The following is a 144,179-nucleotide window of genomic DNA, read 5'->3' on the forward strand; positions in this document are numbered from 1 at the left end:
CTGTAGATGTTTAGAGAGCAGCAGCACTGGAGATGGGGTTGATTTATTTCCAAGAGATGTCTCATGCAAACAGCTGTGAACTGCTTCTCCACAGTGCCCTGCTAATTCCGTTCAACCCCCAGCCCAGGGAAACCCCTGGCTGGGCAGGGAGAGGCAGAGGGGCCTCCCCAGGAGCTAAGGCTGGCAGCACCTGGAGGCTGCTGCCTCTTCCCCAGCAAGTGTCACACTTGGGCTCACCAGCTCCTGGAGATCTGTGCAGCAGCCTGAAAAGTGGATGGAAAGCAAGACATGAGCCAACAATGTGTGCTCCCAGCCCTGAACGCCAATTGTGTCCCAGGCTGCGTGAAGAGCAGCTTGGTCAGCAGGTTGAGGGAGGAGGTTCTGCCCCTCTGCTCTGGTGAGACCCCACCTGGAGGACTGTGTCCAGCTCTGGGGTCCTCAGCACGGGACAGACACAGAGCTGTTGGAACAAGTCCAGAGGAGGGCCACGAAGATGGCTGGTACACCTCTCTTATGAGGGCAGACTGAGAGAGTTGGGGTTCTTCAGCCATGAGAAGAGAAGGCTCCAGGGAGACCTTAGAGGAGCCTTTCAATACTTTTAAGAAAGATGGGGACAAACTTCTTAGCAGAGCCTGTTATGACAGGACAAGGGGCAGTGGTTTTAAACGGAGAGAGGGGAGATTTAGACTGGCTATAAGGAAGGCATGTTTTGCAGTGAGAGTGGTGAACCACTCACAGAGATTGATCAGGGAGGTGGTAGGTGCCCCATCCCTGGAAACATTCAAAGTCAGGTTGGACTGAGCTCTGAGTAACCTTGTTTAGTTGAAGATGTCCCTGCTCACTGTAGAGGGGTTGGACTAGATGACCTTTAAAGGTCCCTACCAACCCAAACTCTTCTGTGATTGTGTTATTCTAATGGACACATGAATTTTGGAAGACTTTTTTTCCCCCTGATGAAGTTAATTTCCTTCTCCCACCATTATCTCTATGAAGAAAAGATCTCCAAATGGGTGACAGATTTGTCAGCTTTTTGGATGCAAGGCATGAGGAGAAAGTTTCCCCTGAGCCCATTTGGTGATCTCTGCATCCAAGAAAAGGAAGGCTCAGTACTAAACCCTGAATATGACACATCCAAGGACCAGACAGATTTTCCACAAAGCAACTGGATATCTCCAACCAGACGGAATCACAGCGTGATTTTCCTCCCAGATCTTTTGCAAGTCATTTCCTGAGGAAGAGGGGGTTGACCCCCTTATATTTCATATCCCTTTCGAAAAGGTTCTGGGTCTGCTCCTTAACCCCCAAACCAGCAGACACCTGGGCATCTGAGGCAGGCCAGGGTGTGTGCAGCGAAACCTTGTATTTCCACATGTCCTGGCTTAGTGGCAGTTTTAGTAGGGACCTTCCTTCCCTCCTTCAACTTCTTTTCCCTTTCGTCCCTTCTTCTGCCTCTCCACAAACCAGGGGACCCACTGATCCTGGGCCCCACTGCAGCACGGGAGGAGACCGATCCCTTGGAGTTACTGCTGCCTGTTTGTGGAGACAGGGTTAAACAAGATAGGATTTTTTTGTCTGTAAATAAAGGTTTTTTTTCCTGTACAAATGCAGCTCCTTTGCTATTAGCTCAGTTTTTCACTGCCTGCTTTCCTTCCTCACTCCCTCTTCACTGTATGCTGGAGATCACAGTAGTTTCTGTTTAAAATGTTTCAGCTTCTCTGTTTTCCAGAATTTAATTGGGAGCCTGTTGCTACACGCTGAGCAGGGTGGGACTGCCCATTCCTTTTTATTTTTTCCCCCCTCAGAAAGTAGATTGCTGCATGTAAGGCTTCAGGGAATAAAATTTACAGCAGAGAAACTGCCTTGGATGTTTTTACCATAGAGCTACCTCGCTGGCCAACATGATATTTCACCCTTTGCATGCCACAAAAAGCCCTTCTTAGTGCTTCTGTACCAAGGGTCTAATGTTTCTCCAGTTCCTGACTCCTCACTATACTTTTCATTTTCATGAGATTAATTGGAAAATGAAGCTCATTGCTTTCAGATTCATTGCTGAAATGCTCTTATTTGCACGTAACAAAGCTGAATATGCCAGTAAAAATTGGAGGCTTGTTTAAAAAGCTCCTTTGGGGAGATTTATCATCTGTCACTGATCATCATTATGGCCTTTTTCAAAGGGCATGCAATATTTTGGGACCCATCCAGCCTGGGGAGGTGGGGAGAGGAGATGGCTTGCAAGAAGCCATCCCTTGCTAGCCCTGCATGGGGACTCCCATGGGACATGGTCTGGTGGGTCCCCAGCCAGGAGCCAGGGTTGTCCCACCTGTGCCCAGGGCAAGGAGAACTGTGCAGGACAGGGGACAGCAGGGCCACCTCCTCCTCCCCTCCTGCACAGAACGCTTCCTTGCAGGAAGCATCGTGGGGGATCTGCTGGGATGTTTTGCTTGTTTTTTGGTTGTTGTTTTTTTTTTTTGGCCTGTGCTTATGCTCTTAGGACCTGATCTTTCCAAATTGCTGAGGGCTGGGGCCAGGAAGCAGGACTTCTTGTTGTGCACAGCCAGCTGGAAGGCAGCGCCGAGCAAGGTCCCCGAGCACTCGGTGCTCACTCATCACTTCCCAGCCCAGGGGAAGCACATGCTGCAAGGTGGGATGGTGGGATGAGCCCTGGGCTGGCTTCACCCACACCTGGTCAAATCCATGCCAGCTGGGAGGTGTGATCTGGACTGTGTGACCTGGGATGTGTGATCTGGGATGCAGCCATGACCTTTCCAGGGTAGGGCTCAGCTGAGCCAGCCGTGCAGTTGTCTCAGTGTCCAAGCTTTCGTGCAGCTTGCCCTCAGCCTTGGCACTCCCAATCGCTTCAGACTGAACGAGCAAGAGCTCTAAGACTTTATAAACCTTGTTTAGAACATTCCTCTTGCCCCAAATGCTCACGTTACCTGCTCATCAAATGCAAGGAGGGGGTCAGAGAATGAGGTCCTGTTGGCTCCACGAGCCTCTCCCTGGCAAATTTAAGCAGCACTACTTCTAACTGACATTAACAACGAGCAGAAGCGTTTCTGCACATCCCCACCGACCTGCTGTATTCCTCCCACTAGAGGACGGTAGCTGGTGTCCACAGCCACCAGCAGCGTTTTACAACAGAAGCAAGAATGAAGCAGCCCTACCCTTCCTGTAGAAACATGTTCCTTTCTAGTGGTTTTCACATAATGAATCCCAGTGAATATTTAACTAAGTCTGCCCTGTAATCAAGTTTCTGGCCTCCTTACTTGTATCCACGATGTAAAACATTTCCTGATCCACGGTGTTAGCAGCCCTGGGAGTCTCCAGTAGTGTCTGTTTTGCTGCTCAGTTGACATCAGAAGAGACACACGATTGTTACTGGGGTTTTCTCCCCCAGCAATCACCAATACAAGCTTTGCCATCCATTGAGAGATTGAAAGGATCTTCAGGGCCTCAATTTAGCTGTCTAAATCCTAAGCATCCCTGCAATGTTGCTGTGTATCTATACATACATGAATATTCAGTAATGCAAGTCTAGGTTTCATGCAAACTGAGCTTCCCTGTAATCCTTCCTTTAAGACACAAAAGAAAAGTATGTTTCTGGGTCTGCATGAGCAGGGAAAGAGGCTGCTTTGAATCTGTGTGGTGACGTGGGGAACCTTTCTTTCCATGATAAGTTTAAGACTTAATAAGCACCGGACCAGGCTGCCCAGGGCAGTTGTGGAGTCACCATTCCTGGAGTATTTAAAAGACATGTAGATGTGGTGCTGAGGGACACAGTTTAGTGGTGGACTTGGCAGTGCAGAGTTTACAGTTGGATTTGATGATCTTAAAGGTCTTTTTCAACCTAAACATTTTTATGGTTCTATGAATTTTGTTTAAGGAACTCCAAGACGCCTGCATCAAATAGCAAATCCCTGTTTGTGTTTGGGCTTTACCTGCCTGACCATTGCCTTTTTATACCATTTTTGGACTGCAGCTTGTGAAGGCAGTAACAGAGTTAACAAAGTAGGGCTGTTAAACCTCGATGCACCTCTGTTTACACGGAGGCTTTCTTGGGCAGGTCGCTGGCTTCTCTCCAAGGCAATCCAGTTTCTCAAGTGGGTACCTTAATGACCTGGCAAAGTGGAGGAGGAGGTTATCTTACAGTGGGACTGGAGCTGATAAAAGACATGGCTTTCACTGACAGAGAGCAGCGGGAAGAAGCAAATTCCTGTGAAAACTATGGTAGGAGATAGAGAAGTCAAATTATGTGCAAAGGACAGGGGGAGAAGGAAGATTATGAACCTTTTGGGGAATGCTGACTTAAAGATGTTTGAGGGATGAGAAGAATGAGGCAAGGAAACAGTTGTAGGCATTTAGTGCTTCGTTACCCAGGGTTGTGGAAAGTAAAAAATGAGGTTTATTTAATATTTTTTTAACTGCTACAGAGTGAGTGTGCCTGGTGTGAGTCTGCAGCTGAACTGGAAACGTGGAGCTTGGCAATGCAGCGAAGGATGTGGGAAGCAGAAGGGGTCTGCAGGGATTTGGTGTTGTGGGATGGTTGGGCCACAGGACCCTGCCCAGAAAGAACAGAATGCCTGCACTGTGGATCCCTGCCATATAGTTTTCTGCCTCTTACCAGAGTTTAAACTGTAACATGAACCCTTGGGGTAAGCCTGACTTCACACCTTCTGCTCCGAGGTTGTGCCTGAAAGTCAGAGCATGCTTGCTGAACCCTGTGGTGTCACCAGAGAAGAATCTGATCTGATGTAACGTAGCATGGGAAGCTGCCACAACCACCAGTTGGTCTAGTTAGACAACAGAGCTTCAGTAAAACAAACCAGCGTGTATTGATCAACTGGAAACAGAAATAAGAAATGTGTGGGCCAACATGCCAAATATATCCAAGATCTGTAACAGAAAGACAAACTGTCTTTGCAGCCTTTGTCTTCTCATTTCTGTAAGTCTGGCTCTGTCTTGCTGTGCCCTGCCCAGAGCTGAAAAGGGGTTTATTCACATGGTTTCTCTGAGGCCTGCTTTAGGGGAGCTCACTGGTAAAACATACTCTTCAATGGGTGCTGCCTTCCACTCTTTTGGAAAAGATACTATTCCCCAAGGACCTGAGGTGCTCTACCAGGACACCACAGTGTCCTGATAGACAAATTCCTTATGAGAGAACACATAATAAATTGAGGATTTTCTTTTATTTTCATTATTTAGTATTCAATATTTGCATTATAGAAGTGCCTGGAGGTTCCAGCTGAGATCAGTGTCCTATTGTTCTAAGCCATGCATAAAAACACGGTCAGAGATGAGGAGCTTACCATCTAAATAGATGAACTGGATAAAGGGTGGGAGACAGGAAGCATCTATTATTCTCATTTCATAGCTGGAGAGCTTGGACACAGACAAATTAAGTGTCTTTCCCAGGACTGTGTAGGAAAGCTGATGTGGAAGGGCAGAAAGCATCCAATGTCCAGTATCCCAGAGTAATACCCTGCTCCTAACACACCACATTTCCTGTTTAAATATATCTTGCAGCAGTGGAATAATAACAACATTTTTTGTTTTTATTTTTTTTTTGATTCTTCTCCTTAAGAGGCACCAAATGAGAGGAATACTAGAAAGGTTACATGGCTACAAGGCATAACAGTCTGGAGGGAGTGTTGATATTCAAAATGCCATTACAAGGCATTGACACAATAGCAGTGAAAATAAATCTTTTTTAATTTTATTTTTTTTTTCCAGCTGCTTGGCCTTACTGCCTGAAGAAGTATCTCTTAGAAGATTCTGCTGTGCATAATGCAGAGAGAGATCAAAAATAGATAGGCAGAAGTAACTAATTTGCAAATTCGTGTAGCTTAACCAAAGTGAGGTTTTTTGGTGATAAACTATCCCTTTACGGGCTGGCAAGTGCAGCACCCTCCCCACCTGTATACATTTTGCTGCAGAAGCACTTGGTAGCCCATCTGCTTTGCACTTTTATGGATAATTATTGGATCTACTGGCATTAAAATAAAGGAATTCTTATCTCAGTGTTTCAGTTTAGCAGCATCTTGAAGTAATACATGGTGAGGATTAGTGATGCAAGTCTCTCAGTAGTAGTTTTTTATGTTAGAAAGGGTTGGGTTTGTATGAATATGAAGTGACCTTCCCCTAAGACATTGACAAATATCTGGAGCAACTTTGCACATGTTTGAATAGAAAAAGATTTTCAGAAGTGGGTTCCTATGATTTGCTTCTTTGGCACCTTAAAAAAACTTCCAAAGCTGCCAGGGAAGGGAGCCATAAATACTTTGGAAACCAGGTAAACATTTTAGCTGCCAGAGTTTGGGTTTAGGCACTTAGCTTTAGAAGAACTTAAAAAAAAAAAATAAAAAATTAATTCTATCCAGCATGGTCAAGCAAACATTTTGGACAGGACAGCTTGAATAACAGGGAAGAAATGTTGCTTCCCATTGTCTTCCATGGAGAAGCTAAACCCTCATGCACTAGAATCTAGAGGATTTTTCCCCATAGTTCTCTCAAACTTTACTGTGTGGGTTTTCTTCTAGTGTTGTGTTTTGGTTTTTTTTTAGATTTATTTAATTATCTGGTTTATATTCCTATTTTCATCAGATAGATGGAAATGTGACACGTTAGCAGGTCCAGCACCTGGAGAATAGACAGATACTGAAGAATTTGCTTCCCACATGTCCCTGTGGCCTCCCTTGCCATCTGTCTGCAATGTGGCAGGGCTGGGGCTGGTTCCTTGATGGGCTCCCAGGGAGGACACGGGTTCTGTGGAGCCTTGACTACACTCATATCCTCAGCACTTAAAAGAAATGTCAGAAACTCAGTAAGGATTAGAACTGAGGATTGCTCAGAAGCTCTGTTATGTTGGTTTTTTTTCCTGAGGTGACTTTTCCCACAGTACTCCAGGGCATTGGTTGCCTACCTCACCTCATCTCCCTGTAGATACAAGCTCTTTGTCTTCTGCTTAACCTTCTACCCTCATCCCTAAAAGCCCTTGAGTCGGGCTCTTGCGGATCCAGCCCAGGAGCAACCTAAAGTCTTAGGTGCATCTTCACATCTTCACCTTCCCCTGCCAGGTAAAGTAGATGCCAGGTGGGAGCGGATCCATCTCCTCACCTCTGCTGGCTCTGTGATGGAGCTTTGGCTGAGCCCAGCTGTGCCCTCCCTGCAGCTGGAGCCCCTCGCTTGCTTGTCCCCTGCCCCTGGTGAACATTAACCGTGTGTCGGGGGTGGGAGGGGTGACCTGGGTCCAGCTGACAGCAGCGACAAAGAGCTGGCAGGGCTGAAAGATTCAATTTAAGTTTCTTTCTCCTCCCCCGCTTCCATATGCGAGGGGGGACAGGACTGCTCCTGCTTTTGAAACTTGCGGGGCAAAGGAGCATTGGTGTCCTCATTTTCCTTCCTCCCTATTGATGTATCATTGCCAGGATGAAAAAGGACGTCTCAAGAGCTTTTGAAAAAATGGGTGACTACTCAAGACATTTTATAAAGGAGGAAGAATGGGAAAGAAAATAGGACTCAGTAGGGGGTAGAAGGAGACTGAATGTGTGCCTTGTCTGTCTTTTCTTTCACTTGAAACCTGGAGCTGTTGTTCCTATTTCAGTTCAAACTGTCACCTTTAGTTCATGATGGCTTTACTGCCCTTGCTCCTGAACCTCAACAGATTGGGGCTTATTTACCTATTCACACTCCGCTGTGGAACCTCATTAATAGGCTTATTAGCCACACCATTCACGTGCAGGAGGGCTCACAGAAAAGATCCCAGCCACTTTGAGAGGAGGAGGAAAAAACTGTAAAGAGATTATGCCCTCATTCAGCAGCCGAACTTTTCTGAAAGGCTCCCTGGGCCCACTGAGATCTCTTGAAGCCTAAATATGATGACAGAATTGATCCCCCCACTCCCCCCTTTTAATTCCAAACATGCTTCTGCTTTTCTCAGATTGAGGAGTTGGGCTGTCACGGGCCACTTTAGGAGAATGTGGCTCATTTAAGAGAAACGGCTGCTATAGATAGACTGCTATCTTTTCATCCCCCAAAAAAGAGGAAATTCTGACGAGTGCTTCCAGAAATAAGTGTTCTGATTTATCATTTTTTAGTGGAATGCTTCCTTTTCATTCAGAGGATGCAAAGATATGGATGAGTGGGGAAAGGTATTGCAGCTTCCTGTGGCAGACAATAATTTATGTGAGAATGCATTAACAATGTTTTCAATGGGAGATGGACATGCCCAGAGCTGGGAAAATTGTATCTTGCCTGTGACATCTCTGCTTCTCAATTAGAACATTTCAGATGTCTGTTGCTTTAGGAGCAATAACAAATAAAATTAAACCTGTGTTTCTTATCAATTACAAATTTGCCTGCCCACCCCTCACACAGCCTGCATTGCTGCTGGGGATGGTGGGAAAGTAAGTAAGTACGTATTCCATGGAAAACTTGTTTTCAAGTGATTGGTGTCTGGAAGCATGTAAATAGTGAGTTACATTGTGCTGTGCAGCCACAGTCCTTGAAAATCCCCTTGATCAATATTGCACACAACATGTAAAACGTACAGTAGGGCTATGCTGAAATAAAGTAACATTAAATTGATCAATGCTGATTTAATTTGAGGCAACCACCCGTTATTGATTTTGTTGTCAAGCTGGGTCTGCAAAGCAAGCATGACATGGGCTCAGGATGAGCAGCCTTTTAGTTAATGGTATCTGAAGCAAGTCTTTTATTAAGTGAGTATCAGGTTAAGTCATACTGAGTTTTGCATACCAATGGGATGCAGTTTGAAATCTGTGCTTCCAGGTAAATGAAGTTTGCATAACTATTCGTCAGCTTTCCCGGTTTGGGCACTATGCACACAATTGAAATTCACAGTCAGTTGGAAAAACAAACAAACAAACAAAAAAGGGTTTGCACTGAAAGGCTGGTAAGCCGAAGGTGATTCTTTCGAGCGGGTGTTATCCAGTCATCCTCTCTAGCTGGGACAGGCCACAGGATTCTGAGCTCAAACAACTTCTGGAGAGGTTTTTGGGGAAAGTTGCTGAGCTGGTACCATTTTTGGGTGAGGATTCCGATGCCGCCCGGCATCCCTCCCTTGTGCGGAGGGAACCGCCTGCGCCCAAGGACCACCACGCTGGGTTTTTGGTTTTTTTTCCTTTCCAAGCCGTTGGAAAACCATTAGTGGCGCAACCCCAGGGGGATTAACCACCCCTTCCAACCTCGCCATCCCTGTGGGATGCGCGTCCCCTCTCCCTGGGGATGCACGGGCCGGGGTAGGGGGGGTCCTGCTCCCCTCTCTCCCCCTCTGCCTCTTAGCAGCCATCTCCCCACTTCTGACCTCCCTCCCACCCCCCGTTCTGCTGACAGCCCCCCGCAACCCCGGCGAAGCAGCGGGGCCGGGGGCTCCCGCACCGGGCCGGGCAGGACGGCGGGGGAAGGGGCTGCGGGGCCGGGGACTCCCGCACCGGGCCGGGCAGGACGGCGGGGGAAGGGGCTGCGGGGCCGGGGGCTCCCGCACCGGGCCGGGCAGGACGGCGGGGGAAGGGGCTGCGGGGCCGGGGGCTCCCGCACCGGGCCGGGCAGGACGGCGGGGGAAGGGGCTGCGGGGCCGCGGCTGCCGCGATTGGCAGAGCCGAGCAGCACCGTCCAGGAAACGGCTCGGGTTGCAGCGGGGGGAGTGACCAGGGGAGGGAGGAAGGGAGCCGGAGGAGTGCGCCGAGAGAGAGGGAAAGCGGGGAGAGAGAGAGAGAGAGAGAGAGAGAGAGGCGGGGGGGGGAGAACCCAAAACCCACCCACCCAGCCGAGGGGGGTTTGTCGGCTCGACAAAGCTGCGGCGTCTCGGGGAGAGCGGCTGGATGGAGCGGAGCGGCAGCCGCGGCGATGCCGGAGCGGGGGAGGAGGCTGCTGGCGCCGGGCACGGCGGGCTCGCCCCTCTGAGGCGGTAGCGGCTGCAGCCGAGCCAGGGGACGGGACGGGACGCCGGGCCGGCTCCTGCCTCTCCTGCTTCTCCTCTCTCCTGCTTCCCCCCCGGCCGCGTCCCGCGGGGGATGCGCCCCGCTGCGGGCTTGGGCTGTCGGGCTTGTGCTTGGGTTTGCCAGCCGGCCCCGCCGGGGCTGCCCGCCGAGTGAGCGCGGCCGCCCAGGAGTTTCTGCCCGTCCCGGGGAGTCTCGGTTCGGCACCGGAGCCTGTTACCGGGGCGCGAAGCCTTCCCGCGGAGCTTTCCCGCTGCAGGTAATGAATGGCATCGGGCTGGGGAGGAGCGGGGCGGAGGGGACAGCGCAGCCCCTAAAAAAAAAAAAAAAAAAAGCCAAGCGGTTGTAAGGTGGAGGAGGGCTGGGAATGCCGGAGCTTTCCCGGCACCTGGGGCAGCTGCGGGGCGGGATGCGGCGGGGCTCCGCTCCCTGGCACGGTGCGGGTCGGGCTCTCCGTCCCTTCATCGCCGTGGCGGGGTCGTGCCGCTTCCCCCCCCGCATCTCTCCCGGCGCTTGGATGCCCGGGTGTCTTTGGGGACGGTTTCTAACGGTGACAAGCAGGAGGGTCAGCGGGGGATGAGAAAGGAAGGCTCGGCCCCGGGGGAGCGTCCCTCCCGGTTCGGGCTCCGGCACCGCCTGGACGGGCCGCCCGGAGCCTGGAGCGGCCGAGGAGCGGGAGGTCCCGTCCCCCCTTCCCCGCCCGGTGCTCCGGGGCGAGGGGCCGGCGGCACAGAACTGCCCCCGCCTGAGGCCAGGGGGAGAAGAAATCCTCAATGAAATATATATTTAAATGCAAAACGGCCCGTTCAAACAGGGACCCATTATGCGTTTGGTGTGAAACGCTATCAACATTTAAAACTTCATTGTCTCCTTTGTACCAAATCCCTGTAAATCTTCCACTAGCCTTTACTCATTTTCATCTGAAAAGCCTGTTTGGGCTGAATAGACAGCAATCAGCAGCCTCTGGACTTCTCTCTCTCTGGAATGTCAATTAAAATGCAGATTTTTCTCCCCCCCCCCCCCCCCTGCCCCTCCTGATCTCTTAGTGGCAAAAGACTTGAGGAAAACAGGATAGTCCTGGAAAGCAAATGAAAGAAGTTCAAACAATGAAAAAGTACTGAAGCTGCCAGCCGGTTCCCATTAGTCCTTCAGAATTAATGTTTAATAGCTGTGATGCTCAGATTTGCTTGGAGATGAAGCTGTGATGAACAATCCTGTTAGAGATAGAGCGGTGTGTGTATTTATAGACACGTATGTGTTTGTGTATGTGTATATAAAGCTTTAAAGCTTCACGTACCTGGGTTTTTCTGATGGAGCCACTGGGCTTTTAGGATGCTTGAGATTTCTTTGTGGAGGGAAGATCCAGATTTCATTCAGATTTTGCTGTTCCCTGCCTAATGGAGAAAGATGCTGGAGAGTTGTACAGTGAGCAATGTATTGATTTGGTTAGCATACTCTACAAATTGTACTCTCCCTGGGGAGTGATAAACATCTTATAAACAACAATGGAAGTAGATTAAAAAGAACACTGAGCATTGAGTTTAATTAATGCCACTGCTGAACAAGTACTACTTGTTTGCGTGTGCGAGTGTGTTTAAGCTGAAGTAGAGCTTGGAGGAATTTGGTTGGGCTCCCAAACCAGTCTGCTTTCCCATGCTTGTCAGTTTGGCAAAGAAATTTGGGCAGGTATGTGACGAGGTGAAAATTGACTTGATGAGCGAGTGGCAAGGAGAGCCATCAATCATGGGAGCCTGACAACTCCTCCCCAAAGTGTAGGCTGAGAAGAGAGACAGAGTTCCCTTTCAGGGGGAAAAATAAACACTACGTGTGGCTTTCACTGAGTCTGAGACTCCAGGAGGGATTATGGTATTGTAGTCAGGAAGCCAGAATTGTGGAGGCCAAAAAGCATGCTGGGGCTGTGTTCCAAACATTGAGATAGAGGTACATAATTATCCAGCACAGGAGGTCTTTCCAGAGACTGTCCCCCAGCAACTGTGGCGATTAAACTATGAAAAGAATTTGGTTTCGTTTCATCTTCATCAGACTCTGCTTCTTTGGGGAAAGTGCAAACCTTGAACCCCGGTTGCTGTTGTGGTGGTAAAAAGGGGTTCGGCTCCACGAATGGGTCTAGAGCTCTGATTTTTGCTTTGCTACACCTTTGCAAGCTACACCTTCGAATTTCCTGCTGCCCTGTGGATCAAGTGTCCCTTCTTTCTGCTGGCAGAAAGATATGTTGAGGTGCAGAAGCTGGCTTAAATCTTCAGGTGAGATGATGCTGTGGTCAAGTAGCCTTGTGCTGCACTTCAGGACTGAGGATGAGGGTAGGACCCACAAACATGCTTTCAGTGGCATTTCATGTAGCCTGGAAATCTGAAACAGCTGAAATGTAAGTGGAATTAATGCTGTTAAAAGAGTCTGGAATACGTGCTAGCATTCTGGTATGTGTTCTTTTTTTTTGCAAAGTTCTGATTGCATTTTGCATTTCTATACCTAGCTTTTAATGGGAGTTTACAGGATGATTTATGGAAATTAAATTAATATTACATCCAGTCTGCTAATTAGCATTTCTCCCCGCTTTACAGCTGGATAAACTGAGCTACAAAGCTGTGGCTGGCAGACAGGGAGTTGGGGGCTTGCCTGGGTGGTAGCATCCAGGAGGGCTTGCTCTGGTCCTTCACCAAAGGTCAACCTGTCCCGGGGACAGCTCGCTTCAGTTCTACACCTGCTTTGTGCTTGTTTAAAGAAGTGCTGGTTGAGCTCTTTGCAGATGTTTGTGCAGTAGTCTGGTGGTGGTTTCACTGGAGATGTAATAGTAGTTGCTAGCTTGTGGTCTGGGATGCTCATGCTATGCCTAAATGTCTAAAGGAGGGACGGAGCTTTGAGCTGGTATCAGCTGTGAGGTGGAAAAGCTTCCCCTGAAGTGTCAGGGATTTGCCTGAAATACTGTGTATTAGTTATTTTCCCCAAGTGCCTTATTTATGTCGTCTAAAATCTGTTTCTACTGTCTCCAGAAGTTACTGTTTATAGCACCCAAGGTAAATGATGCCTCAGCAGACTTTCTGTCCTTAGCACTGGCAACTTGGTTTGTACGTAGCAGGTAGCAAAAGGCTAATAAAATGAGAATAAACTTTTTAATGCTTGGCTTTCTGAAGAGAGAATAGTTGTCCACGTTTCTGTGTACAGTATGCTGAGGTACCACACCCAAATGACAGGGAATTTTGAGAAGTTTACCTATTTATGGCTACACTTTCTCTTTTTTTTTTTTTTTGGGTTTTGTTTGGGTTTTTTGTGTTGTTTTTAGAGGTTGTGGGAAAAGGAGGGAGAGTGATGTTCTTTTTCCCCCGTGCTTTCTAAGCTTCCCTTGGGCTTCATCACATCTAGGATGAATCATTGGCCAGATTAGAACAATTGCTGCAGTTTCTTCATTTTATCCATTTACTGAAGTTTACCATCTTTTATTTCTGAAGCGGAAAATCGGGTCTAATTTTCTGGTTGAGCTGTTAAATCACCCTGTGAGGATGCTCTTCTGACCCTCACCTGGCATCTTAGTCTGGTGGCAACAGGGTCTCCCGAAGGGAATGCCAATTACTTCGGTAGCGCTTCTCCTCCATCAGCCCATGCCTGGATTACCAGTTAACTCTATCCATTTAAACCAGTTTTTACTGTGAATAAAGCAGACTTATTTTTTCCCCCTCTCTGAAAGCTAAATGTCAATCAGCATCACTGAGAGAGAAGAGAAATGTGTGTGCACGCAGGTTAGCATATATGAATGGAAAACGATGCTGGGGCAATCAGTGCCACACTTTATACGGGTTTTAATTGCCTGTAATGCAATGTAGCTAATTAGGATCCCTGCAAAGACTGGAGCTTTCACCTGTACAGGACTTCTCAGGCTTTGAAAGGGCACTGATCTGAGACAGAAGAAGGTAGATCCATAGGGGAGCTGGAAGTTCTGAGGTGTATTAAAGTTTTACGGATTATCCAAGTCTCAAGAGTATTTTTCAACAGTTTTCCTTGTGGAAAATTACTGAATTCTTGCAAATTCAGCTGGCTCCTGAACTGCCTAGGTGAAGGAATGAAAAACAAGGCAAACTTACATAAACCTTCAAACAATAACAAGAATATAATTTGTATAATTGTGGTAATTTTGCAGCATTACAGGTTCTATGCCTGCACATGTGTGTGCGTCTCCTTTTTTCAAAACTGTATTTTTCTGTCAGTAAAATAGCTCTCTAAATATGTGCTGAGAAGTGATTTTTTGTGAAAACAAGGAGGACTTGGTTACGCCTCAGGTGATGACAGAAACTGCTAACAGAAAATGAAAAGTCACTCACTTTTCACATATTCCTGAAGCTGGAAAACTGTTTTTCCCATCCTCCTCCTCCTCCCCCCCTCTCACCTCAGCTCTGTTTGGGGCTTTATTAAGTGTTTTGGTTTGCTGTTTAAGATGGTTTTGCTGACATTGTTACATCTCTCCTCCCCACAGCAGCAGCCGTTGTTCCAAGGGAGGAGGCATTACCCTGGCCGAAGGCACTGCTTTCTCTCCATGCTTCTCTAGAGGTGTTCAGATGGGATTAAAGTCCACATGGAGATATGGAAACGGACCAGGAATTTACTCTAAAAAGATGGTCAGCTGGGATTCAGGTTGCCTTATCTGCCTGGTGGTGGTCACCATGGCTGGACTTTCCCTTGCTCGACCTTCGTTTAATTTAGTTGTTGAAGACGCCACGCTGGAACCTGAAGGTAAATCACTCTAGAATCCTTAATTCTACAAAAGAAGTTAAAATTAACTGCCTGTATGTCTGAAATGGAAGTCAAAATCTTTATGTGCTTTGGTAAATCTGAGGCAAGTAACAGATTAGCCCTTCAGAGTTAAGTTTTTTTGACTTTTCTTGCTCGCACACGGGCTGTGTTCACGCAAGCACGTGCTAATTTAACCTTATGCAAGCGAGTGGTGTCAGTGATTTCACTTGGGACTGTCACCACGTTATATAATCAAAGTGTACAGCTGGCAGTTTTCAGGAATGGGTCTTTAAGGAAGCCAGTCTGTTGCACCTACACAAGTGTTACGTGTTGCTGTCTCAAGGAACAAAATGGCTGTATTGCTGCTTGTCTTTGGGATTCTCTTAATGGGAGAAGTTCAGAGAAGGAGAAATCCCAATAGTTTTTAGTCGTGTGGCCTGTTGGTTTCATTCTGCCAGCACTCTGCAAAAATGGTGTTGCAGCTTTACTGGTGTCTGAACTTAGAATATTTTTTCCCTAGTGTTGTTAATATCCAAGAACAATCGGTACCGTGTCGGGGTTGCAAGTTCTGCGAGTGTAAATGTTGAGCTTTGAATAGCAAGGATTGCAGTTCATTACTGAGAAAGCAAAGGCTAATTGAAACCTTTACATTGGAAGAGACATTTTGATAAAATCTCCTATTCTAAGCCTGCACCTGTTGGTATATTCTTGTAGATATATCCATTCCTCAAGCTTTGCAAAGTGGTTTTCTTCTCTGAAGAGAAGGGGAGGCTGCTTTGTTTTTTTCATTGTTGTGAGCTGATTGTATTTAAGACTGATTTTACTGTGTTGCGTAGGATCTTTCCTGCTTTCTGAGCACCTTGGGGGGAAAATGAGGCTTCCTTCATAAGGTTTTACCTGTCCTTCAGGGGAGTGATTACATTTCTAATAACTCAACTGTCACACTGATATAGTAAGTCCCTAGAACACTTATGACTTGGCAAGCTTGCTGGAGAGAATTTAGCCTTTACACATTCTACTACTCATGTCCATGGATACAACTTTTGTTTTTCTTTAACACGTTTTCATGCAAAACTTATTTGTTTCTATCCACTGCCTCTAAAAATAAACGTCACCAGCTAACACATTTTTAGACTCCGTTCCAAGTAGAATTTTATTGATGGCAGGGGATGAACTATTTAGAGACGATGAGCCCTCCTCCCCAGCAAGCATTCTGGAAAAAAAATAACAAAATATAGCAGTATTGTCATCTGTCAGCCTTAAAGATTGTTGATAGCAAGGATTTTTAAAATTTATTTTTTTATTTTGAAGGTAACTTGAAAATTAAGGAAAAGCCCAACTCTAAACGCCATTTACTGTGTGATTTATTAATTGCACATCTGGTGCCTTTTTGGCTCTTCAGAGGAATGACAGAAGCATGAATAATTCTGGTTACAGATTAGCTGTTTGTAGTGAGATCCTCTGGTTTGGGGGTTAAATCAGAGTGTGATTGCTTGGTTTGTGGAGTATTTTGCAGGGAGAAGAGTAATATTTTTTTGAAGGAAGCCTTGTAGTTTTTCAGCTTTTCAGGGAAAGAATAGTTTTTCTTATTTTACAAAGAATAGTTTAAAAATGTTTCTTCCACAGTGAATATCCAGAAGGTGGAATGTGGGTTTTATCAAACTGTAAATAGTTAGAAAAGCATTTAAAACTTCTTCCCTGGGCAGGAACGTTACTGACATGAAACAATTTCAGATGTGAGAACCAAAATCGTTACCAGAAAAAAACCCATGCTTTTAAGTTAATGGTATAATAACAGCTTTTATGCTGCAGAATACAGGGAATTGTGTGGGATTTATATCTGAGATTTGGCAAATAAAACCTCCTTTATGTACTTACCTTAAACCTCTTTTAAAAAAAATAACCAACTTTTTACACAATCACCTTCTCTGGGTTCTATCACTACCACCCACAGGCTCTCTCAGCTGATAAAAGACCCAACAAAAACCCTTAAAAAATTCTCTTCAAAGACAAAGCAGCCTTTTTTTTTTTTTTTTTTTTAATTTAGTAAATACCAAACATTTTGGCCACAGCTAATTTTGGGGGTCAGGTGCTCCAATAACAAACTTTTGGTAGGGCTGCTGACTGTGCAGTCGTTAGAGCAGTGACATTTCATACCAGCTGAGAAGGTCAGCAGGGCAATGACCTTTTGTGATGTGTTGATCTGTTCCTTAGTCTTTCTTCATGGACATCCTCTAAATTTTGCTTTTTTTTTTTTAATGTTAGGTGCTTTTATTGTTACTATTTATTTTCTTAGTGACTCAGTCCTGCATACAGCCTTTTTTTAATATTCTAACAGGAATTGAGATTGTTGCTTTACATTCCTTTGTGGTAGAGAATATGGTCTTGTCTCTTAGCTAAATGTAGCTTTAGGGACAGTGGCAGTCATTTTTTTGCAGAGTATCTGGTTAAGTAGGTACTTTAGCACAGTTTATGTGCAGGATGTGTCCTAGACATCATGCATCAAGGTGCTTTACCTTTGGTTATCTGCAGTCAATCTGAGCTCGTTGGTAGCACACTTCTCTCAGGTGCTTTTATAAAACCCTGGACTTGTGGAGCTCCGAGTCTCATCGTGCCCATTAGACATGGGTACATAGGGAAGTATTTACCCTGAAGATGGCATCTTGAGCCATTGTAAATTGTAATGTCAATATTGATGTCGTGGGTGCTGGATCTTGAGCAGGGTTGTTACAGGTCGTGGTGCTTTGTGCCTCAAGCAGCAATAGTAAAATCTGAAGCCCTTAAACAGTGTGAGCAGAAACAGGACCTGTAGGAGTTCGTTTGGGGACTGTCAACTATCAAATTATATCTTGCATCAAGTGTTTACATCTGTGTTTTTCATCCTAGGGAGTATAAAGACTTTCTGCTTTTAAATATTTAGAAATAAGTCCACCCTGGTGTGTACAAAGGAGCCATTCTCTTTCTGTGCACCCAGGCTAAGAAGGCCTTTGATGATAGCCAGCATTTCCAAAGGGCTCTGACCGCACACATGGGTTGAAGGGTTACTTTGTGAACTGAATAATTAGTTTAGACATATATTTGATAAATAGCAAGCTCTCCCTTGACCTTCCCTTGCCCAAGCTGTGTGTTATCGTTCTGCTGGGTAGCTAATTTGGGCTCTTCCCCACATGCAGAGCCTTGACACTGTCCTTGGAGCACCCACTCACAGCCCTCCCTGGTGCAATAACAATGTGTTTCGCTTCTTTTAATTTAGGTCAAATTTCAAGGGACTAATTTAAGCTTTCCACGAGGGGCAGCCTAATTCTGAGCCCTGGGAAAAGTGCAGTAGTTCAAAATGACCTTAAACGTGTGTTTGGGAGGCTCCTAGGAGCAGCAGTGAAAGAAAAGAGACCTTCTTTAATGGGTGATGTGTGCTTATTATGATGGGCTCTGGTGTGAGTAACGAGTTGTCACTTGGGTTTTACTCAGTCACAGCTATTTGCTGGCACTAAACAGCATACAAATATCAATATGTTCAGTGCAGTACCCAGAGCAGTGCCTCCCCTTTTCGGTGAAAATGTTGCATAATTTAAGCAATATACCTTAATCTTTGTAAAAATGTTGGCGTTTCTTAAAGGTTAACGTCGCCTGTGGTCACAGCACTTTGCACAGTCCACCCAGAGATCCTTCATGACCTGCCTGGATTGGGATGGTGGGTCTTCTGAGGGGCTTCTCAGGCTCCCAGGGAGCTGCCGTGGAGCCCCCATGGGTCCTCTCCATGCTGGTGCCACCCTGCTGGAAGGGCTGTGGGGCTGGTGGGACCCCACTCAGTGGTCATCTCCCTGGGGCAGAGGCAGTAGAGGGGCACCAGGGTGCTGCTTCCAATTTGGAAGGAAAACATATTTATTTATTTTTTTTAAGTTTTTTTGGTACAGGAGCAGTGGTTTGGATAGCTGCAAGTTACAATCAACAATTCAAGCTGATTAGTGAAATCAGAGGGTTGTGTGTTTTGTTTTTTTTTTGAAGGAAGGGCAATTATCACAGCCCATTATGGAGGAATGTGACATCCCCACAGCTCTGGGTGAGGGCTGGATGCCCTTTCAGAGCTCCGGTTCAGTAAGTTATTTGGCCCAGTACAGGAATTACTAGCTGAGATTCTGAGGAATTGTACAAGCAGCCAGATTGAATCAGACTTAATGCGTCCATTCTGGTTGAAAATCCCAGCAGAGCCACAGTCCTGAGTTGCAGACTAATTGGGCACGGGTAGGGTTGTTCTTTAGTGTGGGTGCTGCTGAGGCACCAGGAGTTGGTAACGAGTCAACTTGGCAGCTCTGTTGCAAAATAGCACCAAAAATTTGCACATTTCAGGCTTATCTGGAGTATTGCAGCTTTTTGAAGAAAAGAAATACTTAGCTTTTAGGAATTCGATTCCTTTAGTGTTTTTTTTATTTTTTTTATTTCTTGGAGCCAGAAGATTTTCAAAGATGTTGCTTTGTGGGAGGTTTTTTGTTTTGGTTTTTATTTTTTTTAAAACCACTTGCATAGATAAACCCCCAAACCAGCCACCAACTCCAATGGATGCATAGTTTTCTAATCTCTAAATATTTCTTCTTTGGCAGAGAACTTGCAAAAAATTTCAGGCTTTAGTAAGATTTTTTTACAGGCAAGTTACAAACCTTTGTGAGCCAAATGTACAGTGCAAATGCTGACATCTCCAGTTGTGCAAGGTTGTGTATGCATGAGATGATGGATTGTTGTGGTGTTTTAATAACAACCATAGCATAGGTCTAAATGAGCATATTTCTATATCCAGCTTCAGTAGAAATGCTCACTTGCCTTTATACAAATGCATTAAAAGAATAGTGTTTTCTTAGAATGAATATTTAATTTAGGAACAGATGAGTGTTTGAGAAAGACTTATCTGTCCCTATTTCTATCATTAATCGAGAAGATTTCCTTACTAGAGAAGAATTCCTTACTAGAAAGCTCAGATTTTGAAGTGTTAGACATTGTGAGTCCTCAAGGTTGAAGCTTTAGAGTAGAAGTGGAGGTTTTCTTAGCAGCAACACTCCTTAGCAATATACATCTGTGTTATTAAAAGAACCATCACCCACTTAGGCAAGTTACATCTTGTCTGTTTGTAATAGTGCACCTGGTTGAACTAGAAGAGAAAATTCATTTTGCTGCAGCTAAATAACTGCAAAATTCATGCTGAAAAGACATGAGGAACCCAAAAATTGTCTGAAATGAAGAGTCTGGAGTTTTGCACCACTGTGTCTGAGGGCTTGGTTCCCCAGCTGGACATGCTGGGCTCCTCCATCACATCTTCTACAGCACAGGGTAGGATGTACTGGTGGGTGTTTGTGGTGGCTGTGGGAAACTGGACAATACTGGATTTGGCATGAAGCCCTGCTGGGGCAAAATTATCCTTACAGCAGTTTGGGAATGGATTTGAAATTCAGATCTTGGAATTTAGGTCCAACACTGTGTGTCTGTAGCATTTTTCTTTGGGGGGGGGAGGGTTTGGGGGATTTTGGCCCCCAAATCCAAGGTGCGGTCTTGTAGTACGAAGGACTAAACTGGCTTTTAAACTGATTGAAAGCGAAGTTGGAGCAACGAGCAAATCTTAAATAAAGACCAGATTTTCAAGAGTGCAGGAGCCAACAGCTCCTGTTGTAATTACGAAACGTGCCGAGCTGTTCTGGAAATTTGGCCCTTCGGGTTTCGAGCGGAGTCGGGAGCGTCAGCAAAACTGAGTTGGCATTTGCTGCTTGGGGACTGCACCTCTCAACTAAGGCAGTTGCAAAACGAGCTGTTCTCTAAGAGGGGTAAATATTTATGTAGATTTAAAAAAAAAAAAAAATCAGTTTATAGTTTGTGTACCAATTTTGGATGTCGCCAGGGTATTCTTGCCTGTTATTTATCATGGCTGAGCTGTTGCGTGTTTTTTTGTTGTTGTTTTTGTTTTTAATTTTGGAACAAGAACCCCTGTTTTAGGGGTTTGGTTTTCCTGGATCTACTTTCAAGTGTCAGAGTTGTCAGCAGCAGCTTGTCTAGATGTTTCTCATAGGCTTCACTTTCTGCTGGTTCAGGTCCTTTTGCTGCTTGTCGCCACACAAATGACATTATCCGTATCAAAGAGAGGGAAAGAAAGGCAAACCAAGTTCTAGCTGAATTGTACCCTGCCGCTTCCTTCACTTGCTGTGCTATTATTATTTTAATTGTATTTTTAAAGTGACTGTAAGTGAAAGCATTTGGTGAACCTCAGCGAAGCTGAGGAGTTGAGATCTGACCTACTTTCCCTCCCCTCTTCACATGCCGTTGCAAGTTGTGTGTAATTATTGCTTTTCCTCCCCCTCAAAAGAACTGGCTCATCAGTTTGGGACACAAACTCATGTCAAGCAGCCTCACAAAGTGTCTTAGGGTAGCAAAGCCACAAGAACCCAGTAGGAGGAGAAAATTCCTTTGTATGGAGGAAAGGGCTGCATTTGTGAGGGCTTACTGGGAAGGGCCATGTGCTGGGAGGCTGGAAGGGAGAACAGAGAGGATGAGAAGCTGCTGGAGGAGGAGCAAATAATATTTTGGCCATAATATTTTATTTTATTTTATTCCTAGCTTTTAATGAATTTCTATTTTGAAAGGAGTTCTGTGAAGTGGTGGTTGTCACCTCAGGCTTTCTCTTGGCAGGGCTTACCTGCACTGGAGCTGTTTCCAAGTGGGGTTTGGAGTTGGACTCTGTGCCTGGGCATCCTTTACCAGGCTATATGGACCAGGACAAGTCTGTAGGAGCTTGAATAGTGGTTGGATGGATCAAAGCTCTGCGCTGCAATTTAGTTTTGCACATAATAAAAAGTCGTGATGCAGAAAAGCAACGTCAGGCTCATAACAGCCTTTCTTTACAATGACCTACATGGGTGTGCAAGGAGAGCTTGCTTTTGTGGGACTTGCTTTGCAAGTTCCTAAAGTGCCCTGCTCAGTGTCTCTGTGTTACAATGTTTAATTTGTTTCAAGGAAAGTAAGATGATTTCTAATGCTGAGTGCCACCCAGCAGTCCTTAAAAAATCTTTTTGAAACCCCAGTTTAAATTTTGAGCAGTTCTGAAGCTTGGCTCTATTAAACATAGTTTAATCATGTACAGTGCTGAAGTGCCCAGATTTATCTGATGTTGTTTACTCACCAGGGAGCCATGGGTATTTCAGATGTGCAGGATAAACGTGAAGGATCTGTAATAAATGTGCAGCACATCCCACCCAATAATAACCCTTCTCTTAACAATTCAGAAGCATTTGAACCATCTTCCATTAGTGTGGCCAAGTGCCCAGGAGCCGCTGCGGGTGACAGTGGAGGTGTCTGGAAGTGAAAAATAACCCTTGAAATGGTCATGGGCCACCTGGAAGTGCAGATAGCCAGCCTAGCTTCCACTTCAGGGCTTGTTCTGCTGCTCCTTCCTCGTCCTCATGTGCCACTCGTGACTCTTCCCTGTGTGGAGCTGGGATTAAATAAGCTCTGATGCCTTTTGACTAAATGTTTTTTTTTCCATTAAAAGGGAGCCTGGTATGCTTTGAAGTAGTCAGAGAATATCCCATGATTTGTATGTGTTGTGGACAGTACTTTCCAAAGTGCTGAGGGGATGTTTCAGGGATATTGTTTCCAGTGACTGTTTTCAAATCCCACTTTAGGAAGTGGGAGAAGATGAATTTCAGGGGAACGGGCAAGATGAGACTTCCAGACGAGCTGCTAAAATTAAGAGGATTTGTATAGTTGAGTAAAAATGGGACTGTGTACAAAAGAAACAACTGCTGACTTGCTTATAGGGAATCTGAATAGATGTTCTCTGCATCCAGAACTAACATTTGAACATGAAATTGTGCAATATTTAACTTCATGGTTGTAATTTATTTCTTTTGTGTGTTGAGTAGCAATAGTTCTGAGCATGGCCTTTGGCAAACCTGGGAAAAAAAGGTTGTGTTTTTATGTTTGGATTTGTGCTGTGTTCTGTTATGTTCTTATGTTGCTCTTGAAATGCAAATAGAGAACCTGAATTAAAGTTACATGTTGGAATAGATGAAAGAAAATATTAAAACCAAGTAAACCCCTTTGCAACTAAATATATGTGGTCATGCCTTTTCCCAAGGCTGCATTATCTTCTATGGAGCCTTTCCCAAGAAGACCTGTATGCTAAGTTGAACAATGGGAGCTGGTTAAATTGCTCTGCTACTTGGTTATGTGCAGAACACAGTCAGGAAGATTTGGTGTTCTGCCCTTGCTGCAAGTAGAAATAAGAAAATGACCCTAGTCTTGGATTCTACTTTTTGGAGAAAGAAGGTTAATTTCAGCTTTTCATTTGAGGTTTTGGCAAAAGGTGGTACATTTCCCCTTTGTATTGTATAATAGATTACATGAGAAGACTCTTCTGTAATGAGTTTAAAGGGTAGTTAATTATTTTTGAGATTGTGTTACATATGTGTGAGGTTTGGATCGTATTCCCTAGTACTCTTAGCACAGAGACTATCACTCTGTCACTTCAGGCAGTTGATGGAACTTCTGGTTTGAGCAGAAATGGTCAGGATCTGGTGCCTGGAACCAAAGTTTCAAATCCTGAAGTTGGCCTGTAGTTTCTCATTGTACTGATGAAATGATAAAAGGCAGCACAATAATTGTAAGGGTTTTGGTGTTGCTACTCAAGGTTGGGGGTGTTTTCTCCCTCTTTGGTCACCAGGTTTTTGTGCAGAAGACAGACATACTGATGCTTTGCTGTTTCTTGCCCTATCCTGTATCTGGAGATCAAGCCTGTGGTGACTGCTGTGTAAAGAAGTCTTCATCCTGTAAGGAGCAGACCGTGAAGAATGGGGAGAAACAGGAAGAAATTGCAGGGCAGTTCCCAGCAGCAGGAGGTGGCCTTGCTGGTCTCTCTGCTGTTTACTTTGAACTTGGCATGCTGTGAGTCTTCCCTGGCTGGACTTCCAAAAGCATTAAGCACACAGCCAAGCCCATGAGCATGTGATACTTGGCATTTTTGACGCATGTTGCATGGTTGTGCAGCCATAACTCAACAATCCCAGCTATAAAAGACAGGTAGGAGCAAGCAGGCTACAAGTTGTAGGACTTTTTAATCTCTTTGTGAAGCCTCGACAAGTACAATTTTTAATTTATTATTTTTTTTTTTTCCCTTTTGAGAAGGAGTTGTGTTCCTTTAGCCACAGGGTGAGGCACATCAACCCAACTTCTTTGTAGCTATCAAAACCGTGCCAAAGTGGTTTGGGAACCTCACCCCATGTCAGCCACCCCACCAATGCTGCAGGGGACCTCATGAGGTTTGCCCCCAGTGCTCTGTTCTACTGGGGGTGATGAGGCCCTTGTGTCTGTAGCCAGGGCTAAATGCTGCTTGGGGTAGTTACCTCAAGGAGCTGCAGTTCTGTGGCTGCTCATCTGTTAAAGAGCATTACACAAGGCAGGTAGATGGAATGATATGGGGTTAATCTTTAGGTGCACATGCAGAACTTCACTCTAGGCCAGGGGGTCCTGCAAGTGGTGAAACTCTTTGCTGCTGCTCACCAGAATTATTTATTTTTCTAAGTCTTCAAAGCTTAGGAAAACAAGTTAGTTCAGTGTAATATTTTCCCTTACCCATGATGATATTGGCAAGTATTTCAACTGGAGGAGATTCACTTATTTTTATGATCTTAGTATATGTAATGCTCAATAGGAGTTGACATGGTGCTGGAGGTCCGTGTTGTAGCAGTTCAGTGTGGCTGGAAGCTCTATGCTTGATGGAGTACCAGGCATTCGTGTGTGGCAACACTTACTTCATTTTACAGTTGTTTATTTCCAGGACAAAGAAGTTCTGCCTCAGATACCTTTTCAGTGGTCTGCTTTTGTCTTTTGTACCCATCAGATGACAAGGTCCTTGTAGAATATGGATTACAGGGTTAAAAATGCCAGGAAAAAATAAAATAAAATCTCAATTAATTTTGAAGAGCCTAGTGCTTAATGTTTTGTGAAAATCACCATTTTCAAATGGAGCAGCCTGGGAGCTTGTTTTAAAGGGAAAAGTGAAAAGTTTAAATCTGCCACTTCTTTTTGGTGGCATATCTCCTGTTCTTTGGGGCTGTTTGATGAAGTTTTTCTACAAGATGTCGGGGTTTTTTTCTGTCAGATTTGAACAATTAATATTTTTATACATTGAGGAAGGGGGAGAATGATTTGTGCTCTTCTGTTCACAGTGACAAATGATTTTTTTTTTCTTAATTTTTTTTTTTTGTCTTTTAAAATTGTAGAAGGAACCTCAGTAACTTGGAAAGCATTTTGTCAGAACAGAGACTTCCTGATTATGGCTGGCAGAGGCCGAGCTGGGCATAGCTGGCAGCAAATAAGACAGCAGGAATCCAGTGACTTTGGAGAAGCAGATGGATGAATTGCAAACACTATTTTGTCCCCCTTGGGTCTAAGGAGATGCTCTCAGTCTTTGTGGCTTGGGTTTGCTGGTAGCTAACAGGAGGTAGTCACTGGGGCCAGGACTGACTCTGCATGTTTAAACCAGTGGCTGTTTCTTTTGTAGGCTGAGTTTATCCATCCTCAGAAGAGGACTTTGTGCTGGTCTTAATATTAGCTTGCCAACTTAAACTGAGGTGCTCATCAGCTCGTGCCTGGGAGGTGGGAGGGAATGTTGCCAACCTGACTGATGATACCTGGGCTTCTCAATCCCTCAGAGACTGTCTCCTGGAGAGAGTGTAGAGGCTTGGGTTTGACTCAAAGTCATGGGGTTTGTGGCTATTCTGCTTCAGGCATAGCTTGGCATCATCATTCTGTGTTGCTCATTCAGTGTGGTCTTGTTGGATCTTTCTCAATGACAGGAAAAATGGGAGAATAGGTGGGAGAAGCAGGAGGAGTGGTGGTGGTTGACAGCATGGTGTTCCCCATGGGGACATTCAGTTTTGCAATGAACCTCTTGGGTTCTTGACAGGTCAGGTCCGTTGACCTTTCTGGGCACGCTATGGTGAGTGTTTAGTTATTTACTAAAGGCTTTTGAAGAGAAAGTGGCTTGATGGGGTCTGAGGCTTTTGTGTTACAGGGAGTTGTGTGAGAATCTTTGCTGGGGTTAGCTATTAGTTGATTGCTTAATTATTTGGCTCTGTAACTAAGTAACTAAATGTCTTGAGCCTTAAGATAAGCAGCTCTTTGTTAACATTTTAATAAATGGAGGCAAATAATAATAATAATTTAAAACCTGAGGAAGTAGAAATCTCTTGTTTCAGTGACTGAATCTTGAATGGAAGTGTGATTTGGAATAGAATTACATCTCTCATAATAATCTGACATAGAGCAGTCAACATGTCCTCAGTCCTCTATTGTGGTTGTGGTTTTTATACAAAGGTTTCTTACTCCATTTGATGGCTGGATGGCATAAACTGTGCTCAGAGACTGTACGAGCAGGCAGAGGAAAAGTTCATGTCTGTTTATTTAAGAGCAGTTTGGTTTTCCAGGGTGGTATTGCTCGATAGCTCCACCTATGAGGTTAAAATACATTGTGGACACCACTATGACAAATAAGGATGTAGCTGAGAGCAGACAATAGCAGAAGCACCGTGGCCTCCCTTTTCTCCCAGTGTTTGAGAACACTGCCAGGGGTTTTACACATGCCTTTGTTGCTGGTTTGTTTTTTAAGGGGTGGTAGACAGGTGTTATTCACATCAGGTAACGCACCTTTGCAGTAGGAACTAACGTCACAATGAAAGGATTTTCAGGAGGACTGGGTTAGAAAGGCATCCTGGGCTGCCTTCCCTTGGCTGTGTAGGGCTTGCCTGGAAAAGGGCTGATTTACGGGCTTGTGGGGATGCCTGAAAGATACAGTTTCCAGAAAGAGCTTCAGACAGGGCCAGTGGAGCATGGATTTGATACGAGATCATCAATCCTTGGTTGGTGCTGCAGGCTCTGCAGGGCTATCTTCTCCTCTTCCCATCTGGCTAAGGGAAGACTTAGGAGGATGGGTACCAGTGAGGGCTGAGCAAATCTGCAGCCCTGTTTCCCTGGTGGGCTCAAAAGAGGTGGAAACAAGGAAATAATCCTGATGCCAGGTTCAGGGGAACCATTATTTCATGATCCAACCTGCTTATGAGTGTAAAATTGTCCCTCAGTCTCTGAGCAGTGTAGAAATCCTTGTGCAGTCTCCTGGAGAGAGATTTAACTTTGCAGCATAGGTTGTTTATGTGCTGTGGGGAATTTTGTAACAGTTTTAAACGGGTTGATTTTTGCAGTGAAGCTGCTGGGCAGACTCCTGCCTCAGGATCCCACCTGTTCTCTGTTTGCGTTTGGGCAGCATTTCAGACCCACACTGGAAAAAGTTTATAGGCAAACATTATAAAAGGTGACAGTCTTAAGTGCTGCTACATCCAAGTTTGGCAACACAAAGGGTTACCTGAAGTAACTCACTGTTTCCAAACATGACTTCATTATTTCATGACAACACTTGTGCTGTATCTTCCCTGATACTCTGGAGAGAAAGACATGGAGGAGGATAATGTTTACCAAATGCTAATACCTGTTTGAAACTTGTTTGTCTTCAGTATACTACTACTTTTTCTGTAAAAGGATTTTTTTTAATTTGTAATTTTGAAATAAATTACTGCTGTTGAGTTTGGATTTGGGTTTGTGTTGAAAGACTCACTGTAAATTTGGGGATAATGGTTTAAAAAGAGATTAAATCAAGTATGAGAGGTAGAAAATTATTTCCCTTGTAATTGTATGTGAACAACCAGTCTGTCCAGGAGGACACTGTGTGACCTTCCTGAGAGGTTCCTGGGGCTCTTCAGTGAAAGCCTCTATTGCACTTAAAGGAGAGTTATCTTCACCCACGGTGGCTTTTAAAAAGCTTAAACAAAGGCATTTTTCAAGACTCCTGTACATTGTTGGCACAGTGTAAACTCTGTAAAAGAAATTTTCTTTGCCAGTAGAGCGTTACAAAGAAGTCTTAAACTTCAAAGTGAATGAGCTAGCTGGCTTCAGCTATTTTAAAAAAAATAATTTGACAGTGGAATCTGAATTTAAAAAGTCTCCAGCAGGCTCAAGTGTACTCATTGCTGTTAGAAAATATATGTAGAAAGGAGCCCATGCTCCTTCTGGAAATTATATTTTTAACAGTACAGCACAGTGCTCAGTGAAACACCTGCGTTGCAGATCTGTGGATTCATGACTGTATCAGCAAGACTGAATTAGATTACAAGGAATATAAAGCTGTATTGTAGCTTGTCCTGGACTTTGAGAAGGAGCTTCGCATGCTAGAAAGCTTAGAGAACTTCTTATAGAATCTAAATCCAAGAATCTTTACTGTCTTCGTAATTGGTCTTATTTAAATGGTTTTATGTACTTCTGGCCACCATCTTGGTGTGATACATGTATCAAATCTGTTGTTTGAAAAACTGGGTTTGCCCTAGAGGAAAAGCCAGGAGAAGCTGTGCTTGTTTTGCAGATCCCCGAATCTGCTCTCCTTTGGCTTCAGACAAACTCCTGCTGAACTCCCTGAAGCAACAAGTTCCAAGGAAAAGCTGGGCATGCTATTTCCAAGTGCATCAGTATAACCCAATACTGAAATGCACTAGTGTCTCACTGTGGTGGTACTCATAGAACTGTAGAATGTCTCAAGTTGGAAGGGACCCAAAAGGATCATCAAGTCCAACTCCTTGCACCTCACAGGGCCATCTGAACCTAAATGACTGACAGAGCTCCAGCATTCCTAAACTGCCATCCACAGGCTTCTTTAGATGTGACTCTTGTTTCAGATTTCTCTGTTGAAGGTGTGATACAAAAAATGACAACACTGTACCCCAAGAATGAGGAACACAGCTTTCAGGGTTTTGGTATTCTTAAATGCAAAGGTGGACACCCAGAAGTCACCTGTTTTAATATTCCCTCAGACTCTCACACAAGCAGAGAGAGGTGTGTCTTATCTATCTGTTCCAAGAGCGACAGACAGTTGGTGCCCATGTGGGAGCAGCTGTCCATCAGGAGATCCTCCTTGTCTGCAAACAGAGGTAGCTTTCCTGCTGCTTTCGCTTATTGACTTTTCGTGGCAGCCTTGGTGAGGCCAAGACGCTCATGGGAGAGGGATAATGTGGTTGCAGGGAGAAATTGGTTATAGGAGCAGTCCCTAAGAGGGCCACAAAGATAATGAAAGGGCTGGAGCACCTGTGCTATGGAGACAGGCTGAGAGAGTTGGGGTTGTTCAATCTTGAGAAGGCTCCAGGGAGACCTTAGAGAACCTTCCCATACCTGAAAGGGCTACAGGAAAGCTGGGGAGGGACTTTTCACCAGAGAGGGAAGTGACAGGGACAAGGGTAATGGTTTTAAACTGAAAGAGGGGAGATTTAGGCTGGACATTAGGAGCAAATTCTTTCCTTTGAGGGTGGTGAGACACTGGCCCAGGCTGCCCAGAGAAGCTGTGGCTGCCCCATCCCTGGAAGTGTTGAAGGGCAGGTTGGATGGGGCTTGGAGCAACCTGGGCTGGTGGGAGGTGTCCCTACTCATGCAGGGGAGTTGAAACGAAATGATCTCTAAGGTCCCTTCCAACCAAAACCATTTGATTATTCTACACTGGGCATGGCCCAAATGTGTCACATATGTTGTGGGGGGTCCCTCCACCCTGTGGAGACAGTCCCAAGTGCCTGGGGCTGCTGCTCCTTTTCCCCTGCTGAGAGCCAGCCTTGGAAGGGGGTGATGAAGCCCTAGTAACTATAGGCAGATGTAGTTTCCCAAGGATGTTTTTCTGGAAAAAGTGTGGTTTGACAATCTTGTCACTATTTGGTTACAAAGGGGAACTGACAGATGGGCCATTTTGTTTTGGACACTGACTTTGAAAGCTTTACATGTGTCCCTGGGTTTCTGCCGGGTTCTGCTTGGGAGAGGCTGTGGAATAAGAAATAAGCAAAAAATAATAATAAAGGAAAAAGTTACTCTGGGAGCTGAGCTGGCAGTGTAGAAGGCAAATGTAGATACTTTGGGAAGGGTCATCATATATGGTGTGTATAGGAACTCGTGTTTTTTAGCTTAGCTAGTGAAGGCTTTTTTTGCCCAACCCTTTTCTTCCAACTCGGCTCTCTTCAAGTTTTTTTTTTCTTTCCTTTTTTTTCTTTTTCTTTCTTTTGTTTTTTCTTTAAGGTAACTCAGAAAACCAGATGGGGAAAGCTAAATATTTGTTTGAATCATAGGCATGAATATCAAGCTGTAAATCTGAATTTGCCTTTTGAATTCCTCCTGGCGCCTCCAAAGTCGCTAAAGCCCCCCAGGTTCAGAGCTCTCATCTCTCCAGGGTTGGCTGGCTGTGACCAGTGAGAAGGATTGGACTTTTGGGTGGCAGCTGGGACGTGGCATGTGCAGAGACACTGATCGAAAGGAACGAGCTTTGTTTGTGGTTATCTTCTTGAAAATAAAGCCTATCCCACCCCTGCCTATGGTTCAGATTTACGAGACGGATCGCTGGGCTAATTCTGGATGCAGCTGCTTTTTTATTTTTTTATTTTTTTTAATAGAACGTAACTTGATTTCTGTGGATGAAAAGGGCCTTCACTGACTTTTGTTGGAAATTCTCTCCTCTCCCTTCTTCTTTCTTCTGTTTCCTCCTTTTCCTTCCACCTTCACAGAGCCGCCAACCAAATACCAAATCTCTCAGCCCGATGTACATTCAGCACTTCCAGGAGAACCGCTTGAGTTGCGCTGTCAATTGAAAGACGCCGTCATGATCAGTTGGACTAAGGATGGGGTCCCTCTGGGGCCTGACAATAGGACAGTGATTATTGGGGAGTACTTACAAATTAAGGATGCTACACCCAGAGATTCGGGCCTCTATGCTTGCACTGCTGTTAGGACCCTAGACAGTGATACTCTGTACTTCATTGTAAATGTTACAGGTGAGTGAGTTAAACATAGGGTGGTTTTTTTTTGCGTGTAGAAGCTGTAAAATGTGATTTAAAGACACTTTATGATGTAATGTGAAACAGTCCAGTCGGGTACAGCGAGTCGAGCTGAGTTCTGTAGTTATTTCAGGTTTTTTTCCTCCTTGTCCTGACCCTGAAGTGGACTCAGTTTGTATATACTCCTTTTACTTCATGGGTTCTATAGTGATTAACAGCTGCTGAGTAGCTCTCTGTTTTATGCCATTATGACAGGATTAAATTGTACAGTCTCTGTGATGATGATAAAGCCAGTAGAATGAATACAAGTTTTTTCCCCTCTACATCAGCAGAGGAAAAGGGGTGTCCTACATGCTTTAAGTTTAGAGATAAATCGTTCTGGAGACACTCAGTTCTGTTCAGCTGAGTGTCTTTAAGAATAATACAAATTTTAAGTGGAGAGAGATGTTTGGAGTCTGCAAACTCCCTTTGGAAACTTTGTAGCATTTCAGGATTCTTAGCTAGTTTTATTAGAGTTTTATAGGAACAACACATTTTGTGGCTGTATTTTCTTTCTCTGTAGCTTTTGCTCAACTAACGCAACATCTGTTCTCCTTGATAGATAATCTAAGATGTAGCATATTGGTTTACTTGTCTGTAAAAATAGGCTGGTTTAAAGACTTGATTATTTTTAACGTGCAGATGCTCTTTCCTCTGGGGATGATGAAGACGACAATGATGGGTCTGAGGACTTTGTGAATGACAGCAACCAGATGAGTAAGTAACGACGACCTGCCAGAAATCGCTAGCAAGATCCACGTGGAAAAGAATGTCCTGTCTCTTGCACTCCTGCCTTCAGAGCTTCTTGATTGTTAACTGCATGGCCTGACAAATCGTGGTGTCTTTGTCTTTCTCTGTTTTCTGTTTCACATAGTTCATAACTTGGAAAAGAAAAAGAAAAATAAACTAATACTCTTCTGAACATGCTTTACCAGTCTGTACTTTCTTTCTCCCGTCTTCCTAGCTTTTCTGCAGTTTCCTTTCTTCGTGAACTGAAATTCAGTCTTTGTCTGGTTTAGACTCTCAGATGAACTAACTTTTCCTGAACCTGAGGTGAAATTTAACAGGAGAAACAAAAGATCCAGCTCACTTTGTTGAAAGTTGGTATGGAAAGTTTAAAAATAAAATTAAGTTGTAATGAGGCAAATCCTTCAATCCTTAATCTTGGCAGAAATCTCCCCAGGGAGAATGAATTTGGAGACAATGAGGTTCTTTTGTCTGCGAAGGACCTTAAGGTTTTTTTTTGCAAAGAAAGCAATCCAGCACTAAAACCACATTATCTGTTACTTATGCATGATGAAAATGGGCTAAAAGAATCTTAAACCTATCTGAATGTTAAACTTCAGTCCCTTTAGAGACTTTGGAAAGCTATTAATAGGCTCTAAATAGAGCAGTTGCTAAGAAAAAAAAAAAAAGTAAAATTCATATTGGCTCCTTATGCCTCTGTGCTCCCGTTGCAAAACCCTCATGGTGACTGGTAGTTTGCTATGGCTCTTGCTTTGTAAAGGCAGTAACACACAGAACTCCTCTTGGGAGATGTCAGGGAGTTACCAGCCACAGTAGCCAAGGAGGATATTTGCTCCTCAGCCTGGTTAATAATGGCAGCTCCGTTGTATACTTGAAACACTTGTCTCGATGATAAAGTAGGAGCCTGATTTCAGGTTCCCTAGTTATTTACTGTTGTGTAGGACTGCCCCTGCTCTGAAGCTGTGGAACATTAGATGCTATTTAAAATGATATAAGTTCTTAGCTGCCTGTTTGGCCCCTGCCATCTGTTAGTGTGATTAACCCGCTCTGATTCACAGGTGCAGCTTGAAGTGGCTGAGATTTAGCAGCTGGAGGCTGCTCTGACAAAGGAATGCCGTGACAAAGATAATTGGCGAGTTTGGAAAAAGGACACTGCTTTTAAAAGAAATTGTCTAGGCAAAAGCCACCAACCCAGGCAATGTTAGTGCTCTCCTGGAAGGGGTTTGTGGGCAGAAATTCCTCATAGGAAACGTCCTTGTGTCTCTTATCAGTTTAGAGCTTTATTGATGTTGGTCAGTAAAGGGCTTGCGATATTTTTGTTGTTTTTGTGAGTGCAGAATGCAGTCGTGCTTCTAATCTGTGCTGATGGCTTTGGAGATTCAGTGTGGGCACAAATGGGTTTTGGAAGTGCATATAGCAAGAAAACAGGAGGAGGGCCTGATCTCAAGGGAACTGTGCTCTGTAACGTTGTGGTGACGATTCCTGCCCTTCCAAGCAGCAGGGAGAAGCACCCGGTGGTGTCCTCTGTAACACCAGTGATGCTCTCGTAATGTGAGATATCATCTTAAGCTCGTGTTAATCAATCTTGATTCAGAAGCTGGTGAAAGGCCGTTGACAATTTCCGTCTGCCAAGGGATGGGGTGTGTACTGTAGCAGGGGTCAGTCACACTTTCCCTGCTCAATATGAAAGTTGCCTCTAGAGCGTGAATGTTTAAACATCTCGGATGGTGGGGAGAACGGTGGAAAAGGGAGGAAACTGCATGAAGATGGATTGCTGCCGAGCAGAGCTTTGCTCAAACAAGTCCTCATGAGAGATTGCTCTTTACAAGGTGCCCACAAGCTGCTGGGGCTCCTTGCAAGCTGCAGATGGGCTGAACGAGCAGTGCAGCCTTCATCCTGGTGTCTGAGCACTCGGCGTGGAGAGCTGGAACCAGAAGAAGGATCGTGACATCGCATCCCTGCGAGGAGTCTGTTTTCAATGAGAAGTTGCATCATAGTAACTCAGTTGGATTAATGCAACGTTGCTGAGAGAGGGCTGTGATTTGGCAAGATCAGAAAGGGTGGGATGTGGTGTGGTGCCTTTGCAAACCACTGAAGCTTGTGTATCTTGTGACTTCTAACCCTTCCCATCAGAATTATTTGCCATTCCCCTTCTAGATGTTACATCACATCCAAAAAGCCACATCTAATTTAAGAAACTGTTGCAAGACAAATTGAAAGGTGGACAAGGAGTTGAGGAGCAGTCTGAGTTCACCCTGAGGGGAACCTGTGGCAGGTGATGGTATGTGTGGTCAAGTGTCCTTGACCATTTTCCTCTGCCTTCATTAGGCAGAGCCTGGGGAAGTCCAGGACCTCACCAGAGTCCCTGGTTGCTGCTCTTTAAGAGAGAAAGTCTTCAAGTGCTTCCTGAATCATGGTTTGAGCTTTGCAGATCTAAAACGATTTAGCTGATAATTTACATACAAATTACAGCTGTGATCATTAAGGATAAGCAATGGAAATTGGCCTGGTTATGCCTTTGCTGGTGGAAACAAAAGGCCATAGTCTTCAAAGGTTGTTGCTTTTTGATGAAACAATTCTGATAAAGTCCAGCTGTCCTGGCATGTTAATTATGATGTGATGAGGCAGGAAATGGCTGCAGTGCCTTCCACAGGAAGCTGAACCTTGGCATTCTCATTCCTGCATATTTAAAACTAAAGCAAGCCTTTTAGAGCAGTTTTATTTACGATGGTAAGTATCCTTTTAAGCTTTTTTATTTTCTTTGCCTCTGTTATAAATATATTTTCAGAGGCCAAGGTTTTCAAATGCAGGCAGAGAGGCCTTTGAGGAAATCTAGCCTAATTTTCAAGGCTGCCCAGAAAATACAACTGCTCTTGAAGTCAGTGGAGGCTGTAAAGGGGCTCAGTAGATGTGAGGAACCAACTCGCTCTTGGGAGAGGAGGGCACTCATGTGTACACGTGTGTCTTTGACCATTTGCCCCGTGTGTATTTTTAAGAAAGAAGCATGCATAGCAGATTTCACCCTGTGTTTGGTGTCCTTCTAGCTTGACAGATATTTTAACTGTCTGAAAAAACACCGTGGTAGATTTGTTCCAGACTGCATCCTGAATAGCTTTTTATTACTTCCAGCTTTTGTTGTAGGGATTAGTGCTTATGGGGAAGGTGCAGGATTGGTTCCACTGCAAAATAGTCCTCTTTCTCTCCACAAAATGGCTTTGTTGGCAACTCGGTTTTTCCCTTTGTTGCCCTAAAGGGGTGCTTCAGCTTGGTTTTAGAGGGCCACCTCCAAGGACTTTGACCTGGGAGTTCCTTTTGCTAAGCTAAGGGCTGATCCCCATCAGTTCCTACTGGCAACAGTAAAAAATAGTGTTGGTGCTTGTTGCCTTGTCCTCATTATGATTTTGAGAGGTAGCCCTAATTTAAGGGATTTCTATAATCCTAGCTTGGTGCTGGCAAGGCAGCAGCTGTTGTGACGGTCGCACTGAGGTCCAGCAACAGTAATTTATTCTGGAGACCCCTGGGTAGCTCTGAAGATGCTGCTATTTTGCCTTAAATTCTTGTCAGTCGAGTAGAAGCTTTATGGCTTTTTTCCTTATCACCCTTTAAACAATTTCTTCTGGTCCAAGCAATGGTAAATTGGCACCAAGAACAAAAAGTATCTAAATGTGATCCACATGCTGTTCTTTTCATGCCTTGAAGAATTTCAGAAAAGGATGAAACAAGGTTTAAATTCATCAAATCCTGTAGAGTGGAAACCCACTCAAGGGAGCAGCAAAAATTGGATGTTGCCTAAAAGTGTTTTTTAATTAAAGGTCAAATACAACTGAAAACGTGTGGGGGAGGAGGTTTGATGTGGTCATTTCAGGTGCACTATTGCCTGCTCAAGGTGCTTGTCAGGCAGGCTTGGAGTTGACTACTTTTGTATTTCTTTGTATTAGATAAGTCCAAATAAAAATCGAGGCATCCTGAAGTGGTCTCCTGGGCTGCCTAATTTTAATTTCACATGCAGGAGATTTGCCTGATTAGATGTAACGTATTTGCAGTGGAGTGCAGTGTGGGTCAGCAGGATATTTTCTTCACTAATGAGAGCTCTAAAAGCAATCAGGAATTCCCACCCGTTCCCCTGCTGCTCATTACTTCTGTGTGCTGGAGTGTCTGCCCCGTTGTTACTGTGAACTTCTACCAGCAGTGCCACCTACTCCCACCTGTCCTGGGAGCCAAGGTGGGATGGGATGGACACGGTCTGTAAGAGGAATCAGCACTGGATAGTATATACTCATTAACTACGTTCATTCATTCTTGCTTTTAGTTGATCTTGATGTTTTTCCTCTCAAAATACATGAAAGCAGTGGAAGGTGCTTTTAGGTTTTGGTAGTCAATCAAGAAAAATGCTGGATGTTAGTTGGATCAGTCACTGTAAAGAAGCACAAGATGAGTGTGTTACGGTTTGTGAAACTAGATGATCTTTAAGGTCCCTTCGAACCCCAACCATCCTATGATTCTGTTTTGCTGCATTTATTTTTTCTTTTCCCTTACACATCCTGAGGAGCTGCCAGTAGCCCTTGCTACTACCTAGTGAAAAGTGGTGGGATGCCCTGAAGTGTTTTCAGACGCCCTGTTCAACAGTGATGTCCTGATGTTTTCCTCCAAGTCCCCCTGTGATTCAGGCGTGTTGCAGGTCGTGCTGACGTGAGGGCTGTGTGAGGGAAAGCTTTCCAAGTAGAGTCCTTTCTGCCAGCCTGGGAAGTTTCCTATTCCCCCTCTCTCCATGGCACAGAACCGAGCTGCTTCTCTTCATTCCTGCCTGTGTCCTCCTGGCCTTTTCGCTTCTCTCACCTCTTCCATAGAGCATAGTTTTTCCTCCCTGTGCTTTTGTTGTCTATGAGGCTTGTCTATGGGTGAGCTGTAGAGCCTGGGACTCACAAGTTGGGCTTGTCCAACCAAAGCATCCAAAGTTTTTATGCTTTATAGGTGTGAAAGATGCACATGATGGATGTGACGAGAAGTGACTGTGCAGGCTGCGAAGTTGCTAGACTGGTGTTGCCCATTTAGGGTCAGATCTAGGCTCTCTGCTCTCTTTGAGGTACCACTACATCTTCTTTGGATGGTTGATTGGCATTGACCTGCCACAGTTTACTTTGACTTTTTTGGGAATTTTGGGTTGGGCCCAATACTGGTCACATTACATTGCCTTGTGGAAGACATTACAGTTGGACTTGATGATCTTAGAGGTCTTTTCCAATCAAAACAATTCTATGATTCTATATTTAGTGATCCAGAGGTAACATCCTTCTAATATATCGGCACCAACATGTAATTCCACCTTTGCCTGATGTGCTTACAATGTAATTTGGTCTTTTGTGTGTAATTAAGGTCTTCTCTTGTTCTAATGTGATCCTGGTTTTAGCAAATATTATTAACAGTGATTTTCCTTGCGTCCCTAATTCACTTTAGTCTCTGTAACAATTTCTTAGTGTTGCAGTTAAATTTTCAATAGTTACCTGACTTTCTGTTTTGATTACATATGAGAATTTGCTTTGCTTTTCTACTTCATTAATTTTAACAGCAATTGCCACTTGGGGCAAAAATAAATAAATAAATCACTTATCGTTCTTAGCATCATTATAAGACTTTCTTTTGGAATGTTTTCTTTATACTGAGAGAGACGTTGTTAAAGGATTTATTCCTGTATTTTCTATCCAGCTGTATTTTTATTTAGAGAGGGGGGTGGCAGGATTTCTGAGTTTGCCCTGATTGTAAGAAATGCTATAAATATTTGAGGAACGGAAGAGTTTATTTATAGTGGAGTGTTAGGCTGCTAATGAAGGAAATGAAACAGGGCTGAGAGAAATGGAGTTATTTTTCTGGACCCCTCTAGTCCTAAAAATTCCACACTAATCTGATTTGCTTCAGGAGAGCTCCATTGTAAAAGAAATTAATGTTTCCTACTATTAAACAGATCTTGAATCTTTAACTTTTTAAAAACTGTTATGGTGGAGCAATGCCATGAAGATGGTGTGGAATGTAACTTAAGTGTTTCATGGGTCCAGGGCATGGACCCATGCCCTGTGTTTGGATCCATCTTATTTCTTGGAGGGTAGAAACAGATGAATAGTTGATGTTTTGTTCTGCTGTGTTTGCTGTACTGATATGTGACAAACGATTGAGAACCTGGACAAGAGAGGAATTTTCCATGTGCTCCTCAAGCTCCTTGTGTGGGCATGGGCTGGGATGGGGCATGGGAAGGAGCAAGGAAGAGCCAGGAGAGCCCTACCAGGAGCTGATGAAAGTGATTGCTCTAGTAAACATGGGCTCAGAGAGACACTCTTGTGCCATGGTGTTGGACCATCCATGAACGTTTGGACTTCGGCAGGCTCAAAAGAGTGGGAGATCCCTGCAAAAATGATCAACACTGTTGCTGAGTTTTGCTGGTCCTCCACCTGTAAATACATTCTAGTGGTTTCTATGACAGTGACAGCACAGCTCACATTGCTGTTTTAACATGCTGCCAGGCAGATAGGTGTGTTCATTTCCCTTCTAAAAGATGGGGAGAGGTTCAGGCTGAGGCTTCCAACAGGTCTTCTGTCTTGGTCTGTCTGGCTTCAGAGCTCGGGTCTGAGAATTCAAGGTTTGCTGCAACTAGAGGTCAAAAGCGTCTGATGATTTGAGTCTGCCGAAAACTCGGTCCCTCAGTCTTACTTGGCATACACGAAACACAGGATATCTGTGGTTAAATTACTGGAGTTTGGTCATAAGTGATATACTCAAGGCTGCAGCCAGAGCAGTTTGCAGAACCCTGGCCACCACTTGTGGCACACGACTTCCATTCACGCGCTCGTTCTGTGCCGCGCTGTCTCCCCTAAAACACGCAGCACTTCATGTCCAGGGAAAGGGCTGGGAAGGGAGCCCGGTTCCCCAGTACTGATCTTTGTGGCTGTGTCTCTCTGAAACAGGGGCACCCTACTGGACACATACAGACAAAATGGAGAAGAGGCTCCACGCGGTGCCGGCAGCCAACACCGTCAAGTTCCGTTGTCCGGCGATGGGAAACCCAACACCAACCATGAGATGGCTGAAGAATGGGAAAGAGTTTAAACAGGAGCACCGTATTGGTGGATACAAGGTACGTTCCCATGATGGGGTTTTGCAGTTTCTCTTCTTGACCACGACTGTGAAAACACAACCAACCCCAAATGAAAACCTTGCTGAAGTCAACAGAAAATCTTTTAACGGCCTTGGATCAAATGTAGAAGCAAAACAACAAAAAAAAGTAATTATTTTCTTCTGGGGAAGGGTGGGTGGTTTCTTTGGTGGTTACTGAACACTACATTTTATATTATTTTTGGTTTTCCTCTCAAATTCAAGCTGGTACCATAGCACTGCAGCAAAAGATTATTTATTATTTATAGAGGCTTATTTAGAAAACTAAAGACTTGACTTTGCAAAGCAGAGTAAGCCTGTTTTCCTCTTTTTCTCTCCAGCTGCATTGTTAAAAACATACCCATCCTCTCTGGTGATTGTAGACAGTTTAATAAAAAAAAGGGTTGGAAGTCCAAAGCTATTATTTTCTATAGAGTTTATGGTCTGTGAAGCTGAAAGGGGAAGCAGAATTTGAGGAAAAGCTGCAGTAATTACTTATGAGGGTTTGTTTGAATTTTAAACAGCTTCAGATTAGATGTTTCATTCTAAATTGGTGGTTACTGATTAAGAGAGAGTTTTAGGGAGGCCAGCGAGTTCGGTGGGTTAGTGCATGGACCTTTAACCTCCCAGTATCTGCCTAGGTCAGGTCAGAAGTCAGGACTTGGTCATCTTATCCTGCTCCTCAGGGAATGGGAGTGTGGGGCTTTGATGGCAAATGCAGTTCAAGCACTCCCCTTGCCCTCCTGCCCTGCGTTTCTGAGTTACTTTACCCAGTTCTGGGAACCTTCTGTCAGTGGCTTCCTCACTCACCCAACACCTCAGCAGCTTCTCTCCAAAGAGAAGTTTCTGAGTTAGTCACCTTGTGTCACGGTCATAAGCCTCAGCCTAGAACTTTGGCTGAGGGGCTCTGAGCAATTAGTAATGGTAATTAAGACAGAACTTAAGTGATTTTTCCAGATGATGAAGTAAACTCAAGGCTGTGTCCTGGGGCCTGCCTTACCCCAGTGGTTGCAGAGTTTTCAGGGTGCTGCATTTTGTGATGCCTTGATGGAGCCAGGGTGTATATTCCTTTGTGTGCTGTTGACTCAGATCCTGCTTGGTACCAAAAAAACATGTTTTCCAGTGCAGAGGAGGACAAGCTGTAGTCTCCTTTCCTCTCTAGCAAAGATTTACTGTAGAAAGTGTCAGTTTTTCCAACATTTGTGTTAGCAGAGAGCGAAGCCCAGAAAATCTCCCTGCACGAACACTAATTATCTAAGTAGACTTTTCCATCTATGTTTGCTTACACCATAAATTACTGTTGCTTATGAGTGTACACCTGGCAACACCTTCTGCCTTTCATAATGCTGGGGAGTGTTAATGAATTGGCTGCAATTCTGTGATTTTCACCTTTCTTTTTAAGAAACAACCAAAAAAAACCCCATTAAAAAAACAAAAACTGAAAAACTAACCCTGTCTTGGAAAATAATAGTAACTGTTTTGTTACTAAATGAAACATTACTTGAACACTTTACATCTCATGAAGGGGAAATTGCATATACCACTCTTGAAAACTTTCAAGGAAAATGTGTCTTGCAAGGCAGGATGGAGATACTTGACCTCTGGTTTGGGAGGGTGATCTTTGGTGGGGCCAGTGAACCCCCTGTGTTAGGGATCTGGGTGAGCTCATTTGTACTCATGCCCGTTAAATGCCACAAATTAAATTTTTTACTTGTGTATTAAATGTACACAATTTCTTAGGTGTGTATGTACTCTGGAAAGAAGCCACAGATGCGTGTTTCTGAAGCCAGTGAATAATAAAGTGTATACCTGTAATTCTAAATAATAACTTTTAGATCTCTTTGCTCTAAAGGGAAAAAAAAAAAGAGGGAGAACAGCTGTGGGTTTTAGACTTCCTTGTTGTTCAGCAATACATCAAATTTTAAATGATCTGGTAGCACTTACTTGTTGTTGTCATTCTACTTATCAAATCTACGTGTATTCTAGATTCTGTCAGTGTTTAGAATAACCATCTTTTTAAGATGGAGGTTTGTTTTCAGTGAATGGTCATTAAAGAAGAAGCAGGTCTCCTGAGCTTCTGAAGGCTGTGTCTTCTTGTTAGAGGAACTTATTCACAATTATTCTGGAACAAAGAGATAATTGTATTTTCCTAGCACCACTATGGTGACAAACTCATGATGAAGCAGTTCTCAGAAAGAACTGAGTCTTTGCTTCTTGGTCTGTCATCAGCCAAGTACCTCAGCAGCCTATGAAAATTCTTGTACACTGACTTGTCTTGAATCTGGACATTGCCACATGTAAAGTGTTTCTGCTGGAGATCTTCACATTCATAATGCTTTGAGTGACTAGAATAGCTGGAACCAAGCTTGGTCATACCTGCTGTCACCAGTTGAGGTAACACCAGCTGTCCTTTCGGAAGAGGCAATCATCCCTTGAAGACTTTAAGAGCAAAGTAAAGGGAAGGAAAACGGGAAGCTTTCCAGTAATCCTCCAGCCACCTCTCTCCTGCTTCCTCGAGCTAAGAAATCTCTTCTTTGTGTTCTCTTTATCGCAATCAGATAATGACCTGTAGCACTTTGTCCTTCTGACTAGGGAATGTCTTGAGTCAATTTGCACTCGGGCAGGCTGGCAGAAGGGTGTATGTGCTGGCCAAGATAGCCTCCAGAGCAAAATTCCTCCACTGTGACTAATTCTGGGTGGTGAATTTCAATATCAAACCTTGTATTATTTCTCCAGTCTGCACCAAGTCTGAACAGCAAGGAGAAAACATTGAGTTATTGAATGTCTAAATCCTTTTTAGTCTTTTTAATCTGTCTCTAATGTGATAATGGCTCTTGCTTGTGCATTTAAAGGCATTTTATAATTTCTATGAGAGAATAATATAAATCCTCCATGGGACACCACAGGAGCCTTTCCTTTTCTGTACACCACCCAGAAAGCAAATGTACTTCTATCAGTTACTGTTTAAGTATTAACTGGTGTGTGTTTTCACATATGCATTTTGATAAGCTTCATCACTATGGTCATCTTACACACATTTAAATTCAGCCAGGTAAATACAGAGTAAAGAGTTCAGAGTCTATAGGAATTGTAAACACCTATGGCTTTTTTTGTGGGTGTTCTGCACTTGTTCTCTTTACATCTGAATGGTGCTGATTTTGTGGGGAATCGTGTTTTGGCTTTTAATCCTTCTTTTCTTTTGAAATTCATTTAAAATTGACCCCTTTTTACCACTGTTCTGCTAAGTGACAACTTCATGATGTATCTGTTCACTGAAGACACGTTCAAATAAAATAGAGATACCCACATTTTTCATATGTTACTTTAAAAGCAAAAATTTTCTATAAAACACTCCTTGCCCTTGCTTAGATTTCTGACCAATATTATTGAAATTTTTATTCCAGTTTAGATTTTCAAGCTCCAAACTATACCATAAGGGTACAGTTGTATGCATTTGACATTGAAAATTAAGCCTGAAAATGGAATAGTTTGAACGAATTGGTTAAAAATTGGTGGAGAAGATGACCAAAAAAAGCACCTCAGTAATTTGCTGGAAGTGTCTGTACCTGGTCAGACAAAAAAATCATGTTGAGATTATATTTATTATCTCAACAAATTATCATTTTTGGGTATGACACACAGATAAAACATGAAAATAAATCTTGCAAAGCAATTAAAAAAAAAACAAAAACAACAATCAAAAAACAAAAAGCAAACCCAGTTATTAAACTGTGTCAATGAAGTGTCTGAAGGGTCAAACTGTGATTTGATCCTTGGAATGCTGTTGTTCCCTGAACTTCCCTGTGTCAAGAAAAGGCAATGACCAATTGGAAGGGGTGTCCTGAGGACCAGGTGATGGGGTGGGTGGGACTGTGTGGGTATTCTCCAGGATTTTGAAAGAACTCAATATGAAATAGGGCTTCAGGGAACAAAAATAGGAGAAATGGCAGGATAATGGCTGGCAAGGAGCTAGTCAGGTTGGAGACCTGGAAGAGATTCCTGCAACTGATACATCACTGGCTGTGGATGCTTGTCCTTTGCTGGACCCCATATGGTGAAGATGCTCTTACTTTCCGTGGCTTGTTGCTGCCCTCTTGTTTTTTCCTAGTGGCTTAGGTCACATGAGCTCCCTAATATTGTCTAGCTGTTGGATGAGCCTAAGTCATCTATTAAAGCATCTTAAGTGGACCTGGTTGGTTTTACCCAGGAAAAGTTACCGGGGAGTATTTGGAGAGCTGTGGGACCAGTGCCTTGAGTTAGAAGGGCCCCAGTGAGCAACCAGGAGAGACCTAATGGCTTTAACCTGAATTACCAAAGAGACCATCTTATTTGCTATGTCAGTCACCAAAGTGAGGTATTTTTTTTGTTTGGCTTGGTTTTCTTCCCCCAAATATGACTATCACTGTTGTAGTTCACCTGGACACAGAATGCTGCTGTCAGAGCCGTGTGCTGTTCAAGCTTTGAACCTCTTTTGAAACTAGCTGTTATGTAGGGTAAGAGGAAGTAGTCTCAAGTTGCACCGGGGGAGGTTTAGATTGGGTATTAGAAGAAACTTCTTCACTGAAATGGTTATTAAACACTGGCACGGGCTGCCGAAGGAGTCGGTTGAATCACCGTCCCTGGAGGTGTTTTAAAACACATGTAGATGTGCTGAGCTGAGGGACATGGTTTAGCAGTGGACTTGGTAGAGTTGAACTTGGTGATCTGGAAGGTCTTTTCCAGCCAGAACGCCTCTGTGATTCTGTAAACTGGTGTGATGTTAGCGCTGGTTGTCACAATTTGGCTGCCCCAAGACAGGCTTTACTGGGACTAGGGAGTGACAGCACATTGTTTAAGAAGACCCAGTTAAGAAGGCTTGTATGCTCAGGGCATTGTGAGCTGCATGTGTGCAGGGATGTGTGGTGAGAATGGAAGGCTCAGTTTGGGAATCTTCAGTGGGAGAAGATGCCGTCATCCCCGGCAGAGGCTTTTTCTGGGCATTACAATGCTGCACTGGTGAGCAGAAAGCAATAAGCCAGCAAGCTGAATCTAGTTGAATCCAGATTCATGACATAAATCCAGTTGTGTGACGATGTGTAATAAATGCTTTGGGCCTCTACAGCAGTTGTTGAGCTTAAACTGAAGAGGCTTAAGCTGTTATTTTATTATGAAGATATTATCTCTTCTCCTTGGAGTTGCAAGAAGGGAAATTGCACAAATTCTTTTTAATATTGCTATCCAGTATATCCACTTGTGGCTGTAAGTTAGTTGTTTTCTTATTGAATGCTAAACAATTGTGTTTTCCCATCAAATTAATTACTTACAGCTTGTTAGCAATTTTTATTTTGCTTTAACTTCCACAGAACCATGATCTGTTCTTCCTGTTGTGCAGTCAGATACATTAAAAGCATTTGCTCTGGTTCTGAGAAGTGTGATGTAACTTGTAATGGCAAAAAGTTCAGGTCACTTTGACCAAGGTTGCCCCCAGATAACTCATAAAGAAGTAAAATATTTAAAATATGTAGCTGCTGTATTTATTATTTACCAGTGGTTTTTGAAAGTAATTCTTCCTGATGCAAACTTTGACTTTTAAGGTTGCTTAATAAAATAACAAGACAATAAAATAACCCTGATAAACTTTCTAGCTTTATAGACTTATTTCTTAACTCCTCATAGTATGAAAAAAAAAACACAACAAAACAACAAATCAAGATACAGTTTTGATGTATAACAGCAAGATGGGAGGCTGGGGAAGAGGAGCTGCAAGTTTAGGCTGAAGATTTTGGGGTCATATTGCCACACGTTTTGTGGTGTTTGGTTAAAATTCATGCCCTTCACCTGCTGCTGGTGTCTCATTAGATTTTCTGTTCTTCAAAGCCCGGGTGGCCAGTTGCTAGCTAATACTATTAGCCTGTAACTGGACAGTCATAGTAATTACTAGATAATGATCTAATTACTGGCTGGGGGGCACAGGTAGGAAAGCCAGGAGCCCCTTACAGAGAGTACTCTTTTCTTCCAAGCTTTGAACTGCAGACGTTTTTACCTGCAGCCAGAGCTAAGCTCTTGGCACCAGGGACACAGCCCTGTGTAGCCTTTTTTTGGCTGGATAAAGACCTTCACAGGCAGAAAGCAGGATTTCAGACCTATAGTTGTAATGATCTTTTAAGAGTGTGTAGTTACTGGAAGTGTCACTTGAATGGTCCATAAATTTTCCTGGTGGACTGCACTGAATTACTGCTTTCCATTTGGCTGATTAAAATGACTGTACCAGATTGTATTTTTATTCCATTTGCTGAAATATCTACTTTGCAGTTTAAAAGTTGTGCATTACAGCTACATAATGCTAAGATCTTTGTCAAAAATCTGAACATTAAAACAAGGGATTAGAGGACAACCAGCAACAGGTCGTTTTGGGAGCCAGTTTATGATGCAGGAAATATATATGTGTACCGGATGGCTCCATATCCTTCCAGGATTGGGTTGGATCCTATTCTCTACAAGACCAATGCCAAAGCTCCACTTGAGTTCAAATGAATCAGCACCTCTAATAGATTCTGTCTGAGAAGTGTGAAATAAATGTATGTCCTTATGCTCTGTTTCCACGAGGATGTTCTTCAGGTGTTTTTAACGGGGCAGCATCTTCATTTCTTTCTTGTGGTACCCCAGGGCAGTAAGAGATGTGGCCACTCTTGTGTCTGTGGGAGGGATCCCAAACATTGTGTGTGTGTATATAAAAATATATCTTTCAAATACATCAGAATGTGTGAAAGATTTCACTGCTGCAGCTGTTTTTTTGCCTGGTGAGGAAGAAATAAAGTATTTAAATGTCCAGAACTGTCAAATCATAGAATCATATCATACACTGGTTTGTGTTGGAAGGGACCATACAGATTACCAACTTTCAACCCCTCTGCATGGGAAGGGACACCTTCCACTAGATCAGGTTGCTCAAAGCCTTGTCCAGCCTGCCCTTGAACACTTCCAAGGATGGGGCAGCCACAGCTTCTCTGGGCAACCTCACCATCCTTGCAGTAAAGACTTTCTTCCTGATGTCTAACCTTAATCTCCCCTCTTCCAGCTTAAAACCATTACCCCTCTTCCTATCACTACACACCCTGGTAAAAAGCCTCTCCCCAGCTTTCCTGTATCCTCTTCAGTGGAAGGCCACTACAGGGTCTCCCTGGAGCCTTCTCTTCTCCAGGCTGAACAGCCCCAACTCTCAGCCTGTAAAATAATAAATAATTATTTCAGCAGAGCTGCCATTGTAGGCCTCACTGAAGCCAGCCTGGTTTGCTATGTGCCATAGTTCTGGACTGTAGCTTCTTGCAGACAGCAGCCTCCTTTGTGGAAGGTTTTCAGTTGGAAAGCTTCCAGTCTGGACTTTCACCTGGTGGTAGGAAGGATGCTTATCTTTGTACCTGCTGTTTCTCTTGAGGAACTGAGACTTGGAGACCGAGATACTATGTTGGTGCTCCACAGCTCCTTGGTATGGAGCCCAGCCATACCTACTGCTCAGGGGCAGCTCATGGGGCTCACTGATTCTCCTGAGCTCTGACACATCTCAGTGGAGCACAGCAAGGCCTTTTAGCATAGACTACAGAAGGTTAACTACTCAGAAAACAGTTCCTTTGGAGGAGGAGAGGGTGAAACTATGTTAGTCAAGTTCCCAACCTCTCTGGTTACAATCCACCAGGTCCGCAACCAGCACTGGAGTCTCATCATGGAGAGTGTGGTCCCCTCTGACAAAGGAAATTACACGTGCATCGTGGAAAACCAGTATGGATCCATCAACCACACGTACCATCTCGATGTTGTTGGTAAGTAACTCTGTCACATCTCAGATGACATTTCTAATTAAGGAGTTTCTCTATGAAAACGTTTAGAACTAAGCTGATACGTTTTTGCATTAATTTTGAAGAAGATTTTGCAGGACTCTAAAGAGAAGATTTCATTACACAACCTAATATGTTCATCTGTCTTATGTCTGTAGGAATGATCTACCCCTGTCTTGGGAAAGGTGTGATATTCATGTGTGCAAATGAGTTCTAGTCGCTATAATACATATACAAACTTACTGTGATGAGCAATTAAGGAATGCTGATGAAATTTTAACGAGTATTAAACTTTAATTGTTACTTGTACAATTGTACTAATGAATTCTAATAACTGCAGTTATGAAGACTGTGTCAAGTGATCCTTTAGATTGCTGTTATAGCTGAAATTATTTGTTTTTAAAATGCAAAGCTAGATACTGACTTTGTGGTGAAGCCAGTGTGGATCTGGAGCTTCAGGAGAGAGACTTTCTATTCACAGTGGTGTAACAGATCCAATTGTAGCCAGTTGCTTGGCCTTAAGAGGAATCCTGGAGTTGTAGGCATCAAAAGTTGTGAATAAATGGTTTTACTTGAGGGCAAATTTTAAGAAGCTGTCTGAATTCTTAGTAGTAGCAAAGCTGTGATTCAGCGGGACCATTAAGCACGTACTCAGTAATATTAACTTAATAATACCAAAATCCTGTTGACTTTAATAAGGCTTACACATATTTATTTAAGTACTTAGCTAAATTAGGGCTTGAAATCTCAGGAACCAATTTCATTCACCCCTACTTCTCCCTGATTAGCCTGGGTGGGTGTGAGCAGTTTTATTGACTCTGGAGACATTGCTGTCCAAAAATAATCATGTTGGCTGCTATAATCGGACCTGCTGGGAGTACCTCTGGGGATCTCAGCTGCAGGTTCTGAAGTATGTCTGGAATGGGCTTTGCTCTCTCCAGGCTTGTGGGATGATCTGAGCATCACAAGCTCTATGAAAAAAAACTTTTGGTCAATCAGTATTGAAAGCAAAAAAAACTGATTTGGTAATTTTAAGCTATTTTTGGCTGGTGACTGACAGCCCAACTTATCTTCTGTGAAGAATCTTAACTGTGAGTTTGGGTTTATATGACCAAAACAGTGGCAAATTTTTCATTTCTCTATTTCTTGATTGTTTTTTACATGAATAAGAATCTTGCATTGGTTTGTATGCTCTTTAAAAGTAGTATCTAATTTTGTCTGGGACCAATTAAATCTTCAGAAACCCCCAAATCCAAAATAAAACAAGTGCCAGCTTCTCAGGCAGAAAAACATGAACAAATTGCCCCTGAAAATGCCAGTGAGAACTGGGCTTTGTGGAGCAGAGGAAGGAGGAGATAATTTTGTGATAGGGATGCCATTGGATTTAAGTCCTACCAGTAGCTCCAATACATCTTCAAATCCACTCTGTGAACCACCCAGCTCACCTATATGTGGTTTTAGGTAGTCAACACTGAGAGCAGTGAGGATTTTTATAGCCTTGGCAATATTTTGTCATCCTCAGAGGGAGCTGTGGGTATTGTTAAGGTGAGCTGAACGACTGGCAAAGCCATTTTTGTTTTAACGCTTGTTTAAATGAAGTTTATGGAGGGTGCAGCAGCAACGGCTGCCAAAGGTGGGAGTAAATTGTGTTCTGGTGTTCTCTGGTTTTACTTAAAACTGTTTTCTAGTAGGCTATGGGGGAGAAGAAAGCCCGTTTTGCAACACTGGGGGGGGGGGCGTTCCTTGCTGAAAGAAAACTGATTAAAAATTCCCCTTCCCTTCTCTATCCCCTGCTCCTTTTCCTCGTGACCACCCCAGCACCAGTCTGGCATGATTCATCGTCACTATAAATTTCTTCACCCATTTTTTTTTTTCTAGCAAATGTGTTCCTGGATGATGTGGTCACTTGAGCAAATATTTGTCAGAAGCCCTCTCACCTCCTCTCCCCCTTTGAGCCTTTTGAATGTCTTACATTGAGGAATATTATGCAGAAGTTTATTTTTCCTGGCAGTAAGTTATAGTGACCTGCATGAATGAAAGGAATGGTAATAAGGATTATGTCATTTATTTAAATGTCTATTCCTTTCCTATAGAGTGGCAGAAAAGTAAATAGTGAGGTTTTTCAAAAGTGACTAGTGATTTGGGGTTCTGGGTACCCAGCTGATTTTCCCTGGGTGAATATTCAGCATTTGCTGATGCTCAGACCCTGTGAGATAGCAAACCAGAAGTCCAAAAGTGACTTCAGCAAATCCCAGTCTGCATCTTTGAGTTCTGTGTGCTTAATCATTTTACACCCTTTAATTTGATGAGTTAAAGGGTCTAATTGTTACTTTGCTTTGAAAACATATGTGTGGGAATGCACGTGCTAAGATACCTGTGTTGAATTTACTATGAGTCTTTCAAGAGATACTGCACTAGGACTTGAACCTTAAAGGGGGAGAGCTCAGCCATTTCTATGTTGCCAAAAGCTTGTAATAATCATGGAGGTTGGGCATAAAAATTGCTGAAGCAGTAAATTAAACTTGGCCAGAAGGGGAAACTCTGACAGTTTTTCTAGTTAAGATGGTTCTACAGAAGTTAATTTTGTGCCTTTTTTTTTTTTCCCCCCCTTCTTTTTTTCTGTTTTCATACGACTTTTCAGTTCCACCAGTGTTGTGGAGAGTTATGGATGTTTGTTTAAAGGCAATTGCCTATGTAGACCATATCTTAGAAACTTCAGGTCATAATTTTAGGTCCAGTTGTGTGTGGAAAACTGTCAGTTGAAAGCCTCTGAAATTGCTTTTCCTATATGGTTTAACTAGTTCCAGAGTTGATTAAGTGTAAGTAATAGCAAATGGTATTAAACATGGTAACATATTACACTAACATGAGCATCTGACTATATGGTGTAATGTAGAGAACCCTCTGATTATGTCACAGATTTGGGAGGTATCCCAGCAAAAATTGTGCCAAATAATGACACAATAATAGTTAGGAATATCCAGTATTACTTGGTGCCAATAATTTTCCAAACCTTGAACTCTTTTGACAATTAAAAGCTTGGAGCCAACAGGGCTGAGTAGTTTTCAGTTCAGAATGTAGGTGTGAAGTATTCTCATTTTTACCTTGTAATTACTTGCAAGAACCCTCTTAAAATAGTCAAGTGAGCTCAGATGGTCTAATTCAAATTTACAAACCTGGCAAAACTGTTGCACTGAATTTTTTACAATGGGAGTAGAAAATACTGAAGAAAAAATCTGCAGGTCATTGGCAGCCTGTCTGAATCACACAGGATACATGTGCACGTTGACAGTGTTAGTGGGGAATTGTGCAGCCCATTTGGCCAGGATATTCTTTGTTGGAAAAAGTTACTCTTTCGATGTTTGGGATACCCCAGTCAACTGCCTTTTCCTCTCTCCTCCTCCATTTCAAAACAAGGGATTAAGCAGGCTGAATCATAGAATCCCAGACTGGTTTGGGTTGGAAGGGACCTTAAAAACCATCTAGTTCCAATCCCCTGCCATGGGCAGGGACACCTCCCACCAGCCCAGGTTGCTCCAAGCCCCATCTAACCTGCCCTTCAACACTGCCAGGGACAGGGCAGCCACAGCTTCTCTGGGCAGCCTGGGCCAGTGTCTCACCACCCTCATAGTGAAGAATTTCTTCATAATGTCTAACCTAAATCTCCCCTCCTCCAGTTTAAAGCTGCTACCCCTTGCCCTATCACTCCATGCCCTTATAAAAAGTCCCCACCAAAAGTTATACAGGGACTCAAATGTGTCAGATTGCAGTAGTGGCAAATGGTGCCAGTAAGAAACTCCCTTAGGATCCTGCAAAAGGGAAACAGACAGGTTGTAGCTTTTTATTGGGTTACTACCCAGAGGCTTCAATTAATATCAGATACTTATTGTCCAAGGCGACATTCCAGCTCACAGTAATTGCTTACAACTGAAACGTGGAAGGACTGGGAGAAGGAAATGTCACTGTCCGTTTTACAGATGAAAAACGGAGCTGTGCAGCACTGAAATTTCTTGCCCTGGGTCACACAGGAAGCTGGTGGCAGAGCCAAAAAGTAAAGCTGGTACTTGAATCCTAATCCCGTACCTTAATTAAAAGAATGTTCTTTCACTTGTACAGTTTAGCCCATCAGCTGTTGTTTTTGGTTTTTTTTTTATACATACAGCTGAAGTGCCTTTCTGTTCTTTTGTATTTAACAGTAGGTAAACCCACACATTTTTATAGCAGGCTTACTAATGCACTCACTGCATTCTCATTAAACGTGTGTAAAGTCATGCAGTCTTAAGGGAGGACGATGGCGAACGAGGTGGTTTTCACTTATGACTTGTGTTGTAGTGAATCCGGGTTGTAGGAAGCCACGTGGGAATGCAGCCACTGAGACTTGTGTTTAATTAGATCACTCTTGGATTGCAATTAGCGCCAGAGTACAAGCACGGCGGCAGCAGCAGCTCTGTGTGAGCATGGAAGTAACTAATTGAATTTATATTTTAATGGCAAAAGAAAAAGAAAAAGGTTAGTCTTTCAACACTCCTAGTGCAGGTAGCCATTTCTGTCCTATTTAAGGTCACCATCCAGGGAAACAAAAGATGGTTTGGTTTCAGCTGCAGTTCGGGGCAATACCTTGTTGACTGGGTTTCATGAGCAGCTGCTGTAGCACCACACATCTTCAAAGAATGAGCAAGAAGACCCTTTTGTTCACTATAAAAATGAACATAGCATGTGAAAAATACGTGTGGGTTTTTTTTTTTCTTTGTAAAGTCCTTTTGCAGACAGTGTAGCTGACCAGTTTCTGATTTACCCAATAGCCTTGCCTTTGGCTCTCATTACCGAGGAGTGCTCTCCAGAGGTGGCAGAGCACCACGCAGCTGTCCCTTGACAGTAATTCGTATTTTCATGTGAAAACAGTGTGAGAATAACTTCTCATCCAGGAAGCATTTTAAACGACTGTCAGCTTAAAGCTTCTCCCCAGAAATCTCATGTATGAGTGATTTTACTGATGGGTGTGCAGAAAAATGCTTTTATTCTGAAGTCTTGGAGGTTTTAGAGGACTTTAGGATCAAGTTTAATCTTGCTTTTCACAGCATGTTATTAAAAAATCCAATTAAAATAGAATCAACTGTTTGCTATTGCTGTTTCACTATTTATGTTTTCCCTTAGTTTAGACAGAAGAATAAACTTTACTTTTGTTTCTAGTCTCTTTTATTTTTGGATTTTCATGCGCTTTCAGAGTCTCTAACTGTGAACATGGCACAGGCACATTTTTTTTCTTTAAAGACATGTTTCCATTTTATCATTCCTGAATTCATAAAAACATATGCATTGTTATTTGCTTTTTTTGCCAAGGCTTGTTTTGTTGCGACAAAGTTCCGAGTTAGTTTTTATTTGACTATAGTACGTTCCTTAATTTCCAAAGAATTATTTTTAGGATTCATGTTACATACGAAAAAGGAACTGACACCAGCTAAATAAATGCCTTGGACGTTGCATCACTAATGCCTGGCAGAAGTTAAGTGTAGGTATTACAACCAAGCCTAAACTTGCTCTGCTGGCAGATGTGCTTGTAGTTGTTGACTGGCTCTTAACACGGACAAGCTTTGGCTTGACGTCTTCACCCAAGTGCTCGCGGCGTGGGGCATGATGAGACAGGGGCTGGAAACATGAAGGAATCCACACTGATGCTTGCCCTCGGGTATTTGGTTAGGCCGAGAGGGAAGAAGATTTTCTTTAGTGTACTGATAAGCCTGAGCGTGGACTTTACACCTGGCACTGGGCTTTTGGCAAGGTGTGTGCATCTGAGAAGTAATGACGCAAATTGTTTAGCGCTGGAGGCCGTGTGGTTCACTCCTGGAAACAAAGACTGCAGTGTGATGGTTCAGCTAAAGGGAAAATGAAAGCTTATAGTTTTGGGGTTTTTTTTTTTTGCCTCCTTTCTTAATAAGGTAAAAATATTCCAGCCCCCTAGTTTTATAGTGTTAAAGCTTCTGATTTCATTGGAGTAGTCTGGCTAAATTATATTTTATGGACAAATAGTAGTGTCATTACTTCATCTGCTGGGTGAACAGTGAATTTGTCATGTTTGGAATGCTTCCTGAGAGTCTGCTGGGGGGGAGGACTGGTCTCCATGTCCCACTTTCTGTCTTATTACAGCCCCCAGGCAGGTATTTCTCTTTCTTTTGATGAATGATGAGCAGGATATTATTTCAGCTCCGTTATTATCATTTATAATCGTGCCTTCTAATTCATGCAGTATCCTACCTGTGCAAATGCAAGTAGGAATTTGCAGGAGTTGTCTGAAGATGCTAACAAGACTGTTGCCTTGTTAGATGTGCAACTGGCATGGATCAAAAGCCATGTTTCTGTCTAAGCATAGGGGCTTTTCAATCTGGGCCAAGACTTTTCTCAACAATTTTGTTGCTGAAAAAATTGGTTGTGTAATTGGCAGTAAATTGGTTAAGTTGCATCTGCTGAAAAACTAAAAAAAAGAGGGGGGGAAGCTTGAAATATCACAAATATGGAAAAAATCTTAAATGAACTGTGATACAAACTGGATGAAGGGACCATATTAAAGGCAAACACAAGGTTATTCATCATGGCTGCCTTATTAATCAATATCCTGCACCTGCATTTCTTGGTGTTTTCCCCGAGCATGGGAGGAAACTCAGTTGTGGGACAGTCTGGTGGCTGCAGTGGGATAGCTGCTCGTGGTGGGTGAGGGCAATCCTAGCCTGAGACCACACACACTAGTGTTTTTTGGGATTAAACTAGGATTAAAAGAGATGTAGCAGAGGTAGATGTGGATGGATATGGCACTCAGGTGTTGTGCATGACTGTAACGAGCTGAGACTGAGGTTGGTGGCACTAGGAAGACACAAGAGTGAAAGGGTCTAGGGGGTCTTCCCAGAGGTTTGCAGTGTAGGAGAAAAAAAAAACCTTGAGGGATGCATAGCAGGGGGAGATGGATATGAAGGTGAGAGGCCTGACAGTACCAAAATGTGGACAAATCAGTAGAATGTAAAATTCTGTGGCTGTTAAAGGTTGCACTGGCAACATTCATGTTGGCATCCTCTCACTGCTGTTCAAATCCCTGTGGGACTGGAAATCCAGAGGTGGCTGTATTTGACAGATTTTCAGGATTTTAACTCATTAGGTCATCTTTGGATGACTACCATTCCCGTGGTGCAGCTCCAACAGCAGTTGCTTAATTTAAACATAAAAATAAACTGAAATCTAATTTAATTATAATTTAAAAGCCACATTAAAAATAATAGTTTAAGCACTTCTGAGTATTGAATTGTTCTGTCAAGAGATTTTTTCAGGTTGCTTTTTAGAAGGTTGCATGAATATGTTGAAATTTTTGACTGTTCATGAACAAAAAACGCTGATACTGTCAGAACTTGAGCTGAGTGAAGAACTCAACATGACAGTCTTAGTTGGAATAAAGTAATTTTTTTTCCATTTTTACAAGATGGTTATCTATAATGTATATTTTTAAGGGAATTTTTATTCAGCTTCACAAATTAGGTGATCAAAATAGTTGCTCTAAAGCTGTATTCTGCCTTTACAAGAGAATATCAAGGGATAGGTTAGTGTTTATCTCTGCAGTGTTTCTGCTCTTCGATTGGATTAGATGCAGAAATTCTACTGAGCTACGTAATATCATTTTGGCAATTGGTTTCAAATGTACATTTCCTTGGATATCTGTGCTAATGCACTAACTGGATTATGTGTGAAACCCACCTATGTCTATATTTGAATGAATATTACAACAAATGACCTTTTTTTTTAATTTATTTTTTTGCCCCCTACTCCTCAGTGATGTTTTCTCAGAAGGGATTTGTGTTACCTGTTGCTCAGTCAGAAGCTGGTGATGGTGTTCCTGTGCTTGGCTTTATAGCAAGCTGGATGTGTGCTGAAAGGCTGGAAACGTGGGTAAAGAAGAGAGGTCAAGAACTGCAGAAATAGCAGAGAGAAACTTTCTTGTTTTGGAGCACCAAGTTTGTGTCCAAGCAGAGCCAGCCTCATCACTTGCTATGAAAGTTGTTACATCTTGCAAACTTTACCTGGATTTTCTTGAATTACTTGAAAAATGACAAATTTGTATAATCAGGGTCTTCCCAAGAACAGTTTTCTTCAGCATCTGGTCCTGTGCTGCAGAAATGAGTGTGATCCTGATGATATGGGACATGTCCTCTCCTGATATGGGACCACTTGATGGCAAACTTCAGGCTAGCCTGAAGGCTGAGGGAGGTCCAACATGGACATGTCTTAAGACTGAGTCAGGGTGGTCCAGCACAGAGCATTGAAACTCTGGGAGCTGGAGCTTCTCTTCTGCCCCAAGAGGTATGGTCCATCAGCCATGTCTAGCAGGGGAGGAGAATATCATGGTCCTTCCCATAATTTCACACCTGTGGTCCTCAATGGAGCAGATGTGTTGTGTAAGAAAAGGGGGAGAGGTGTAGAAATATGAGGGCTTTTAAAGGTTGACATAATCTTTTCCATTTTACTTGAAAGGCAGAGCTGTTTTCAGAAAAGGAAATTTGGAGGATGAAAACGATGCAGTCAGGTCACAGTAACAACAGCAATAACCACTCCCAGTGTGTGCTTTATGGCATCGCTGGGTGCACTGGGGACTTAAACCCACTGCAGATGGGAGAGGACATCATCCCTGTGGGGGAGATGCTTTTTGCCAGGCACACAGTAAACCTTTGGCAGAGGAGCCTGCTGGAGAGCCCAGTCCAACCATGCTGGACCCCAGCATTGTCTCTGGTTGTTATGAAGCAGCTGAGCTCTGGGAGCTGTGCACAGCACAAAGGGTGATATCCCTGTGTGTAGAAGTTAATGCAGTCTCTGGAAGCAGCCAGAACAATAACATTTTTCCACTTGTCTGTGAGAAGTCACAAGTTTTTTTCATAGTCTCTTGTAGCCTTTTTCCTTTAGGGTACATTGGAAGGAATTTCAACAAAAAATTCAGCTCATTGTTCTGTTTCTCATGATTTTTCACACCAAAATAAGGCCCCTCCCTGCTTTGCTCAGATGTCTATGAAGCTTTTGCTTATGCATGCACTGTGTGGGAGATATTGCAAGTGAACTCCAGGATTAGTAGTGTACAACTCTTGGTGCTATGATTTTTCTGCTCCCTAGGGCTCATGAAACCCACAGCATGTAAGCCTTTGATTTAAGGACAGACAGTAGCTTTTAACTAGTTCTGATTGTGATTTTTGGTTTTTTTTTTTCCCCACTGTTTTCATGACATCGACAGGCTTTATAGCAAGGCAAGTTAGTCAGTCTTGCTTGATTTGTTTTCCTCAGCTTGCTGCTATATGAGGAAGAGGTGTGCAGATGAACTTCATGTGGCAAAGGTGTTATGTGAAGATGGGTTTTAGTTAAAATGCACATAGGACAGCAAGCTATGTCTTAGAGCTATCCAAAGAGACAGATGGGATAACATCAGTGGGAGCTTTGCTTGCTGGAGAACCTGTGTCATTACTTCAAATTAGAGGTGAAGGTGGTGAGACCAAGAGTCTGTATTAATTACACCTTATTAGTTTCTTTAAAGGCAGTGCCTTTTTAAAATCTTTTACTTGACTAGCCTTGCTAAAGGGGGCATGGCTCAAGGAATTTGGATGGGGTGGCAGAGGCTTTACTGTGGGGAGCAAATGGGTCTGCTTTTGGTGTCTGTGGTGAAATTTTGATCTTTAGAACTAAAATTCTTTAATAGTGTTCAAGTGTTTAATTTTATACAAAAGTATTCAAAAGGGAGTATACGGAGTCTGGCTCCCTGCTGGAGTCTCCCTTCGAATTGACTGCTGATGCTGGTCCACTAACCAAGGCAGAGTTGGAGGTTTGGACACAGTAGTTTGCAATGATGAATGTGTGACACAGGAGGAGAAAGAAATGCCTCAATTTTATATAACAGTCTTCTGTTAGTAGTAGTAGCAGTTTAGAAGGTGATTATGGAGGTTAGCCCCTCATTCCTGTCTGCATGAGCAGACCCATGTGCTGCTCTAGGCCTCTCCTGGTTCATTTGTGAGGATCTCCAGCTGCAGTGATACCTCTTGGAGCTCTTGGCCACTGAGGTGACTTCTTTGAGTAGTGTTGGGCCAATAGGAAATGCTGTACATGGGGGCTCCTGCTGTACAGGAATACTGAAGAGGATGAGCTTTTGTTGGCTGTTGCCTGCTGGTAGAAGATGCCAAAATTTGTAAGGCATGACTTCATCAGCACTGGTAATGCTGGTCTGATCCTTAAGCTATTCAGCTAGTCTGCCTGAGAGGCTCCTGTTCTTTATCAAGCGCTCTTGCCAGGGATGGTCTTTATCTCTTAGTGTTTAATGACAGCAATCTGTTATTCCTCGTAGCCTTAAAAGTCTGATTGTGCAGAGTTTGGGAAGAGAGCATTGTCCCTAACTTGCTATGGGTGCTACCTTGGTGTGGCTAAATTACTGGGAAGCGATGATTTGTGTGTGTATGTACATATAAATGGAACATGACAGTTCAGCAGCACTTCTGAATTGGCCATAAACAACATGCAGTGCTTAGTGTTATGCAGAAAAGAAAGCAAACTAAGGTTCAGCTGGTGGAAGCTGCTCAGCTCCTGGCTCATGTATATATAGTGTGTGACATGAATTAGCAGAGGCATTTTGCCTACACCTGCTCAGTTGTTTCTGTTCTTTTGAAAGAGCCACCAGCACTCAACCTTACTCCTCCATGCCGTGGAGCAAGTAGTGAGGTTAGCTGTGTTTTCCTTCCAGCATTTCGTAGAGTGCAGGCCCCCCCTCAGCAATTGCTTAATTGCTGGAGAGAAAGGAAGCAAAGGTTTGGCTTGGCCCATATGTATAAAGCTACCTTGAAGGAGGAAATTCCTCTGGGGACATCTGTTTGGTTAGACCCCTCCTTTGCCACTCCACCTTAGGGGTGTGGAGAGCAAGTGTAGTTTCACGTCAGGTCCTTTGTATGAACTTGGATAATGCTGGATAGGGGAGAAATTTCAGTCCAACTGTGTGATGAAAAGGCTGTGATATTTTTTTTTTAAGGCTGAGGAGTCAGTCTTGTGAGTTTGGGAAAACTTGCCTTGCCAAAGCCAAGGCAAGAGGCTGTGATTACAGTCTGGCCTAAAACACTGTAGGATGCTTTTGAGACCTGTAATTTACAGGATAATTAGCATTTTCCAAAGCAGCAGATGTTGCACGATCGGAAGGAAGGTGGCTGGGAATGGGCAGCGTGTTCCCTCAGTGATGTCCAGACTGCTGCTGTAGACTTCCTGAGCTTCGGGTCAGGCAAAATAAGCAACTATAGAGCTGAATGTGCTGTTCTGACCAGGGCAAGTGAAGAAGAGGGCGTGAAAGGTCTGTGTTTTCAGTTATGCAGAGGGACAGCTGGAACCGCTTAGTTTTTCATTCCGTGAAGACCGAACACACACAGTCTCTACCAGGGGCTCTTGATCCAGAAAGGTTACTGATGCGCTGGGAGATGTCATTTGAGGGAGCCCTCTGTAACACCACAGAGCAGCCATCAAGATGACTCCTTCAGAGTCAGTAAAGTTTCAAAACTGGTATTAAAGTCAGATAAATGTGTCTAATTAAAAATTGTGGAAACGAGCTAGATAACTTCTTTTCTCCATCCTGCTCCTTTAATTGAGGATCTCTCGGTTGTCCCCAGAACTCATGTTTGTTCATGCATTTGCTATTCAGCTTTTATTTTCCTGGCCTGCACTTGAATCACACATTTGCAAGGAAAGGAAACAAGCACATTCAAAAGGAGGAAAAATAAGAGTAGTTTTCATTTTTTGTTGAAATGAATCGGATGCCTTATCTGAAGCCCATTGAATTCCATGTGAGTTTTCCCTCTGACTTCAATGGGCTTTGGTTCTGGCTTTTAGCTCCCATGAAAGGTCCTGAACTGTCTGTGCTGGGGTGACAAGGAGGCTTGGATAGACAATCACCAGAGCTCTTCTCAGCCCCTGGCACAGCCAGGTTGCTAAGGAGACTTGGCCTGGGGATGGGCCCCAGCCACTCACTCCTTCCGGGGTTATTGTCTCCTCTCCCTGCCAAGGCTCTCCAGCAGCAGCACAGCCACTTTCAGGCACAATACCCTCCACTTTGGCCTCTGGCACCAGCAAATCCTGCCCTACATCTTCCCTCTGCTGGCGTGTTTGGCGGGCAGCCTCTCTTCCTGCGGTTTTTCTGTCCCTGCACTAGGACCAGAGTGGTGGGATTGGATCTTCTGATATCTGTTGGCTGTGAAACTTGGTTTTTGGTCCCTATTGCCCTCATCTTCACCACATCTGTCTGCATCATGGCTTTCCTGTCTCTTTCCTCTCTGAATTCCTTCTGTCGTGGCTGCAGTTGATCAGCAAAAAAGTTGGAGGAGATAAAGCCAAGGATGGGAGAGAGATGAGGCCCTTCTGAAGGAACCACCTGTTGAGGAACAACTTAAAGAGCCAATTCTTAGGGCTCCTTGTGAAGTTTGCAGGCTCCAGCAGTCATTTCCAGGATAGTCCTTGCAGTTATTTCTTCCATCATCTGTGGCAGGATGGGCTCCCACCCATCCCCAGGTGTCCTGCAGGGCTGGGAGCTTCCTTGGCTGCTCCCTCCATTGTGCCAGGTGTTCGGAAAGTTGGAATTTTCCAGCTTTCCTGGATTCTTTGCAGCTTTCTCTTTTGGAGGAAGGTCTTCTGAAGTTGTAACATTAACAGGCTAAATGACAGTTTCTTCTAAGCCATTGAGCAGGTCTCATTATCAGTCTTCTTTTCAGATAGCTGGTCTGTTTGTCTGTAGATAAGCAAGCAGAATTGCTCAAGCAATTCTGAGCAGAAATGCTCAAGTCCTGGGCATGTTTATGAGTGGTGTAAAAATTAGGTGCTTGTAGTCTTGACTATGATATTCTTCACATGAGCTCTTGTTCTTGCTCTACCTTTTGTAAATAATTGAGTCATCAAATGGGGGTGATATTGGGTTTGTATCTAAACCTTAACTGGGGAAATGAATGCAGGTTGGTGTCTTGTCTCAAGATGGTATCCAGCATTAAACATGTTTTGTCTTTAAAAAGCATTATGAGGTTAGAGTTTGGGAAGAATCTGGAATAAAATCGAAATGTAACATATGGAGATGTATACTACTTATCAGTTTGGCTCAGTTACTTTCAGATCAACATATAGAAAATATTTTGAAATTTAAAAAGTGTTTAAACATCCATTGCATTCACTTTTAAACCTCTATTGCATTTCAGTTGAACCAGGGAGGTCTGTTTGAGAAAGCAGGGCGTATCTATGAAAAAACCTTGTAGGTCTCTGTGTAGTTCATTAAGTAACTAATATTTATGGTAGTGAAATTAGTATCTACTACTTTTTATGGTCCTTATGATGTTTGGTGTGCTTGAAGACAGCTGATCTGTGGGGTGATTTTCTGTATTGTAGCATATGCTGTTGACTTGTTTTTGAAACGTGTTAACAGTGAATGAAACATGGACATTTCAGTGGTCAAATAGTAATCATAGAATCATATAATTTGCTTTTTGATGTTCTGATTTAATTCAACATAAATGAGCAAGGGGAATATTGAAATCAGTAGGGCTACAGCACTACTGAGATTGGTTGTTGACTTTTATGAAAATATTTGTCTGAGTGAAATAACTAGATGTATGTGGTCATTATAGTTCCTGATTATCAGGTCTTGTAAGGCTGATGATAAAATTAGTTTCACCTGCCTTTAAGATTTTTTAAAGGCAACTTTGACTCTTTTGCTAGTCTTTAGTAAAAACAACAACTCTGTTTTCATCTAACGTTAGCATAGCCAGTTGTTAGAGTGATGATATCTACTTATGAATGTACAGCTCCTATTTTAAATCCTAAATAGTGATGCGAGATTTATGAATATGATTTTGACAGTACCTGTGCTGAAGCAGAGTCCTTAGATGTGTGTGGTTTGCAGAGAAATAGGAAAGGCAGGCTAACATCCTGAAAAGACTATTTCCAAGAAATGATGCTGTATGGAATTACACTTGGTCATTTGTGACTAGTGGGAATGTCTCCATATTTAGTTATTTTCTCCAACACTGAGTGTGTTTCTTGGTCCTTGGACTCCAGGTTTGTCATGAAACTCCACTGAATTTGGTTATGTTCTTCTGTGTTGTTTTCCTGTGTGGGCATAGAAGTCCTCCCTTTTGCTGATCTGGGGGAGGTGATGAACTCTAATTATTGTTCCATATGTTGGAGGGCAACTACAGTTTGTTTTTAATCCATTTACCCTTAGATAAGAAATTTCACAAATGTTTTGCCTCTACATGTGCATGTGCTTTATTTAACTTTTTAAAGGGAGTTTGGGATCAAGAATGTAAGAACTTTGCTTTTACTTCTTTGCTTTGCCTCTTCTTTTTCAGTAGAGGAAATGTTTGACAGTCACAATAAAAGATTAAATCATTGATGACTATGGGGACAAACTAAACACATTTTGTGTGTTGATGCTGGCATAGTAGGAACTTTTCCAAGATGTTTCAGGCCTCGTTCTCTGGTTTGTTTAAGGGCAGAGAATAAGGTCACAAAGGAAATCAAACCCTGATGTGAAGAAATGAAACATGAGGCCTACTGACTTCTAAAAAACATTTTAAATAACATTCTCTAAGGTTTCATTTTATACCGAAGGCAGCTGTAATAAGTTTTGGAAGATGGTGTAAGGTTTCTATTAAAGAGAGATTTTTGCTTGCTGTTTTTCTACCTAAATGAAGGAGCGAGGGAGATGGAATTAGAGCTTATTCAGTATAAGGTGAGAAACTAAAAGTTCTCTCCAGAACTGTAAAATAGTAATTTATATGTTCTACTGTAATTTACAAATTAAAAAATATTACACCATTCCTAGATCTTTGAAAATGACACATGTAGCCATGGAATAATTTAATAACTGCAACACAAATGCACTTTTGCCACAAGTAAAATAAGACTGCTGCTTTGTAGTGTGCTGCCAGCGTAGCCTCAGTGAATAAATTCCCAGTAGATGTTTGCTGCATGCCAAATATATTGGGCTGTATAAAAGATCCCATTGTTCCACAGGCATCATTATTTGCTATTACACTCGCAATGTTTGCTTGTGAAACAGTTTATTGGAAACTAGTATGTTTGAGAAGGAACACTTGATTGAAAGTCAGTTGGTTTGGCTCGTAGTGGTGAAGCTTTTGCAGCGTGCAGCCTCTACAAATAAATATTTAGGTCTGCTCAGTTTTACTTATCTTTAAAAGAATTCCTGGAGCTGGGGAGAAGGGGCTGGGCAATGGGTGTTTCGCTTCTAATTCATGGGTTGAATGTATGGGTAGATCAGCAGTAACTTTGCTTTCTTAGAAAAAGAGATTGAGAGAATTAGGAGGTGAGTTTCCAGCTAGGCTGAGGAAGCTTCAGTTCTCTGAAGGTTTTCTGGAGGGGGTGGCAGTGCCTGTCTTGCTCAGTAGGTAATAAAGAAATGAGGTAACCTGGACTTTGTCTTCTGTGATGTTTGAATGAAAAGTTTTTATGCTTTTCCCACTTGCCTAGTCCAGCAAAAATATTGATGGCCGTGAAAGCTGGGGAGCTGGGCTCAGCCCTGCCCACCACCCTGAAAATGTCAGCAGCTTTTAAATCAGGCTTAGGGAGGGTGATGGGAAGCTGCCTCGTTGCCAGAGCTGAGGGTAAGAGTTCCATCTGATACTTTGCTGAAAGACTGTGTATATCCAATGCATATTCACAGGATTGGGCTGGGAATGTTGCAGTGGCTCTCTGGGTACCCAGATGATGTACTCACTATCTTCAGTGATGTCAGCTTGAACAAGGACGTTTGACAAACGCTTAAGTCCGTAGGTTAGAAACTTTATTGGCTTACAATAAATATTCTACACTTTTCCAGGGAACTCTGTATTTCCTGGTGTTCTGCTCAGAATAAGAACAAACTGGTATTTCAGCTGCTGTGTCTAGGTGAAGTAGAGAGCAGCTATTGCGGTAGCACTGGTCAGAGTGTTTTGAAAAGCTGAGCTGTCTGATGTGTGTCCCCTGCGTTAAGAGTTTCAGTGCTGCTACTTTTCAGCAATTCCCTTTGGTTTATTTTAACACATTAATCAGTTTTCAAAGTTAATCAATCATTTTTTCTTCTTAATTTGTGGAGGTTTAGTCCAATTAGAATGTTTTAGAACTCAGAAGTACTTACTACAATAGCTAAAAAACCCACCAAAAACAAACACAACAACAAAGTATTTTACTTAATTCTTACTGAATGGAACTATGAAAAATGTGTAAAGCTTCAAGCACAGTTTCTCCCCTCCCTCCCAATGGCTTTTCTTTATGTTAAAAGTGTAGTGCTCAAGCACTTCTTTGAACTGTACTTTTTGTTACACATTTTGGCTGCAGTGCTATTTCGGAGGAGTCAGCCAACAGGCTTACAGGGCTTTTTGGCTGGAGTTCACTTACAGTTTTCTTGGCAGCTCTGCTTATTTATGTATCTTTATTTCTCTCTTTCTCTCCTGCTCCTTCTCCCTCCCCCTCCCCACCCGACCAGAGCGATCCCCACACAGGCCCATCCTCCAAGCCGGCCTTCCAGCAAATGCCTCAGCAGTCGTTGGAGGTGACGTTGAGTTTGTCTGCAAAGTCTACAGTGATGCTCAACCTCATATCCAGTGGATCAAACATGTCGAGAAGAATGGCAGCAAATATGGACCAGATGGACTGCCATATCTTCAGGTTTTAAAGGTAAGGCTTGGCAGGTGCCGGCGGTGGTGACGACTTCTTAAAAGCATTGCATTTATTTTAATAGAATTTTGAGATCTGAACAGCTTTTGAAAATGGAAATGTTTGTTACAAATGAAATAATGAGTTACATAAACATTGGATAGTCTAACTGTTAATTGTGTAGCTAATAGACACTGTTTTGCTCTTTTTCACTGCCATAAAGTCCTTTATTTCTGAATGTTTCAGGCATGACTTGTTAAGAAAAAAAGGAAAACCCTCTTAAAGAACATAATTGACATTTATGTTTTGGTAGAACACATCCAAAACATACCCAGGACAATGTGCTCCATTTCTTTCGTGTTTCTTCAGCCTCTTTATTTCAAAGTAATGTGGCACCTGCTGCCAACATTTATTGGCAGGAAGGGGTTTTCTGGATGCTGAGCCTGCAGAGATGTCCATTTTTCGCTGGCGTGCCGCGGCGTATCGGTGGTGTCGTTCCTGCTGGCACACAAGCCTGACCAAGGAAACTCCACAAAGTTTTCTGAGCTGGGTGGCATTGCCAAAGCTCAGCGTGTTGGCAGGCAGGACAGCCAGTTCTAGACCATCATGTTCCAATGTACCAGCCCAGGTGCTTTTTTCCCCACTGCTGCTGTTTTCTAACATCCTCCTGTGATACTTCAGATTAAAAAAAAAACAAACCCAAACAACCCCCAAACCCTCGATGTTTTGGTGCTGATACCTGTATGAAGCAGAAGGCGTGTTCTTATGACGTGTTGGTGGTGGGACCGTAGACAGATTGGTGTCCATTTTGGGCAGCAGTGACCTTGTTCTCCTGTGTTATTGGTCTGTTCTAGCACTCGGGGATAAATAGTTCCAATGCTGAAGTGCTGACACTGTACAATGTGACAGAGGCGGACGCTGGAGAATATATTTGTAAGGTCTCCAATTATATAGGGGAGGCCAACCAGTCTGCCTGGCTCTCTGTTCTGCCAAGTCTACAAGGTAACAACGTTTTTTAAAGCAAGCTGGATGTAGAAGCTGGAAAAATGGTGCTTTGGGAGACTGCAGGCAGCTTGTAGGATAACTCTTTGGCCTTGTGGTCTATGTGTAATCCTCCTTTGGTGATGCAACTGGTATTACACCAGCAGCCATGGAAAAATTCCCACAGTATTCTGTGTGTACCATAAGCACTGGTTTCTGATGCTGCTCTTTATTCTCTCTTGTGTTTGTTGTCTTTGTGTGTTTATGCCTCGTTCTGTTGTTAATTCTGCATACTTTGCAGCTCACGTATGGGATACTCATCGAATAATGTAATTGTGACCTAATTAGTGCATATCTATATATATACATCTGCCTGTATATATATGAAATGTTCTCATAAGTACCCGCTGAAGCCTAAGTCAGGTCAGTTTAGTCACTTATAACTTCCCACATCAACAGCAGCTGTGCAGGGTGAAGGGTTTTCCAGGTGCTATTCACTTATTCTTACCTGGGAAATAACCCTTCAATAACAATAAAAACTGGCAACAAAACTTTCCAGCTTATAATTTTTTAAACTCCCTAAGATTTAGGAAAATCTATTTGATTTTCATCTCCTGGTTTTTGAACCTTTGGGGGATGAGTTTTTCTCCACATTTCTGAGAGCCACAACTGCTCTTTTTTGAGCAAGACCTGAGCTGCCTTCCTATTTTCTCCACTGTGCTTCTAATTCTAAGCGAGTCACCAAATATTACGAGGCTTCAGATGAAACTGAGATTTGGTAACACTGCACAGTTTACAGTATTCAATTGTAGTGCAGTGGATGATGCAAGGACCATACACTGCTTAAGACAGCTACCAAGTTGTGTCCTTTGGAGCAGAATATGCCTTTTTCATCCTTTCAGAGGATATTTTTAGAGTAAACTCTTTCTTCTGTAACAGGTAACTACATGCGAAGGACACCACATTCTGTCCTACTTTGCTTTCTTTGTTTTTCTTTCAACTTCCTTCTATTAAAAAAAGAAGAAAAAAAACAAAACAAAACAGCTGTGGGTCAATTTTTCCATGTCATTTGATTGCATGCATGTTTAGGTGGTGAGTTTAGGTCTGGTGAAGGGTGTTGATTACTTTCTGAGGTGAGCTGGGTCCTGTTGGTAAACGCCTTTTAGGTGAGGGATTGTGGATGGGGAAGGAGCTTTGCATCTCTACACCTCTGCCTTTACAAAGTGCAAAGCCCTGTGGCTCCATCTCCCTATCCACAAGAATTCTCTCAATGTCTAGCTTTTTTTCTCTTGCTTCCCTCTTTTGTTTTTTTCCAGGCTGCCGGTGTTAACACCACGGACAAAGAAATTGAGGTTCTCTATATACGGAATGTAACTTTTGAGGATGCTGGGGAGTATACATGCTTGGCGGGTAATTCTATTGGGATATCCTTTCACACTGCATGGTTGACAGTTCTGCCAGGTATACACTGCTCTCTTTCTGTGGTTTTTCCTCTTTTGTTTGATTTTCCCCCCTTGTTGGTTGCTGCAGAATTAGCACGGCTTCTGTCTCAGAAAAGGACTTTTACAATGATTTATTTATTTTTTTAAACACAGTTGTCTCAAGCCAGTCAATTGTCACTTATTTGTGACCTAAAAACAACAATAACAAAATAGTGTGGAGGCAATATGTCTGTTGCACTCAATTGAAATATTTATATGTCTTCAATGTTCACCAGAAATGCCAAGGAGATGTATTTCCTTAGCACTTCGGTGAGATAACTGAAAATCAGCTCATTAATCATTGTAAACTTTTTCAAGAGGAGGAAATTCAAAGTTTCTTTGGAAGCTTTGGGACTAATTTGGCCACAATCATTTACATGGTTCATCACAATCTCTGAGCCATTTAGTGTGCTTAAATTCACTTATCTCTCATCCAAATTTCTTATGGAAATTCTAATTTTAATGACAATGGATTGTGTACAGAAGCAGTGCCTTCCATATCTTGGGAATCAGCTCCGTGCATCTTTAAACATTGCATGCTCTGAGGAAACAAGTAGTGATTTGCTTTTACTGCAAAGCATGTCTTGCTATTCTGGGGTTGATGATGTTTCTGTTCTTATAAGAAACAAACATCAATGTGCTTTTTTTTGTTTTGCCTGAAAATTGTTATCAGCTGTTAAAAGATGTAACTAGTTGGTTTTGACACTAGTCAAATGTTGTCCTTTATAACTGTTGGCAGCTGCCTTAGGAGTTCCTTTGAAAAAACACGAACCACCTGAGGTTTGCTGGGTCATCTTGTGCTTACCATTTATTAATTGTTAATGCAAAGTAAAAGGTACAAAACCTGCATGTGCATATTGCTCTGGTTCAATTACAGCAGAGGAATGTTCCCACTTTCTTACCCTTTATTAAAAAATATTGAACGAGGCAACTTTATTACATCTCACTCCTGTGTGAGCACCGAGCCTGTGTGGTCTGTCACCAAGCAGGCAAAGCAATCCTGGTGTAGAGCTTGCTTCTGCTAGCAGTGTTTGCATTTGGCAAGTGCTTGAACAGCATATATATATATTTTTTTTTAACCTGATTTTCTTGAATGAAATACTTTTATAAGCCTAGAATGAGGCACAAGAAAATTTCAGCTTGAACGTGCATTGCTTGTGGAGTGACCTCTGATTGCTGTGGAATGCTGTTTATCTGGGGGATGAATCCCAGATAAGGAATTAGGGACAGTGTTTGCACATGTAACTGTCTTGAAGATAATTTTAAAATGGTTTCAGTCAGAGTTAACAGCTCTGTAGAACCACTCCTGCTCAAATCTAATCTCACAGACTGGTAACCACTGATGAGGTTACTTGAAATATATGGTCCTCACTCTTGAAATCCCTAACCTGAGTTTAGAAGCATGCTGAGTGACCAATTCATCCTGCCTTCCCTCTGTATTTTGAGCTCCCGGTGAAAATTTTGGATATTCAGGCAATGCAGACTCAAGCCCAAATGTCTGTTTGTGAATTTAGCCACTTTTCTTTTAGGCTAGATAATTTGATACTTTATCTTTAGATATGTCTTGATCTGGTTAAAAAGTATGACACTGCTTTTGAAGTTTGACTTAAGCAACAAAATGAACCTGAGCCTAGTTGGAATGCTTCAGTTTTTTTTTCTTTTCCTTTAAAATTAGGCTCAATTATCCAATATTTCAATGTATATGTATGTACTTAACTGGGCAGACACGTGTATGTCTCTATCCATATGCATACGTGCACAAGTTTAGACTGAATGGCAAACTGGGAAATCAAAGCAGTGATCTGGAAAGGTGAATTACTCTCAGATTGCAAGCTGGCCTAAACATTCACAATATTCTGTATGTCACACAGTCACTGCTGATTTTTTTGACCTTTTCATGTTGTTCCAAGCACTGTACTGAACTCGGCTGGTACCGTGTGCTAACTCTGTGGCATGATTGTTCCCTCCTAAAAACTTCCAATCCAGCTCCTGAAAAAGAAAAAGAATTCCCGACATCACCAGACTACCTGGAAATAGCAATTTACTGCATAGGGGTCTTCTTAATTGTCTGCATGGTGCTGACAGTCATCCTGTGTCGCATGAAGAACACCACCAAGAAGCCCGATTTCAGCAGCCAGCCCGCCGTCCATAAGCTGACAAAGCGAATCCCTCTGCGCAGACAGGTAACAGAAAGTAGATAAAGAGTTAAAAAACCCTTTTTTACCAACCTACTGAGCCAGCACATCCTTCCCATGCAAGCTTCAGAAAGGGGAAGAAATGGCCAGGTTGCAGGAGGGGGTGGGATTTCCTCTGGCACCTCAAGAGTGGCGTGGGAAGAAGATGCATCTTAACGCAGCAAGGTGTGTTTTTTCAGACAAGGAAATGGCAGGGATGGTAGAGGAGAAATGTCCCAAGTGGAGTTTGTTCTGTACTAGCAGCCTATAACTTCGCTGAAGTCAATGCAAAAAAAAAAAAAAAAAATTATTGACTTAATGGCTTTGGAACAGAATCCTTATTTAATTGTGTATGTATAATGTGTCTAAGGTGACTCTTATGGCAGTATTTAGGTACCAGCTACAGAGGGGTATTTTTCAGCAAGAATTTTGAAGACTGAGGAGAGGGAATTTCATAGCCAAGCATCCAGAAACCACCCCAAAATAGAAAATAAAGTAAAATAAAGTAAAAATAAGGGAAATACTCTATCAGATCTCAGTTTGATTAAGACGATGTTTTTGAGGGACGAACAAAAGCAAATGTCAGATTTACAATGCACACAACAGCATTGCATAAAATGTATTTTACAATTGCTTGGGTTTGGCAGTGGGTGTTTCTGGAGAGGGCAACACCCCGAGTAGCAAACCAGTTGAACCAGTAGCAGGCCTTTGGCTTTGTCACAGGCCATCACTTGCCAAAGCAGCTTCCATTCCCACACGCTATCCTCTCCTGAAAGACTTGTTTCTTTTGAAGCTGGAGTTTAATATGTTTTGATTTATTTTTTTTTTCCTTGCAGAAGGTCTTCAGGATAGACCTCTAAACCCACCAAATCTATCCCCAGGCTTCAGCCCTGCCTGGTGGAGGACTGTTGGTGTCTGAGGCTTTGGTTAGCCTCCTTGTTCCAAATAGGGACCGTCTGCAGGGGTTGGATCCAGGCTCTGCTCAAGGGGTGTGGATCTCAGTGTCCAGTTTGAGTCCACCTGAACCATGAATAGGTGCACCAGAATTTCTGCAGGTTGTTTCTAAAAATAAAAAATAGTTTCTAAAATAGTTTCTTAAAAATATTTCTTCAGTGTGGTTAAGTGCACAATTGGCCTAAGTTAGTGTGGAGCTTGGTCTCGGGAGCTCAGACTTCATTACTTTTTCCTGAACCCTTTTTTCAGGGTTTCTGAATCACCTTAGTTAGAAATGCTACAGAGAAATCTCTCTACTGATGCTTTAGCATCTTCCTCTGCAGTGCAGTATTTTACCAAATTTTGAGGTGGGGGACATGAACTTTGGTCCGAAAATTACTTGGTTTGTTTTATGACCAAAAATGTTAATTCTTATTTTGTCTGACCCAGGTATTTATTTTTTTTAATGGGGAGGGTGCTGTAATTTTACGACTTTACTCACTTGCTTGAGGATCACTATGAAAGGAGGGGGACTTTTGCCTCCAAGTGTATCAGAAGGAGTGATGAGAAGCCCTCAGCTGAATTTACACATCTCTATGGCTAAAATTCTGTGTAGCTTTCTGGACAAAGAAAAGCCTTTTCAAATGTTGTGTACTTAACCAAAGAGAGATATGCATGTCAACTGCTTAGATAAAAGACATTTATTAGATTTCTGCCTAAATATAAAAGCATCATAATGACTCAGAGATAAGTTGATGGCATAAAAAAACCCTAGGGTTTGTTGTGAGCTCAGTTGTGTCAATTGGAAATGGCTCCTCAGGGGACAGCGTTATTTTATTGTATGTGACAGCAGTGCCAACCACTGCCCTCACTTTAGTTAGTGATCATGAAATGATGCAATATGGACCTTCTCCAAAACTATTGTTTTTGCAGAGGGGAAAAAGTCTGTCTTACAACATGCTTGTCAGATTGTGTTTTATTGGTTTATTTTGATTTTCTAGATTTTCTTAGCAAAAATGACATTTTACGTTTAAAAGCGGGAAAGGTTTTTTGAAAAACAATCTATATTTGAAACTGAATCATATTTCGGCTCCTAAGCAAAAATTCCACTTCTCAGTTCCCCTATTAACAGGAGCTTCTCATGGAAGGGCCTCGCTGCTGTTGGATGTTCAGAGAGGAGAATACAACTACTCTAAGTGTTAAATCTGTATTTCTGTTTCAATAATTTCATGGATCATTTCACTGGTTGTATTAGCTTGCAAAGGCAGGGTGAGATGAGCAGTCCCTAAAAACTTGCTCAATAACAGTGAAGATTACTTAAATTTTCTGTTACCAGTCATCTTGGTCTCTGAGGCAGCAGCAGGTGTCAAGTTTCTGCATCTTTTCAAGCTGGTTTTGGTTATTGGAATTGTTGTCACAAATCAAGAATTAAAAAATAAGTCAGGTGGTGTTTTTATTTACTAGGTGTGTGTTTCTGGATTATTCAACTCTGTTTTTTTCCACCACCAGGCTTACTTCTTTGTTTCAGTTTAGTTGTGTTGCAGAGAATTGTGTTTAAAGATTGGCAGGTTTTGTCACTAAACCTCTGTCTATCTATTGATCACAAAGGTCCTTGCTTTGTGCTGTGCAAGGGAGGAATAGAGAGTGGCTGAGATGCTGAGAGGTAGGTGAGAGCAAGCAGGGGAGGTGCTTGTGGCAGGTAGTCTGAGCTGGGTAGGGATTCCAGGCTGGGTGATAGGATTTGTTGGAATTCCAGAGAAATGAGGCCATAGATTGAGGAATTCTTGATAATTGTTTTTGAAGCTCTCTGCTGCTGGGTCAGGCTCCCTAAGGATCTGGATGTGAAAATAATCCTGGTTCACTGAGCGGGGTTTGCATGACTTTGATGCCATCTTGTCTAAGTGGGAGAAGAGTCTTGCTGAGTAACATATGGTTTGGTTTGCAGGCTTGGATTCTTGTCCACTATTTAGTCTGAGCTACCATAGGATTTTAGCATTCCCCACATGCAGGCACTTTTTTTTTCCTGCCAAAATGCAGTTCTTTTCACATTCATAGGAAGGCTCCTGATGAATTACCAGTTCCCTCCCCCTACAAGCCTCGGCCTCACTAGGACCTAGTACTTAAGTGTTTGAACTGGAACCTGCTAATAGGGAAATCCAGCAAGCAGTTCCTCCTCTTTGTAAAAGCAGAGAGGTGCAGTGCTCTGTTGGTATTAGCCGTGCTCTGCAGAGAAGTCCCAGCTTGCCAAGGGAGTGAGAAGAGGTATGTGTAGGATTGAACATCATAACCCGATTTGCAGTAGAGGCTTCAGGTAACAGGTTCACTGAACCAAAGGGTAAAGAGCAGCCTTCAATAGGATATGCATCTATTTGTAGAACTGGTTTTATTTTTTTTCCCCTTTTTAACAAATAAATTATAATTTAAACAGACAAAAAGACAGTGCTGCTCTAGTGGTTACAGAAGGTCCCATCTCTTGCAACTTGCCCAAAGTCAAGTACTATCACAGTTAACCTATCAAATTTGAACTCCCACAACTTGGGTGTATATAAGTGTCTTAGATAGGGATGAATGATTTTTTTTATGCTTAGTATTTTAAATACATTCCCATTAATTTCTGTCTACTGTGGCTGTTGATTCTAATGCTTCATAAAGGGATAGCAAGGACATTCGTGATGAGCAAAGACTGATCTGTTTAAGGTAAGACTTGAACTCACTGAGCAAAATAGCTAATTCAGAATGATGGTGGCAGCTGGAACCTGACAAAAGGAAAAGTAATCCAGAGCAAGTAAGGGAACAGTATTTCATTTTAAGGAATAGACCCTGAAATACTAAGATGAATGCACAACAGTCAGTAGGATACATTGAAAGGAATTTACCTAAATGCATATTTTAGTTTCTTGCTTTATCCTTGGCTTTCTCTAAAAGGAAACCATTGACTAGTAGTACTTGTTATTTTGGTTTTGTGTGTTTTAAAAGGAGTCCTTTTCATGAAGGGTTGGTGCATGTGTTTTAAATGTCAGTACTTAACATTAGGAATCCTCAGTTTTTTGTAGTATGTTTAACCTTTTATTTTCCTAGATCCAGGCACTCAGATAGACCATTTCTAGGAAAAGCTAATTGCTTTACTGATTATTTATAAATACATATATGCATTTGACTTCAAATTAACTTTTATAGCAGAACCTTCAAAAACACTGACAATTATAGGAAATCACTGCATGGCTGCTAAACTCTCCCAGCATGAGGGCCAGAACTGACAGATCAGGATATGGTAAAAATCATCAGTGGAGGAAAACACCCTTCATAATCAATTACAGACAATTACACACTGCTTTGCAGCTGATTTTGCCACATGGCATTTACAGATTCCAGCAGAGATTCGTTTGTTTTAAATGATCTGCTGCTTAGAAATGCTTGTGAAGCTTTATCTCAGGGCTGATTAAATCCAGTGTTTTGGCTGAAGGACAAATAAGTTGTTTAAATGGGGATACCATAATGAATTGGAGCGTGAGGTTTGGACACAGTGGGCTTTTCTCCTTCCGAAGTGCAGATATGGAGCTTAAGATCTGCCTGAGGCTGGTCTTTTCTTGGTTCTGGCCACCTAAAAGCAGAAAGGAAGCACACAAATATTTATGGTGGAGATCCACCTTCCTGTTGAGCTTGACAGTATACCTCAATGGTTCTTTCAGTGTTCTGCTCAAGTCAAGCTGACTTCTGCCTTGCTATAATTAAGCACTCAAAATACCTGCTTAGTGTAGTGTAATCATAGAAAGCAGGTGTTACCAACACGGTGAGTAGACCTTGAAGATGTCTAATTCACATACATGAGGTGCCCTTTCTTGCTTCTCTGCCCTGGCTCTGCTTTGTTCCTTTCTCTCCAAGAAGCCCATCTTGGGGAGCTAGGTGATTGTGCAGTAAGTTCATGTGTTTTAACTAGATGTCCACCTGCTGCTTCTTGGCACCTGGTAGAACCAAGGTGGCCCTGGTGTCTTTATATTGGCCATGAACAAGCTTGCTGCAAAAACTGAGTGTGACCTCTGTTGTGCCTGTGTCCTTTGTCCATTGAAGCTTTGCCTAATGGAAAGCAAAAAGAACATCCACATACTGGAAGGCAACTCCACACCCTGAAATGTGGGGCTCATAGCAGGAGTGTCACAGGTTTGTGAACCTGCATGGTGAGGAGCAATGCTGCAGGTGAAAGGGGGAAAGCAGCAAGATGGGGAAAAGAAATGGGTTTCAGTATGTTGTTACTTAAATGTATACATGTAGATTGAAGTTGACCATGTCAACTGACCTTGGGGTAGGTAGGGTGTTCCTCAGTGTTCTATAGTGTGCTCTGAGGCAGTGAAAGAAGATGCTGAAGGGTTGAGTTCAAAGAGAATTCTTAACTGTTGCAAAAAAGGTGAAAGTCCATTTTGAAACACAACATTTCCTCTAACCACAGGCCTGCCTGGATTGGCTTCAGCTTTTCTGGAGCAGATTTTTATAGCCCGTGAGCTCCTGTAGCTGCACTGCTCCAGTTAATCAGAATAATATTCCCTGGGAGTGCATCTATTTTTTTTCTCCCAGACACTGAGTATTTCCTCTGGATTTCTCATAATTCCTGTCCACTTTAATGCACTTTGACCTACAGCATCTCTGGCCAGCCATCTAGTCATTGTGTGAAGTAAATGTGCAATGGTGTCAAAAGGGAAATTGGCAGTGTCTTTCATCTGTTGGTTTGGTTTTCTTTCATATACGTTATTACTGTTTAACTTCTGTGTTTTAAATGCATCACTGGAGTATTTCAGTTTATTGCAAGTTTACATTTATAGGTTTTAACCATGTTCAGACTGCTGAATTGTGAATGTAAGAGCCAGTGAGAGATGAAATTCTGGCAGAGATCTGAACAGTGTCTAATACAAATATTATACTCATGAAAAAAAAAAAGAGATCCCAGAACATTTGGGGCCATTGTATGTATCCCTGATACATAAGGGATGTAATCTCAATTTTGCAGCTGCACTTCCATGCCTTCTATGCCTGTCCCATGCAAACAACAGCTATAATGATAGAGGAGGGTGAGAAAGTAAAGGCAATTTTAATAAATAAATTGATAAATAAGTAAGTACTTGAATAAAGGTCTTGGTAGAGTGGCTGATGGGTGGATTTTGGAAACATGAAGGAAATTATTGTAGAGTAGTAGATCTGCAGTGAGAGATTTAAAAATGGAAATCAGAAATTCAAGGGAAGTTGTAAGGAGCAGAGGAGTTGCCACATTATTCTTGGAGATTTGCATGTTTCTTAGTGCTGAGCAGGTTCGTTTCATGAAGCATCATTTTTAAACTATAGTGAAATAATGAACATGAGCAAAAACATAAGTAAAACTCTAATTCCAGCCCAGGTTCTCATGCTGACATGCCCTGCAGCTCTGAGTGAGCAGTTCAGCTCCAGCAGGTGTGGTCCCCTCTAGGCTGGGCTTGGCAGCCTCTCTCTTAAAGGGCTCTTCGTGATTCATTTACTGATTTATTTAGAGCTACATAGTCCACCTCAATAGTAGCTTTCTGTTTGTATCCCAAGTGGTCACCATGTTTTTTAGCCTAGAGGAATGTTCCAGGTACTTATACTTCCTGAAAGTAAATATTAACATGGTTGGATGGACAAGGGGAACAGCAGTCCACTTTGTGTATTTGAATGGTAGCCTTATTTGTGCAGTTATATTCATTTGTTCCATAGATACCACATCTCACATGTAGAAGCTGGAGCTTCTGACATCAAGAAAAGTCTGTCAGTAAGCTGCAAAACTGGTTACCAAAGTTAATTTTTTGGTAATGATCATTAACACTTTTTTCCTTAGGAAAACTCTTTCCAGTCTTAATCTCTGATCTCAGAAAAACCTGTCAAGATGACAACCCCATTTGATGAGATGGGTTTGAGGATGTTGACCTGCAAAAAGAGCTCTCAAACAAAACAGGTTGTCAGAGTCATGATGAGAAATTTGAGTGTCTTAGCCTTGTCTTGTCAAAATATGTTGTGTAAGAGCATGACATGGTTACAAAAGCCTTTCAGCCCCATTCTGAGGAGCTCGGGTAATTCCCTGGGCTGAGACACTGTAATTGTTAATTGGAACAAGATAGGAGAGCACTAAGTTGGACTGACCAGGTGTCATAAGAGAAAGAAGGATTCTGTGTTCATGTCACTCTGTGTCACTGATCAGCCCTTTAGTGCTACCAGGGTCTGTTTCCTCATAATTGGGATTTTTTAAAATCTAGTTATAAGATGTGTAGAACAAAATTGTAGCCTGATGACATTTTACATACGCAAACCTAGTGTTAAAGTTGACTCCAAGTGATGAGGATGAAGGTGGAGAGTGGTAGTTACTCTGATGCTCTAGGCTTCCACCTGGAACAGGGTCCCAACAGTGCTGGCCAAGAAGCACCTCCTGCCACTTGACGTGAAGACAAATCCCAGCAATGGCAATTGCAACACAACCTCCATCCCACCTCAGCCATCAGATATGGGCTTGGCCAAGAGTGTGGTAGCCTGAAGAGAAAAGAAGGATTCACACTTAACAGAGGGCAAGACTGGCAATTCAAGCATTTTTGTTTTGTGTTCATATTCACTTGAAACTCCCAGGTCAGCAGACAGCAGGCTGCTGCTTGCAGGTGTGAGGGAAGAACCTTATGGAGGATACACTGTTCACACGAAGACAAGTTTGGTTGCTTCATTAAGTACCTTATTGCTCTAAGGAGAATGTGTTGTTGTTGAGGCCAATGAGAAATCCTCATCCAAAGTCAATTACTTTTCAAAGCATTGGACATTAAATTATTTTTATGAGCTCTTCTCCACATTGTCTGCAGAATCTTTAATTAAGAATATAGTTGACTGAGAAACTTAAGTATCCCCCAAGTATTGTGATGGCTTTTTGATGCTTTCAGTGTTGGATGGTTAGAAAATATGTGAGAGAATTGGCATTTCTTACACAGTAGGATGCACGTGATCTTGGTCATTGGCACTGTCAAAAATTATGAGAGTCTCTTAAAAAATACTGGTTTTCAATTAAAAGTTTAAAAATGTTGATTGAAGAGTAACACCAAAAAACCTGTAAATTGTGTGCTGATGTGGGGAAAGAAATGGTGACACAGACAACTAGAAATGAGTGTAAGAAGAGAGCTTATTGGTAACCTCTGCTCACAGCATAAGCTGCTCACTGAGGTATCTGAAGGTGGTGAAATGCTCTCAGTTGATTAAAAGTGTTAATTTGATGAGCAAAAAGAGGTGAAAGTTTATTCAATTTGTCTTCTGAGTGAATGTATTTAAAACTTATATGAGTTTTGACCTATGGGACAGACTTAAAGCCTTGGCAGCCAGTCTTGTGCTTACAAGTGAGGGTGAAGGTGTGAGGATACTGCAATAGAAACAAAACTGTAGATTCAGGCACCTTTTCCTATTACCACTGTTCTGAGCTGGCTTGGTTATCAGGGACTGCTGCTTTTCTGATCTTGGGTCAAGATTACATCTCTGCCTTTTTGTCTTTTTGCATCTTGTATTGCAACAACAGGTGTCAGCCGACTCGAGCTCCTCCATGAATTCCAACACACCCCTGGTGAGGATAACTACTCGTGTCTCCTCTACTGCTGATGCCCCCATGCTGGCAGGGGTCTCGGAATATGAATTGCCAGAAGACCCAAAATGGGAGTTTCCAAGAGATAAGTAAGTAGCCTGTTTCACTTAACGCTGCCTACACACACATGCCTGAAAGCCATGACACAGTATGAGAGGAAACTTCTCTCCCAATGTCTCCCAGGGTTTCTTTTAGTTAAAAATCTCAACTACCTGAGCCTCTGAAGACCAAGATCCAATTCCGCTACCTGAAATGTCTTTTTTTTTAAAAAACAGAAGGTGAATTTTCCCTGCCTGTCATACTGATTATGTGTTCAGATTTCTAGTAGGTTTTCAGATACCCTGCTGAAGTGCAAATCCTCTGTTATGAAAGGAGTGAATCTGAAATGTTATTTCAAAATGTATGACTTAGACAGGGAGAGATGTCCACATACAAGCATTGTTGAGATTTTCCCAAGCAATAGCCTCTGTATGTTAAGCAAAGTTTCTTAGCTGAAATATTAAACTTCATTGTTTAATATTTATGAAATAGTTAATAAAATATCATGTAGAAGATAGAGAAAGTCTAGAATATAGTATTGGACAATCTTTTCTGTTAGGCTTTTCTGTTGATTTTGTATTAGCATGTGTTAAAGGAGATGATGGGTTTTGACTTAGTGGGACATTTTGCATATAGTTTACATATATATGTAAAACTTCTGTGGCTTAAGAGTATGAGGTTTCAGGCAGAGCCTACTGAATCTTGATACATGCATATTCGTGTGCCTACATAATATTTTCTTCAAAGTCTGTTGGCTAACATGCAAAATGAACTGCTGAATAATCTAATTAAAGCTGTAACCATATTTCTTAATATAAAAAGACATGTAAAAGAGATATTATATTAACACAGGTAGGACCATGATTATATATTAAACTTAGTGCTAACTTTAAGGAGTCTAAAGGTGGTTTTGGGAAAATAACACCTCTTATCACGAGCAGTTCTCTTTCAAAGTTCAGAGTTGTAACTTTTGGATAGAAAAGCTGTAGTTTTGAACCTTTCTGACAACTGTTCTGGAAATTATATTAATGATGTAGCTGAAAACTAGTGCAAAATGCTGTAATTGCCACCTGCAGTATTCTGGTCAACAGTGGGGGCCTGTATGTGTGCTTCTGTCAGCCCATACCCCGGGGGGATACACTAAATGCGGAAAATTTTAGAGCGCTAAACATTTTAAAACCAACATTCAGCACAAACGTAGGTGGAGCAGATTTGCAATGAAAGGAGGCTATTTAGAGGCAGTTTATTAGGTTGGGGGGCAGGAGGCACACAATGAGGGGTTTGTTACTTTTCGTCTTAGCAGGGCAATAGGACATAAATTAACCAGTTTCCAATGCAAATGTTTGTTCTCTGCCAAGATGCTAAATTCAGTTTTAGTTCTGGAGAAAATGCAGGATGACCTCAACATAGCACATGCTGCCCTTCAGTCTAGGCACCTTTTTAAACTCACGTTTGCTTTAGAAACCAGTCCAAAACAGCTTGAGGAACTCTCACCAAGGCAAAGACTACATTTGACAAGGAGCCTGTGGGCTACTCTGGGAAGAAACCACCTCTAACTTCTGTCTTGTGCCTGAGCAGATATGCAGGATTTTCAAACCATTTGGCACTGGGGTAACACTCTTCTGTTGATAGTGCAACAACCTCTCCCTGTATTTCACATGGGAAGTCCATGCTTTTATGAATGAGTCCCTACATATATCTGTGAATGATGTGAAGACCTTTGGAACTCCATTATAAAAATGCTTATCTGAATCTGGCCCCTGCACTGGGCAACATTAGCAGCATCAAACCTGCCAAGCACCCTCCATGATATCTGCTGTGGCACTGTTTCTGGAGTTACGTGATGTTCTCTGCAAGTCGTAGTGCCTGAATGTGGCCCTTAAGCACTTAGGCTGGAACCAGGATTTTGCCCAGAAGCTCTGAAGTGTCTTTATTTCATCTCTACAGTTGAGGTTGGCATCTCTGTGTCAGTCTGTTACAGCTGAGCAGGTTTAGCAACCAGGTTATGCTCTCTGCAAGAAGCATTTTGCATAGCCCACTTACTGACTGCTCTTTTAAAAAGATTTCTTACATTGATACTGTGATTCTAAGGGAATTTCAGTTTCTCCTAGTTTCTGCTTCCCTCTTCCTGAGCAGAGCCTGGGTGCAGGGGGCATCTTCTCTTCCTCTCACACATGACCCTTGTGGCAGCAAAGACCCTGAGCCAAGAAACAGCCTCCGTGCCAGACCCAGCCGTGGGTGAACGAACCCTCCTGTCTCACTCGGGGTGCACGAAGCTGTCGGACCTGGCTGTGGGTGTGAAGGCCCTGGAGAAGGCAGCCTGTGAGGGATGCTCAGACCTGCCAAGGGCTTTGTCCCATGAAGGTGGTGCCTTAGTGTCTTTGTGCTCCTCCAAGAGAGGGGCTGGTGGCTGTGGCAGCTCCCGGCAGCCGCTCGAGGCCTGTGAGCTCCACCGGTGCTGTATTCCCTCCTGAGCCTTCACCCTGCACATGTCACCCGCCTCTTTCCCCTTCTCCTGCCTTCATCCTCCCTCCTCTCTGCCACAAGAAGGCATCTGTCTGGACACCTCATCGGCCACAAGAAAGAGAAAGGGGTGTGATAATTACCTGTGGCTGTGCCCAAACGCACGGCCTACTGACTTGCTGACTCTGCCCCATTTAATCCCTTCGGCTCAAGAGATCTTTAGGCAAATGTTCATGGCCTGTGTCCCCAGACAGAAAGCAATAATAGGAATTTTGAGCCAAAATTTAACTGCCTGAGAGCACGTTTTATTTTCCTTTCGTCTTGCACTGTGCCTTTATGCCACAGGAGTTAATATTTAAAACATCCCCTTGCTCCTAATACCACCCTTTACCACACAAATCGGCAGCTGCCTGAAAGCGACCACGTGCAACACACACAAAGAAACTTTTCTGTCATCTCTTAACTGTCCACGTGAGAAAAGATGATGACTGGCCATGTTGTAATGGCAGGGAGACCTTGGGTGCTGCTGGCTGCTTCTGAATTTCGGCCACTGTCTGATGCTTTTGAAAAGCTCTGCCCCTCCAAACTGTGTCTCGTCACTGGCCATCGAATACACAGTTTTATTTAAAAGAGAGGGAGGGCTTAAAAACTGGGTTTAACAACTGACCTGCCCCTATGAGATGCTTGCTGCATCATCCCTAAGAAAACATACTCCAATGTGCATGAAAGCTGATGGACACCCAGAGTGCCATTAGTTCCGTGCGATAAACGCTTCGTGCTACAGCAAGTTGCTGAAAGGTTTTTATATTTAGCTCTGGAATTTCACTGGCTGCATCCCCTCACCAGATGCTGTGTGTTAATCTCCTGTTTACACCTCTAGGCTGACGCTGGGTAAACCCCTGGGAGAAGGCTGCTTTGGGCAAGTTGTCATGGCCGAAGCGGTGGGGATTGATAAAGACAGGCCAAAAGAAGCAGTGACTGTGGCAGTCAAGATGTTGAAAGGTAAGAAAATGGGGTGATTAGGGATCAGAATGGGTGATACGGCAGTTCTCATCCACAAAAAAGTTTCTTTTGTGGCATCTGATATCTGTCATCGTGGGGGGGGTCAAAGAGCACATAGCTGACCTCAGCCTTCAGCAGTTTGGGGTGTAAATCTGCATCCATGACAGCCTGTTTATCTTAAGCAGTGAGTATTTAGGAGCCAGGAGATATATTAGCATCATGTGGGTGTCTCTGCTTTTAGTTTAGTTCATGTCAGAGGCTGTCCATGTGTAGATCCTACCCCATTCACTCCAAGTGATTGGTGCCTATTTATTTTTAATTTAATTATAAGGTTAGTTTGGAGGAATGGCATAGTTATTGAAGGTTTGATAGCTAAGGATGGCATTTTTATGTCTTGATATTACTGTGTTCCCTCTTAAAATATAACAATGAAGAGGTGGTCAGTCCATCAAAGAGGTCGAGAATATTTTTTGTTAGGATATAACATACAAATTTGTATAATATACAGTGTACACTGGAAGACAAGTCCCCTATTCTGCATTTTGAAGCACACATGCTTAACACCAGCTCGTAAGCCTTTGTGAAGTTCAGGTTGGCATATTAGAAAATATGAACTGAACCTGTGTCTTGTACAGATGATGCTACAGAAAAAGATCTATCCGACCTGGTGTCAGAGATGGAGATGATGAAGATGATTGGGAAGCATAAAAATATCATCAATCTCCTTGGGGCCTGTACCCAGGATGGTGAGTAGAGAAAAGAATGTAAGCCAGGACTTTCCAACAGGCCTGTGAAAAATCTCATTTATCATAATTTTTCAAGAGTTTTTAATGAAGCAGTCATGCCGTGATGGGATTTTTAGATACTTCCCCAGTTCAGCAGCAATATTTCAACTTCTGTCTCTCATTATACTTGCAGCTTTAATATGAGAAAGGGTACTAAACCATAGGAAAACTCTCAGATCCCTTGCTGTAGGGAAAAAAAGGGACATTTTACAAGGGCTTTTACCCATGCCTGTTGTTGTGAATTGTCAGCCCTGCTTTAGTGGAACTTGTATCCCATGAGTTTGAAATGAGCACTTGTACTTTGTAAAGAACACAGTGATTTAGGAAGAGGTAATTATGTCATGTAAAGTGATGCAGAATGGCATCAAATTCACAAGAAGCACTTTCCCCATGTTTGAGCTCTTGTGGCATTTTTTGATTGAAAAATGCTTGCTTTTCCATACATGGAATATGCTGGAAGGAACAGGCACTGGGTCAGGGTTTAGGCACTTTCAGCCACTAATTGTAACCCTGCTGCTATCCTGCTATGGAGCTCTGGGCAGTCACTTTGCTAAGTCTAGACCTCTTTGGCTTTCAAATCGGGCTTACTGGTCCCACAGTTAAACCTTGATTATCTTAGTTCATTTGGTAGAGTGTGCTGAAAGCTTCCTTACAATGAAACATTTTGCCTCTCAACCTTCTGTTTTCACACACTCTGTTCCTCCAAAGGTCCACTGTACGTGATAGTGGAATATGCTTCCAAGGGAAACCTGCGGGAGTACCTCCGAGCACGCCGTCCCCCCGGGATGGAGTATTCATTTGATATCAACAGGGTCCCAGAAGAGCAGATGACATTCAAGGACTTAGTGTCATGCACATACCAGTTGGCAAGAGGCATGGAGTACCTGGCGTCACAAAAAGTAGGTAGAACTCAGCAAGAGCCACACAAAGCTCACGGTGTGTATTTATCCGGCGCCTTTTTTTAGTTTAGTTTTGTTCTCCACTCGGTTGTGTTGAAGAATTTGCCAGGAGAAAAACCTTTCTCAAACAAATTGCATTCTCTCTGCTTTGGAAAAATCATTGGGAAAATTAATACGCTTTAAGTTATTAATCTCTGTTTAATGACACTCCTAAAATGAGGCCCAGAATGGATTGTTTAAGGTAAATATTGCGTACATACCTGCACTGGGAGTTCATAAGCACATTTGATTGCACCAGTCATGTTACTCCACCCATGAGACAGCAGCAGGCACCATTTGCCTTCTGTTTCCAGTCAAATGGACCAGATCAGCTCATCTGGGGATGGAAAATAAATGAATTCAGTTAGCAGAAGGATTTTACAGAATGATAACAGGCAAAGTTGAGAGGCCTAGAAGGTGCCAAGGCAGGAACTGTGAACAGAGGAAGCAAAAATAACGGAGAGAATTAGTCACTGAAATTAGGCACTTTGCTTAAAACTAGTGGGTTTTGGTAGTGCAGCTTGTTGAAAATTTATTTATCCAGTCATGTCCCTAGACACTTATTTCTTCAAATGGTGTGTTGGGTTTTTTAACCAGTAATTTGATTAAATTATAGTTATGAAACCTAAAGAGCCCTGTATAACTAACTCTGTAAACATCCTGTGGCTTGGTGGACAAGCAGTCATGAATACCCTGGGTGGTGTTTGGACCCAGTGGCCAAACCAGAGCACCAGATAGTGATGATAAACATGTCCTGCAAGGTGTGGAGTGGTTAGCAGGGTATGTACGGATTTCCAGTTGTTTCCATGTCCAAGTATGGAACTGTTTTTAACCAAAGACCAGAGCTGAGTGTAAACCTCCATTCCTGTTGTGTGGAGTCATGATTTTTTTTATTGCTTTTCTGCACTGGTAGAGGTTAGAGGGAGGAGTAAGCGAGGTGTAATTTTGCTTTTATCCTTCTGTTTTGAAATAGTAATTCTCAGCACAGTAATGTAGACAGGAAGACATACAAGACAAGACAAACATCATGTACTGGAGCAAGCACAAATATTGTGCTGGATAAAGCACCTTAGGATATCTCTTTTAAGATTAATGAAACATTTGCCTGGCACTGAGCCATGTCCCAAGAAAATAGTACTGTTGTGAAAGGAAAAAAATAAGTCTTTGACTGGCAGATCTTAAGAACAAGTGTCTGCCTGAGAAGCTCTGAAGTAGGAGACTGGCAAGAAGGTGTGTGCTCACACAAGTGCACATGGCAGAACCATTTCATCCTTGATCCAGTTCCTTTGCAAAAACACTTGATCGGCGCTGCTCTGAGCTTGACAGAATGTGAGAGGCATTGCACAAGGCAGGGGGAAAACAAAGGCAGCACACAGTGAAACTCTGCATTCTGGTTCTTCAAATATCCCACCGTTTCTGTTTGTATTTCACTAGTTCTTTTACCCTTAGGGATCCATTTACTGAGTTGGAATAATGAGAGAGCTGGTCTTCTCACGCTACTTTCATCATGCAGGAACTGTGAGAAGGCCAATGTTCATGTTATTTCAGTCCAATAAATGGCTCAGTGAGACCAAAAAGGAAAGAAAAAAAAAAAAAAATGTAAAGAAGATTTTTGGGCTCCTTTTTGTCTTACAAGAAGGTTTAGCCTTACAAGCAATTATAGGTTGGATATTGTTCCTAAGTTGGATGGATGCTTTTTAAAATTCTGTTGATGTGTCTTCCCCATCATTCCAGAACAGTGCAAGAACAACAGAGGAGCTTCAAGTAGAGGGACTAGCCCAGATCATTGCAAAGAAACAAAGTTGTTAGGGCTGGAGGGTTGGATTTAAAAATCTCTCAGATATGGAGATCAATAATGACACCATTTTGAGGATAGGAAGAGTCTCAGTTTTAAAACTTTAGGGTATGAGAAAACAGAAATACTGACAGAAGATAACAGGGTTTGAATTTGGTGTATTCACTCAGAGGTGTCGTGTGCCGTCTCAGATGCTCTCTGTGGCACCCCAGCTTGCTGCTCTGGTCTGCTGTAAGCCCTGTGGCATCCCTGGTAGTCTCATCAAGATACCTTGGATATCACAGGGCATCTCTGATGACACCGTGTACTTCTGTTTGGGCAACTGAATTGAGTTCCTAGGGTCTCAGAGGATCATCCTGTAGAGTTTGAAAACAAGGGGCAGGGAAGTAGGAAGGCTAGCCTATGTTGTTTCTGCTACCGTAGAGTTGCTGATGCTGAATTAGAAGACAGATTTGATGCTGAAAGCATGTACTGCTGTCTGGTCCTGGGCACACAAAGGCATTGCTGGAGCAGGTTTTTCCTGGCAGTTCCCCATGACAAACCCAGTGAGGAGCTGAAGCTTCGTAGGCTCATTTTAGCCATGCAGGATAAGAGATCTCAGAAAATTGCTGGGGCAAGTTACAATGCCAGTAAGAAACTGGCTGTTGTACAGCTTTTTCTGTAGTGGTTCAGTCCAGCATGTCTATGCATATGCTGAAATAAAGAGGACAACATAAAGAGTAATCCAAAATTGAGGAGTTTAAAAAAAAAAAAAAAAAGAAAAAAAGATATTTAACTTGAAATGAGGTTGAATATCCTGGGGGGATTCCAAATGCAATGTTTCTTACCGTGCTTCTGCTGCCAGCAGCCCTAATAAGGCTGCTTAAACACAGGAATAATATCCAAAGCAGTCACAACGTCCTTTCAGTGAAAAGAATCAGTTGCAAATTTTTGGGATAATGCTGACATAAAGGAAAAATCTCTGAGGAGATAACACTCCCAGTTTCAGTATCAGAGCTGTTTGAAAAGTAAACAGCCCAGCCCAGGTTGTATGCTTTTGGTATAGGGGTGTTCTTTTTTGTAAAATTCAGTTGTTATGGTCTCATGGTTGAAGTAAATACACACCCTAGACATCTAGTTTAAAATTATGTACTGTGGGTATATCTCATGTTAAAATCTTTTCTATTAAAAATGGTTGCACGGATCCAGACTGTCAGGTTGTTGACTCTGGTGAGCTGATATAATTTAAGGGAAGCTACTTAATAAAAGGCTCATTAACAGCATTTGTAATGACAGTGCTGCAATACCTGTACCTGGACATGTGTAATGGAGAGTGAATCTCAAACAGAGTGGCACATTTTGGGTCACCACCACCCAGGCTTTCAGCCTCAGCAAAATACAAGTCTGAAGTATTCCATGATTTTCTAAGAGGCTTCTAATGGCAGTAGTTCAACTTGGACACACCAGCTGAGGGGATAGATTACAGTAATTAAGACAATCTATTTTATAGGCTTGTAGTTCATGTGTGACTCCCACATTGGGATTTAGGTTAAAATCTGTAAAGGAGACTTAGTGGTGGTGTAGAAATATTTCACTTTTACAGCAGTTTATTTCACTGTGCCTTTTTTTTGCCCCTCTCTTTCCAGTGTATCCATCGAGACTTGGCTGCAAGAAATGTTTTGGTTACTGAAAATAATGTCATGAAAATAGCAGACTTTGGTTTAGCCAGAGACATCAACAATATAGATTATTATAAAAAGACTACTAATGTAAGTGGATGGTTTTCTTATCTCTGGAAACAAGTGTTTTCTTTCAATGATTCACTTCAAAACTATGGTTATAAACTTAATGGGCTTCTTGAACATCAGCCTCACTTTTCATCGCAGACAGAAAACAGGGATTAAGGACATAAGCATTTCTGTCCCCTCTTACAGTGACAGTTAAACTGATAACCACAGGGGCTGTATATTGTATGATTTATTAGAACTGCTAAAATATAAGATGATTTTTGTTTGTGGGTCCCTGATTCCACTCACTTGAAATAAGTGGAAATATTCTTGTTGATTCTGGCTACTTTGTACCAAGACTAGGATTTTGAAAAACACTTTTTAAGCAGTGCCAGCAAGAATCATAATAAAAATCCTGTTTATGGGTGGTGACACCACATACAGCTTTATCCCTTTTGCCTGTACTTGGGTTGTCATGTACAAGTTATGGCTGGAGCATCAAAGTTGGGGTAGAGATTAAGAAAATGGATTTTTACTCCCCAATCTGTCAACATGTTGCTGTTTAACCGGTGCCAAATCAAGAAGATAAAATGTTTCACATGTAGTTATTGATACTTGGTTTCAACAGCTTACACACCTCCTTCTCAGGGGATCTTTTAAGATCCTGATAAGCTCCAGACTTTAAATATTAATTATTATTAATTATATATGAAAATAAAGCACTGAGTGATTAATGACATTTTAGTGATAATATCTTCCTACTTTGTAAAGAGAGCAACCAGGTGTGGGTCCATCATTGCTGGAGGGCACTGAACCTTCTTCATATCAATTCTAGTGCTAATCCTGGGCTCTGAGCAGGGCAGAATGTGTGTGCAAAGCAACAGGCAGTTGTGGCTGTGTGAGTTCACGGTCATTGCAAAAGGTACAGGAACAGGAAAACAAAGTTCTTGGGTTTGATGATCAGCTGATTTTTGCAGGCAGGCTTATTTTTCAAGGGATTATTGATTGGGGTATTTTTGTCTCCAAAGAACCATTGTCAAGTGATCTTTTTAATTTTGGTCTGCTTATCCTGTTGTTCTCCTAGCAAGCAGTCTGGGAACTTTTTGGGAGTCCCCAATGCTTTTAATTTTGTCTTCAGTGTTTATATGCATTTTGCTTAAAGGTCTCCCTACTCTTTTAGTATTGTTCCCTGAAAATTGTAAAGATAAATTAAGTGCTGCTTTGCATTAGACTGCTCTCTTAGAATTTATGAATCTTCATGAAAAAATTAGTGTTGAAATCATCCTGTAAATTGCTACCATTTTAATTTTTCTTCCCTTCCCCTCCAAACTTACAGGGACGGCTTCCAGTAAAGTGGATGGCTCCAGAAGCTCTGTTTGACAGAGTTTACACACATCAAAGTGATGTGTAAGTGGCCTTATTTAAATGGGGTTTTGGGGCGTGGGAAGGAGGGTTTGTTTGGTTTGTATTTTTTATAGTTCGGGATATTTCAAATGTATTTTCACGATGTGCTTTACCTTTAAGTGTTTTCATTCCATTTCATGTATTAATAGATGCAATAGGACTTGCCCTTAGAAAGTGAGGATTTTCTGGTAGACTGCTAACCAGTGCTCTGTTACTAATCTGCCCAGCTTCAAAGCACATGAAAGGTGGAAAATGCTAACCTCCTTCTGTCAGTGCGGAAGTTTCCCCCCTTGAACTTATTTACGGATGTGCAGCTACAAAGAGTCTATCTAATTTGCTTGGCTTTTGACATAGTCTGCACTTCCTTCAGGTTTAAAAAAAAAAAAAGAAAAGAAAACAGAGAGAGAGAAGAAAGATGATAAAGTTCCTGTAAAGTTTTTATAAAGCTTTGTGCTAAGATCAAGTTTAATAAAACATAGACTGGATATAGTGGAAAAGTTTTCTCTGATTTTTAGAAGTACTGTTGCTTCCCAGCAGTACTTCACATGTAGTAGGAAATCATTGAACTCTGACACTTCAAAATCTTGTAATGTGTGCACAGAGTCACTGGCTGATGCAACCCCCCAGGATTTATTCTGCTTCCTAGTACAGTTTCCTGGGCCCAGCTACAGTGCTCGTGTGTGTTGCGCTTGAAGTAGATGTGTATTTTTTATACAGTGCAGATGAAGATCTTATGGTTTTTATTTCTCCAGGAGAAGATGGTAACTGTAAAGGGCTGGATGTTTCCCAGCACAGGTGTAAAAGGTTATGCATGTCAGTGCAGGGCTAAAAAGAAAAAGGGCAGAGTGGAGAAAGTAAGAGGTATCTCCTCTTTAACCTGCATGCACTTCACAAACTGCTCTCTCCCTAAGAATAGCATTTACTGAGACTTTTCCTGCAATCTTTACATTATTTACAAAGGAAACTATATACACAGGTTAAGGGTGGATCAATCTTTTGTTCTAAAGCAACAACTTGGCAGAATGTTTAGGTGAATGTGAAGTAAACTATTTCACTGGTTCAAGGCTGAAAGTCAGTCAAAGCTGCTCAGCAGCCATGGAGAGAGAGGGTTCCAGTGCTGGAACTTGGAGGCTCTTGGCCCCATGGTGGCTTTGAAGACAGCTAAAGATAATATTATTGTAAGTTTGTGCAAACAGTTTACTAAAATACACTGCTGCAAAGCTAGGAGAGCTGCAGAGAAGCTGAGGAACCAGCACAAGCTGTAGGCTGTTGCTCACCTGGCAAAACCACCTGCCAAAGAGCCCCAGGTAGCCAGCAAGGCATGATGAGACAGGCACTGAAGGAGGTGGCAAGCAGGCAGGAAAACTGGCTTAACATTATCCTTCTTCATTTCCTAACAAAAAAAAAAAATCTAAAAAAAAGTTATGTATATATATAATAGAAAAGCAGAATGATACAAAAAGTTTTTGTTTTGAATAGTCTGCTTTTTCCAAGATACTCTGCTACATAGTTGCAATCCAGCTCAACTGTGAGTTCTGTAAATAATTAAGCTGTGAAGATGCAGTTCTTTGCAGTAGCCCTGGAAACTCAGGTGCTCGGAGCACACCAGGCAAAGGCAAAGAGTGTGTTTGAGATCATGCTCAGGTCAGTCCCTGTTCTCCATGCTGCCCATGCATCTGATCTGCTTCACAGATTGGCATCCTGCTCAGGACAGTCAGAGTTGGGCAGACACTGGTTTAAGCATCTCCTAAAAGCGATTTAGAATCATAGAATCATTTCAGTTGGAAAAGACCTTTAAGATCATCAAGTCCAGCTGTTAACCAGTGCAATCACAAGCACATCTCTGTTTTCAGCAGTAAGGCAGATCTACTAATGCAGTTTTCTCTTTGATTTGTAGTTGGTCATTTGGTGTGCTAATGTGGGAGATCTTCACATTAGGAGGATCACCCTACCCAGGAATCCCAGTGGAGGAACTTTTTAAGCTGCTTAAAGAAGGGCACCGAATGGATAAACCTGCCAACTGCACCAATGAACTGTAAGGACCCTTGTTTGCTGTAGCAGGATTGAAGGACACAGACTGTACTGAATTCACGTGGATCAAACATTTTCAGAATTGCTTGACTAAAATTGGAGATATAGTGTGTGTATAGCTATGTAAAGATAAAGGTACTAGAAGGTCTTCAGAGAATGTTTGACAGAGGATACTTCTTTACACACTCTGGTGTGATCCCATAGAGAAGAGATCATCTACAAGTCAGTGTTTTTAGACCCATATTTGTGTTTGTTTTTGTTTTTTTTTAAATCTCATGAACACAAAAATTCCTAAATGGCCCACATACCACTAATCATATGTGAGTTACATCAGGCTGGTTTTGTACAAAACAAAATATATCTGGGAATTTCTGTGTTACCATAGAATCCCAGACTGGTTTGAGTTGGAAGGGACCTTAAAGATCATCTAGTTCTAATCCCCCTGCCTGGGAAGGGACACCTCCCACTAGATCAGGTTACTCCAAGCCCCATCCAGCCTGGCCTCGCATTATTACCACAGCATTATTTCTTGGTTATGAGGGGAAAGTATGTTCCCTTTCTGATATTTTAATATAGCCTTTAAGTGTTTTTTTTTAATTTTTTCCCCTATTTTAATTTCTTCACAAGGACCACAATCCCTAACGTGCAGAAATATTTTAGCGTGTGTAATTCAATGCCATTGAAATTCCGGGGACAGAAGGTTACAGAGTTGAACCCACAAAAGGGTAATTTAGACACTGGGCAAGGGAGATGTAGAAATGGCACAATTTTGGGGAAATCAGTGGTCCGTGTGTAGGGCTGTGGGTGCTCAGAGCTTTATGTGTGATGGGGAGCATTGACTGTCTGAAAAGGTCTGCGAGAAGGTCGCGTGATTTTAATTAAGCCAAGAAAATGTGTGTTTCTTACAGCTATATGATGATGAGAGATTGCTGGCATGCTGTGCCTTCACACAGACCGACTTTTAAACAGTTGGTAGAAGACTTGGATCGGATTCTCACTCTCACAACTAATGAGGTAGGTAGATTGTTTCCCTCCATAAGCTGATCACAACAAATGGTTCAGGAGGCAGATGGAATTTATTCAATTATGAAATCCCGCTCAAGTTCTCTTCTTGTTCTGTTTATTGTTGTCCTCTTGAGGTTACACACAGCTAAAGTATGTATCCTATGAAATCCTTAGTTTCTTGCCATTATGCCTTAATTTATGTAACTAAACAGAAACACACCTTAAAAGTGTTTTGGTTTCTTTTTCATTGCTTCTTTTGTTGTTTGTAGCGTAGCAGTATTGAGGAAGGCTGAGAGGCAATGTTTATGTTTCAACATGAATTTCACCTGAAGGAGAGATGTACAGTTCATAGTGTTTTTCATTTATCAACTCTTGATTCCCAGCCATGAAATCTAGGTCAGAAGAGGAGAAATCGACAGTGGTAGATTTCAGATTATAAGTCTGAGAGTGAATTAGGTTCACTGAAATATCTCTCTGTGGAGGGAACGAGGACCCACAGGGAACGTGCAAACAGCCATCCAATTATCCAAAGGTCCTGCCTAGCACTGCTTCAGGTCGGGATATATGAATGCAAAAGGGTTTATTTGAAGAGCATTCTTTCAGGGGTCTGAGATATTATTAGTTTTAGCAAGGAGCACACTGATTAGGGTATTCACACAGGAATCAGTTCTCTTATCAGTCAATCACATGCACCTCTGAGGACGATCACGAGTGATGGAAATGTTGATTCTTTTGGTGGAAACTTCTTTGGAGAGAAAATGTTGGTGTCCCAGAATCACTTTACAAGTTCCTAGCAAATCTGAGAAGTTATATGTATAATGGGAGGGGGAAAAAATGACAAAACACTTACAGAGGAAAGTTACAACAACTTGTTTTGAGTGTTTCAAAATAAATTTTTCAGGCTTGCTACCATTATAGTGCTTCTTTATATAAGGAGGGGGGAAGGTAGGAAAAAAAAATTATATGGCTTTATATTGGTCTTCAGCATTACTTTCTAATTTTTCAGAATTGTTGGAGAAATGAAAAAATACTATTAAGCAGCATTAGGAAAGGCTGTATGCAATAGAGATGACAGGAGAACCTGAGTAAAGGGATGCCTTTTTTTAGGATCATAATTTACCCAGAAGGTCAGTTGAAAAAGATTTTGGCTTCAGTAGCAGCTATAATTGCATCTGGCTTCTGTTTTGTAAGGTTTACGCTAAGACGTGGCACCTTCAGGGGTGGCTCAGAGATGAGGCAGGACTATGTGCTCCCTGCGGAGTTGGTAACACAGCCCTGTGTTCTGTTACCATCTTCCCCCCTCATCCAGCAGTGGCTGCTGCTTTTCCTGCCTAATTTATATCTGATTTCACAAGACTAGTTGGAGGTGGGCTGGCTGCCACTGTGGAGTGCTGGGTGGCTTGGACTGGAAATTCATTTGCAAATTCAAGAGGGAGGTTCTGGGCTGCAATTCCAAGCCTGGGAAAGGATATCACTTTCTTTTTTGTGTGTGTGTTTAACCATCTTGCCTTCCCAAGTTTGTACAGCTCATGGACCTGGAATGATCTCAAAGGTAACCTGAAAAGGCCTTAAGGGTTATGTAAATGATTGGAATAATAGGAAAAATGGCTGGAAAAAGCTCAGGAAAACATCCAGTCCATCTGATTGGCCTATGGCAGGATCCACTATACGTTTGTCATTCCTGACAAGATGTTTATGTAACTTGGCCTCAAAGATCTCCACTGCTCTATTCCTGCATCACCCCTTGACAGTCTGTTGCTTTGTTTCATCAGCCTTACTTCTTGAAAGATCGTTCTAATCTCTAATCTTTCAGCATAACGTATTGCTTTTGTCCTATTTACCCTGGACACAAAGCAAATTAGTTCACTTGTCTTTTACAGCCCATTTTGTGTTCCTGAAAAGTCATCATGTTCTCACTCAGTTCTCCTGAGAACTCCAGTGTGTCCCATTTTCCTCCATAGCTTGAGATCTCTGATTTGTGCAATATGCACAGTTTTCCTGAAGAGGAGGTTCACTTGTGCACCAGTCTGACAATAAATCTGCTTGTCCTCTCCACAGTGGCACTGTCCCTTCTGTCCCTAAATGACACTGTTGATACAGGGTCAACCTGGTTTACCCAACAACTCAAAAATTTCCTAGGGCAGCCAGCAATATCTCATGCATTTGTGCAAATAATTATTTCTGCTTAAATGGTATTGTCTGGCTCTTCTTCTCCCTGCTGGCTCATCACCTGTTGGGATTTTTTGTTGATGTTTGGTTTTGGGGGGATTTTTTTGTTGTTGCTTCCCCCCCAAAAAAAAAAAGACCCTGTTCCCCATGTCTCCCAGATTGGTGTGCGAAGTTTCCCCAATCCACAAGAGCAGAAGTCACCAAGAGTTAGCCTCATGGCTGTGTCATTATATCAACACCAGGAACCATCCTGATACAGGCAACATTTTATCCCCCTTTTTCCCCCTGGACATTGGATAAGGAGATTGGAGAGAGGATAAGACTCTGACTTCCAATACTGAATTCATAACTCAATCACAACAAGCCTTTCCATATGATGAACCAAGCCCTGTTTATTCAAATACTGGAATAATTTCAACTTCTGTCTGTCCAGCAAGTGCTTGATTAATTCTGGTCATGTATGACTGGTTTGCTAATATATAAATATGTGTCAAGGTTGTCCTTGTGGATCTTCTAAAAGCCTAAGGAGCAAGATAGACAGTAATCCTAGATCCAAACTGCCTTTTCTTGCTGCCTAATGTACTTGTCAGCATTTTAAAACTTACATTCCCCTTCTCTTTTAAAATTATGACCATTTTTAAACTGTAATAAAGTAATGATTGAATTTCTGACTTAAAATATGTTAACCAAGAACTAAATTACCCCAAACCTAAGCACAGCAGCATAAAAATACTGACTGAGGTGGAAGACTTGTCTCGTCAGTACCATCATAACTTGTGGTTTAGCAAATGAAGAGATTGCATTTAAATGAATGCAGCTGCCTTTAGAAGTTGAAAGAGAAGGAAAATTTCAAGGGGAAAAATAACTTTATTCTTCTGCCAAAACTGTTGTTTCTAGCAAAAGAAGCCTTAACCCAAAACTTGGATTCAGCAGATACTATTTCCTTTTTTAATGACTGCTTTGGTCATGGCTACTCTGGGACACACACATTAATATGTACTGTAAAAAACCCAAATCTGGTGAATGATTTTTTTTTCTCTTCCAGTTCTTTTTTTGCACGTAGGCCACTGCATGTTTAAACCCAAATTTAATATCACAGAATATAAAACAGATACTCAAACTGACCAAAGGAATATACGGTTGGAAGTGACTTTCCCCTCTCTAAATCATTACCATGTGCTAAAGAAAAACGGTTCTATTGAGGATGAAATTTCATTTTTATCATTGCAAGTGAAAAGTCTGCTTTTGATGTGGCTGGCATGTTTATTTCCACTGACGCGGCTGATGCTGGTGATGTTGGACTTCAGAAAAGTACCACGTTCTTGGGTTGTTTTTTTTCTTTCTCTGTTCAGGCTCCTTGTTTTATGGGATATGGAAGCAACAGGCAGCGTCGAATGCAATTGCGTTGCAGAAACGAGTGTCGTTTTAAGCTGTTGTTTTACCCACTGTATAATCAAGCCAAGTCAGAGCAGTGGTAACGTGTTATTGGCAGTTTTACTCACTGTCTAAAAATGCAATTTATTTCTTTTTATCATAGGAGTATCTGGATCTCAGTGGACCTCTTGAACAGTATTCACCTAGTTACCCTGACACGAGGAGTTCGTGTTCTTCAGGTGATGACTCTGTTTTCTCTCCTGATCCAATGCCTTATGAACCTTGTCTTCCCAAGTACCAACACATGAATGGAAGTGTTAAAACATGAAAATAAGTCACGTCGAGGAAGAAAGAAACCAGAACATCAAGCTACCTACCATATACAAAACAAAATCTTTTCTCCGGGACCTTAATGTTTCTGCTTGTACATATGATATATGGAAAAAAAGGAAAAGGAAAAAACAACAACTTGGAGGAAAGCAGTCAGAACCTACATAAAGAATCTCATCATTTGCAACTTTCAAATATTCCCAACAAAGAAGAATGTTTATGAGCTGTGTCTAAATCCCCATTGCTATCAATTTTCTGGCTTCCTGTAAGCTGCAACAGACTTTGTTTGTACAATGGACCAGTTGGACTTGAGGCAAACTCTGGGTCTGCCTTTCTTGTTTATTTTGTAATATTTGGAGAAAATATATGTTGGCACACACTTACAGAGCACAAATGCAGTATATAGGTGCTGGATGTATGTAAATATATTCAAAATATGTATAAATATATATTATATATATTTACAATGAATTATTTTTTGTATTGATTTAAAAATGGATGTCCCAATCCACCTAGCAAATTAGTCTCTTTTTTAACAGCTATTTGCTAAATGCTGTTCTTACACAGAATTTCTTAATTTTCACCATCCAAAGGTGGAAAATACTTTGCTTTCAGGGAAAATGGTATATCATTAATTTATTAACTAATTGGTAATGTACAAAACAGTTAATCGTTTATAGGGTTGTTGTGTTTTTGTAATTTAAATGGCATTTCTATGCAGGCAGCACAGAGAACTAGTAGATATATTGCTCAGACTTTACTAGTTTTCAGATCTTTAAAAAAAAAAAAGAAATATTTACAGTATATAACTAATTTGGGGGAATTAAACTTTTGATTTATTTGTGTTTAAAAACTGCAGTGTCAGATGATTATTCTTCTCAAAACCAAATCCTTTAACAAGAAAGTCTTTTATTCTCATTGCCTGTCACTTGAACAATTTCACTTCTTAGCAATGGCCAAAAAGCAGCATCATTCCACACACCCACCAAAAGGGAAGAAAATTTTAAAAGAGGCTTCCTAAAGTAAGGAAAGAGATGAATTTGTCTATAACCACAGCAGAAAGTACTGCTCTACACGGAGCTGAGCTTCTACCCTGAGTTGCACATGCATCAAATTAACTACAATTCTCTTCCCTGGGTTGGATAATGGGTTCCAGATCTTTTGGCCTGGATCATTTGCCTTTTAGACTATCCCTCTATTGTAACTTAAGTTAAAAAGAGAGAAGTTGTTTATAATGACAATTTGCCATAGGAATATCAGCATCTTTTTAAGGGATTAATTCATGCTGACTCCAGTATTTCCTTCTGATCCATTCCATAACAGTAAGTATAGCACTGGCCTCTGCTGAAATATCACTGTTGTTTGTGTCTCTTTACAGATGCCTTGTGGTTTTACTTTCAGAACTCTCACACTGATATGGCCATGCAATATGAATGCAAATTACACTGTTTTATGTGGTGGTGTTTTTTGGTTGTTTTGTTTTTTTTTAAAAAAAAAAAATTAAAAAATTTTAAAAATTAGGTATAAGAAGTATTAAAATCTGTTAACTTTTGTACTGACAATAAAATGTTTCTACAGATATTAATGTTAAAACGACAAAATAAATGTCATACAGCTTATTTTTCCTAATCCTTCGTGTCATACAAAATGGTTTCCTGAACATCAAGTGATGGAACACATCCAGAAATGCTTCCTTTTGACCTTATCATAGATCCTATATTACAAAGCAGTTCTTTCAGGAATAATGCTTTTTGCCTCTGTCTTATAAAATGTCTGCTCATGAATAACTTGGGTTATTTGAGTAAACATATGTACAATCTTTGGTGTTTGTGAAGTGAGACATTATTTGGTGGAAAATGGTTTGAAATATTCATAATGTAGACATAAAATATATTTTCTTTTTATTTAGTCAGGCTGTAGTCTCCTAATTAGTGAGGTTTCTCATTCATTCTGGAGAGGCTGGGGGACCATTTGTATAGGAGATTTTAAAATCATAGCAGTTTGAAAGAGTATAAAATTTTTGTTTTTTTTTACTTGAAAACAGAAGGAAGACACACCAGAATAGCTAGTGCTTGAGACAGAAATGGGAACTTCATGGTCACATTGCTGTTGCAGGTTAGCCAGAAAAGGATTGTTGAACCTGGTCTTCACCACATGCTGTAAAAGTGCTCCAGACACCAAACTATGCTTTGGTTTCTTTTTTGTCTCTTTCTGCTCAGACCAGCAATCCCATACCAATCCCAAAGAACTTTCTAAAAAAGTGCCTGTTAAAAACTGGCATTTTCCAACTGAGAATTATCTGATTGAAAAATTCCCACTGGCTCTGCTAAAAAATAACAATTCCCTTTCCCCATGACATCTATTACTGTGAGCAGCAATGGTAGCTACTGTCTGACCACAGTATTTTAATGACACTCCTTTGCTTTTAAGATTCTCTTAAAGGGTAGTAGAAGATCCTGAATCTTGCTCTGCTTGGATTTAAATTAATTTAAATGCATTTTTACTACTTAAGATTTTTTAAAATAACAGTAAACCCTCCAAAACGTAATGGAAAGGTGCTACTCAATAATATAAACTTACTTGGTTTCCCTGCTTTTGTTTTAAATAATATATTTGCTCTTCTTTTGTTCATTTTTGGTGTATCTCTCAAAGATTTAGGTTTGGCCCTTAGAGGTAGGTAGACCATGATTTCACAAACTGGGGGAGAAACAGAACATCCTCTGTGTGTGAGGTTGCAAGAGGAAACTAGGCAGCAGGAAATAAAATCTGGCATTGAAATTTGTCTGAAGGGGAAATACTCTGTAGTGCTGTGCCTGCCTTTGGCTTTTTGATGAGAAAAAGGAGTTAGGAATTTGGATTGCTATCTCATCTAAAAATAAAGTTACCATTAATAACATGAGCAATAATGAAGATTAGCCTTATATCAGGAAATGAATGTATATTGATGTGGATAATGAGGATTATGTTCTGTGCATAACCAGTTTCCTGCAGCAACTAATTGCTTTTTGTATGTCTGTTTAAGTATTGATTCAAATCAACTCTGAGTAATACATGAGAAAATATGGCTGTAAAAAACAGGTTTGTAGTGGCTCAGGTCCATAAACAAGTTCATATTGCCTGTTTTGGGGTTTTTTTCCCCACTTTTTTACTACAATATAGTAAATAGCATGGATTATGTACATAGGATAAGGTGACAGATTCTGTTCTGTCCCTTTTTCTGTTGTTTACATATTCAGTATCTGTTTCTTCACATAAGTGGGAGGTGAACTGTGCTCTCAGTTTCAAGTTTGTCAAAAGACAAGTTTACGGTTTTATTTCTGGAAGTAACATGAACAAAATCTAGTAAATCTAGCAATTTGCATGTCTAGCCCTTGAGAAAAGAGCACCACAAAACCCTGAGGTCTAGAGACCTTTTTAGTGAAAGATTCTATGATCTGAATGTAATTAATTAAAGGAAGAGGAGGTTAGGAGTTGTCTTGATCAGGGTATATAAACTGCTGTTAAGAGTAAAATACCTTTTACAAATGAAGGTCTCTGCTCCAGATCCAGTGTTAGAAAGGTGGAGCAAGACCCATCCAGGTTGGGTGGAAAGGCCTTTCTGATGGTAGAAGCAGTGAACTGATGGGTGCCATTGAGTTTCCCCCAGTTGGAGCCAACACTATCTCCTATGGCTCAACCACAAGCAAAACCCAACAGTCAAGTGAGCTGGTGGTCATGCTTCCTCCTGTCCTCCAAGTCTGAAATGGGAAAGCTCAAGTCATGCAGAAGCTGAATGGCAAGTTTTGGAGACTTTCTGTAGTCCAGGACACTTCAAGTATGTGCAGAAAGTGGCTACTGGAATTGGTGTGGGATTGTTAATGTTGAGGAAAGGTAAAGAATTGTGAGATGACAGGTCCTTTAGCAAACCTTCCAGAAACCTTCACTTGGGTGTTTTGACATTGCTTATCACGCTCGAGGGAAAAGCTGGGGCAAAAAGTTGCTATTTATAGAAAGGAAGGAAAAAAATGCCATAGAAGTGAAAAAAAGTCAACCAAATCCTATTTTTAAATGTGATCTGTTCATTCTGTAGCCAGGAAGTTCCGTATCAGCATAATTTAATCTAATTATTATTAAAAAGTTTCATTGATTTTTCCACAGTAAATGTAATAAATTTGTTGGGAGGAAGCACAAGTTACCTCCAACAATTTGTACCTGGGAAGACTGTCAGTCCTTCTGAGCCCATAAATATATCTGTACTTCTGAGCTTTCATCACTGTCTATCCTGGATGTTTCAAACAGTTTAAAAGCAATCGAGCAAATGTGGTTTTTATCCCCTTTTACCTGTGCAAAACTCCTGTTAATGAGGTTTTCTGTAAAATTTCTAAAGGAGGGAGAAGATGGAGGCATTCATTCTCTGCACAGGGATGCATGGAGACAGAACAAGGGGTGAGAGGATGAATTTTAGAACCAATTCCTTCACTGTGAGACCACTTGAACACTGGGACAAGTGGCCTAGAGAACCAGTGGAATCTGCCTGGCTGTAGATGCTCAAGACTTGGTGTGACAGGGCTGTTGGATAACCTAATCTAAAGCTCTGCTTTCGACTCAAGGTTGGCCAAGATGACCTCTAGAGTCCCTTCCAGCTGAGACTTTTCTGTGATTTTGCAAATTTGTGTTATTGGCCAAGGTAACCCAGGTCTGCAGAGGAGTTCTGGAAAGCTGAACTGGCTCCCATTGAGGTTGTCAGGGGGATGTATTGTTGAGTAAATTCAGTTTTGTGACACATTTAACAAGAGAGAGATCCCCTCTGTTAAGGCATTTGGATTTTAAAAGTTGGGTCCTAGTTCCCTTTTCGTTATCACAGCTGGCCAGAGTTTTTCTGTTTGCATTCCTGTTCAGTGGAAAAGGAAACGTTTGGTCAAAAGCTTTCTAAAGAACAAGTGTCTTGCAGAAGATGAAGTATTTTGACCTTATCAGAATGACATGACCCTATCAGAGTCATCCTGTCAGAAGGAAATGAATTAATTTTATTTTGCAATTATTTAATAGTAGACAATAATACATATGTCAACATGAGAATAGAGTTTTTTGGATATTATCAAGACAATAGTTAGATTAACTCGGAGTGACACCCAACTACTGCAAATAATTACACTTTTAAAATGTTTAGTTTCCACTTCAGGCTGGTAAGTTTTTCTCCAAGGACCAGAATTTCTTGTGGAACACACTTGCAAGTATCAGTGATGTTCATATTGCTCAGAGCTCAATAGTTTTGACAAACTTTTTTCCTGATGCAGCCTGTGGCTCAAAACACACTGTCTCCTCCAGACCACTGTGAGGATGGTCAGGAGGTAGATCTCAGGAGGGTTTATGAGGAGCTTGGTACCATTTCCACTGACCAGCACTGGGGAGGGTTCCTCTCCTGAAGGAGTAAATTAATGGGCAACCTTTTCCAAAGCCTCGAAGGATTTCCAGGGAGGACTATTACTTCCTCATGGCAGGGGAGCAACTCATCTCTTCTGCTGTGGCTTTGAATTCTGAGTCCTTTGAATTCTGAGGCAATAAAAGTAGTGGAGAAAATGGATGCCAAGCAAGAGCCCTGGTGTCAGTGCTGCCTGGAGAAATCTATGGCCCATTATACTGCAAACAAAGTGAATTACAATTCAAGGAAAAAAAAATCTGTACTGCCAAGGACTGTTTTAAAGACATCTCAGAGAAGGTAGCCAAGGTGCAGTATTTTGTCTAGATGTGTTATCCTGGCACAACTATAATATTTAGGACTGTTCAGAAGCAAACAGTACTTTCTTTTCCAAGTTTGTTGCCACAGAGATGGATGAACTGAAAGCTGAATACTGTTGTAGTGCTAAATTCAGTAAGTGAGGGATCTGCCATGGGAATGGTGTTTGGGAATGATGGTGTTCAGAAGAGCAGGATACATCCGGGTCTGGAAGGAGGAGGTGTAACTCCACTGGACAAAATGGAGTTTCATCTTCTTACATCAGACCTGAGTTTCAAGAGTTATGCCTGAAGCCCTAAATGCCAAAAGCACTTGAGAACCATTTGCCACAATGAGAGGACAGTGCCAGTGTTCCTGAGGGAACTCTGACCACACGTACGTGCACCCGGCCTGAGGTGAAGGTTCCTGAGCTGAGCAGCTAAGTTCCGTGGCAGAAGGATGCCTGTGTTCTTTGATTGGCCAGCTGCTTTTGGAGAGGACAGGACAGAGCCCACAGCTTGCAGTTTCTGCAAAATTAGTTTAGAGATGGAGGACCTTTTTGGTGCACCCTTCATCCTGGTGGTGCAGAAGATGTACGTGTGCTGAAGGAGAGCTGTGATCTGTCCCAGTGAGCAAAACACTGCAAGAAAAGAGTGAGAGAAGAAAACTTACACAGCTGACACTGGCTCTGAATTCAAAGTGTTTCCTTATGAAACTCTTTAATTTTCTCCTCATCAGCTCCAGGAAGCCACCGGCCCAAATGCCCGTGTGCTCATCTCCTGCGGAGCTGCCAATGAGGTTGAAATGAAACTGCCAGGATGCAGCTTGCCTGGCACATCCAACTTTCCTGAAGCATTTACTTGAATGAATGCTCTCTTTTCTTACTGGTTTTCTCAACTATGCTTCATTTACTTTTAAATAAGATTGTTTTGAAAAAGCATTTGTGTTTTTCAGGTTACTGATTTATGAAAAAAGACACAACAAACAACCCAGGGGTTTCTGTTGGAGAATTGTAAGTAATAAAAATTTGCCTATATATTTTTCCAAATTAATATTTTCCCTCTCGTTTACAATTTCCAAGACTTGTTCCCTGGCAGCTGTTATAACAAATGGTGGACTTTTTCAGCTGATGTAATCCAAGACTTCATGTCAGAGGATATGTAATATTTATTTATCAGATGGTCAAAGAAGTATGATCCATGGGTTTCCTTTTTAATGTCCAATGACCCTTTTTTGGTATTTTTCAGTAAAAAAATTATATTTCTCTCTATTTATCTATATAGACTAGATCTGTACAAGGATGTTTGTAGGTCCAGCCCTATAGGTTGCTAAATCATGAAGCTAATGCCATATGAATGTTCAGTAGTAATTTAACAGACGTAATCATGACAGGGTTCTGGAAGAGCCAATGAAAAAGTTACTAACCAGATAAAAATTCTGAAGGAGAAAGGTATTTACTGGGACTTAAAAGGGTTGGGTTTTTTTTTCCCCTTAGCATTTGGCAGCACTTTGTTTGCTCCTCATTTGACTTTTTGCTTCATTGTTCACAAATATTCTGTGGATCCTCAGTTGGCTTCAGAATCAGGAAACAACAGTTATGTTCAGGATGGTTGAACAAGTATTAAAATCACCCCAGAATTTCATGCCTGGTCTCTCTTTCAACACTGCCTGCCCTGAATATGAAGTATGTTCTTTGGATCCAGACTTGGATCTTGCAGTCTCTCTTTTTCCACATATGTATGTTGGCTGCACAGTTCCGTAGCGTGTGCGCTGAGCTCCCCTGTCGTTGGTGTTGCAATACTCGAGGAGGAAAAATCTGCTGTGGTTTTCTGTTCATTTCGTTTCACTCATGACAGATAGATGAGAAGGAAAGAGGCAGCAGTCCCTTGCTTTTCATAGCACCACGTTCCTTCTTTTCCTTGCTGGAGCCTCCTCCACCTCCTCCCCTCACACCCGCAGCCCAGAGCACACGCCACATCAGTAGTTAAAAAACACCCAGCCTCAAAGACTTGCATATTTTCTCAAGATTTCTTTGTAACTCAACTGCAGACAGTTGTTGCTCCATTAATCAGCTCCCTCTGTTTGACAAGCAGTAGATTTATGGCGCTGCATTTGTGAAACCAACATGCAATTAAACACAATCAATCAGTTCAGCTGAGGTTTCCAGATAGTGCTCGTGAAATCCTTTTCAAACGTCATTAGAGTTGGGGCTTTGAGAAGCGTGGAGGGAAAACAAAGACAAGATGGTACTATTTTCCACATTATCTTCAGACCCCTAGATGTCTAAATGTATTTTTTTAAGAAATAAAGAACCAAGGGGGAGACAAGAATCCCAAGATTTGCTTTCAGCCCAGGGATGGGAGTGGGGGTAAAAGGAGCATCAGATGATGAAGTGGTAAGTCACTAGGTTTGTATGGTTTCTGCAGGCACAATGTCCTGCTTTTCCTCTGAGTCTTGAACAGTATGTTCCTTCCTGGGGGAATGTTCCTGCTTCATTAATTAATAGCAAAGATGCCATACAAACATGGTGAAGTTGCATGCTGAATTTGTAAACGCTTTTGCAAATAGCTATGGAGCTCTTGATTTCCACAGTGTTTCTTTGTACACCCATACCCCAGCAAGTGACTTCCAGAAAACTACTATCAAGCAGATAGTTTAACTGCATTTTTTAAAAAAATTATTTGCTATTGAATGCATTTCTTTTTCCTTACAGCAGCTGCAATATTCCTGTAGCAAGTAAAAAATGTTTTGAGGTTTTATTCTTCTATCCATTGGATATCCTTTGAGGAGAAATGCTTACTATCCCTTGAGGTTACACACATTAACAAATGCAGTGTCAATATTGTTATATCTGCTGTGACTACAAGCATGTGTAAATTACTATGTGCGCCTCATATAGTAAGAAAAGGGAAAGATAATCAGCTATTAGTGCCTGTGCTCCTTATGAAGTCCACATATTGAGTTGATTTTTACATAGGAGATCTAGAATATATTCCTATACACACTGGGGGAGGGATGTCCCAGGAGCTTTTTAACCCAGTGGAAAAAATATGACAGTTTTCTGATCGTGAAAGAAGATGGGAGTCAACTTGCACAGCAATAATCAGAGTTTAAAAAGAAAATAAACTTTTCTGCTTTATGTGTTACGTCACTTAATAAATCTTTTAGTATTTCTGGCACCTAATTCTGTGTTTGATAGTCAAGAAAGCCCATTGATCATTCTTGTAAATTTACCTTTCATTACAATATTTATCAGTTTTTCTCTTTTGAGTCTGCTAAGGAGCCAGTACCCAAGACTCATCAGAAAAAAAAGTAACAAGGGCCTCTCTCAGCAAAATCTAAGCACAGAGGATGCCATTAAAAATAGGCCTTTTGCCAGTAGCCACATGACTGATTTTCTTATGATGCCAGAGTAACGCAGTGAGGAAGTTGTCTCTGTCTGAATCCCCACTTTATGCCATTCTTCGAAAGGCAAAGAATATTTGGAGGGTGGAAGAGCCACAGACCTCTAGATAACTGAGAGTGTTTCAAATGCTGGGACCATGAATCTGTACGAAATTACTCCTGTGTGTTTATCCCCCACGTGCTTGGCCATTTCATGACAATAATTAGTTGCAGTGAATCTCCACGTGAAACGATCATGTTGACCGCTTTTAGACATGCAGCTACCCCACAGGAATGTGGTGTCCCAGCTGGGCAGAAGATGGCTCCAGAGCTGGCAGACATGTGGTGGCCTCGTTCCTACAGTCAGAACTTACAGAAAGGAGCACCTCGCTGTGGCAATTTTCATTTCCCGTAATTCATAGAAAAATGTTGGTTTCTCTGGAATCTTGTGGTAACGGGTGTGATATGGTAAGCGTTTCCATATGTCATATTCTAAACTTGCTGTGATAGGAGGTTAACTGGCTGCAATTCTGGGTCAGATTCTTGGACCACCAAGTCCAAGAGCTTGCTGCTCTTTGCTGTCTCCAGAAGGGCTGCTTTGTCTCTAGAAAGACTTTGGAGAAAGGCACTACAACTCCAGCACCGAGTCCTTGAGAGGAAAGTTGCTTGTAAGGTTCACCTTCTCCCCATGAACACTTTTCCTGCTCCCTGGTGCAGCACCAGCCACTTACAGCTTCTCTGTCTACAGCAGCAGCGTCAGGGGAATAAGCAGTTGATGGGGATAGAAGCCTGTCCTCCACATTTGCTTTTTTGCCCCAAAAGGGACCTTCATCCTTGCTAAAGCTCCCAGAGTCCCATGTGCCTGACCCACAGACACACTTCTGGCTGCAAAAGCAAGCAGCTTTCATCCCCACCTTACTGGCTGTCACCTTACCTCCTACAAAATGAATCCTAATTTTATTTTAGAGCAAATAACCCACTTCCAGTGCCTTTGCAGTATCATCTTCTGAAGTCAGCCACTGCCTTGACCATATACCCTGGATACTGCACATGTTCTGCTGGGTTTGGATTTCTTTTACATTTTCCAATTGTTAATTTTATAATGTGTCCCTCAGGTCCCTTATTAATGGACAGCTTACGGAGGAGGTCTGGGTTACTGTTTACCACAGCCCTCAGTACTTTGGCATCCCTTGAGTCAAACTGAGCTCTCAGGTTTCTGCTTGCCAAGTTAAATCCTTTTAGCATTTTCATAATCTCCAAACACACGTTTCTTCAGCCCTCGGACTCAGTCTTGGCAATTCAGTAAGCATTTGTTGTTTGAAATCAGATCACGATGAAATCTCTTAATAGTCGCTCTATGAAAATATTTTGTTTAAAAAACACTCAAAACTTAATCAGAATGAAAATACCAGCAGCTGGATTGTAGTTTGAAGTCATGAGTCTGAGAAGCAGCTGGAACAGCGGGACTCTGAGAGACACTTGTAAATCATCCTCTTCCTAAAGGAACCTTTCAAGGCTGCTGCATTTTGGCAGGCAGTGAAAAGGACCCACTTGAGTTCAGCCTTCTCTGACCAGCCTCGTGTGCTGCTGTTTCATCTGTCACTCAGCTCTGCAGATAGCCAGGGAGCACAAAAACTGCTCTGTCTTTCTCTGCGTTTTACGAAGGGTTCTGGAGAGCTCGGTGTGTTGCCAAAACGTCATTGCTGTTATACTGCCTTATCTGAATAATGACTTGCTCCAGTGGAAACATTAATTTCTTTTTAGCTCCTCTAATGAGACTGACTGAAACATACCAACATGATTTTGGTTGATTTCATTGGAGAGGGGCTTACTCTTTCATATGTGTGGAATCTGGCTCTGCCTTGTCCTAAGACAGAGATCTAATTAAACCAATGCAAGCATTCATGAACTTGTTAGACAGTTTTTGTCATGTTTTATTTATGCTTTCTCAGATACGTTGTTAAGATGCAAGCAGTTTGAGACCTTGGATGTGCACAGTAGTATCCCTGCTATGAGTTCAGCTGGCAGGATGTTGAAAGTTTTCAGACCAGTTCTCTGTCCAGTTTCTACTAGATTAAATTCCTTCCATCACCGAAAATAATTGAGAAGGGTGGAATTAGCTGCCTGAAGAAACTGCCTTCTCGGGGTAGGGGTGACCTTCACACACAACATAGCAGCTTCCTGTTTGTATGTGCAAAACCAGCTCTTCAATTAGACTAGATTGGAACATTTTGTGTTAGATAAAGAGGAAAACAAATTGATAAAAAATGTAATTTTGACATTGGAACTGTAAGCCATACAAGCAAAAAAAACCCCTAAATTCATGCAAAGTGATTGGAGCAGCCTTCAGATAAATTCTTCTCATTGGATGTTTACTTTCAAGTTACACTTATAAGCAGCAGGGTATCTGGATGCCTAAAACATTTTTTAGAATTATAGATATAATAATATAAACTTGGCACATAACAGAACAAGAATGTTGGCAGCCTCCAAAATCCAAAAGGAGCCAGTGCACTTGCCTGGATGAGGCACCCCACTCAGTCAGCAGCAACACAGGAACCTGGGTGAGGACTTTTGGAAGTTTAAAAAGCCATCCAAAGCAATTTAGCCGTGACTGCAATCTTAACTACACTGACAGACTTTTTGTTTTGTTTTATATTTTTTTTGTGATAACCAGGCATGCAAACCAAGATCAGGAGGCGTTAACAGCCGAGTGTAGTTTGCAAAACGAAATGGGTAAGGATAGAAACCAGACTTCCAGCTTGAAGGAATTGTCCTTGTTTTAACTCCTACTGAACAATCTAATTATCCCTAGGTAATCACAGCCATGAGAAAGAGGAGAGAAGGAACAACCGTATTTTGAAGCAGAAGGGGAACGATTATCTCCTGCTACTCTAACTCACTCCACCTGCACCATACTGTAAATCATTTATTAGAGGATAAAATATGATCCATACACATAATTTGCTTCATCTTTCTCAGCAGTGTTCTTTAAGTGGTTATAAGCAACTTGTTTCTTGTTTTGTGCTCCAGGTATTTATGACAAAACAAATTTTTGCTGGCTTTTTTAATTCTTTCATCAAGTGTTTGATTAAGTGCACGGACACTGTAAGCCTGCAGGGAAGGCTGAAACTCACTAGTGCAGACAGAACTGCAGTCTTTACTCTTTCCTAATAGATTTTGTGGGAATAAAACTTGGGAGATGTGACTGGAGAGGTATCTGCCTTGCTCATATAAATGTGCTCTTTCTGGAAGTCCTGCGTGGAGAGGTTCCCTCTCCCTCACAGCACTGCTCTAAAACCCTGGCATGAATTGAACAAACTCTTTCAATACTTGCTTTGTTGTCACCGTTTGACTCAGTTTGACAACAATGCTCTCGATCCTCTCCTCCTCCCACCCAGGCAGGGAAGAAGAGAAAGAAAAAGAGAGAGACTTGGCTGGATTGAAAACTAAACTACACAGCTTTAATGAAACACTAATGATAAAAGAAAATATATGTACAATTATATACAAATACGTTCAGATATGTGCAAAAGCCTCTCAGCCCCCCTTACCCCCAGCAACTCCCACAGCATCTCCTGAGCTGTGAACAGTCCCAAAAAATCCCGGAGCTGCTACTGGAGAAAGCAGAGTGATGAGGGTCAGGAAAGCTCGAGCCTGGGGGTCAATGGTGTTGGATGGACAGAGTCTTCCCCAGACACTGGCCATGGACGGAAGAGAGGGGAAGAATAAGCAGGAAGAAAGTTGTCCTCTGTGATCTCTGACCTTCCTCTGAGCTTACATAGATATATGGAATGGAATATGTCTGGCCCATTTTGCTGTCTGTCTAACTCAGCCTCCTATGGGGGGTCATAGATCTCCCCGTAGTGTCTGAGCCGGCAGAGTGAAGGTGCGACCCTGAAGACCCAGCAGTTAGAAAAACATTCCACTCTTATCAGTCTTAGTTGGAACACTCTGCTACTAGTTAAAAGAAAGATTACTGAAGGAAAAAAAAATCAGTAAAAGGAAAATTGGTTTCATTCTGGCTCAAACCAGGACATGTGTGCATGTCCTTTATTACCACGGAAATTGAGGTGAGCGTGAATCATGTGTCTGTACACCCGAATCAGGGCTTCTGTGTAAATGAGGTGGAGGTGGCCTGAGGAAAAGGATTTTTTTAGATGTCTTAGCTATCCCATATCAAAGAAGACCCAGTCCACGGAGCAGGTATCTCCTCTAGTACAGCAGCATGTTCAGAGGATTCAGGCCGTACCACGGCTCTGGATCACCGTTCTGGGTCCACCTTCATGGTGATGCAAACAGTGCTCAAGCCATAGTTGTCCTGAGGAGAAGGTCCATAGCAAACATATACAAATCACTTCTGGTAGTTGATGTCTAATTCTGGAAGAGTTTTTCTGTTTAATGGCCTTCCAAATTCTGTACTATGATGATGCCTTTGTGGACAACACTGTAGACAGCAGGAATGTCTCATCAGTTTGGCAATATGAAATCGTAGCAGATTAAAAATACGATGCAGACTAGACCTACTGAGTATTTGCCAAAGCATTCTGGGAATATTTAGTTGGATTTTGAACTGAATTCACTTCGGCCTTGTTCCCCCCTCTTTGGAGAGCACTGCAGTCTTGTTATCTCTGACCACGTACAAATACAACCTTTATTATTATTTTCTTCAGGAGAAGTTAAGTTTTGCATTTACTACATTTGCATCACAGATACTTAATTCAGCTCTCCAAAAAAAAGGGGAGGAAAAAAGTCAGTGCAGCACTTCTGGCTGATCACAACAGCTGCTGAAGTGGTAAGGAGGAAGGTATTAATGGTGACAATTCTTGCCTCGTAAGCACAGCGGAAGATTAATTTTGTGGTAATAAAACATAAGAAAATATATTTGCAACTGCCTTTTGCTGAAGGTCACATCTCACCCAGAGAATAGTCCCATCAGTTAATAAAGGAGCAGGTGGTACCAAAGGGGAGGGAGATGTCAGGTGAAGCCATGCGAGTGGAATAGGGGACCTGGGACTCTTGCAGTTTTGCTGCCACTGAATAAAGTTGCTGTTATTGTAGATGAGTTTTGTGTGCTTGTGTCCAAAATGCAGGTATTGGTCTGTCTGTCTGGGGCAGAAGAGCTGGTAGCAGTGGCTGGAAAACATCACAGGAGACAGGGAGACATGGGTGGGAAGGAAACTGTATTTACAGTTCGGTTTCAGATAAAATGGCTTTAGCACAAAGTATTTATCAGCTCTATGACCAGTCAATGAAATAAAGAAAATAAAGAAATAAAATAAATCCTGGTGCAGTTTTAATAATGAGAACCTTGAAATAGGTTGACTCTCTCTATGGAGTCTCAGCATTCAGAGAAGCAAAATCTGTCAAATACTAAATTATTTTGACCATCCATTTGAGCAATCAGGGAGTTCATTCCACCTCTAAATAAGCACAGAAATCAAGAGAGAAACAGGAGTTTCAGGAATAACCAACCATATAAGGCTGAAAGCTGAGATTCCCACTTGTGGTCTAGTAAATCTGTTTTCTTCTATCCTGGATTAGTCAGAATCCAAAATTGCTAGATGGTTTACCTTTCTGAAGAGAGTGATTTTTTTTTTTTTAATTTTTTAATATTTTTTTAAATTGTTTCACATGTGTCCCAGAGCTAAGCACAAACCCTCAGTTATACTCTGCTGAAACTCATCTGGATGCCATCTTTGTATTTACCAGTTGACTTCCACTGCAGATGTTTGAGAGTTGTGGATTCTTTCCTGAGATCACATTAAGTCTTCAATTAAGTTTCTGAATTACCAAAGTAATGAGAGCATCAGCAGGCATAAATGAGTAAAAGAATATAAATGAATAACCAAGGAAACTGCATCAGTTTATATGGCTTGAGTTTGTGAGCTGCACTTTATTTTGGACCAACGGCATGCTCCTACATCATGAAGTTACTGTTGTGGTTCTGGCCATTTGATTACAAAATTATTTTGTGATTCAAAAAAGAAAGAAAAAAAAAGCTGCCTTCTAATGCAAATCATATATTTAGTGTTCAGGATTTTCATGTGCTGTGAAGATATCAAGTAATAAACAAACCTTTTCTTCACAGTTTTGGATATACCCTTGAGCGTAATGGATTTTAAAATCTGCTCTAACCTCTTGCTATTGGAACACAGCCTGGCAGGAGGCTGTGCATTGGGCAGTAGTTCAGAGGAGGTGATATTATTGTTTTTAGAGTCATTTTGAAACTAGCTTTTAAAAATACAGGGTTTGAGAAACAGTTCAACACCTACTGATGCTGGGCAATGTGTAAAGTCTTTTTTGCATCTGTGATTCCATGAGTAAAATTATGTTGATACCCTTCCTGGTACTGGCAAAGTTGAAGGGGGGAAAAAACCCAAAAGCAGCCCACAAATGCAAATCTACTGTTGTCTTCCAGGTGGTGTCATCAGGCGAATCTGAGCCAATACCTTGAGAAGCAAACTGTACATACAGGGATCATAGTTGTCGTGTTGTGGTGTATGATAACATTCCCCATGTGAGCTTTAAACCACTGCTACCAACAATTTTGTGAATTCCTTGTCACATTCCTTTATTTCACCTCCTTACTAGATTTTTCTCCCATGTGTGCATGTCTTTTCCATGCTAAAGCTGTTATTCTCCTAATTACTATAAGTTGAATGAGAAACACCCTCCCAGTGTGCTGCTCCAGAGCAGCCTAAATACCAAAAGTACTTGCTGAAAGGGAAATGGTGTGGCTTTGAGAATGAATGCTTGTTAAGAGCATATTTAGTATTGTCCTTTGTGAAATCTGGGATATTTAGGTGTTGTGCAGTCTTTCATTTTTCTGGGTTGTTTGCTGATACTTTACTATTGTCCTGAAACACAAATTTGAAATGACAGAAAGCAGCAACCTACTCTTTTCGCTTCGTTTATTATTCAGAATAAGCATTTTGCTTTATTATAAAATACAGAATAAATAAAAGCAGTTTGTTGTTGTAATCTATTATTATAACCTTCACAGTAATTACTTTAGTTGTAGGATAGCTAACAGCTGGGAGACCTCACACTCCATTTAACATTATGGTGACCCCAAATATTTGATGTTTCACACCTCAGAGTTGATGATGAGATGCCCAGAGCAGGACTTTGAGGCTGAGGAGCTCCAGTAGAATTGCAGCTGTGTGATTGCGTACACCTCTCTGGGGTGGGGAAGTGGCTGTAGCCATGAACAGGTGGATGGAGTTAGGTGATGAGGTAATTGCAAAAGGGCTGCAGCTGGTACCTCCTTGTTCAGAAGGCTTCTCTGGTGGGATATAAAGGGAGCTGGGCTGCCCTGCCTGTGGCTTTGGGTGTGTGTATGCATGTGTTCTCTAGGCTGGGAAGGACATATAGACAGTCTCTCTGCCTGTCTAATAAAGCCATGTTGCTCTGGGGATGATGTAGTAAAAGACCAGCTGAGCAAGAGGTGTGAGTTGCTATGGCTTGTGGCTGTTGATTGTCTGCTAACAGGGAGGGACTCCAGCTCCTGTGGATCACTCCAACCTCTGTCTTGTGACCCCAGTGTTTGCTCCTTGAGCTGATCAATCTTGTTTTTTTGTTTTCTTCGCTGCTACAGTGGGACAGCTTTGGACCCTGGGCTGGAAGATCAGGGCAACTACTGCCCTTTTCTGGCACTCACTGGCTGCTGAGCAGCAGAGGCACAAGTGGAGCTCTAGGCTGGAGGAGAAACATGTGGGGCTGTTGGCTCCTCTCCCTGGCTCACACCTGCCCTGGGAAGGACTCTGCCCTGCTCCATGGCCATGTCCAGTCTTCAGCCCAGGTGAGTGCATCTGTTGGTTCCTGGATTTTAGTGTGATGAGCGTGCTGCGTGTCTCTGTGTTCTCGGGAAGGTTGTCTCGGCTCTCCAGGCCCTGGTGCAAGTGTGCTGTGTGTCTCTGTTACCTCAGGAAGGTTGTCTCAGCTCTCCAGGCCCTGGTGCAAGCGTGTTGTGTGTCTCTGTTACCTCAGGAAGGTTGTCTCGGCTCTCTAGAGCCTGTCCCTGCTTGTGCAGGGTGCCCTTTCTAGCAGGCTGTTGGCCCAGACCTGTGATGCCTCCATCCAGTGTTGCTGTGACCTTCCTGAGAAGGTGCTTGGCCGGGGGTTTTTTTGGTACTGAGTAGGTGGATATTGTGGTGCTTTTTTAGAAAGGACCCTTGAAGTGTTGCAGGAATGTGTTTATTTCAGTGAAATGCAAGATGTTACTGAGGCCCAGGGTTGGGAAATAGGTACTCTGGGATATAAATATTAAAATTTGCAATACCTCTATGAATTCATATTGGTGAAGTGACTAAACTCTCTCCTCCAAAGTCTTTCTCTTTTATGAAAACCTAAGCACGCTATGGAAATACATATTTCCTGAGGAAAGCTGTGTAAATAAGGTGGTCTTTTCTTCTTGTATAGCAATAGTGTCAAATTTATAAGCTCCCATCAGTTAATTCCTTTAACAACTGCTGAGGAAAAATGAAGGTTTGATTTGTGATAGTCACTGATGACTGGCCACCAGGCTTCTGTGGCAGATAGTGTGCTCCAACAATAATAGCTGTGGTTTAGTCACCAAGCTGTGAAACCATGATGCACAGGCAGCAAATTATCCTGGAGAACAGTTAATCTGATTTAATTCTACAGGATAGGCTTGTAAAAGTTGATGTCACTAGGCATGCATCATTCAAGCTATTCAGAATTTATAGCTAATCAGGCATTGTTTGGACTTGTTTCTTTGTTAATTCAGATTTTATCACTCTTAATTTATGGCTGCATTTTGTTTTAAACTTACACCTAGTGCTGTGACCTGCTTTCTAGGAATGCATACAAATATTTGTTCTCACAAGTTAGGGTCCCTACAGCTCAACAAGCAGTCTAAAGATGAGCTGTTATGCAATTATAAATGGTGGCCAATATTTAATTTCAGGAGTTGTGTTATGTTTTATTTCTGTTGCTTATATCCTACCAGCCTGATCCTGACTTTGATGGTTCATTGTAGTCCAATGAAATTACTCTTCATTTACGCTGGGAAGAGTGAGAACAGAGTCAAACCCTGTGCATTGAATATTCTCACTTACATAATATCTAGGGGGAAAATTCAGTATTCTCTTTGCGAGTGCAGTGACCTGGCCCCTCTGCTGCTTTGCTGTGGCTTCTGTAGCACAGGCTTGAGGCTGACCCTGCTGGGTGTTGCTTCACCAACCCTGCTGGACTCCCTGGCAGTGCTGAGACTGAGCTCAGCTTTTTACAGTCACACAGTATTGGGTGTGAGCGAAGTGCTTTATACTCCACCTTGAAAGCAGCTGAGTTTTCTTCAGTTACGTTCCTTTGGGCAATCATTGCAGCTTTTATACTATGCAGTGCTAGCTAGGGAGGAGACATGGGAATAGGAAGGGTTGGGGATGTTCCAGAGCTTATCCAAACCAGACTGGAGCCTCTGCAATTGGAAACAACCAACCACGGCTAGAAACAACCATGGCCTATGTTGGGGATGCTCTGCTGCTCTGCACATTCCCCTCCACTGGTGAAGAGGGAAGAAAAATTGTTCTTGGACCAGTTACCTTGTGAGGAGCTCACAGGAGGTCAAACCAGTGTTCAGTGCTGTGTCCCAGGCTGCTTTACTGAAAATTAGCTCTCACAAGGCCTTAAAAGATCCTCTCTGCCTGCCTGTGAGGCATTTTGATGACTGTAGTTAAATGAGCTAAGTGTTGCTGCTGTACTGATGGGAGATCAAGGGTGAACAAGTCTCCCCTGAGCTCCAGGACCCCCAGGTAGACAAAACCAAAGCATGTTTCTGGTCCTGCAGACCCACCCAATCGTTTCAGTACCCATATCAAGTGCTCTCTCAGCCCTCTCTGGCTGCAAGGTACATTCCTTATTAGTAATCCAAATTGAGTGGTGTCCTGAACAAACCTGGTTTTATCCTGTGCCTTGTTATTTTCAGTAACTGATCATTTTTTTGGTGTGCTTCTTGTTTTATGAAACATGTTTAAGATTATCAAGTCCAATGGTTAACCCAGCACTGCCGAGTCCACCACTAAACTATGTCCCTCAGCACCACATCTACATGTCTTTTAAAACCCTCCAGGCATGATGGTTCCACTACTGCCCTGAGCAGCCTGTTCCACTGCTTGACAACCTTTTTGATGAAGAAATTGCTCCTAATATCTAATCTGAATCTTCTGTGGCACAACTTGAGACTATTTCCTCGTCTGTCACCTTCTCATCTGGGAGAAGAGACCAACCTCTACCTCACTATGACCTCATTTCAGGGAATTGTAGACAGTGAAAAGGTCTCTCCTCAGCCTCCTTTTCTCCAGGCTGAATTGTCCCAGTTCCCTCAGCTGCTCCTCAGTTTTGTGTTAAATAGAACTGTAAACTGTGAAGTGCCTGCTTTGTGATGGATCTTTCTCTCACATATTTTCAAAGGTTTGGAAAATTAAATGAATACTTCCATATTCATTGTAGCTACCTTAAGGCATCCCAGCTGATTTTGAGCTGCACTGGGAATGTTTGTTCTTTGCTGTAACAAATTGACAGGAAGACAAGAAGGGCAAATTTATATTCCCTGGCCATGCAGTCAGTCATTGTGTTGCCCAAGCCCCATCCCAGAGGTCAGAGGAATGCACACCTCTCAAGTGTGTTAAGGAAGTCTCTGAGCTTCTCATCATAACCTTAGATTTGAGCAAACCTGTGAAAACCAACAATTCTAGTGAAATGTTCAACTGAAAATCACATTCTTTTCAGTGTATGATTTGCGAAGGATATTCCAACATATAGCTAGGGAAGTGAGAGGGAGCATGCATCTGACCTCCTGACCTCCCAGCTGCATTCCAGCAATTGCAGACTTCAATGATTTCTTTTATACCAACCTGTGTTTGGTTAATTTTAAAAATAATTATTCTGAGTTTTTGTAGAAATGAGAGTCAGAGACGCAGCATGTAAAAAACAGCCCAGCAAACCAGCATTGCTACTAAAAGAACCTTATTTAAGAACCCCATTTTCACCAGGATACAAGCATTATTTATGACTGCCTCTCCTTATTCCTACTAGTGTGGTTAAACATGTTCCTGTGAACTACAATTTTGCTGCTGTCTAAGAGTAGTATCCCATGAAACAGAGTTGCAGTCTATTCCTACATACAGTTGTTGATTGTCAAATACTTTAAGGCTAAGAGACTCAGATGAATTATTCTGGAATACAAGAGGGTTTTTTTAATGCTGTAATGAGGCATCAGATCAACTGACAAACAGTTCCCTTGGCTTGGAGTGGTGTGCCATCACCTAATTCCTGCCAGGGCTCTCAGAGTCCCATTGTACTGGGATCAGTCCATACAGAGGTTGCACCCATATTTTTGCTTTCAATTTTTTCTTTTATCACTTGACAAATGAAGTTCCTAGCAGAGCATCACAAATTGCTGCCCCAAGGCAAGTGAAGGGCAATGCACAGTGGTGTAGTGGTGATAGGGCTATGTGGAGAGTGCCAAAGTAGAAACCTCTTAAAATGGCTTTGTTTTTGGAAGAAGACTGATATTATGTCCTAATGCCACACTAGACCCACAAATGAAAAATAAATTCAGAACATTGAATGTAAATCTACATAGACAGGGAAATAATTCAAGTACTATTAGTGGATGTCTGGAAATGGATACATTCGTTTTGAAATTTGATGAAATGGCAGGACTTCTAACAAGGAGCTTAAACATAGGAAAGTTAGGTTATATTCTGAGTTTCACTTTTACCTGTGTCTTGATGCTTATACCTTTGTGCCTCTCATTGATGTATTTAAAGGAGGTCAGACCTGTGTCTTCCATGTCAACCTTTTCATTCCTTTCTGAATTACAGAATGAAACTTACTGTTCCCATCTGTCATCTCTCTTTCTCCTAAAAATGCCCATGGATGGAGGCCTCTGCCAATCTGATCCGCAAGATGAAGTGTGTGCTTTTCCAATTACCAGGCTGTTCACAAGTTATTTTTTTGTTGGGAAATAAACCAAGAAAAACAACAACGACTCTCTTCATCTTCAATATTGTCATATGCTTGACATGTTACTTCATACAGGTCCTAGTAAAATGAGACTGTACAAATTGTATGGGGACAAAAATTAGCATTACATAGTCGATAAATCATGCAAGGAATTTGGTATCTGTGTACTCAATCTAAATTTGTTAACACTGGCAAGATAAAGGTCATTTTGACTCTATGCCTACTCTCAAAACTGGGACGTTGTTCAGAAATTTGAGGTTTCTTCATCCAGCTGTGTACATGTGCCTTGTTATCTAATACTTTAATTGCTAACAAAACAGTGGGTAGTAGGGAATATACAGTTCTGTGTCAATATTTAAGCAGGACTTATGGGTTGCATTTATTCACCTTGAAGAGAGAGAATTTTTGCCTCACTTGAATAACTGGGCAAAGAAAAAGCAGGGTTTCAACTTGCTCCTGTGGTCTGTATTTGCTACAGGCAAATAGAAAAATATGTAAGTGATTCTTGAAACTTGTATCATTCAGGTATTTTTTTTTTTTGAGATTTCAGGAACTGTTTAGACCTCACAAGGGTCTGGGACCTTTCTCCTTCCTCTTTCCAGTGGCTGAAGCAAGTGAAACTCTCTGGCTTGTTTCTGCTGAATATTTGCCTCAATTATTAAAATTCTTCTGCAAAAAAGATTAGCAATAGCAGTTGTCTCCTTTCCTTCTCATCACTCCTTGAAAAGCTGAGCATGGGGATGGGGACTTCTGTAGGCATATGTGCTAGGGGAGCTGAGAAGAGAAAGCAAACCTGCTCAGGCTTAGGTACAGAAATCACTACTGCAGTTTATCTCCACCTCAGTATGTTCCCAAAAGATGTTGTTGCTTAAAGTCTAAATGTTGCTGTTTTCTATGCCCAAAAGTCTGATCCTTATTGAGGAAGGATTTAAAAGAAGAGATGTCATCCTAGTCCCACAAAACCTGAAGACATTTGCAGTTCTCCAGGTGGAAGAAGCAGCACTGTGGAGCTGTGAAACCTGCCAAGTGCAGAGGCTCAATTTGGATAATTTTGCCTGGAATCTTTTCAGGTGCCTTAAAGGATCTGTTTGTTTTTAATACCTTGTGTTCACCACCCTGTGAAAACATTAACAAACTAAGTCTTGAGGAAGCTGTGTGCTTTCTAGCAGGTCAACCCCTAGTTTGTACTGGTGCATGTTGTTATTCCTCCCCAGGTGCAGGACCCTGCACTTGTTGTTATTGAACCTCATTAGGTTCCTCTTTGCCCAGCTCTCCAGTCTGTCCAAATCTCACTGAATGACCACATGGCCTTCCTATGAATCAGCCAATCCTCCCAGTTTGGTATCATCTGCAAAATTCCTTAGAATTAGGAGTATGGGAGATCATCTAAAAGGATGGTCTTGTGAAGATTTCTAGATGTGAAAGAACCAAGTTATGTCATGAGAAACTCAAAAGCCAACCAAATCTAACTGTTGCATTTTACAGAGGTGTATTTTCTTTGGGATTTCCTGTTAAAAATGATGGATTCGACATCCTTTGTCATGTCAGTGATTTTGACTTTGTAGGAGAACTGGTGTGTGGTGGCAACAATGGTTCTTCTTAGATTGCCTATGATAAATGTTTGGACACAAACCGGTTTTTGTGGAGTTGGGAAAAAGTGGTTTGCTTCTAATCCTGATATTTTCCTTCCTGTATTCTCTGAGATATCTTGCTTCACAAAGTCAGTTTTTGTCTCAGTCTAGCAGAGCTTTGAACACAGGTTATAAGAAATGTTGTTTCTTCTAATGCAGTTAAATCCATGCCATTTTAGGTTTCCTATGCCATTAATTTTAAATGTGCATTTTTGGGTCTTTTCCCCATTTTGAGTACTGGCAGGCTGCAAAGAGCTGTCTGTGTGTTACACTGTGCCAGTTGTTCTCAATCATTCTTACGACAATATTATCCCTGTAATATGGCCAAAGCAGAGTCTGTGTGGATTATCTGACACTTAATTACCTGAATTGCAAGATATAAAATGTACTTTGAGCATTCATAAGGTACCTAACCAAATATTTGACTGCTTTTGTGTTCTGCCTCACTTTGTCTTCCTTTGTGGTTTGCATTTGTGAATTGCTATTAAAACTAAAAATCAAAAAACCAACCCAAACCAGTAGATTTGTTTCTATGCTGGTTTGGGTGAAGGTAGCACATGAAACAAATAAAAGGGGTCAGTTTGGGGGGTAGCTTTGCTTCTCCTCCTTTCCCATGTTGTGGTGGAACCCAGGGCAGCACAGTTGTTCTGGAGTGTATGACCATGGGGTTTTCAAATTTTGTGCCTGCTAATAGATGCAATTTTTTTAAAAGCCATGACCAATGAGTGGCTATCATGACTTCTGTATAATTTCTTAAACCTGGTTCATGTAAAGAGATGTTCAGTCTCATACCTCCTGGTCTGTGGAGGTGTGTGGATCTAGGTTGACAAATGACTTCTGATTTCCCAGAGTAGGGTAACTCAGGTGTGGATCCAGAGACCTTGAAACTCTGGAGGTCTTACTTGCTAGATAAGTGCTTCAGATGATGTATTTTTTTAGTAAATCTAGAAATTCCAATTTCTGTCTTTGCTTGATTTGTTGCTTTCACTAAGTAAATGCTACATCCTTGGCAGTGCTGGTATTTTCACCTTGACAAACCAGTAGATAGTTACAGGTAGCAATTCTAACACTGCCCAAACTTTTATATTGGGGAAAAAAAATAATGCAGTAAAAGACTATTGTGTGTTAGGGCTGGTGTCTTTGCTCCTTGCCAAGTAGCCCCATAGAGCCATAATACTCTTAATTTCTCTTTTGTTTCAGCAAGCAAGTATTCAGCTGATGGCAAGTTATTCTATAGAATCATAGAATGTTTCAGGTTGGAAGGGACCTCTAAAAGTCATCCAGTCCAACCCCCCTGCAATAAGCAGGGACATCTCACACTAGAACGGATTGCTCAGAGCCACGTCAAGCCTGACCTTGAATGTCTCCAGGGATGGGGCCTCCACCACCTCTCTAGGCAATCTGTTCCAGTGATCCACCACCCTCATATTGAAGACCTTTTTCCTAATGTCCAACCTAAATCTACTTTTCTCTAGCTTGAAACTATTACCCCTTGTCCTATTGTTACATGCCCTTGTGAACTGCTCTTCCCAAGCCTTCTTAGAGGCCCCTTTCATGTATTGCAAGGTCACTGTAAGGTCCCCTGGGAGCTTTCTCTTCTCCAGCCTGAATAACCCCAGCTCCATCAGCCTGTCTTCATAAGAGAGATGCTTCAGCCTTCTGATCACTTTTGTGGTCCTCCTCTGGACATGCTCCAACAGGTCCACATCCTTCTTGTGTAAGCCCATAGATAACTTTGCAGTAAAGTAAGGTTCTGAGAACTTCATGATACTTTATTCTTCCTTTTTTTAAAAAAAAAAACCAAAACACCCAACAAACCAAAACACCCAAAACCCATACCTGAATGTAGTCTTCACAGGTGCATAGTTCTCTTCTAATCTATTCCTCTTCATTATTGCTCTTAATCCCTGCTGTGTGTTACAAGCTGTTCTCAGGTAGTACGGTCCAGATAATGGAATTAGAAACAAATGGTTTAACTTGCAGAGTCTATCACTTAAAGCAAAAATCCTGCCAAACTTTGTGTTGCTTTGAGACTTTAATCAGCCACACTTTGCATTTAATTGCTATTTTGGCAGGCTGGGGAGAGGAAATGGAGTTTTTTAACAATTTCATATCAACATGAACTGAAAAGAATTTGATGAGACAAAGAAAAGGTCTTTCACTAACTTGGATGCTCTGCTTGCCAAGTGTCAGAAGTTTTTTGGAAACATTGGAGGTGATAGAGTTCTGTTTTTTTGGTTGTTTTTGCTTGTTTTGTTTTTTTGAGAAAAGCTTGTTAGACAACTTATTGATGGAAGACTCTATGCAACATGGGTCAGTGCATGATGTGTTTGTATTTTAAGCATATCCTGCCTAACACATCTCTCCTACCTCTTGTTTCACTCCAAAGGATCAGCTTTTTGAAAGCCTTTGTGGAGCTCTGATATGAAAAGTGACAAACCTGGCACCCCATTTACCTAGGCAATTTTCATTCTGTTTTACCTGGCTATCTGTCTCCTAGCTTGCATTTCCTACAGCAGACGTGCATGACAGTATCACTGACTCTCACCTCACTGCTTAACATCACAGCTGTGGCCAAAGGCATCATTATCAATAAGCTCTGTCCTCTCCCAGTTCACCCAGTAAACAGTAAAGATGCAGTTGTTAAGCCAGAAAGTGGCTGTTTGTCATTAATATCCACTTTACTTTAAACTTATTTAAGCGTTGGAAAACTCAGAAGCTGCTATTCCAGTTGCTTATAATGTACTCTTTGTTTTCTGTTTGGCTTATCTTTAAGCACAAAACAATCTTGAGGAAACACACCCACTCCCTAATGTTTTCCTTGGGAGCCAGCAGTGTGTGCTGCAGCCTGTGTAGGCAGTTGCAAGTAAAAGTGAAGTGTGTTAAGAAAGGTGTGAGGGACGGCAGTGGAGGGGGGGAGGAAATCATAGTCAACTTTACAGGTTGCAGTTCCAGGCTAAAACCAGAGTTAGGACACTTTGTGATTCGAAATTGTGCAGCTCAAGTAGCAAATGCAAAAGCATTCAGCTCGCCTTGCTTGATGGATGGCTTTTTAGGGCTGGTACACCTTGTGGTATGAGTACACTCAGTCTTTTGAAAAGTTCAGCAGCTAAACTGAAACTAACCATTGTTCAAATACTTTTGTAATGAGAGAATCTTGTTTACTTTAACAGTTTCCTTTCCTAGCAGGCACCCTGGTTTTTCCCAGCCTGCAGTGATTCTTCTGTCTTTATAGTGTTTCCAAAAGTGACATGATCCTGGACTCCCTGGATAATTAATTCTGACTTTTTTTCCCCATTTTTTTAATCAAATACTAAATCTTCCTTAACTCCTAGATTTTATTTTTGCAAATGCTAATCTATCAATAGAGTAAATGTACCTTTATACATGGTTGGCTTGGAAGGCTACCTAAGATAGTCCAGATCTAGAGTGTGTATGTATATGTGTATATATATGGGGGAGAGGTGAGAGCAAAATACGATGTTTAAGGGTTTTGATCTTGCAGGTGTGAGAGACACAGCACTGTGCATGTTGGTAGCCACTCCTGAACATCTCACTGCTCTTCTAAGCCCTGTAGGATTAGCCATGCCTGCAGTCTCAACATCTACTTCTTTTTGGCATATTACTTTTCATTTTCTGCTGCATTCTGAACAGAGTTCCAAGGTATCACAGAAAACATGGTAAAAAATGATTGAATTAAAAATAAAACCATGCATATGTTTTGTGCTGTTACTGCTGCTTTTAAAAATAAAAATACTAAGACCAAATTGTATACAGACACCAGATATGAGACCTGCTTTTAGAACTCCCTGAAACTTCACAAGGATTCAATCATAGGTTCTGAAATGGACAAGTCATTTGTAATTTTGGTTCAGAGTAAATATCATTGGACTCCTATTCAGTAGGTGTTGAAAAATGAATTAAAAGCTGATTTTAGAAGAGCTATGGTTAATCAGAAGTGTCTTAAACAATTGAAGAAGGTTTTTTTCTTTCTCTGAATAGAACTCAAACTTGGTTTTGACTTAAATTTTAACTGAGTTTTTAATTTAAATGCAGTTTGTGAACTGTTGCTGACATCCTGATCTATCTTGAGCAAAGCAAGCTTGAGACAAGGCTGTTTTTCTATTAAATAAATAAGCATTGCTATTTCATTGATGCTACTTAACTGAAAAGGTCACTCCCATTGTTTCCAGAGCAGTAGTATACAAATCTGAAACATAAACCATTAGTATCAACAATGAAAATCATGATGTAGTCAAACTTTTGTCACAATGAATGGAAAAATAAACAAGCTGTTTCCCCAAGACCTTTATGCTATTCAGAGCTGAATTAAAACATTATTGAATAAAATAATCAGTTTGAATACTTTTTAATCTGTGAATGCTATTTGAGAGATTATATCTTCCTCAAAGGTATCTACACATCAAGTACTTGACTTTTAATAATGCTCTAAAGTAGGTATTAAGCATTAAAAATAGGTCTCTTCAATCCCACTTTTACACTATCTTAATAGTTGTAATGTTTTTCTAACTAAAAGGAGTCTTTAAGAAATAAAAAGATGGACTTCCTTGTATTTATAGTGTCTCATAGTATTTAATGCTTCCTGGAGAGGAAGAGAGAGAACACCCTGAAGCTGGAAACTGGAAACTACAAATTTTTCAGTTGAATATTTTTAATTGAAGTGGAAGGGGTTTGTTCAATGAAAAATGAAGGGGAAGGAAAAGCACTCAAAGCAGATCTCTAGGTATTGGCCAGCTCCTTCTTTTGCAGCCCTGCCTGCCCTGGGTACTTTTCCCTTTTCTTTCTCTCCTAGTACAGAAAAATGTTTTGTTAAGACATGGAACTTTCGTTTGACCACATCTCCCTCTGATGTTCTTGCTGCACCTCTTAGGAAAAAAGGAAGAAAGAGAAAATATTTTACTATTAGAAATATGTGGTGTGACAAGGCTTTGCATCACTGTTCTTTAATCTATATCCTTTAGTTTTGCACCTTCAGCAGAATGATTTGCTGTGAAATCTTTCACAAATCAGCGTTTATCAAAACTGGTGATGGTGTAGGGAGGAAGAAGGAAGCTGCAGGGCACATTTGTGTGTGCAATGCCATGTACACCCTCAGGGCAACCTCTGTTCCAGTGCAGGGCTTCCAGGAGGTTCAGTGGATTAGAAAATCTTCAAAAACAAGGTTTCAAAATGTATTCTTGTCTTTCTGTGTTTGGAAAAAAAATTGTGGTGTAATTCATAGAGGTTGCCTCTTGCTTTCTGTCCTTCCATCAGCATTGCCACAGCACTTATAGAAAGAAGCTCTGAAAAGTGAACATAACATAGGAAAGGATTTATCATTTTTTCAAGTTCACTCTTGTTAAGTCTTATTTTGGCTATTGGAAAAAAAGCATGCTTTAGGAAAGGAAACCAGAAACAATGGGCTTACTGCATTGTGTTTAAATGTTGGTCCTATTCCCCATGTCATTTGCTGGCTTTTGTTGGTTTCTGAAAATGTGCTTGCTGCAAAAATTTGCCTACAGGGCAGAAGGGTCTGTACCTGCTGGTGTTTACTTCTGGACTTGTGTTTGAAAAGTAGTTTAATATCTCCTTTTAATTCTCAGTATCTCATCTACTAGAGAGGCAGAATACAATGAAAAAGATGATGCTTCAATACAATCCAACAGCAAATACTTATCTGAAACAAATATTTTTCAGTTACTGGATTGCCTTGAGATGTCAGTGACAGTTGAGATAGCCCCATATTTGCAGCCTCTGCAAAAAGCAGATTTAATGAATGAGCTCCCATGCTTGCAGCTGGATGCAGCTGGTGTGGTCCTAGCAGTTGGAGAAGGGAAAGGGTATGGTCTGTGCTGACTAGAGGTGCTCAGAGCACCCCCTGGAGCAGAATCTTTGGGACCTGCAGCAGGAGAAGCCCAAGGTGTGCCCAAGAGTGAGTTAAAGTTTTCCCAATCTGCTTGGCAAATGCAAGGTTGAGGAAGGACGAGTGGGGTGACCTGAGTGAATCCCCCTCCCATGGTGACCATGACCTTGGGATAATATCACACCAGCTGGTGCTCTGCTCAGGGAACCTGGTGTTTGTATTAGCAAAGAGCCTGAGGAGTAGACCATGAGATGTAGGTTATGGGATGACTTCTTCAGATGAAGGACTGTTTGTATACGGGCTTCAGAAACATCCCAGTGGTTCTAAGATGATGATTAGGTTGAGAAGGTCTTGCATTGAAAGACCAGATGAGTGAGTTCCATTTACTCATACAGATTTTATTTACCTATTTGTCTAAAACGATGCGATGATTGCATTTCCTTTGTCTTTTACTGAAGTCAGTACAGAAACAATTAATTTTCCAGCATTATCTTAATAAACTAAGAGAGTCTTGTAATATTTCCATACCTAAATCCCTGACCAATGAAGGCAATGCACTTGAAACTACGTATCTTCTGAAGTACCTTAGAGCATCAGGGCCAGCTTTGGGCTTCATTTTTCAGGCTGTTTCCCAAGCAGAAACTAGCTGGCCTGAAGCTTATAAACAGCTTTGAGCACCAGCTACGTGCTTTCTTGGAACAGCATCCATCACAACGACGTCAGGGATGCAGCAGGGTGTTTTGTCTTATCTTCCCTCTCTCTGCAGTCGAGTGTTCTCATACCTAGACAGTTGGCTCATTAAAACAAGTGTGTTATTGCTGAGCACAATAAAAAAAAGGAGAGAGACGCTGTTTTGGGGGTTTTTTTTAAGCCTTGGATTTATAGCTCTGTGTTGTAATCAGACATCACAAATTCTTCCACAAGAGCTATAAAACAAGTTTTCTCATGAGAAGGAATTAAAAAGAGAAGGCAAGTATGCTGTCCTCCATGAAACAATTGTGAATTTCTAGTTTAGTGCAAGCCTGAGGGGAAAAAGGGGACCCAGCAGTAAATCATCTGTGCAGCTCTTGGCCATAAAGTTTCTTGAGCAGTCAAAACTGCCAGGGCTTGTTTGGATGACTTATTCCTAGGCAGGGGGGGGATGGAGGAAAGTTTATAATACAGCTGCAAACTTTTGCTGTCTCTGGTGTCATTGTTGTTTACATTACGCCATAATGTGCTACAGAAACCTCCTTCCATTTCAAAGGTGACATTTTCCTCTCTGACCTTGTTTTGAGATTATTTCACCCGGCCAATGGAACGGAGATCTGGAATAGTTTCAGCACTGTGGTGCCTGTGGGTTGGGTCTTTGCAGAGAACAGGGGAGTCGGTGTGGGCTGCAGCAGCCAAGCCTGGTCAGGAAGGGTTGGAGCTGGGGAGAGATCCATGTGTCTGTCTGGGGTTGGGATTCCAGTCCCTGGAATGCTTCACCTGGAGAGGTGGCTATCCAGCTGGGGTGAGGGATTGAGTGGTTGCTTTGTGCTGAGATTGGGAGGGAGAAGGGTACCAGGTGGCTTGGGTGACTGGTGGTTCTTGGATGCCCTACCTAGTCCTCCAAAACGGCTGTGCCAGCCTTTTTTGCTAACTCATTAGATCCTCTCCTTTAGGCTAAAATGTTTACTGTTTATCAACCAAATTTGACCAAGGAACTTCACCACTGTACAACACTTCACATTGTGATTACTGCAAGCTGTCATTGGAGGGACTATTTTCAGTCAGAGGCAACACTTCTGTTGGACACCATAGGGGTGTATCTGGTGTCAGAGGATACCTTGGGGACCAGGGCAGAGGAATGTGTGCATGCAGGAAGCAGTTATTGTGCAGACAGTCCCTGCCTGGGTGAGCTCTGCAGATCCTGAAGCAAAAAAACTCCTGCAGACCAGCAGAACTTGCCCAGAAGGGTGTTACATACTGCACTTTGACACAAGTCAGCTGATAAATTAGGAGAACATAAATATATCTTAAATATGTATTTGAGCAGCTGGCAAATTTGGGAGTACAATACTAGACTTTTAAGCTGTTTTTTGAGGAAAATTAGGCCTGAATCAGGGTTGTGTTCTTCTTTTTTTCTCCCCAAATTCTTTTTCCTTTCCTGTGCACACTGTTGTAAGACAGGCACCCAGTATCCTGAGACCTCTGCCTAAAGCTCAAGATGAATATCTTTTAAATTAAGCAGAACTCAGCCTGATCTGTCTCTGTCTTAAATTTCTTAATAGTATGAAATACACTCTTTAAACAACCTTAGACCTGTGATTCCCCCCCTGTCCCCTTAATCTAAGGTAAGATTAGTGCTTAATGAACCCTGAAAAGCACCTTTATTTTGAATGGCCACAAGTTGCTCTCATCTAGATATGATTTCAAATTTTCTGTTTTCTCTTGAAGTGAGACCCCAAACTAATGGGGGACATGGTTATTAAGTTCATATATGCTACACTTTTTTCCCCCCTCAGAGCTACCTTCTTTTGGTGAATGATTTAATATATGTAAGTTCTTTTTCACCAAAAACAATGGATTTCTTTGTGCTGAACAGTACTGATAAGGCAGTATCTGTTACACAGATACACCAGGGTATCAGGTGCCAAGAAGCACTTTTCATGAAGGAGGACATCTGAACTGAGGACGTTTATTCTGCATCTGAGGAGGTGCAGTGAGAGCAGGAGATAGCACTCTCATACTACCTTTTGCTTCACAAAGAGCTCAGAAGCACTCAAAACGTCAGCATGTGTGAGCCAAAAGTGATTATCTGTTATTTGCTGAAATCCAGGGATAAAAGCATCTAGGACTCGGTACTTGAAGAAAATCAACCAAAGTGGGCAAAGACCCAAAAAAGACCCAAATTCCGACTCCAGCAACATTTCTTGTATTGAAACAAAACCCTGTGGGTGTGACTTTAGATAAAAACTGTATCAGTTATGTCTGTTCACCTACTTATTGAACCCAGTTACAAAAGTCTTTTAAGGCACTACCTTCCAATCACAGATCATCCCTCCATACTTTCCTAACTCAATTCATACTAGAAAATTAGAGAGGTGAAGCTTTCTAGAGCTGGTAGATGGTCTTGGGACAAGGTAGAGAGTCATTACCTTTGCTAATGATATTGAATCACTACTAATGATGAAGTGGCAGAGCACACATCAAACTACCTAATTATTTTTTTAGAAATAGATTGCAGTGGGGTCACTGGGTTTCTCTATCCTGGCATCAGATCCTAATGCATACTAGCCAAAGTTCAGATATGTTTACAGTGCTAGTATAGCTGGGGCTAGTTTATTTTCTATTAACAGTAATAGAATAATTGAATCATTTTGGCTGGAGAAGACTTCTAAAATCAAGTCCAACCATTAATGTTACAGTAATGGCTATAGGGTCCAGAGGAGATGGGGGCTGCACAGGACAGTGAAGCAAGCACAGTGACTCAAGGTGCCTCTATCAAATTTGGGGAGAGCAGTAATGATCAACACTGTCTACTTACTAGATGGGAAGACAAACTTTTTCCATATATTATTTACTATTTTGAATAGCACTCGAACACACAAAAGCTGCTCACCTGGATTATGCCATTTTCAGGCATGCTAATTTTCTAGTAATGAGAACCCCTGGGGCTGGATGCCATCTGTTTTCCACAGTTGCTATCACCTTAATATCTAAAGGCAGATTTAAAAAATAAAAAAGCTCTAATGGGATTTAATTGCCTATCAAGCATGGATTTTCATGCTCATCTTACTATTAACATATTCAAGGTGGTTACTTTTTTTTTTATTCTCCCACTCCCCCCAGCCTCTATCAAAACAGAGCTAGTGTGCTATCCTTTTCTGTTTGGTCTGTGCCAAGTCCTGAAAGGTGACTTAATCTGTTGAGAGTCCCTCTCAATCATTATGCTTTAAGCTTCAATACATGACTCAACAGATAAATATTCAAAAACAGAGCAATTTCTCAGAGCTCTTTCACTAAGCAAGTTAAGCAGGGTGACAAGGCCAGTGAAGTTTTGATTTCAGAAGATCAAGATGGAATGTGGTGAGTCTGCAAAATGAAGGCTGTGAAAAATTGACTGCACAATATATCCAAATTTACTTATAGTTCCAAATTAGAATAATTTGGATTCTCCATAAGCAAAAGCTCTTTCAAAAGTGTTACCTATTTTTAGTTCTACAGATCATTAGTGCTATTTTAGAATGTTCTAATATTACATGATTTAAGTTCATGAAGCAATTATGTTGGTAGGCAAAAAATTGTGTGGAAAAATGAGGCAATTTAAAGTGTGTCATTTGCTAAGAATGAAGGGAGAAATAGGAAATATTTGTTCACATATATCTTCTCAAAGGACAACTCAAGAAGCAAGCTGGGGAGATCAAAGGAATGTAAAAGTCAATGGCTACAGTAGATTGCAAGGTGAAATAACGATTAAGAAATGAGAACCACGAACAGTGAGAGAACTGTGATGCAAAATTGTGCACATTAAGGCCTTTTCACTCTCTGGCTTCATTCTTCCATTCTTAGAGCTCTCCTAAATTCTCCTCTTCTAAATGCTCTCCTCATAATGGTTTCTGTGTTGTTGTTTGGTTTTTTTTTCATTTTAAATCTTTTAGGTTAAAATATTTAGAGAAAAATCATTCAGATCTCTCTGATTAGTGACACTTGAAATAATAGTAGCTCAGCACTATATTGTATAGGCACACATGCTCATTCCTCAGAAGATGGGATGGTTATGCAGGCATGACTTCATTATGGATTGCACCACATTAGGTGTTTCAGAGACAGGAAAAGATCATATTAATTTCTTTTCCCTAGTCCTACTTCAGAGCTAGAAGCTCAGTGCAAGGACATAGAGGCATCAACCCAAGTGTGAACCTTTTCAGACCAAGATTCATGGAGCCTGAAGAGATGCACACCTGAGTCTCTGAAAACTTTCACCATCAAACAATGGTGTGAAATATGTCTATGGAGACATAGTAATAAGGTTTATCATATCATAGAATAAAATTTAATCATAACATTTAACAACCCATTGGATGAGTTACACATACATATCTGCATATAGATGTATTCTAGCTTAAATGCTAAAAAAACCCCCATGGTACATTTTATTGCTGGTTGCAGATATTTGAGGTATTTGAAGTATTTTTTTCACCACTGTTTTAAAAAATAATGTTCCCATTGTTTACACGGAAATGACTGATAAGGCCAAGGATTTTATTTTCACTGCTCACTGAAAAATGTAAAAAATGTGAGTCTAACTATTAGGACTAACCACATTAGCTGGTAAGAGATTAAAAAGAAAAAAATAAATCCTCTCCCATCTTCCCCTCTCACATGAAAGAAACAGACCAAGGATGTTGTGATACATGTTACCAGTCTGTGGACAGAGAACTGGATGGATGGGTGCTGTGTTTCTATTATATGTCCCAGACCTTGAATGCTAGCAGTGGTTTTAAATAATAGCTTGCTTTTTCATTAAAAAAATTAACATAATAAACCCAACTTAAACAGAGATGTAACTTTGATGTTACTCAATGGTGCAAACAGCCTCTATGCAAATATTCTCCAAGTGGGATATAGCTACAGCAGAATGAATCCTGCAAGCCTTGAGGAAGAACAGGGCAGGGGTGTCCAAAGAGGATCTGTCCCTAAACACCCAATGCCACTTCTCCAGAGATGGGCACTTAGTAGGTGTGTTAGAAGTGTTCAACCTGAATTGGTTTGTCCTTTTATGAAGATAATCTAGGTCTGAAGGAATCCTAGCCTGGATGCATAGCAGAAATGTTGGAAAAGCTTCACTGTTGTCATTTTTGTTTCTGTGCCCAAGGACTGTACCAAATCAGAATTTTTAGTCTGTTGCACTCTTAACTTTCTGAATGGAGACTGTGTTCAGCTCAGGATGCAAACATGAGTGCTCATGATGGGGTTACTGAGGCTCATAAACATGATTTTACTTGTGATGGAACAATTTCAGCCTTAACCTGCTGGACCACACAACATTTCTCACTGGTTGCTGAGTACTGTGATTAGTGTTTTTATGAATTTCTTAATTTTTATATTTTGATTTCTTTATACCTTTGTCATTTCTTGAGCCATCTCAGTGACTTCAGTTGGTTTACTCAGGAGGCCAAGAGTAAAAGGGTGATGTAGTAGGGTAGAAGTTTCATGGACTGAGCCAATTCTTGGAGTAACTTGGGTTTTGTGAATCCAAACTGTCAATTGTTTGATATTTATCCTGGATGTTCCTGTGGTTAATACAGAGGTAACTTCTTTGTTGTGAGGCTGTGATGAATAACCACAGCACAAGACAAACCAGGAACATGGCACCTCACGTGGTGCTTTATTTTATAGAATGGCTTTGGGGATAGAGCAGTTCTTCTTTGGAGAGGCACCTTGTTGTGCTTTTGCATTTTATCTGCGTTTCCCAGATAAAAGAGGCTGTTGTCTAAGAGTTAATACTTCATGTGCTGTGAACTCTGGTTTCCTGCTACAAACCCTTCTGTTGGTCAGACCAACCACCTCTAGATATTTGTGGATTTGCAAATATTCCAGGGCCAGCAAGGCTGTGGAGTCCCTCTCCCCTTCTGTGGCTGGGATGGCAGCATGAGTGTCAGCGCAGCAGGTTGCTGCTCTGATGGTGAGACATGACATGTCTTTCTAACTCTTAATTTCTCTGATGAAAGGCTCCTGAGGTTGAAATAAGTGATTGTTTCATTTCTGCTTTTCTCAGACTGTTCTCTCTTTGAGGAGAATTTCCTAAACAACCTTAATGAGAAAAACCCAAAGTGTTTTTTGTCACCCTCTTTGAACTGTTAGCAGCTCCGGCGGAGGCAGGACTTCGAACAGACCCTGTCTTGTGCCGAAAAAAGAGTGCTGGGCAGTGCAGGATGGAGGTAGAGGAGCAGGGCAGGGAGGGAGCAGCCTTCCTAAAAACACTGCAAACGGGACGTTAGCACGGGGTGCTGAAAGAGCTCAATTTTATTTTGTTTTCACACATTAGGTTTTGCTTAAAGCGGACAAGTACCAGGGAGAGCGTTCTGAAAAGAGGCTTTGTATAGGAGCTGGGGCTCTATCCATCAGATTTGTCATTTCAGGAATGCAGCCAGATGTATTGACTTACTAGCAATTGCATTGGTGCCATCTGGCCTGCTGGAGGCTGTGGTAAAGATGGAAAAAACTGAGCAGAAAGAAATGAAAGTTGTTCATCGTGCTATTAGCCTAGCTGCTTATTTAAAGAGGGGGAATGTAACTTGGCAGGGGGGATGCTCTTTGAAAATAAAATATAAGGTTTTAAGGACTACAAGTTGCAAAACCAAGCTCTGATATTTATACGTGGACTTGAAAGCTGGGTCTCACTGTCATTTGGTGTAACTTTTAAAAAATGGAAAAATGCTTTCAGATCATACTGTTCTGAGCTGGAGACAAAAAAAACACCCCGAGTCCCCTGCTCCACGGCAGAAAATGAATATTTATTCATTCTCAATTCTCCCCAGTACTAGTTTAGATGCCTGAATTGCCTCCTGCTCTCAGGGACTGATGTTTGTTAGGTGTTATGTTTTCTCTTGCTGACCTAGGGATGTCTTCATAGCTTTGGGATAACTTCTTTCCAAACTCATCAACATTGCTGTCTTAGCAGGACTGCTATTCCTCATATATCAGTAGCTATAATACATTCCTTTTATAATACTGACATTAAGTCTATTCATTTTAATGAATAAACACCAGGCCTCTAGTATTTCAATACATTAAAATTAGCAAGCTGTTTTTTTTAATATTAGTAGGATCAGGGCTGGTGTTAAGATTTACTGACAGACTAAGAATAAAAGCTTTTTCAGTGTATTAATGCACTGCAGCTATAGGGTAAGAGCAGCTCCCCAGCCTTATTAAGGTAGGATTTTAAACATGCTTGTACTTATATTTAATTCTGAAATTAGTCTTCCTGAATCAAAAGCTGGAGGCTGCCATCTTTCTGAGAAGTGATTCCAGTTGTTTTACAGGGTAAAACTATGGGTCTGGACCACCTCCCTTGGGGTTAATGAAAATTGGCCTGGCTCCTGTATGAGGCCATAAAGCAGTTCATAGGTATTTTTAATATTTCTTGAAAGTCAGAAAAAAGGCTTAACTACTGAAAAGTAAAACAATGCAGGTGCTAAATTAGATTATTATATCTACTTTTCCAGTAATCTTTCACAAATATACTAGTTAATTTACTGTCACAAGAAGTTATTTACAATCACTGACAAAAATGATGAAACAAAGGACTAGAGTTCTTTTTAAAAATAGTTTTCAGTTCTGCTTCATTCTTTTTACTTCTTTTGTTTTTACTATTTAAAATAGAAAGCTCTTGAGGGCAGGGAAGTGGAACTTTATAAAATGCTGAACTACTTGTGGGTGAAGTCAGTGTTTTAACACTCCCGAACACATGTCAGAAGAATACACAATAGTTTTAGGATTTCTACAACCATGAAACCTCCATTCTAGCACTGCCAGGGTCTTCATTGTGAGGTTTTTTCCAACAAGATGAGAAATGCTGGCACCAATACTGGAAAAGTCAACAGTGACTTAAGTACTCTTAAAAGATCATAGAATCCCAGACTGGTGTGGGTTGGAAGGGACCTTAAAAACCATCTAGTTCCAAACCCCTGCATGGGCAGGGACACCTCCCACCAGACCAGGTTGCTCCAAGCCCCACCCAACCTGCCCTTCAACACTTCCAGGGGTGTTGAAGCCACAGCTTCCCTGGGCAACCTGGGCCAGTGTCTCACCACCCTCACAGCAAAGAATTTCCTCCTAATGTCTCACCTAAATCTCCCCTCTTCTAGTTTTAATCCATTCCCCCTTCTCTTACTACAAGCCCTTGTAAAAAGACTCCCTCCCCAGCTTTCCTGTAGTTCCTTCAGGCACTGGAAGGTGCTCTAAGGTCTTGCCAGAGCCTTCTGTTCTCCAACTTTCTCAGCCTGTCTTTGTAGGAAAGGTGCTCCGGCTCTCTGATCATTTTTGTGGCCCTGACATGCCTTCTTCTGTAGTTGGGAGGGTGTTTGTCACATCTGTGACACCCCCCATGTATTTTGTGAGGTACAGTCAATCTCCCTACACCAGGATGGATCAGCATGACCTGAGGCAATAAAGTGGCTTTGAGGTTGCTCTGAGCAGCTGATACTTCTGAATGCCCTGATACATCTACTGAAGAGCACTGTGGGGTTTTTTTTGCAACTGAGTTTTTGGTCCTTTGCAATATACTTGAAATTAATTGAAGTTGTTGCTTCCCCAGTAAAAATCAGTATCTCTGGTAGCAGTGTCTAGATTATCCCTTTAAGGGATTAATTAAAGGACTTAATGCCTGTGCCTTTTGTTTTGTAAATTCAGAATGTTGACATTATGATTGTGAACAGTAATCTGATGATTATAAGCAGGAAGACAGGAGGGCTCAAGCCTCTGACACACAGGACAAAACTCTCCTCTGGCCAGGAACCCCACACTGAGAGGAACAGTAAGGGTACAAAATATTCTGGGAAAAGAGAAACATTGACCAGTTCTCTGCAGGGAACTTCTGCCCATACAGAAGTGGCCACCAGTTATTGGCAGCCCTGCCAGGAACAAAAACATTTCCAAAACCCTGTGAATAAGTTTTGAGGGAAAGAAGGCAAACTATAGCTTTGAAAATGTAAAGCAAAATTAGAGTGACAGGAGAAGCTGTCAAATTTACATTGTAGAAGAGACTGCAGAATTGGTTTGGGAATAATAATCTTCCTCCCTATGTTTCTTATTCTCACCTAGGTGAACTAGGAAATAGTCCAGCTTGTTTGAAACTGGACAGAGCTTCACAAGTATGTTTTCATATTTAATCTATGAGAGTGCATAATTATGTGCATGAGATGTGGGTCTACACACACAGCTTGTGTGTATGTATTTTTAAAGGTAGGATTGCAGATATTGCAGTTTTAAAGCATATCAAGTAACAATAGCCACTCATGGGCTCCACCAGTGATGCTAATATGAATGCTAGAGCTAGAGAAGAATAAACAAATTAATAAGCAAGATTAAATATAGGTATTTAATATAGGTGTTTATATACCTGCACAAATGGAAATGCAAACCTTCTCTCTTTTCTAAGCAATATAGCATTCATAAGATAAAACAAGGTAGTAAAGGTATGTATGTGGGGGGTAGTAAGACAGGAAGACTTTTTCTCCTCTCTGCCCAAAGTGTTTTATTGTTTGATTTCTGTTTTACTGCACTTCCAGCACTCAATAACAGAGAATGACATTTCCTAGTGTTCAAAACATGTAGTTATAGTCTTATTTGGTGAGTTTGGAATAACTTATTTTACACCAGCAGACTTGAGGGAAGACCATGTGGAAAAATCCCTTTTAAAAGTTTCTAGAAAACCTGGAGCAACAGAGCATGTATGTATGTAAATACTTAAACCAAACACTGTTTTAGTAGCCTTGGACAACTCTGAAATCAGTGGATGTTTTTGTCACGAATATGAAAGAAGTATTTTTCAGTCTGTTTTTTATTAACACAAACAGGCTAGTGGTAGTGACACAGGTAGTGACATAAGGTGCATTTATGATAAAAAATGGACTGCCAAAGGGGAGAACTGTGCAAGGGACAACTTTCATGTGTTGTTTCTGGTGATACATGACCTACCCTTACTCCACAGGCCTTTATTCATCTCTACGTGAAAGAAACATGTTTTAGCCAAGTTCATGTGGACTTGATAGCTCTATCTTTGTAGTTTTTCATGCAGTACTGCCTAACAGGCTGATGATAATATGTAGTCAACCACCTTTAGGCCATTGTCAGGTCAAACTGGACAAAATATAGTAGTTTCCAAAACTTAAAACCCTTTTATAGGTGACAAGAGAAATAAAAGCACATATAATTCTAGGCTGAATACCTAGAGATAAGCAGCAGTTTCACTGGCAGTCTGAGGGGGACTGAACACCTCTTGCAAATACGGGCTCCACACAGACTTGTTGACAGCTTGCTCTGTTTCTGTTCTTGTTTGTGTTCTGCACTCTGAGAGAATCTTGCTGCCCAAGAAGGTACATCCAAGTCAGAAACTTTATCCTCTTTTCCTATATATCATGTTTTAAAGTTATGGTAGTTCAATTCTGATACTACCCTGGAGATTAATCTCTTGAGGTCAATGAGGAGAAGGTCCTGGTGTCACCCTATTCTCTGCAAAAATTACACCATTATTTAGTTTTTTTCAGTTCCCAAATTTCCAATACAAAAAAACAACTGTGTGCTAGGGTTCAAATCGAATCCAACAGCCTCATGAGAAATGGATCCAAGATCTGTCACTTCTGTTCCCCTGCCAAAAGCACATCCTGATCACTGAAACGGCTGCAGTTGTCTTTCTCCTTGCTAAAGTTCAAGTTCCTTTATTAAGATATAGTTTATTTTGCTTAGGTGATGTACTCTATTTAAAAGGATCTCTTGCCTTCCCCCTCCCCTTAATTAACTGACTATTCCACTAAGTGCATTGAACAGTCACTGACAGTAGTACTTTGAAATTCAGGAGATCTAGTTACTCACGCTGTTCCTTTTCCCTTTTGCAGTGATAGCTCCAGAATGCTGGTATTAAGCCCAAAGCCAACCTTAATTTTTGAATTAAAAGGCAAGTAATTTGATGATGCACACACAGACCAATGGGGCACATGTGTGCACCTATAAGCACTGGAGTATCATATGGAAGCTTTTAATGAAACCCTTATGATATGAGTAATACTCAAGTTACAAATGCTACAGCTTATCTGTTAGGTGTGGGAAGTGATAATAACTCTGCAATTCAGTCAAAGCAGGAAAGGAATTTTAGTAAACATAATACCTGTAAGCAATTTTCAAATTAATCCTTGGGTTCTAATGCATAGCAATCTCCACAACAGCTGGGTTACTTTTCAAATCTGATTTCCAGTTTGTGTTGGTGTTTTTTAGCCCTCAGTGCTGCATTGCAAACCCCTCAGTTTCAACATGTGATATTTAGGCGTGTTATAGTGAGCAGGTTACAATTTTCTGAGTGAGCTGTCAGAAAGCACCTTACACTGGAAATAAAACATGATGTGGGAAAGGGGGGGGGTATGACAGAGGAGTTTATGGCATGAATTCATATGGAGCATGAGTGGGCTGTGACAGAAGTCTGTCTGTAGATTGACATGTGGTGCAGAGGAGATGATTAGGGAAGCGTTATTTGCTGTATCTTACACAACGAGAAGTCAGAGGTACCTGAGTAAATTGCTGCCTAGCAGGCTTGCAACAAACGTGACAACAAACTTCACACATACACAGGATATTGGAAAGCCAAAAGCAACCAGGATTTTAAAACCACCTTGTCTCCCCAGGCGGGTGCATCGGTGTCTATTAAACATGTTTGATAGCAGCCTGCAGCACAAACTACATCAACTCTTGACTGGTAGAAGGAGACAAACACTCCATCTTTGCAGCTTACTTTTCTGTTAGCCAATGCTTCTGGATACTGTTTTTAAATGAGCTTCACTGGCCTGAAAGACTTTGGGACTTTATGGCAAGAGAACTTCTGAACATGGAAACAGACCAGTCTTGAATTCAGTGCAAAGCTTGGCCATTCCTATTTGGCCTTTCCTACTGAAATGTAGAGCTTCCTGGAAGATGGAGAAAGTGTCTTTCTTATCAACTGTGCTGCAGGTTTCCCCACACCTGCACCCTTACTGTTCCCAAAGGTTGATACATGTAGCTGAGGAGAAAAATCATGTCCCTGCATCACCTTACTTTTCTCTGCCTCCTTGTGCACTGTTTGCCTCTGGACAGGGAACAACTGTCCTTAATCTCTTTGTATGGTGGGGAATGCTGCTCAGCTCCTACCCTCTTGTTAAGGACCCCCAGGGATGAGCCTTTCCATATTGCAATGACTGTATCAGACACTGGGACCAGAAGAGTATCAAGATAAAAAGCTAGTTTTACTATCCTGATATAAAAGCCTTGCACTATCAAAATTCTTCTTTAACCATGCCAGGAAAATAATTGAAAGCATATTTAGCTGTATGGATGTAGAAAGCTAAAGGAATTTTGTTGGTCTTGTGGTTAGCTAAGGAAAGATGTGGAGAGACGTTTAAAACCAAGAGTTTGTACAGGTTATATATTCATGTTCCTGAAATTTGAGACAATATATTTAACAATAGCACTCAATTTAAAAGCTGAGTACAAGGTTCTTTAGGATCATTCTTGTGTGCCTTTGGCTCCCTCAGTAATATTGTGGAGAGAAAATTTTGGTCACTGATCAGGATTTGTTCAGGGAAGGCAACTTGGACCTTTTCAAAGCTGATGCTCTCCTATCTTGGCCACAATCAAATGCTCTTTTCATTGTTTTGGTTTAGTAGAGAGGGGTTGTTTAGTTGGGGGTTTTTTGCAAACAGAATCACTCTCCAAATTTTGGAGTCAATGCAAACTTTCCATTCAGATCAAAGCGTATAGGCTGGCTCTGTGTTATCACCTGACAACATTATCATTGGGAATATTAAGCTGTCAGCAGCAGATCTGAAGGAATCATTTTGCCAATCTGCAGGGAATTATAGAGGATAGGAGTCTATCACACATAAAAGTCTTTCCATTTTCTAAGTCTGTATTTAATTTTAATAGTTTCAGTCTGACCTCAGACTGGATTTCCTTGTTTTAAATCATGCTCAAGACACCTTCTAATGGCTTAGTTGTAAGATTTGTAACAATTCAATGCATTTATGAATGTATTTATGTCAATTTTTTTAAGACGTATTTAAACCTGTATGTGCCAACCCTAAGTTTGGAGAGAACAGTTTCTCTTTGCTGAAACACTCACCACTGCTCTGCTATAGATCTTTCCCTTCCTTGTTGCATTCCTGATTAATATGTTGGTTGCATGGTTTTATGCTAACACACACCTCATTGGAGACCAAGTGTGGGTCAGTGTCAAGTGGGGCAGGATTAACATGTGGGAGGTTGCTAGCATTAATGCTTAGCTGGTAGGATTAGGATAAAGCTATATTTGAGCAGTTCAGCTAACCTGGGACTCATCAAGAGACTTGCAAAAAGCACATTACAGTGCTCAGTGAAAGGAACTTTTAAACTATTAAGGTAATGTCATATTGCAAAGCTCTAATTACAAAGGGGCAGGGTTAAGCACTTATCTTGTCCTGCCTGTAGAAAGGTAAGATTCTTTGCTGGTTTTGGCATTGCAGCCTGTATTTCTGGATGCTTAGAGTTAGTGGGGCAATGAGAAATGAAAAAGTGCTTTGTCAAAGAAACTTTTAAATAGTGGTAGAGGGACAGTAGTATTTCATGAAATCCCATCAGAGACACATGGTCTGGAATTTGAAGAGTCTGAAGTGATTTTAAAATGAACAAATCTCAAGGGACATTTAAAAAAAAAAGGTATTTTAAATGCATTAATAACTCTACAAATAATAAATTGATGGAGACAAAATTTCACCGGTTTCCCTAATCCTGACAGTGTGTGGGCTGAAGAGGTAACACTGGCTAGAGCAAATACATCAGCTTACAGAAATGCTACATAGGCTTTGTGGTGGTCCTCTGTACAGGCATGATATGTGATAACACACCATAAAGATGGTCCCTCTAGCCCTGATAGGTCACCCTGAAACTATGCTAGGTGGTACTGTTGAAAAGTCCACAGTGCTGCTAAATTCCTAAAACTTGCCTCCTGTTTTCATCTCAATCTGTGTTCCAGCCACCATGAAACTGGCACACATCAGTGCAGGGAAAGCAGCCTCATTGTGCAATTTGTCTTGGCTGTGCTCACTTTTTTTTTGGGAAAAAATGGGAATGAAATAATAGCTTTTGATGACATCATAGCTGTGGCTAAGATTAAAACTGCTCCCCTGTGGGGTGTTGGTGGGATTTTTGCTCTATCAGCTCCATGGACATGTATATTCATACTGTGCTGGCAGCAGGCCAGTTTCCATGATTGTTTTATTGGGTGTCCAGTGTTATTAAACCTCTGTGTTTCCCCCCCCCCCTTTCACTTTTTACTTCTGGACTGCATTTCTGCAACCGATTTGCATGACTTTACATTGAGTTTCACGTGCCATGTGTCAGCTGAATTGCACATCAGATCTAAAGATTCAAAGCCCTTTGAATTCTTTTTGGTTTATATGCTATATTTACTACTCACTCCCTTGTGTGGGATCGAGGAATTTAACAAGTTTTCAACTGTTTTCCAGGGCTGAGGACATTTATGCACAAAAACCTGTAAAGATCCAAAAAGGGAACGTTTAGGGATAGCTTGCAATACAACTTATATCCTGCTCTCTAACAATCCTCTTGTGTTCTGGCTTTTATGTGCATTCAGCAATTGCATTATTCTGTTGATTTATGAGGACAAAAAAATCCCATTCTTTACGTCTGTGAAATGCATGGCACAGATAAGTCTTGATGTTGTCTCAGGAGAACTGAAATGCACAAATCATTAATAAATTATCCTCCTAATCATGTCAAGTTGCTACACGTTAGTCTCCATGAAATCCATAAAGGGCTTGAGGTCGTAAAAACAGGTATCTTAGAGTTTTAAAATACTTTTATTGTGGCTTATATTTTAATTTAGGCACAAGGGTGGATTTCTAAGGTTCAGTAAAAATAATGTAAAGATGTGGGGTCTACCCCAATCCCAGAAAATATGAAATTCTAAAGACTCAGCAACATGACTAAATCTGACATTTTATTGTTCAACAGTTCTCTTGATTCCTGCCCGGGCCACCCATGAAGGTGCCCAAATGTTGTGCAAAATTTTGTCACAGGCTTTTCTGAGCTGCTTTTGGTTGGAAGTAGAATAGGTGTAGTGAGTATAATTCCCTTTTTTCCTTTTTTTTTTTCCCCCTCCTCTCATGTTTCTGTAAATCACAGATAAGAGACAGCCGTGAAGGACTTAATCCTGCTCTCCCATCCAGCTGAAGTCAGCAGAGTAAAAAACGGTGCAAATTGGGTCAGAGTCAGGCTCTTGGTCACGTTAAATTTCCTTATGCGAGTGGCAGTATGTTCAGAATGCTTTGAAGTGCTGGTTTGTCAGAGTTCACAACAGTTCATTTCAGCTCCAAATAAAATATTATCTGACTTTACTGCCTTTCCAGCACCAGTCGATGTAACAGTAGAGCTGTTCTAATTCATTTTATGAATCCAGTTTTCTTACACTAGTTTCTTTATTGGACTCTGTACAAGAGCTTTCTTTAAACACAGCTTTTCACTGAAGAAAAACAAAAGAGTGTTTATGTAAGACAATAGGGCAGACATCATTTACTGTATAGGGTTGATTTTGAGTTTATGCAACTAAGACAAAGGGAAATGAACACCCCCATGTGGTATAACCTCTGCAAGAGTGTAGCTTTGTTATTTTAAAGCTTGAAATGCCATACCTTTTAAAGTTTGAGTTATTGAGGAATATACTCTACAACATGTACTTTGTTCTGCAGATGCAAGCGTGATAGTTTCCTTATGTGTTTTAATTTAGAATACATTCAAAGCAAGGCAGCTTCCACCTTTTCTGAAGCACTTTGCAATGGAGCATAAGTGTCATTTATCCCAGTTCAGAGGCTTAAAAAACTTTCAGCAGTTTTTTAATATATTTCTTTTTCTTTTAGGTGTAACAGTGTCTACACAAAGGCTTAAAATAAGCCCAAGTGCTGAGCAGAATCGCTTAAACATTCAGCCTTTAATTCTGATGTCTCTATCTTCTTTCCTTATCATCTTCTGCATGAAATTGAGTGAAATAGCCCCTTGGGGCTCTTTCAAAGATTATGAAGCTGTGTGCAGAAATGGTGAGGACAACAAGGAATGGGGAAATCCAACACGTCGCGACTTTTCCACTTTTATCTTCCAACTCCTTTCCTTTTATCTTCCAACTTGCTTTTGGATTTAAAAACTACTGTCCTAAGATAATTGGTTAAAGCACAGAAAATTATAAACTAACCTGTTTAACGGGATAAAAAGGAAAATCTCCTTTAATACATGAGTGGGTGCAAAATATGTATCTGACTGCAAAGAAGATACCTATTGTATATTAGAGCTGGCAATCATGCAGCCCCCCAGGACTGACCTCAGTATAACACTACTCTGAAGCTAGTGTAAATCCAAAGACATTCATGACCAGTGTCTTCAAGATACAGAACTTGTTTCCCCTATTTTCATGTTTCTGCTAAGACTTAAGTTAACAAAAGAAAAAAGTAAAATGATAGGAAAAGAAATCAGAAAGGAGCTGGTATTTGGGAGGTAAAGGATAGCTTTAGCTGTGAGACACAAAGATGATTTGGTTTTGATGTAGACCAGACTGCCTGTGTCTGCCTTGCAGAGTCAAGTCCATGCAGCTGCTGAAGTGTGATCATTCTGCTACAAGAAAGGAGGGATGAGGAGGGAAGGATGCACTCAGGCTCTTCTCTTACAGGGAGTCCTCTCAGCCACTTCCTTTCCTTTTGGACTGAAGGAATCTGATTCCTCTGTCCCGCAGGCCTTTAATTTCTCATCTCAACTGCCTTTTTGTGCAGAGGTTAGGGGTAGCTCAGGAGCTAGCATTCAGGTCCAAGAGTGTGTTGGCCTAGTCAGAGCTCAGTACCAAGTACACAAATCATGTTTGTATTAGCAATGCTGCACCTACCTATGGAAGTAACAGAATTTCTGGTGTGAAAATTCTTAGAATCTTAATGGGGTAAGTGGAAACCTGGAGAGGTCCCAGAGCAGACAGCTCCTGCAAATCATTCCTGACAGGATTTTTCCTAGTTTCTGCAGAAAAAGGAAGGGTGGGGAAAAGGGATATTGAATATTCCCTCCTGTTGAGGCTGGAGTCAGACTTCATGCCTTATGTTGTATTCCTCACGTATGGATATGACAGCCCCTATTTGTGCTTCATGAGTCATGATGGATCTCTCCTTTCCTTTGGGACTAGAGTGGGTGAGAAAGAAGGCATTGGCTGACTAGCAGTAGTCAAATAATGTAGCCTGCAGCCATCCTGCTAACAAATTACCAGTGAAAACATGAGTTAATAACGAGCAGATTAGCTGGTTTAACTGGTAAATATTGTCCTTCCCCACAAGCAAGAGGAGTCTGTGAATGATGATGAAGTAACAACCCAAGCCAGTGATGCAAGGAAGCCATGCTTTACTGAGCTTTCTCACAACTTAGAGTGAAGAAAATCTGCTTATATGTCATCTTTTATTATCAGGGATGCACAGCATCTCTCAGAGCTTCAACTGCTTGTAGGTGATTAGAAATACAAGACCTGAGTGTGCATTTTTCCATTAATAATAGAGTTTTCTCAGAAAACAAGCAGGTTCTACAAATCCATTTCATATAGCAGCTTCAGCTGGACTACTTATTACCAAGAATTTGAAGACTTGAATCTTAAACATAGAGAAGTTGTGCTTGTTTGCTGCAGAACAAAAGAGTAATGCCTTGATTGCTCTCCTCCTTAGGGCTGAGTGCTCCAACTTTGCCTGCATCAGCTGCCTCCCAACCAGCTACAGCAAGCTTATTTTTAGCAAGGGAGAGACTGAAAGTTTCATTTGGAGAACTTCAAACAAAGTATAAATCAAGATAGTTCAGTGATAAAAAAGCTTGGCGGGGGCCTTCTGTTGGCTTTTCCTTATGAAATACAACATGAGGGATTTTTACTTTTTTTTATGGGCACAAATGTTGCTTTTCACTGGCCATCAGAAATGGCCTGCTTCAGCTTCTTGTACAATTGACCCTTGTGATAATGCAGCAAGTTTGTCCTTTTTATCCATTAGACTGAATAAACACTGGGGGTTTGTTCATCTTTTAAATCCATTTTATGGCATTTGCCAGAGGAGGTAAGCTTTTTATTTACTTGTGTGGCAACTCTTTGAAATGTGGCATTTTGAATCATCTCGTTTTCCCCAAAAAAGCATTTCCAACGCACCAAGAGTTTGGCTTTATATGTTGGTTTCAGGGGCTAAACCAACTCCTTAATGTGAAGACTCCCTGTAAGTTTAATTAAACGCAGGGTTCCTGCAAGATTAGATCAGTAGATTGCTTATATCAGCAATGCTTTCCAGAAAGTTTTGACAATCAACTGCTGAAAATAGCTGCAGAAACCCCCCAATGAAAACCAGCAGTAAAAAAAATCCCCAAGACAAATTCACACACAAGAAGGAATAGCTGAAGACCCTATCTCAGTTTAGATTAATGCTGGCTTCTTTGTGGAATAATTTCTTTTGATGCTCTAAGGGAGCTGTCTTGATGCTTTATATACTTGATATATCTATTTAAAGCTACAATAGAGATTTGAGTGTGAAATACTTTTTCAATTTGAGACAAACCCTGGATGAGGACAAAGAAGAGATTTCAAAGCTACACACATATATAGTATTTCCATGTGTGACAGATATTTCTTTGAAGTCTTTGAAAAGTTGAAGCAAGACAGAATGAGAAAGGAGTTGCCACAAAAGAGAAATACTTCATCAGGAGCTATCAAAGGTGTGATATTAGATCCAAAGGTACTGTCCTTGATGTTTATAAAGGTTATCTAGCCACTAGCTGTTAAAGAAACAAAAAAATTTAGGAAATGTTTCCATGTTGGTATTGTCAGATTGAGTGGAGATTCAGTTCTTTAACATAGATTTATTCTGTCCTTTGAGATACTTTAACAGCTCACAGGCAGAATACCCTAAAAAGCCTTCTCTCCAAGTCTTATGCCTTATTTACAATTCCTTTGAAGGCATCTCAGATGTTCTGGAACATCCTAAATAGCACAAGGTTCTTATGTTTAGGCAATGGACCTCTGTGCTAAGTTATGGACTGAACTCTCAGATTTTTTTTCTGGAAGACAGCCAGTATCAGGAAGAGAATTTTTGCTGACTGTTGGGCATATTTGAGTTAGACAGCTTTGAACAAGCTGGTAAGGTTGCTTCTAGGCTTAGAGTCAAATTAGAGCATGGAACCAGCTGAAGCTCAAATAGTTGTTTGGTTTCCTGTGAGGCTGGAGCATGTCCTTGGTGAGTCCTGTGCTGCAGTGGTTAGCAGTGAAATTAGTTAGCTAAAATTTGTCTGGAATACGTGCTCCCACCACAAATATCCATCTACTGCAGTCTAGGTGTACATCCTGAGGGTACAGCCAGAGGGGCTGGCAGCAGCCTCCGAGCTCACAATTCTCCTGGGTAACAGGACAGCAACAAGACATTGAGCTTCTTTGGGAGCTGATCAGTGAGAGCAGCAGACCTGGAAAAACCAAACTGTCACATGCTCCTTTAAGAAAAAAAAGATATTCAGGTTGATAAACACTGCTATTATAAACTCATGATGAGTCTACATTTTATGGCAAAGGCTCAAGCTGTATCAAGCAATTCTGGTAAAGCTGACTGAGCTTTCCTCAACATCAGGCAAGCTGTTTTCAGGGCTCTGTTATAGCACAGAGCTCTTAGTAAGTGGGTTGGTGAAGTACTCTTTGTGATGGAATGAGAGATGTGGAGATCTGCCAGCTGCCTTTGACACATGAGGGACAGTTGGCACATCACAGGCCCTGGCAAGAAAGATGAAGCCACATTTGAGTGTCCCTGTGTGTTTCATTATAATGCTTGGACTATATCATGCTGACTGGGGGCACTTGAGAGTACTAGAGCCTCAGTTGCTTTGGAAATACTAATTTCAGCCATTACTAAACTTTGCACACTTGTACTTTAACCAGTATTAATATTATGTGTGTCCAAACTGAAAAACATTAAATTCCACTGGAAACCAAAGTTCATGTTTCTGAGGTGAACTGTATCTTTGCTTTTGACCACAAACTATTTTCTTACACTTTGATAAATTAGAAAGGCATCATCGTGGACTGTTTGTTTTTGGTTTTATTCCCCAGTAACTCAAAAAACTCAATTGTGCCACAATCTAGTTCCAAAAGCAATCAAACCCTCAAATACCCTATCTTTCCAAACAAAAAGCTAGTAGTTTCTTAACTAGCACTGTTAGTAAGTTTTGGTACTCTTAATTAATCAGTTAATGAGCCATACCTGGAGACCTAAGAATCCAATTCATTGGGAGCTGGATGCTTCTGAGGAGCTGAGCTGCCTATGTCAGATGTTTCTGATAATTTAACTCTAAGAGATTAATGCTTTTCACTTAAGTCATTCTCCCAGTCATCAGCAGCTGCTAGAAAGCTGTGTTTGAGCTTCCAAAATATGAGGTAGGCATATACTGTAAGCTGACATATAAACTTTTCTGCATTATTGATACCATCAGTGTCTGAGTCATATATTTGCCATCAATTAAGTTAGTCTTTCCCCTTCTGATTTTATGTTTTAATGTGCTGGCACGAGAACTTAATCAGCCATTACTTGGAAAAACAAATATGATAACTATTGAGATAGAAGAAAGAATTCAACCTGGGCCAGTGCATTTCTAGTTCAAATATTATCTGTATTTAACCTTTCTCTGCATAGGTTAGAATCTCATATTATTCTCTCAAGACTTTGATTCTTGTTTTCCTAAATAATTATCTGGACTACCTGACTTTGTGCTAGGCTATCAAACTTGCTGAGTTAGGAACACTGAGGAAAGGTTAATGTGTTCTCCTGCTGATGATTATGTCAGAATGGGCTGTCTGTGAAATATAAATACCCAGGATGCCAAAGCAAATATTCTGATTCCCTTGAACTCATTAGCAAAAGTTTATTTTAGATGTGATGAGATGCGAGCTTATTGCCCCAGAATAGAATAGATGGATAGATTAGAATGGATGGAATTCATGCATAAGGCAGGTCAGTATCTGTTGGAACTTAATACTTCCTTATTGAAAGCTCAAAAATAGCTTAATTTATGGACACGCTCTTTGATACAAATGTTTTACTTGATACTTCATTGCTTATAGGTAGAATTTTTTCATTCAGTCCTTCATGAGTTTCTATCTTGAATGGAAATAAGGTAAATCCATTAGCTGGCTCATATTTCATGCTAAAAGGGGAGTGACAGCAATAATTCAGCATAAGCAGCATGAACACCATGTAGAAAGTCATGTAGCTTATGGAGCTTAAAGTTAAAACACAACCAGCCCATTGGAATCTGAGGAAATATCCGGGGCATTTTTGCTGCTTTCCAAACTGTAACTATGATAGTGCTTTGTTGGCAGAGCAAGCTGCCACTCAGCCTGATTTAAGCTAAGATAATTGCAGGAAATTCTTGAAAGATTAATTCAAGATGGTAGCTACAACCGGACTTCTCTGTCCTGATTACAGTTATAATGATATCGTGAAACAGAGTGAAGATGACACACATTTGTGAAGGGTTCCATATTTTTTCCTGCTTGTGGAACTAGATGATCTTTAAGGTCCCTTCCAACCTTAATGGTTCTATGAAATGGACTTCTTATTAAAAGAAGTAGTGGAGAAAACATCTCCCTTCCCTCCCATACCAAATACAT

At 41.6% G+C, this 144,179-nt stretch overlaps 1 protein-coding gene across 7 annotated transcripts; it reads left to right on the forward strand.

Annotated features, from left to right (window-relative positions):
• Positions 1-9,803: 9,803 nt before the first annotated feature.
• FGFR2 (fibroblast growth factor receptor 2) lies at positions 9,804-95,122 on the forward strand. Of its 7 annotated transcripts, none has more exons than XM_051618882.1 (18): positions 9,804-10,215; positions 14,443-14,699; positions 30,311-30,577; positions 31,262-31,336; positions 38,320-38,489; positions 46,179-46,302; positions 62,825-63,015; positions 65,292-65,436; positions 67,443-67,645; positions 76,104-76,255; positions 79,549-79,670; positions 80,306-80,416; positions 81,164-81,354; positions 84,814-84,936; positions 86,231-86,301; positions 88,196-88,333; positions 89,238-89,343; positions 93,041-95,122. In XM_051618882.1, exons 2-18 carry the CDS (start codon positions 14,525-14,527, stop codon positions 93,203-93,205), a joined length of 2,529 nt encoding a protein of 842 aa, XP_051474842.1. In that variant the 5' UTR covers positions 9,804-10,215; positions 14,443-14,524; the 3' UTR covers positions 93,206-95,122. The 7 variants fall into 7 exon arrangements, with proteins under 7 accessions (XP_051474842.1, XP_051474843.1, XP_051474848.1 ...); XM_051618883.1 differs by having other exon boundaries at positions 14,446-14,699; XM_051618881.1 differs by having other exon boundaries at positions 10,190-10,215; positions 14,446-14,699; positions 67,443-67,639.
• The last annotated feature ends 49,057 nt before the right edge of the window (positions 95,123-144,179 follow it).

The sequence above is a fragment of the Apus apus genome, chromosome 4, assembly GCF_020740795.1.
Source record: "Apus apus isolate bApuApu2 chromosome 4, bApuApu2.pri.cur, whole genome shotgun sequence".
NCBI lineage: Eukaryota > Metazoa > Chordata > Aves > Apodiformes > Apodidae > Apus > Apus apus.

Bases quoted from the DNA above. Each gene is read 5' to 3' on its own strand.
- FGFR2 (XM_051618882.1), top strand. From the start codon at position 14,525: ATGGGATTAAAGTCCACATGGAGATATGGAAACGGACCAGGAATTTAC. The intron at 30,578-31,261 runs GTGAGTGAGTTA...TTTAACGTGCAG, and splicing joins CTTCATTGTAAATGTTACAG to ATGCTCTTTCCTCTGGGGAT. The intron at 79,671-80,305 runs GTAAGAAAATGG...TGTCTTGTACAG, and splicing joins GGCAGTCAAGATGTTGAAAG to ATGATGCTACAGAAAAAGAT.